Source organism: Bufo bufo, chromosome 1 (genome assembly GCF_905171765.1).
Source record: "Bufo bufo chromosome 1, aBufBuf1.1, whole genome shotgun sequence".
NCBI lineage: Eukaryota > Metazoa > Chordata > Amphibia > Anura > Bufonidae > Bufo > Bufo bufo.
The window spans coordinates 681,191,087-681,335,265 of NC_053389.1; the positions used below are offsets into that span (position 1 = coordinate 681,191,087).

The 144,179-nt window shown below is 44.5% G+C and overlaps 1 protein-coding gene across 1 annotated transcript; it reads left to right on the forward strand.

Moving 5' to 3' along the window:
* The first annotated feature begins 18,533 nt into the window (after positions 1 to 18,533).
* Positions 18,534 to 109,779, forward strand: LOC120985916 (AP-3 complex subunit sigma-2). Its single transcript, XM_040414137.1, has 6 exons — positions 18,534 to 18,712; positions 18,789 to 18,880; positions 51,111 to 51,222; positions 94,252 to 94,323; positions 97,755 to 97,862; positions 108,627 to 109,779. Exons 1-6 carry the CDS (start codon positions 18,644 to 18,646, stop codon positions 108,753 to 108,755), a joined length of 582 nt encoding a protein of 193 aa, XP_040270071.1. The 5' UTR covers positions 18,534 to 18,643; the 3' UTR covers positions 108,756 to 109,779.
* The last annotated feature ends 34,400 nt before the right edge of the window (positions 109,780 to 144,179 follow it).

Below are 144,179 nucleotides of genomic sequence, written 5' to 3' on the forward strand. Positions count from 1 at the left end.
CGGACGCGCTAGGGGCAGACAGAGTGGACATAGATGCACATACTGCACAACTAGAAGCACTCGAGCTCAAGATCGAGGATCTCGAGAACAGATCCCGCAGAGGTAATCTCCGGGTGAGAGGTCTGCCGGAGTTATTCACAGACTTGCCTACCACTATGACGGCACTATTTACCGCCCTTCTCCCACAGGAGGATCAGAGCCGCTTGAAAATGGACAGAGTCCACAGGGCCTTGGGCAAACCGCGCTCAAATGACCTTCCCAGGGATGTTATTCTGAAATTTCACCACCCTGAAGTCAGGGATCTGATCCTAATGGCGGCCAGAAACATCCCTGAATTACCGGGCCTTCCTTCATCTGTGCACCTCTATGCAGATTTGGCGCCATCAACCCTCCGACGTCGCCGTGAGATGCGGCCTGTTACCCAAGCACTACAGAGGGCACAAGTCAAGTACAGATGGGGATTCCCCTTCACACTCTCCTTCCAGATCAACTCCAGGTCCCATGTAATCCGCTCACTATCGGAAGGTCTGGAGACCTTACATAGGGTAGGAATACCGCATGACCAAAGAGATGGACCTGAGCCGGCTCCCATGCCTCAAAGACCAGCTAGAGTTTGGACCACAGTTGCTCCGTCCTCCGGTGCTGCGGGTCGCTCTCCAAGAAGCTGATCAGTTTGGATCAAGATGTCAGGTTACCCTACAGAACTGATCTTATTGTTCTATTGTTTTTAAGGGCTATCATTACCCCTGTTTTGTTGTGCCCTGATTTATTTGTAAGCCAGATTTACTTCCTGGATGACTTTCACCATACCGGGTTATCCTCACCGGCTGTTTAACTGGTTTTCTTACCCTATCTTGGAGTCCAAGCCCAGGGGTACGGCCTAGTGGACTTCCATGTTGCCTCACCTGAATAGGTTGACGGAGATGGAGATTCGCGCCATTTTTGGGCGAGGTCTCCCCTCATCCAACCTGTCAATGTCAGCTGACTTGAGTCAGTCAATGTTAGACTATGCTTTTTATGCATCAGTCACAATTTTATTTGTTTTGATGTTCGGTTTTTATGTTATGGATCAACCATTTCACAGTATCAACGAGAACTTGATAATAGGAGTGGAAGGGTATGCTGAGGTAACTGAAACAGAGAACGTTACTGCACTTAGCACACATCAGATCCCCTTAAATGTCAAGGGCCATGTATAAAGTATTGTCACATAATGTAAGGGGTCTAAACTCCCCTAGAAAGCGGAAGACAGCATTCACAGTTTATTTGAAACATAAACCAGAAGTTCTCTGCCTTCAGGAGTCTCATTATACACCGGGGTCCCACCCGAAGTTTTTTCACCCACAATACACTAGATTCTTCTCATCTACCTTCCAGTCAAAAAGCAGGGGTGTAATAACGCTACTAAGAAATTCCTTCCCCATGACAGTCACACAAACAATCCTTGATCCTAATGGGAGATTTGTCATTTTGCTGGGGACATACCAGGAGGAAACTCTATGTTTAGTCAACATATATGCACCTAATGAGGACCCTATCTCATTTTTTGGTGAGATGGGCTCCGTCATTGAGTCACTCACATTTCATAAGATTATTTGGTGCGGGGACTTTAATTTCACTATTAACCCCTTACTGGATCGCTCATCCCCTCCCACCCAAATGCGCCCACGTACTCATGATACTAAAATTCGCAAGGTTCTTGAGTCAATAAATATAGCAGACACATGGAGAGAACATAACGGGTCACAAAGGAGTTACACCTATTACTCGCCCATACATCGAATATACACGCGGATTGACATGATCCTGTCCTCCTTGAGTCTTCTCCCATTTATTTCTTATTCAAGGCATATCCTTTCCTCCTGGTCTGACCATGATATGATATTAGCCGAAATAGATAGCCCAGGCAGAACATCTATGTCTTTTAACTGGAGGTTGAACGAATCTTTACTGTCCCGACCTGGTCTAGTTGACAAATGACAAATAGACATCCGTGAATTTTTTAGTGATAACACCACGGTGGACTCTGACCCACTGAATGTTTGGTTAACCCACAAGGCATTTATGAGGGGGAAACTTATTAGTGCAGCCTCACGCCTGAAACGCGAACGTACTGTAGCTCAGAGAGCTTTAGAAGCTAAACTAGAAAGACTAGTAAGGGCCCATCAACGCTCTCCCTCCCTGTATCTATTAAAAGCTATAAAGGACACTAAAACACAATTGAACACCATACTCTCCAACAACACGGAAAGGGCCTTGCGTTGGACAGCTTCGTATTACTACCGGTATGCCAACAAACCTGACAAAATGTTAGCCTCACAACTTAAAGCCAAACAGAGACTAAATCAGGTATTCCAGTTACGTTCGACCTCAGGTCATCTCACTTCTAACCCAGACATGATTCATCAGACATTTCACTCTTTTTATCAAAAACTTTATTCCACCCCCAGCCTCCCCCCCGAGTCCCACCTACAAAGCTTCCTTTCCTCGATCCCTATCCCCCGAGTGACACCGGAGGTCTCGTCGTCGCTTGGCAGACCAATATCTGAAGAGGAGGTGGAAGTAATTATAAAAGACCTAAAACTAGGTAAAGCCCCTGGTCCAGACGGATTTTCGGCCCTATATTATAAAAAATTTGCCCCATTACTTTCTGCCCATATTGCAAAATACTGCAACCTCCTCCTACAGGGTCACACCCCCCCAATAGAATTTCTGCAAGCTAACATTACTGTTATTCCCAAACCCAACAAAGATCCTCTAAACCCATCAAATTATAGACCAATCTCCCTCCTTAATTTAGATAATAAAATTTTCACCTCCATACTGGCCAGGAGACTGAACAACATTCTACCTGATTTAATACATAAGGACCAGGTAGGGTTCATTCCTGAGAGAGAGGCCCCAGACAATATTAGAAAAGTACTGAACCTTGTGCAAGATGCTAATCGACACAATTCCCCCCTAACTCTGCTAGCACTAGATATAGAGAAGGCATTCGATTCGGTCACCTGGGATTATATAAACAAAGTTCTGACTAAGATGGGTATAACTGGCCCTTTCCTTACAGCGATTGGCTCGTTGTACTCTTGCCCTGAAGCAAATCTTAAACTCCCCACCTCTAGTCCCTCCCCTATACGGATCCACAGAGGTACACGACAGGGTTGTCCCTTATCCCCTGCTCTCTTTGCCATAGCAATGGAGCCTTTAGCTATTCACATCAGAAACAACCCTGACATTAGCGGAGTGACTATAGGTGGGACGGAGTACAAACTGAGCCTATTTGCTGATGATCTGTTGATGTCCATCACAAATCCCATAGTGTCCCTCCCCAACCTGTTACAATTGCTAAAATCCTTTTCAGAAATCTCGGGCCTCAGAATCAACCACAGTAAATCAGAACTTCTTCCCTGCAATGTCCCTCCCCAGCTGAAAGACCAACTGATATATAACTTCCCATTCCAGCTTAAATTGCAATACATTTCCTACCTAGGGACATTACTGCCGACCAAACCTGAACTAGTCTACAAATTTAATTTTCCCCCGATGTATACTAAGATTAGACAAGATTTGAAATCTTGGACCTCTTTGCCGGTATCTTGGGTAGGCAAGATTCATATAATTAAAATGGTAGTACTCCCAAGACTCTTGTATTTATTTAGGACTCTTCCTGTCCCAGTCCCTTCGGCCGACCTAAAATCCCTACAAAAAGACGTCATGAAGTTTATATGGGCTAACAAAAGACCACGCATTTCTAAGTCCATCATGTGTAAACATAAATCCCAAGGGGGCCTATCTGTACCGGACTTTCTGAAATATTACAGAGCAGCGAGACTGGCTCAACTCTTTCTAACACACCTAGATAGGAAAAAACAACCACTATGGGTTTCTTTAGAGATGGCTAACATGGCGCCTTATACTTGGACCGCCTTGATATGGATGGCTCCATCTCTGCCGTCGACTGTCCATAGCACATCTCTTTTATCACATTATTCATTGTTACTCTGGAGGTCAGTTCGGTTCAAGTAAAAGATGCAATCTACACCATCACCACTGACCCCGATTTTTGGCAATCCGCTGTTTCGTCCAGGCTTACATCCCCTGTCCTTCCATTGGTGGACCAGTAAGAATCTCTGTATACTACATAAATTCCTCCGTAGAGGCACCCTAGAGTCTAAAAGTGATTTTTTGGGAAAGCATTCTCCTCCTGATGGAGAACTTTTTAACGTCAATAGAATATTCTCATTCTTAAGGTCTTTGGCTGGATCAGCCCAAAACCTAGAATTTGCCCCCTTTGAGAGAATGATCACATATTCCCTATACAAACAAGGCCTTCTGTCTAGAATATACAGATATCTTGACGTTCACCCAAAAGGGATAAAATTACCCTATATGTTGGCTTGGGAAAGTGATATGGGTCTTGAATCCTCTGTCCCTACATGGTTCCAAAGATCACAAACACTAACTAAAGGTTCCTGGCAGGTCACCTTAGCAGAAACCTCTATAAAAATTCTACATAGGACATACATGGTGCCAGCCAGGTTACATCAGATGTATCCAGAGGTTTCCCAGAAATGCTTTAGAGGATGTGATGCTGATGGTACGATGCTACACATTTGGTGGGGTTGCCCAGTAGTGAGGCGGTTTTGGGACCAGATCTGTTCACTGATTGCTTCTGTCTTAGGTTGTAGGTATTTGGCTACGATTTCTCTCTGTTTATTGGGCGATAAACCCTCAGGATTGTCCATGCCCAACTTTAAATTGTCGCAATTTATCTTACTAGCGGCAAGAATCTATGTCGCTTTCAAGTGGCGCACTCCCTCACTTAACAAACAAGCGGTCATAGATAGGATTAACAAATTGCTTCTTTCCGAAAGACTCATAGCAATCAGGACGGACACGGTCAGTGTCTTTGAGAAGGTATGGGAACCGTGGATGTTGTCTTCTTTCTCTGTAGACCTCAGATACACCTTCACGCTATAAAGTGTTTGTACAAATTTGTACAGTTGTATACTGTATTTACTCATACCTAGAACAATCGATCCGAATCGTTTGTATGTTTTTTTTTTTTTTTTATTGCTTTTACATGTTTATTTTCTTTTACTTTCTTCTCTGACAAAACTTTATGATAATGTTTTGTATTACATTATTGATCTATAATGTATTCTACACTGTAACTTTCCTTACCTGTACCACAAAACTTCAAATAAATGATTTTTGAAACTAAAAAACCATGTACAGGCCTTTCTGCAAAATGAAGCTGGACCACAAAATAAACACTATTGTGACCTCAGGGAATTTATAACGACATCATTTTGCCACACAGAGGCCAAGGACAGCACAACTACATTGCTATCACTTACCTAAATCTGCCCGCCCTCGGCTATCTGCTTTGGCCTATTCGCCCTTCCTCATGCTACGAGCCACTTGTTCCCATGCAGCATCCTTTCTCCCTCGGTCCAAATATGAATTCGCTCTGGTATCCCAGAGCTCTGGCCTCTCCTGGACCAGAGTAATTAGCCTTTCCCCATTCCAGCGCGGCATGGTAGATGAAAAGAAAGCTGCAATGTCTGCCTCACCACACACCAGCTTTTCGGCACAGGTGGCTAGCAATTAGCATAACCTGTGACCTTAAACTTCCTGTATATATATATTTTTTAATTTTATTGGCACAAGTTTTGCCAGACAGTTTGGCCATGGCAAAAGATAGAAATAAAACGGACGTGGACGCGGATGTCAATCGGGTGTGCAACTGCGTTTTTTCACGGTCTCATTAACTTGAATGGGTCCACGAACCGTTTGCCGTGAAAAAAATAGGACAGGTTATATTTTTTTGACGGGCTGGAGACACGGATCACGGACGCGGGTGACAAACGGTGCATTAGCCGAGTTTTCAACGGACCCATTGAAAGTCAATGGGTCCGCAGAAAATCACGGTAAACGGAACAACGGCCACGGGTGCACACAACGGTCGTGTGCATGAGGCCTAAGTTACAACAATAGACAATCACAGTCTGCTTAAACTAATAACACACAAAGAATTAAATGTTACCATGTTTTTATTGAACACACCATGTAAACATTCACAGTGCAGGTGGTAAAAGTATGTGAACCCTTGGATTTCATAACTGGTTGAACCTCCTTTGGCAGCAATAACTTCAACCAAATGTTTCCTGTAGTTGCAAATCAGACGTGCACAACAGTCAGGAGAAATTCTTGACCATTCCTCTTTACAGAACTGTTTCAGTTCAGCAATATTCTTGGGATGTTTGGTGTGAATCGCTTTCTTGAGGTCATGCCACAGCATCTCAAATCGGGTTGAGGTCAGGACTCTGACTGGGCCACTCCAGAAGGCGTATTTTCTTCTGTTTAAGCCATTCTGTTGTTGATTTACTTCTATGCTTTGGGTCGTTGTCCTGTTGCAACACCCATTTTCTGTTGAGCTTCAGCTTGTAGACAGATGACCTTAAGTTCTCCTGCAAAATGTCTTGATAAACTTGGGAATTCATTTTTCCTTCGATGATAGCAATCCGTCCAGGCCCTGACACAGCAAAGCAGCCCCAAACCATGATGCCCCCACCACCATACTTCACAGTTGGGATGAGGTTTTGATGTTTGTGTGCTGTGCCTCTTTTTCTCCACGCATTGTGTTGTGTGTTTCTTCCAAACAACTCAACTTTGGTTTCGTCTGTCCACAGAATATTTTGCCAGTACTGCTGTGGAACATCCAGGTGCTCTTGTGCAAACTGTAAACGTGCAGCAATGTTTTTTTTGGGCAGCAGTGGCTTCCTCTGTGGTATCCTCCCATGAAATCCATTCTTGTTTAGTGTTTTACGTATCGTAGATTCGCTAACAGGGATGTTAGCATATGCCAGAGACTTTTGTGAGTCTTTAGCTGACACTCTAGGATTCTTCTTCACCTCATTGAGCAGTCTGCGCTGTGCTCTTGCAGTCATCTTTACAGGACGGCCACTCCTAGCAGTGATGAACTTTCTCCATTTATAGACAATTTGTCTTACAGTGGACTGATAAACAGCAAGGCTTTTGGAGATACTTTTATAACCCTTTCCAGCTTTATGCAAGTCAACAATTCTTAATCGTAGGTCTTCTGAGAGCTCTTTTGTGCGAGGCATCATTCACATCAGGCAATGCTTCTTGTGAAAAGCAAACCCAGAACTGGTGTGTGTTTTTTTTTTTATATGGCAGGGCAGCTGTAACCAACACCTCCAATCTCATCTCATTGATTGGACTCCAGTTGACTGACACCTCACTCCAATTAGCTCTTGGAGATGTCATTAGTCTAGGGGTTCACATGCTTTTTCCACCTGCACTGTGAATGTTTACATGGTGTGTTCAATAAAAACATGGTAACATTTAATTCTTTGTGTGTTATTAGTTTAAGCAGACTGTGATTGTCTATTGTTGTGACAGATGAAGATCAGATCACATTTTATGACCAATTTGTGCAGAAATCCATATAATTCCAAAGGGTTCACATACTTTTTCTTGCAACTGTATATATAATCCAAATAAATGTAACGCAGCACTCCTTGGATTAAAAGTGAAAAAATACGCTATTTATTCAACACATGTTGATACAGGCAACATTTCAGCTCTCTCACAGAGCCATTATCAAGCCAAGTATATATAATGGATTTTTGGGTGGATATATACAGTACAGACCAAAAGTTTGGACACACCTTCTCATTCAAAGAGTTTTCTTTATTTTCATGACTATGAAGGCATCAAAACTATGAATTAACACATGTGGAATTATACACATAACAAACAAGTGTGAAACAACTGAAAATATGTCATATTCTGGGTTCTTCAAAGTAGCCACCTTTTGCTTTGATCCGGTGACTGTGGAGGCCAGGTCATCTGGCGCAGCACCCCATCACTCTCCTTCATGGTCAAATAGCCCTTACTTTTTTTTTTGACGCATCACAGGTATGGGGGTGGGTGCAGGGAATGGGGATAAGGGGGAAAAAAATAAAAATATTGAAGTTGGGGATTATTTATTTAATCCTTTTTGTATTGTAATCTGTTTTGATACACCAATTAATAAAAGATAATTAATAAAAAAATAAAATAAAAAAATAGCCCTTCCCAATTTTTCGGCTGACTGACTGACCTTCATTTCTTAAAGTAATGATGGCCACTCGTTTTTCTTTACTTAGCTGCTTTTTTCTTGCCATAATACAAATTCTAACAGTCTATTCAGTAGGACTATCAGCTGTGTATCCACCTGACTTCTCCTCAACGCAACTGATGGTCCCAACCCCATTTATAAGGCAAGAAATCCCACTTATTAAACCTGAGAGGGCAAACCTGTGAAGTGAAAACCATTTCAGGGGACTACCTCTTGAAGCTCATCAAGAGAATGCCAAGAGTGTGCAAAGCAGTAATCAAAGCAAAAGGTGGCTACTTTGAAGAACCTAGAATATGACATATTTTCAGTTGTTTCACACTTGTTTGTTATGTATATAATTCCACATGTGTTCATTCATAGTTTTGATGCCTTCATAGTCATGAAAATAAAGAAAACTCTTTGAATGAGAAGGTGTGTCCAAACTTTTGGTCTGTACTGTATATATATATATATATATATATTTATCACTTGGTCTATACCTATTTAGATGAGCTTTATTTTATAGACACTTAGGCTGCACCCACTTTGGTAATTTGTAAAACACTAAGGGTGAGAGTGGGTGGTGGCCTTTTAAACTCTTTATTCCCGCCCCCATAGAGGACAAAGGTCCTCTCTCTATGGTAGCCGTCATGGTGGATTCAAGGAAACAAAATTACTGGTAAGTCTAATAACGGTTTTCTAGACCCCACGACAGCACCCTTCCTTATTCCCTCCCTGGTGTTTCTGGTTTCTTGACTTGAGTTGCACAGGGTGTGGAAAAAAAAATAAAATTAAAAAGAAATATATATATATATATATATATACAGTACAGACCAAAAGTTTGGACACACCTTCTCATTCAAAGAGTTTACTTTATTTTCATGACTATGAAGGCATCAAAACTATGAATTAACACATGTGGAATTATATACATAACAAACAAGTGTGAAACAACTGAAAATATGTCATATTCTAGGTTCTTCGAAGTAGCCACCTTTTGCTTTGATTACTGCTTTGCACACTCTTGGCATTCTCTTGATGAACTTCAAGAGGTAGTCACCTGAAATGGTCTTCCAACAGTCTTGAAGGAGTTCCCAAAGATGCTTAGCACTTGTTGGCCCTTTTGCCTTCACTCTCACTCTGCGGTCCAGCTCACCCCAAACCATCTCGATTGGGTTCAGGTCCGGTGACTGTGGAGGCCAGGTCATCTGGCGCAGCACCCCATCACTCTCCTTCATGGTCAAATAGCCCTTACTTTCAAAGTTTTCCCAATTTTTCGGCTGACTGACTGACCTTCATTTCTTAAAGTAATGATGGCCACTCGTTTTTCTTTACTTAGCTGCTTTTTTCTTGTCATAATACAAATTCTAACAGTCTATTCAGTAGGACTATCAGCTGTGTATCCACCTGACTTCTCCTCAACGCCACTGATGGTCCCAACCCCATTTATAAGGCAAGAAATCCCACTTATTAAACCTGACAGGGCACACCTGTGAAGTGAAAACCATTTCAGGGGACTACCTCTTGAAGCTCATCAAGAGAATGCCAAGAGTGTGCAAAGCAGTAATCAAAGCAAAAGATGGCTACTTTGAAGAACCTAGAATATGACATATTTTCAGTTGTTTCACACTTGTTTGTTATGTATATAATTCTACATGTGTTAATTCATAGTTTTGATGCCTTCAGTGTGAATCTACAATTTTCATAGTCATGAAAAAAAAGAAAACTGTTTGAATGAGACTTTTGGTCTGTACTGTATATATATATATATATATATATATATATATACACTCACCTAAAGAATTATTAGGAACACCATACTAATATGGTGTTGGACCCCCTTTTGCCTTCAGAACTGCCTTAATTCTACGTGGCATTGATTCAACAAGGTGCTTATAACATTCTTTAGAAACGTTGGCCCATATTGATAGGATAGCATCTTGCAGTTGATGGAGATTTGAGGGATGCACATCCAGGGCACGAAGCTCCCGTTCCACCACATCCCAAAGATGCTCTATTGGGTTGAGATCTGGTGACTGTGGGGGCCATTTTAGTACAGTGAACTCATTGTCATGTTCAAGAAACCAATTTGAAATGATTTGAGCTTTGTGACATGGTGCATTATCCTGCTGGAAGTAGCCATCAGAGGATGGATACATGTTCTCATTCTGTTTACGCCAAATTCGGACTCTACCATTTGAATGTCTCAACAGAAATCGAGACTCATCAGACCAGGCAACATTTTTCCAGTCTTCAAAAGTCCAATTTTGGTGAACTTGTGCAAATTGTAGCCTCTTTTTCCTATTTGTAGTGGAGATGAGTGGTACCCGGTGGGGTCTTCTGCTGTTGTAGCCCATCCGCCTCAAGGTTGTGCGTGTTGTGGCTTCACAAATGCTTTGCTGCATACCTCGGTTGTAACGAGTGGTTATTTCTGTCAACGTTGCTCTTCTATCAGCTTGAATCAGTCGGCCCATTCTCCTCTGACCTCTAGCATCCACAAGGCATTTTTGCCCACAGGACTGCCGCATACTGGATGTTTTTCCCTTTTCACACCATTCTTTGTAAACCCTAGAAATGGTTGTGCGTGAAAATCCCAGTAACTGAGCAGATTGTGAAATACTCAAGACCGGCCCGTCTGGCACCAACAACCATGCCACGCTCAAAATTGCTTAAATCACCTTTCTTTCCCATTCTGACCTTCAGTTTGGAGTTCAGGAGATTGTCTTGACCAGGACCACACCCCTAAATGCATTGAAGCAACTGCCATGTGATTGGTTGACTAGATAATTGCATTAATGAGAAATAGAATTGGTGTTCCTAATAATTCTTTAGGTGAGTGTATATATATATATATATATATATATATATTTAGATGAACTAACCTGGGTCGGAGTCGCTCTCATGCTCTGTAAACCACTGAGGTTGGAGAGGGGCTCTACCTTTTTATTCTGCAGGTTTCCTGTCCCTGGGGACGGATCCTCTCTCTCTCTGTGGTGCTGTCGTGGGGTCTGGAAAACCTGATTACCGGTAAGTGTAATCATCATTTTCACGCAACGCTGGCCCCATAGAAGTGAATGGGGCTGCGTGAAAAATGCATTGCATCCGCAAGCAAGTGCGGATGCGATGCGTTTTTCACTGATAGTTGCTAAGAAATGTTGTTTGTAAACATTCAGTTTTTTATCACGCGTGAAAAACGCATCAATGCGCATTTCACCCGCGCGATAAAAAATGAACGCAATCGCTAACAAAACTGACTAAACTTGCTTGCGAAATGGGGCGAGTTTTCCTGAACATACGCTGAACGCATCCGGACCTAATCCGTATAGTTTGTATGCAAGAGGCCTTAGCCTTTGTTCACATCTCCAGGGAATGTATCCGGCGGAGATCCAGTATTGCCAGATTCTACAGTTGAAAGCCGGATCCTCATAGACTATAATAGGATCCAGCGGTGATCAAGTTGCTTTCCGGCATACATAATTTTTGGGTTTTGGCCAGACAAAAAAAATATTGCATGCAACGTTTTTTGTCCGCTGACAGTCAGTATTTATGCCTGAACAGGCTGCAACTGTGAACGTAGCCTAAGCTATTGAGAAACCCTTGTGTGTTTTATTTTCCAGGGAGGGAAAAATAACTGTCAACGGATCTGTGAGCAAAAGTCACTCAACCTTTTAAAGGGTTTTTAACACAATGGACATTTTTCACCTATTCACAGAATTTGTGCCCCAAGTTCCCCATTCCTCCTCATCACAAAACCACACTGAGGATTAGGTTGAATCGAGTGGAGTTCAAGGATTTGCACTGCCGCTCCAGTCAAAGCCCATGGGGCTAATAGAAACAGCTGAATAGTCGACCCACAGACATTGGAGTGGCAGGGGGCGTGATTGCTCACTCCATTCTAACGCCTTCTGTCTACTCGGTCATACGGTGAGGAATAGTGAGGGCTCAGGACTCCTAGTAACTAGTGGTCTCTTCAGCGATCAGATTGTTGTCACCTATACAGTGAATGTCCAGTGTAGGACAAAGCCTTTAAATCAGGAAAACAAATATAAAAATCCAAGGCTTGAAAATGCCAATCAGTTCTGTTTAAATTCTGACCAAGCAGAGGAAAATTGACAGACCAAGAAAGGTTTGAGATGCAACTGCCAGGAACATTTGTTGGGATGCAGAGAAAAACTCACAAGCAACTTTTACTGCAGAATACGGCCTCATGCACACAAGCAATTCTGTCAGTGAGAAAGTGATGGTTTTCCCTGTTTTGCTTCAATGTTTTCTGCAAATCTACAAAAAACTGAAGAATAAGGCCTCATGCACATGGCCATAGCCACTTTTGCGGTCCGCAAAACAGAGATATCAACCGTGTGCGTTCCGTATTTTGCAGATCGCTACGTCCTGTCTTCTGTTAGAACTGCCTATTCTGGTCCCCAAATCGGACAAGAATAGAATGTTCTAGCTTTTTTGTTTTGTTTTTTATTTCGGGGAAACGGAACAGACATGCGGATGCGCATAGCACACAGTTTCCTGTGTGCATCTTTTGAAATGAATGGCTCCGCATCCACGAACTAGTTGCGTGCATAAGGCCTAACACACAGCATCTCCTAGCAATGATCAGTGAAAATCGGACCACCCTTCTGTGTAATTCAGTGCATTCTGAACTTGCATTTTTCCCGTAGCAATCTTGTGTGAGAAGAGCAAAAACACCCATGTGCAAAACCCCATTGTGTCGGACCCCCACTGATCTGATATTTAGGATCTATCCTGATGCAAGGCCATCAGTATCAAGTCTCAGAAAAAAACCTTTAATGGGTTAGTGTTGCTGTGCTGTGCATTTTAAACACAGACTGCATCCGTGCATGAAAATCACTCGTGTGCATGAGCCCTTATGAGATAGGAGACCTCTCCAGAAGACCACCCCATTGTCCACACCAGATTTCCTATGACAGACCTTAATTTCCAACATATATTGTATTATCAATACTGGCCATCTTCTTTGAAAAGACCACCCCCCAGAAGACCATTTCTTAAAGGGGTTGTCTAACTTCAGCAACTGGTCTCTCTGGGGGCCGGGACCGCGGGAGTGCACATAGGCTGGCTGGATTACAGTGCGGTCGTAACCTCTGGATATGAGCAGTGTATAATGTGATGGAAAAATGAATCCAGCCAGAAAAGAGGCAATATGGACAATCACAATACATTAGTAAGTGCCTTGTATTAAGTGACCAGCCTGTTTTGGGCCTTACTGACCAAGTAATTTTTTATTTTTTTTTGGTGTAAAGAAAAACTGTCTTAGTTGCCCATAGCAACCAATCAGATTTAACCTTTCATTTTTCAGAGCTCCTTTGGAAAATGAAATATGGAATCTGATTGGTTGCTATGGACAACTAAGCCAGTTTTTCTTTTACACCGGTTTTGATAAATCTACCCTGCAATGTTTTGGCAAAAACACCACTGACCTGAAAAATGCAACAAAAGCCTAAGGCCTCTTTCAGACGGGCCCCTTTCACACGAGCAAGTATTCCGCGCGGATGCGATGCGGGAGGTGAACGCATTGCACCTGCACTGAATACTGACCCATTCATTTCTATGGGGCTGTGCACACGAGCGGTGATTTTCACGCATCACTTGTGCGTTGCGTGAAAATCGCAGCATGCTCCTCTTTGTGCGTTTTTCACGCAACGCAGGCCCCATAGAAGTGAATGGGGTTGCGTGAAAATCGCAAGCATCTGCAAGCAAGTGCGGATGCGGTGCGATTTTCACGCACGGTTGCTAGGAGACGATCGGGATGGAGACCCGATCATTATTATTTTCCCTTATAACATGGTTATAAGGGAAAATAATAGCATTCTGAATACAGAATGCATAGTAAAACAGCGCTGGAGGGGTTAAAAAAAATAAAAAAATAATTTAACTCACCTTAATCCACTTGCTCGCGGCCCGGCATCTCCTTGTGTCTCCTTTGTTGAATAGGACCCGTGGTGAGCATTAAATACAGTTACAGGACCTTTGATGACATCACTCCGGTCATCACATGGTACGTCACATGATCTTTTACCATGGTAATTCACCATGGTAAAAGATCATGTGACGTACCATGTGATGACCGGAGTGACGTCATCAAAGGTCCTTTACCCAGGTCCTAAAGAAAGAATACAGAAGCAGATGCCGGCTGCGCTATCAAGTGGACTAAGGTGAGTTAAACATTATTTTTTTTTTTTAACCCCTCCAGTGCTGTTTTACTATGCATTCTGTATTCAGAATGCTATTATTTTCTCTTATAACCATGTTATAAGGGAAAATAATACAATCTACAGAACATTGATCCCAAGCCTTGGGATCCCGCATTACAATGTTTTGCACTCGCGCGGAAAAATCGCGGGTGTTCCCGCAACGCACCCGCACATTTTCCCGCAACGCCCGTGTGAAAGAGGCCTAAGGGTACTTTCACACTAGCGTTTTTCTTTTCCGGCGCTGAGTTCCATCCTAGGGGCTCAAATCCGGAAAAGAACTGATCAGTTTTATCCCTATGCATTCTGAATGGAGAGTATGTCCTTCAGGATGCATCAGGATGTCTTCAGTTCAGTCTTTTTGACTGATCGGGCTTTTCAGAAAAACGTAGCATGTTGTATTTTTACCTCCGGCCAAAAATCCTGAACACTTTGACTGAACGCTGGATCCATTGACTTGCATTAACGCCGGGTCCGGCGCTGTGTGTTCAGTCAAACCAGATCCGGCTTTTGCATGTTAAACCCGAAAAATGTGAAAAAAAAGTTAAAGTCCATAAATAGCGGATCCGTTTTTTTCCTATGCATTTTTTCATTGTGATCAAAATCCTGATCAGGATTCAAATGTAATCCGTTTTCACACGTTTTTCCGGATCCGGCGGGCAGTTCCGGTGTCGGAATTGAACGCCGGATTAAAACAACGCTAGTGTGAAAGTAGCCTTAGGCTACATGCACACGACCGTATGTGTTTTGCGGTCCGCAAAAAAAAAATGGATGACGTTCCGTATGGCATCCGTTTTTTTTTGCGGATCCATTGTAATAATGCCTATCCTTGTCCGCAAACTAGAAAAAAATAAGACATGCACTATTTTTTTTGCGGAGCAACAGAACGGACATACTGATGCGGACAGCACACGGTGTGCTGTCCGCGTTTTTTGCGGACCCATTGAAATGAATGGGTCGGCATCATATCCGCAAAAAAAACGGAACGGACACGGAAACAAAATACGGTCGTGTGCATGAGGCCTTAAAAGTGACACAAGCAAAAAAGAGAATAGAATTATCTGGCCGTACCATCTTTGGTATAAAAAAAAAAAACTATTCAAGGGGGAAAAAAAAGCTACAAAATACTATGTGTGAAACCAACCTAATAATATTAACCACAAGATGTCACCTACACATGCAGGGGAATTTGCTGAGTGCTTTTTATGTACCGGTCTTAGGGCTCGTTTACACAAAAGTTTTTTGCGTTCCGTATACGGGCCGTTTATTGCGTTCCGTATACGGAACCATTCATTTTAATGGGTCCACAAAAAAAACTGAATGTCCGCAATTCCGTTCCGCTAGATTTTGAGTCTTGTCCTATTCTTGTCCGCAAATCACGGTCCGTGGATCCATTAAAGTCAATGGGTCCGCCAAAAAAATGGAACACATACGGAAATGCATCCGTATGTCTTCTGTATCCGTTCCGTTTTTTGCGGAACCATCTATTGAAAATGTTATGCCCAGCCCAATTTTTTCTATGTAATTACTGTATAGGCCATACGGAAAAACGGAACCGAAACGGAAACACGTCGGAAACAAAAAACGGAACAACTGATCCGGAAAAAAAGGCCCGCAAAACACTGAAAAAGCCATACGGTCGTGTGAAAGAGGCCTTAGCCAAAGTGAGCTGGAGTAGGATACGACAAATTTATTAAGAGGCACAGGCCTCATTGTATTTGTCACATCTTTGCCGGTACTTGTGCCAGAAAAAAACTCTACGTCACCTCTGTGCTGGTGTAGATTTGCACTATAGTAGTTCATGGTGTACATTATGATAAATCTGTCGGGCCATGTGACATCACGCCCCCTCCAGCTAAACCCTGTGTGCCAAAATCTGTGACATTTCCGACCACAACTCTGGCGCACAGCCGATAATACATTTCCTCCATAGTGTTGAAATGATGGGGAAAAAATCTTCCTGGCCACTTGAGCAAATAAAGAATTCAAGCATTCAAAGGGTTAAAATCTAAAGGGTAATATACAAATAAATGTATACTGTTTCCAGCTAAGGCTCCATTCACACATCTGCAATTCCGCTCCGCATTTTGTGGAACGGAATTGCGGACCCATTCATTGCGGAATGTGCGGCCCCGTCCGGAAATGCGGACCCGCACTTCCGGGTCCGCATTTCCATTCCCGAAAAAAATAGAACATGCCCTATTCTTGTCCGCAATTGTGGACAAGAATAGGCATATTCTATTAGTGCCGGCGATGTGCGGTCCGCAAAATGCGGAACGTACATTACCGGTGTCCGTGTGTTGTGGATCTGCAAAACACACACGGATGTGTGAATGGACCCTAAATATATGTGGAATGGACGCTCTTGATGTGGTCCCACAGGGCAACATATAAAGCAATCCTTTTGGTTGTTTAACCTACTGCCCACTAGATGGCGTCATCTACATACTGGCTGCAGTAGAAAGTCATGTATTAATTGTTTTCCTTATAAATTGTAGGGATAAGGCCGGGTTCACATCAGCACTTGTATTTCCGTTGTTCTGGTCCGTGGTTCCACATTTTTTTTTTTTTTTTTACCCAAAAGCACTGTTCTGAGATTTTTGCAGTAAAAACGCTGAAGCCAGATGTTCGCTATGAGGCAATAGGAAGTGATGAAACCTACTACTGTGTAGCTTTTTGATTTCTCTTTTTCTTCACTTACATTTATTAACGTCCATGACTGTAGATTGAAATATAAAAAACAAGTTCCGGGTGTCAGAAGAAGGTGACACAAAGCAAATTATCTTTTCGGAGTTCTGCAGTTTTTTTAAACTGGTGATCTATCCTCTGAATAGATCATCAGCATCTGATCTGCAGGGGTCCAACACCGGCGACCCCCGCCGATCAGCTGTTTGAGAAGGCAGCAGCACTGACAGTAGCGCCACGGCCTTCTCGCTGTTTACCGCAGGCCCAGTGACGTCACAACTAGTATCACTGGCCTAGACGGGGCTAAGCTCCATTCAGGTGAACAGAGCTTAGCCCCGCCCAGGCCATTCATACTAGTTGTGACGTCACTGGGCCTGCGGTAAACAGCTAAAAGGCCGCAGCGCTACTGCCTTCTCAAACAGCTGATCGGCAGGGGTCCCGGGTGTCGGACCCCCGCCGATCAGAAGCTGATGATCTATCCAGAGGATAGATCACCAGTTTAAACAAAGTGCAGAACCCTTTTAATTTTCAAAATTAGTAACGCATAAGAAAACCTATATAAACGTATCACTGTAATCACGCTGAGCCAGAGAATGAGGCTGTCATGTCCGATTCAGCGCACAGTGGACGCTCCAAAGACAAAAGCTGCAAACAATAGCGTTATTGCATTCTCCCCCAAAATTTCCAACCCCACAAAGATTTTTTTCCAATGTCGGCCGCTTTCACATGAGCGTATTTGCTGTGCGTATATGGCGCAGATTTTTTTTTTTTTACCGGAATCTGCTGCTAATGAATAGAGCTATTCACAGGGACGTATCATTTCCGTCAGTGTTGAAATCCGCAGCTTGTCCGGGTTTTGTTTCCAAATCTGCACATTACAGTCTATGGGAGTGCATCAAATATGCAGGGAGGAAGGATCCTGAAGCAATACTGAAGGTATACCATCAGGAATCTGTGCGTAATCCAGGGCCAGAATAAGGACGGATTTCAATACGCTCGTCGGAAGGTGGCTATATGTGGTAAGTTCTATAATAAAAATATACAACTCGTCCCGCAGAAATAGGCCTCATCCGGCTCTGGGAATGGTAAACAGTTACAGCTCATGGACAGCGGGAGGGGGAAAAAAAAAGTAAAAACCAGAAGTACTCTTTTTTTATTTTTTTCTCAACAACTTATCCCAAAATCAGGGACCGATGACATTTTCTACAGACAAATTGGAAAAGAATAATGAGTGATAACAATTATAAGTAATCCTCATTACCAGCATGTTAATGAGGTAATCACAGACACATGGATTTTTTTCACTGAAAAAAATCCCTTTTATTTACAGACTGTCCAGATGACATGGGAGGACATGGAGACCCTCTTTCCGTGTTGTGGAGCGGTCATTACACAGACACACACCGCCTTCCTCCATTATACTGGGCACTAGACTATCTCTTGTATCGCCCGCCGTCTCCACACTCCACAGTGTGAACTGAGGGGAGAACGCGCGCTCCCACGTGACCGGAAGTAGCTCCGCTGGGGAGGGGGCTGTATTGAGTGGGACCGGATGTTGTTTCCGGGCTAGGAGCAGCAGGGATTCGGGAGTGAGAGCCGCGGTGTCAGGATGATAAAAGCCATTCTGGTGTTCAATAATCATGGGAAGCCGCGCTTCATGCGCTTCTACCAGCACTTTGTGAGTCCCCCTCCCCCACGTAGTGCTCCGGGGCCCGGGCTGTCAGGGGGCTAATAGCTTGTGTGCTCTCTTGTAGCCGGAAGACATGCAGCAGCAGATAGTGAGGGAGACCTTCCACCTGGTGTCCAAGAGGGATGACAATGTCTGCAACTTCCTGGAGGGAGGAAGGTAACCGTGAAGGCACAGAGCACACAGACACACAATGGCGTCACCTAGACTGCTGTGTGCCCGGTGACAGGAGAGCAGTGTCACTGCCGCCATGGACCATGCATGGATTCACCTGGCACTAAGGATGGGTTCACATCACGTTTTATGCCTCCATTTGACGTATACGTTAGGGAAAAAAGGATACAAAAACGCAGCACACCACGTCCGTGTATCCTGCACAGTCCGGTAAAAAAAATATAGACTTTTTTTTTTTTACAATGGAACTCTATGGTGAAGGATGCCACTGTATGGCATCGGTCTGAGGTGTCCGTTTGACGTTTACGTTAAACGGATGGGAAAAACATGCTGTGAACCCACCCTTACCGGCTGGCAGTGAATGGAGACTTGGCTGTGCAGATGTGCAGCTCTCTCCATTGACTTCTATGGGAGTTTTGAAAGCAGCAGAGCATCCCTCATTTATATTATATCATGTGGATGCGCCATAAATGTCCACAGTGGGAATACTCGTTAAGGCTACTTTCACACTGGCGTTTTGGCTTTCAGTTTGTGAGATCCGTTCAGGGCTCTCACAAGTGGTCCGAAACGGATCAGTTTTGCCCTAATGCATTTTGAATGGAAAAGGATCCGCTCAGAATGCATCAGTTTGCCTCCGTTCCGCTTGCAGCGTTTTGGTTTCCGTCTGACGAAACTGAGCCAAACGGATCTGTTCTGGCACACAATGTAAGTCAATGGGGGACGGATCCGTTTTCTGACAATCTGGCACAATAGAAAACGGATCCGTCCTCCATTGACTTTCAATGGTGTTTAACCACCTCAGCTCCCCTAGCTTAAACACCCTTAACCACCTCAGCCCCCAGTGCTTAAACACCCTGAAAGACCAGGCCACTTTTTACACTTCTGACCTACACTACTTTCACCGTTTATTGCTCGGTCATGCAACTTACCACCCAAATGAATTTTACCTCCTTTTCTTCTCACTAATAGAGCTTTCATTTGGTGGTATTTCATTGCTGCTGACATTTTTACTTTTTTTGTTATTAATCGAAATTTAACGTTTTTTTTGCAAAAAAATGACATTTTTCACTTTCAGTTGTAAAATTTTGCAAAAAAAAACGACATCCATATAGAAATTTTGCTCTAAATTTATAGTTCTACATGTCTTTGATAAAAAAAAAATGTTTGGGTAAAAAAAAAATGGTTTGGGTAAAAGTTATAGCGTTTACAAACTATGGTACAAAAATGTGAATTTCCGCTTTTTGAAGCAGCTCTGACTTTCTGAGCACCTGTCATGTTTCCTGAGGTTCTACAATGCCCAGACAGTACAAACACCCCACAAATGACCCCATTTCTGAAAGTACACACCCTAAGGTATTCGCTGATGGGCATAGTGAGTTCATAGAACTTTTTATTTTTTGTCACAAGTTAGCGGAAAATGATGATTTTTTTTTTTTTTTTTTTTTTTCCTTACAAAGTCTCATATTCCACTAACTTGTGACAAAAAATAAAAACTTCTATGAACTCACTATGCCCATCAGCGAATACCTTGGGGTCTCTTCTTTCCAAAATGGGGTCACTTGTGGGGTAGTTATACTGCCCTGGCATTCTAGGGGCCCAAATGTGTGGTAAGGAGTTTGAAATCAAATTCTGTAAAAAATGACCTGTGAAATCCGAAAGGTGCTCTTTGGAATATGGGCCCCTTTGCCCACCTAGGCTGCAAAAAAGTGTCACACATCTGGTATCTCCGTACTCAGGAGAAGGTGGGGAATGTGTTTTGGGGTGTCATTTTATATATACCCATGCTGGGTGAGAGAAATATCTTGGCAAAAGACAACTTTTCCCATTTTTTTATACAAAGTTGTCATTTGACCAAGATATTTATCTCACCCAGCATGGGTATATGTAAAAAGACACCCCAAAACACATTCCTCAACTTCTCCTGAGTACGGGGATACCAGATGTGTGACACTTTTTTGCAGCCTAGGTGGGCAAAGGGGCCCATATTCCAAAGAGCACCTTTCGGATTTCACTCCTCATTTTTTCCTGAATTTGATTTCAAACTCCTTACCACACATTTGGGCCCCTAGAATACCAGGGCAGTATAACTACCCCACAAGTGACCCCATTTTGGAAAGAAGACACCCCAAGGTATTCCGTGAGGGGCATGGCGAGTTCCTAGAATTTTTTATTTTTTGTCACAAGTTAGTGGAAAATGATGATTTTTTTTTTTTTTTTTTTTTTTCATACAAAGTCTCATATTCCACAAACTTGTGACAAAAAATAAAAACTTCCATGAACTCACTATGCCCATCAGCGAATACCTTGGGGTCTCTTCTTTCCAAAATGGGGTCACTTGTGGGGTAGTTATACTGCCCTGGCATTCTAGGGGCCCAAATGTGTGGTAAGTAGGTAAATGACCTGTGAAATCCGAAAGGTGCTCTTTGGAATGTGGGCCCCTTTGCCCACCTAGGCTGCAAAAAAGTGTCACACATCTGGTATCTCTGTATTCAGGAGAAGTTGAGGAATGTGTTTTGGGGTGTCTTTTTACATATACCCATGCTGGGTGAGATAAATATCTTGGTCAAATGCCAACTTTGTATAAAAAAATGGGAAAAGTTGTCTTTTGCCAAGATATTTCTCTTACCCAGCATGGGTATATGTAAAATGACACCCCAAAACACATTCCCCAACTTCTCCCGATTACGGAGATACCAGATGTGTGACACTTTTTTGCAGCCGAGGTGGGCAAAGGGGCCCATATTCAAAAGAGCACCTTTCGGATTTCACAGGTCATTTTTTACAGAATTTGATTTCAAACTCCTTACCACACATTTGGGCCCCTAGAATGCCAGGGCAGTATAACTACCCCACAAGTGACCCCATTTTGGAAAGAAGAGACCCCAAGGTATTCGCTGATGGGCAAAGTGAGTTCATGGAAGTTTTTATTTTTTGTCACAAGTTAGTGGAATATGAGACTTTGTATGAAAAAAAAAAAAAAAAAAAAAATAAGCATTTTCCACTAACTTGTGACAAAAAATAAAAAATTCTAGGAACTCGCCATGCCCCTCACGGAATACCTTGGGGTGTCTTCTTTCCAAAATGGGGTCACTTGTGGGGTAGTTATACTGCCCTGGCATTTTCCAGGGGCCCTAATGTGTGGTAAGTAGGTAAATGACCTGTGAAATCCTAAAGGTGCTCTTTGGAATATGGGCCCCTTTGCCCACCTAGGCTGCAAAAAAGTGTCACACATGTGGTATCGCCGTATTCAGGAGAAGTTGGGGAATGTGTTTTGGGGTGTCATTTTACATATACCCATGCTGGGTGAGAGAAATATCTTGGCAAAAGACAACTTTTCCCATTTTTTTATACAAAGTTGGCATTTGACCAAGATATTTCTCTCACCCAGCATGGGTATATGTAAAATGACACCCCAAAACACATTCCCCAACTTCTCCTGAGTACGGCGATACCAGATGTGTGACACTTTTTTGCAGCCTAGATGCGCAAAGGTGCCCAAATTCCTTTTAGGAGGGCATTTTTAGACATTTGGATACCAGACTTCTTCTCACGCTTTGGGGCCCCTAGAATGCCAGGGCAGTATAAATACCCCACATGTGACCCCATTTTGGAAAGAAGACACCCCAAGGTATTCAATGAGGGGCATGGCGAGTTCATAGAAATTTTTTTTTTTTTGGCACAAGTTAGCGGAAATTGATATTTTTAATTTTTTTCTCACAAAGTCTCCCGTTCCGCTAACTTGGGACAAAAATTTCAATCTTTCATGGACTCAATATGCCCCTCACGGAATACCTGGGGGTGTCTTCTTTCCGAAATGGGGTCACATGTGGGGTATTTATACTGCCCTGGCATTCTAGGGGCCCTAAAGCGTGAGAAGAAGTCTGGAATATAAATGTCTAAAAAATTTTACGCATTTGGATTCCGTGAGGGGTATGGTGAGTTCATGTGAGATTTTATTTTTTGACACAAGTTAGTGGAATATGAGACTTTGTAAGAAAAAAAAAAAAAAAATTCTGCTAACTTGGGCCAAAAAAATATCTGAATGGAGCCTTACAGAGGGGTGATCAATGACAGGGGGGGTGATCAATGACAGGGGGGGTGATCAATGACAGGGGGGTGATCAATGACAGGGGGGTGATCAGGGAGTCTATATGGGGTGATAACCACAGTCATTGATCACGCCCGTGTAAGGCTTCATTCAGACGTCCGGATGCGTTTTGCGGATCCGATCCATCTATCAGTGCATCCGTAAAAATCATGCGGACATCTGAATGGAGCTTTACAGGGGGGTAATCAATGACAGGGGGGTGATCAATGACAGGGGGGTGATCAGGGAGTCTATATGGGGTGATCACCACAGTCATTGATCATGCCCCTGTAAGGCTTCATTCAGACGTCCGGATGCGTTTTGCGGATCCGATCCATCTATCAGTGCATCCGTAAAAATCATGCGGACATCTGAATGGAGCTTTACAGGGGGGTAATCAATGACAGGGGGGTGATCAATGACAGGGGGGTGATCAGGGAGTCTATATGGGGTGATCACCACAGTCATTGATCATGCCCCTGTAAGGCTTCATTCAGACGTCCGGATGCGTTTTGCGGATCGGATCCATCTATCAGTGCATCCGTAAAAATCATGCGGACATCTGAATGGAGCTTTACAGGGGGGTAATCAATGACAGGGGGGTGATCACCACAGTCATTGATCATGCCCCTGTAAGGCTTCATTCAGACGACCGGATGCGTTTTGCGGATCCGATCCATGTATCAGTGCATCCGTAAAAATCATGCGGACATCTGAATGGAGCTTTACAGGGGGGTGATCAGGGAGTCTATATGGGGTGATCACCACAGTCATTGATCATGCCCCTGTAAGGCTTCATTCAGACGTCCGGATGCGTTTTGCGGATCCGATCCATCTATCAGTGCATCCGTAAAAATCATGCGGACATCTGAATGGAGCTTTACAGGGGGGTAATCAATGACAGGGGGGTAATCAATGACAGGGGGGTGATCAGGGAGTCTATATGGGGTGATCACCACAGTCATTGATCATGCCCCTGTAAGGCTTCATTCAGACGTCCGGATGCGTTTTGCGGATCCGATCCATCTATCAGTGCATCCGTAAAAATCATGCGGACATCTGAATGGAGCTTTACAGGGGGGTGATCAATGACAGGGGGGTGATCACCACAGTCATTGATCATGCCCCTGTAAGGCTTCATTCAGACGACCGGATGCGTTTTGCGGATCCGATCCATGTATCAGTGCATCCGTAAAAATCATGCGGACATCTGAATGGAGCTTTACAGGGGGGTAATCAATGACAGGGGGGTAATCAATGACAGGGGGGTGATCAGGGAGTCTATATGGGGTGATCACCACAGTCATTGATCATGCCCCTGTAAGGCTTCATTCAGACGTCCGGATGCGTTTTGCGGATCCGATCCATCTATCAGTGGATCCGTAAAAATCATGCGGACGTCTGAATGGAGCTTTACAGGGGGTTGATCAATGACAGGGGGGTAATCAATGACAGGGGGGTGATCAGGGAGTCTATATGGGGTGATCAGGGGTGATTAGGGGTGATCAGGGGCTAATAAGGGGTTAATAAGTGATGGGGGGGGGGTGTAGTGTAGTGTAGTGGTGCTTGGTGCTACTTTACTGAGCTACCTGTGTCCTCTGGTGGTCGATCCAAACAAAGGGGACCACCAGAGGACCAGGTAGCAGGTATATTAGACGCTGTTATCAAAACAGCGTCTAATATACCTGTTAGGGGTTAAAAAAAACACATCTCCAGCCTGCCAGCGAACGATCGCCGCTGGCAGGCTGGAGATCAACTCTCTTACCTTCCGTTCCTGTGAGCGCGCGCGCCTGTGTGCGCGCGTTCACAGGAAATCTCGCGTCTCGCGAGATGACGCGTATATGCGTGACTGTGCGCAGCGCTGCCACCTCCGGAACGCGATCCTGCGTTAGGCGGTCCGGAGGTGGTTAAAGGGAGTCTGTCATCAGCATTTCACTTTTTTAACCCTTCCCACAGCTCCCTAGCCTGCTTACAGTTAATAAAAACGTTACCTCTGGCATCAATCCTGGACTTATAGAAGCATCAAAAACGATCTTTATAAGATATGCAAATGAGGGCTCGCAAGTGCCCAGGGGCGGCGTTACTCTTTTAGGTGCCCTGCTTGCTCAGCCTTTTCATTGCGTCCCCCCGCCCCTTCCTACCCGCCACCTGCCCATCCTTTCCCTTTGACCGCCTATCTACCAACTTGTTATTCTGCCGATATCCCGCGCCTGCGCACTCATTTCTTTGGCCGGCGCATGCGCACTGCGATTCCCATTCCTTGTACGGCATCACAGTAATTAACCACCTCAGCCCCCAGTGCTTAAACACCCTGAAAGACCAGGCCACTTTTTACACTTCTGACCTACACTACTTTCACCGTTTATTGCTCGGTCATGCAACTTACCACCCAAATGAATTTTACCTCCTTTTCTTCTCACTAATAGAGCTTTCATTTGGTGGTATTTCATTGCTGCTGACATTTTTACTTTTTTTGTTATTAATCGAAATTTAACGATTTTTTTGCAAAAAAATGCCATTTTTCACTTTCAGTTGTAAAATTTTGCAAAAAAAACGAGATCCATGTAGAAATTTTGCTCTAAATTTATTGTTCTACATGTCTTTGATAAAAAAAAAATGTTTGGGTAAAAAAAAAATGCTTTGGGTAAAAGTTATAGCGTTTACAAACTATGGTACAAAAATGTGAATTTCCGCTTTTTGAAGCAGCTCTGACTTTCTGAGCACCTGTCATGTTTCCTGAGGTTCTACAATGGCCAGACAGTACAAACACCCCACAAATGACCCCATTTCGGAAAGTACACACCCTAAGGTATTCGCTGATGGGCATAGTGAGTTCATAGAACTTTTTATTTTTTGTCACAAGTTAGCGGAAAATGATGATTTTTTTTTCTTTTTTTTCTTACAAAGTCTCATATTCCACTAACTTGTGACAAAAAATAAAAACTTCTATGAACTCACTATGCCCATCACGAAATACCTTGGGGTCTCTTCTTTCCAAAATGGGGTCACTTGTGGGGTAGTTATACTGCCCTGGCATTTTAGGGGCCCTAAAGCGTGAGAAGTAGTTTGAAATCCAAATGTGTTAAAAATGCCCTGTGAAATCCTAAAGATGCTCTTTAGAATTTGGGCCCCTTTGCCCACCTAGGCTGCAAAAAAGTGTCACACATGTGGTATTGCCGTACTCAGGAGAAGTAGGGCAATGTGTTTTGGGGTGTATTTTTACATATACCCATGCTGGGTGAGATAAATATCTGTCAAATGACAACTTTGTATAAAGAAATGGGAAAAGTTGTCTTTTAGAGAGATATTTCTCTTACCCAGCATGGGTATATGTAAAAAGACACCCCAAAACACATTGCCCTACTTCTCCTGAGTACGGTGATACCACATGTGTGACACTTTTTTGCAGCCTAGGTGGGCAAAGGGGCCCAAATTCCTTTTAGGAGGGCATTTTTAGACATTTGGATTCCAGACTTCTTCTCACGCTTTAGGGCCCCTAAAATGCCAGGGCAGTATAAATACCCCACAAGTGACCCCATTTTGGAAAGAAGACACCCCAAGGTATTCCATGAGGAGCATGGCGAGTTAATATAAGATTTTTTTTTTTTGGGCACAAGTTAGCGGAAATTGTTTTTTTTTTTTTAGTTTTTTCTCACAAAGTCTCCCTTTCCGCTAACTTGGGACAAAAATGTCAATCTTTCATGGACTCAATATGCCCTCAGCGAATACCTTGGGGTGTCTTCTTTCCAAAATGGGGTCATTTGTGGGGTGTTTGTACTGACCTGGCATTTGAGGGTCTCCGCAATCCTTACATGTATGGCCAGCATTAGGAGTTTCTGCTATTCTCCTTATATTGAGCATACGGGTAATGAGATTTTTTTTTTCGTTCAGCCTCTGGGCTGAAAAAAAAAAAAATGAACGGCACAGATTTCTTCATTCGCATCGATCAATGTGGATGAAAAAATCTCTGCCAAAAAAAAAAAAGGAGGGGAAAGGCGTCTGCCAGGACATAGGAGCTCCGCCCAACATCCAAACCCACTCAGCTCGTATGCCCTGGCAAACCCGATTTCTCCATTCACATCAATCGATGTGGATGAATAAATCATTGCCGGAATTTTATTTTTATTTTTTATATACAAGTGTTTGCCAAAGCATATGAACACCTCCCCTCAGCTCATATGCCTCGGCAAACGTATCTTTTTTTACTGCAGAGGAGAAATCTCGTCTTGCAGCGCCGCAAACACCGACTTTTGTGTAATCTGACAGCAGCGCAATGCTTCTGTCAGAATGCACATCAGTGCTGCAGCTCGTTCATCGGTTGGTCCACCTAGAAGGTAAAAAAAGAAGAAGAAAAAAACAGGCCGCAACGCAATAAATTTATTAACATTAAGTTTATATAACATTTGAAAGGAACATTAACTTTTATAAACTTTATTTAAATTTTTGAACAGAACATGAACTTTTTTGCTTACCAGTGATTTTTTTTAATTTTTTTTAACCTTTATAGGACAAACCTCTTCTTCCCCATGGGACAATGTGCAAAGCGCAAATCGCCCACAGATGTGGCGAAGTACATTATGCACTTTGTCCCAGGTGAAAGGAGAGGTTTGCCGCAGCTGTGAGTGAAAGGGAGAAATAGCGGGTGTCACGCCTTATTCCACGCCTTATTGGGTTGAGGTACCAGTAACGACATTGGGGAAATGTCGCTCGTGTAGACGGCTCACTACACTGGTGGATGGGGCCACGGAACCTTCTGGATACAGGAGGTTCTCGATGATCTCTTCCTGGAATTTGAGGAAGGATCCTGTTCTCCCAGCCTTACTGTAGAGAACAAAACTATTGTACAGAGCCAATTGAATCAAATATACAGACACCTTCTTATACCAGCGTCTGGTGCGGCTGGAGACTAAATAAGGCGCCAACATCTGGTCATTGAAGTCCACCCCTTCCATGAGCAAATTATAGTCGTGGACCGAGAGGGGCTTTTCAATGACACTGGTTGCCCGTTCTATTTGTATTGTCGTGTCTGCGTGAATGGAGGAGAGCATGTAAACGTCACGCTTGTCTCTCCATTTCACCGCGAGCAGTTCTTCATTACACAAGGCAGCCCTCTCTTCCTTGCAAGACGGGTGGTAACGAGCCGTTGGGGGAAGCCCCGGCGATTAGGTCGCGCGGTGCCACAGCAGCCAATCTGTTCTAGGAACAAATGCCTGAAGAGGGGCACACTTGTATAGAAATTGTCCACATAAAGATGGTACCCCTTGCCAAATAAGGGTGACACCAAGTCCCAGACTGTCTCCCCACCGCTCCCCAGGTAGTCGGGGCAACCAACTGGCTCCAGGGTCTGATCTTTACCCTCATAGACACGAAATTTGTGCGTATAGCCTGTGGCCCTTTCACAGAGCTTATACAATTTGACCCCATACCGGGCGCGCTTGCTTGGGATGTATTGTTTGAAGCCAAGGCGCCCAGTAAAATGTATAAGGGACTCGTCTATGCAGATGTTTTGCTCAGGGGTAAACAAATCTGCAAATTTGGTGTTAAGGTGGTCTATGAGGGGCCGAATTTTGTGGAACCGGTCAAAAGCTGGGTGGCCTCTGGGACGAGAGGTGCTGTTGTCGCTAAAGTGCAGGAAACGCAGGATGGTCTCAAATCGTGTCCTGGACATGGCAGCAGAGAACATGGGCATGTGATGAATTGCGTTCGAGGACCAATATGACCGCAATTCATTCTTTTTTGTCAGGCCCATGTTGAGGAGAAGGCCCAGAAAAGTTTTAATTTCGGAAACTTGGACGGGTTTCCACCGGAAAGACTGGGCATAAAAGCTTCCCGGGTTGGCGGCTATAAATTGAGTGGCATACCGATTTGTTTCTGCCACGACTAAGTCCAAGAGCTCCGCAGTCAAGAACAGCTCAAAAAACCCCAGTGCCGATCCGATCTGAGCTGTCTGAACCCGAACTCCAGACTGGGCGGTGAAAGGGGGAAACTACTGGTGCGGCTGAAGTTGGGGGCTGCCAATCAGGGTTTGCCAGCACCTCAGGGACTCTAGGGGCTCTACGGGCCTGTCTGTTCGGTGGCTGCGACGGGGGAACTAATGCACGTGCCACCGTAACAGCTTCAACTGCCCTTCTGGTGCTTGCCACTTCACCATGTTGTACGGCAGTGCTGGTACTAGGTCCAGGATGGGCTGTGCTGCTGGTGTATGCCTCACCACGTAATCCGACAGCGCCAGCCCCACTCTGCTGCTCTTGAAGCGGATCCTGCGCAACCTGTGGTCTAGCAACACGGGGCCGGGTACGCCTGGTGGTATCAGGGACCTCAACCTCCTCGTCCGAACTTTGAGTCAGACTGCCACTGCTTTCTATAGGTTCGTATTCTGACCCGCTGGATTCGTCAGATGAGGGTTCCCATTCCTCATCCGACTGGGTCAGAATCCTGTAGGCCTCTCAGGGCTCCAGATGGCGACCAAAATGGTCGCCAATGCGACTTAGAATTTACAAATGGCGACAAGACTTTTTAGTCTTGTCGCCATTTGCGACTAGACTCGCCGCCGCAGCTCTGCTCAATACAGCGGCGGGCACAGGAGATGATCATTCTCAGCAGCGCAGGAGGAGTCTCTCCCTCCCCCTGTGCTGCTGCCGCCGCCTCCGCCAATAAGAAGAGACGGGAGGAGGAGGGGAGGGGCTGTGGCCACTGCGCTACCAATGAAGAAAACTGACCTGTAATACAAATACAGGAGGTGGGAGCCGGAATCAAATAGCCGGCACCCGACCTCTGTGACAGGGAGCTGCGATCAGCTGCAGTTGAGTTAACCCTTCAGGTGCGGTACCTGAGGGGTTAACTGCCGCTGATCGCAGCTCCCTGTCACAAAGGTCGGGTGCCGGCTATTTGATTCCAGCACCTGCCTCCTGTATTTGTATAAGAAACGTTGGTGGCACAGTGCCCCCCCCCCCCCCCCCCTCCCCAGTATAAGAAACATTGGTGGCTCGGTGGGAAGTGCCAATGAGGGTTAAAAAATAATAAAAAAATTAACTCACCTCCTCCAGTTGATCGCGTAGCTGCCGGTCTCCTGTTCTTTCTTCAGGACCTGTGGTGACGTCACTGAGCTCATCACATGGTCCATTACCATGGTAATGGATCATGTGATGAGCACTGTGATGTCACCACAGGTCCTGAAGAAAGAACAGGAGACAATCAATTGGAGGAGGTGAGTTAAATTTTTTTTTTTTTTTTTTTAACCCTCATTGGCACTGCCCACTGCGCCACCAATGTTTATTATATTGAGGGGGGGGGGCGCACTGCGCCACCAATGTTTATTATATTGGGGGGGGCGCACTGCGCCACCAATGTTTATTATACTGGGGTGCTGGGGGGGGGGGGGAGCGCACTGCGCCACCAATGTTTATTATATTGGGGGGGGCGCGCTGCGCCACCAATGTTTATTATATTGGGGGGGCGCACTGCGCCACCAATGTTTATTATATTGACCTTCTACTATGCATTCTGTATTCAGAATGCTATTATTTTCCCTTATAACCATGTTATAAGGGAAAATAATACAGTGAATAGACTTTCATCCTAGCAACCATGCGTGAAAATCGCACCGCATCCGCACTTGCTTGCGATTTTCACGCAGCCCCATTAACTTCTATGGGGCCTGCGTTGCATGAAAAACGCACAACATAGAGCATGCTGCGATTTTCACGCAACGCACAAGTGATGTGTGAAAATCACCGCTCATGTGCACAGCCGCATAGAAGTCAATGGGTCCGGATTTAGTGCGGGTGCATTCCGGTATTTTAAATGCATTCAGGCAAATCTTCAGTTTTTTTTGCCAGAGATAAGGGCTCTTTCACACCTGCGTTATTGTCTTCCGGCATAGAGTTCCGTCGTCGGGGCTCTATGCCGGAAGAATCCTGATCAGGATTATCCTAATGCATTCTGAATGGAGAGTAATCCGTTCAGGATGCATCAGGATGTCTTCAGTTCCGGTACGGAACGTTTGTTGGCCGGAGAAAATACCGCAGCATGCTGCGCTTTTTGCTCCGGCCAAAAATCCGGAACACTTGCCGCAAGGCCGGATCCGGAATTAATGCCCATTGAAAGGCATTGATCCGGATCCGGCCTTAAGCTAAACGTCGTTTCGGCGCATTGCCGGAGCCGACATTTAGCTTTTTCAGAGTGGTTACCATGGCTGCCGGGACGCTAAAGTCCTGACAGCCATGGTAAGTGTAGCGGGGGAGCAGTGTACTTACCGTCCGTGCGGCTCCCGGGGCGCTCCAGAGTGACGTCAGGGCGCCCCAAGCGCATGGATCACGTGATCGCATGGATCACGTCATCCATGCGCATGGGGCGCTCTGACGTCATTCTGGAGCGCCCCGGGAGCCGCACGGACTGTAAGTATACCGCTCCCCCGCTCCCCGCTCCTACTATGGCAACCAGGACTTTAATAGCGTCCTGGGTGCCATAGTAACACTGAAAGCATTTGGAAGACGGTTCCGTCTTCAAATGCTTTCAGTACACTTGCGTTTTTCCGGATCCGGCAGGCACCTCCGGCAACGGAAGTGCATGCCGGATCCCAACAACGCAAGTGTGAAAGAGGCCTAAAACCGTAACATGCTGCGGTTTTATCTTTTGCCTGATCAGTCAAAATGACTGAACTAAAGACATCCTGATGCATCCTGAACGGATTACTCTCCATTCAGAATGCATAGGGATATGCCTGATCAGTTCTTTTCTGGTATAGAGCCCCTAGGTTGGAACTCTATGCCGGAAACGAAAAACGCTAGTGTGAAAGTACCCTAAAATATTAAGTATAAATCCCCCCTTTCCCAATTTTACATATAAAATATATAAACAATAAATAAATAAATAAACATATTACATAGCGCTGTCCAAACTATAAAATTATTAAAAAATATCATTTTTGTCACCTTGTCACCCCAAAAAATAGCATAGGACTGTTCTATTATGGGCCGAATGTTTCATAAAATGCGAAATGCACGCAGCTTTTTTGGGTGTTTTTTTTTTTTTTTTTTTCGCGGTATTGAGTATCGCAATACTTTTTTATGGTGACACCGATCTGATCGGCGTAGTGTTGTCACGATACCAAAATTTTTATTCAGTTTCGATTTGGCGACTAAAAATTTTATTTGGCTCCTAAATTTTTCAGTTCAGGAGCCAATGGCTACTAGGTATTTTTTTTTAGTCTGGAGCACTGCCTCTTCAGAAGAATACCCCTTACTTGCCATTTGGTCAACTAAATTTAGGGGGTATTCCCTGAGACTACCCAAGAAAAAAAGCAAGCCTGTCTTACAAATGGGAGGCTAGCAAAGTACCGGAGGCCGCTGCGATTGATAAAAAAATATCAAAACTGATTTTTTTATCGCCGCAGCGCTTGTAAAGTGATTGTGCAGTGATAAAAAAAAATCTATCTTTTTTTTGTCACTGCGGCGGGGCGGGCGTGGGTGAACGCATGTGTGGGCGACCGATCAGGCCTGATCGGGCAAACACTGCGTTTTGGGTGGAGGGCGAACTAAGGTGACACTAATACTATTATAGATCAGTTCTGATCACTTACAGATACTATAAAAGTACCAATGCTGATTAGCGATACGCTAATCAGCGAATCAGTGACTGCGGTGGGCTGGGCGCTAACTAGGGATCGATCGATATTGAGTTTTTAGGGCCGATAATTTGTGAACTTTCAGGCCGATAGCCGATAATTTATACCGATATTCTGGGAATTTTCATTTTTGAAAAAAAAAAAATCCTACACAAATCTGCTGAAAATTAATATGTTTATTGTTAACGTGTATTTTTTTATTTTTTTTGTAAATCTTTCTTTTTTATTTATACTTATTATTATTATTATTATTATTATTATTTTTTACTAACTTTTAGCCCCCTTAGGGACTAGAACCCTTGTCCTATTCACCCTGATAGAAAATAGATGCCGATACCGATAACTGTCAAAATCCTGAATATCGGCCGATAATATCGGTAAAACCGATAATCGGTCGATCCCTAGCGCTAACCGACGCTAACTACCTAACAAAGGGGCCTAAACTATCCTAAACCTAACCGTCAATACTAGTGAAAAAAAAAAGTGACAGTTTACACTAATCACTTTTTTCCCTTTCACTAGGTGATTGACAGGGGTGATCTGGGGTGAAGTGTAGTGTTGGTGTCTACTCACAGTGATGTGTGCTCCTCTGCTGGGACCAACCGACGAAAAGGACCAGCAGAGGAGCATAGATGCCATTTAACACTTTATATTTATAAATATAATGTGTTAACTGGCTTGTGATTTGATTTTTTGAAAATCACCAGCCTGCCAGCGACGATCATTGGCTGGCAGGCTGGTGACGAAATACTCCTCTAACTTTTGCTGGCCCGCAATGCGCATGCGCAGGCCGGCTGTGAGTGTAATCTCGCATCCCGCTTTAAACAGCTGATAGGTGGTAGTTCAATTCATTAAAATAATAACCAGGCCTTAAAGGAGTAGTCCCATCTGAGACAGTGGGGGCATATCTCTAGGATATACCCCCATTTTCTGATAGGTGTGGGTCCCAACTCTGGGACCCACACCTACACAGAGAACGGAACTGGGAATGTGTTAGCCGGAGGACCAGCCACCATCGAGCACTCTCCCCATAGTAGTGAATGGGAGCGTACTGTGCTTCTGCAGCCAACGCTTCCATTCATCTTTATGGGTCCAACGGAAATAGCCGAGCCAGTGCTGTGCGCCCTCCACAACTTTTGGGTCTCTGTTCTCGGTGTAGGTACGGGTCCCATAAGTGGGACCCCCACCTATCAGACAATGGGGGCATATGCTAGCGATATGCCCCTATTGTCTGAGATGGGAAAACCCCTTAGGCTATGAACACAGTCATTGCATTTTGGGATTTAAAAAAAAATATATATATATATATTTTTTTTTTCCAGTCAGTCCTATAGAGGACCCCAGGACTGTCTGTTCAGTAAGCATGGTGTTAGGGATTGACCGATTATCGGTTTTACCGATATTATTGGCCGATATTCAGGATTTTGAACGTTATCGGGATCTATTTTGCCGATATACCAATAACTTATTGGGAACAAGGATCGCGCTGCTGACAGCGCTCTCTCCGTGTTCCCTCAGCAGCACAGGGGAGAAGGAAGCAGTGTCTCCCTCCCCCTGTGCTGCTGCTCCCGCTGCCACCACTGAGAGGAGGGGCTGTGGCCACTGGGCCACCAATGAAGATAACTCTCTCATTAATTCATATACAGGAGGCGGGAGCTGGCTGCAGAATCACATAGTTGGCTCCCGACCTCTATGGTAGCTGCGATCCGCTGTAGTTAACCCCTCAGGTGCCGCGGATCGCAGCTACCGCTCATACAGGTCGGGAGCCGGCTATGTGATTCTGCAGCCAGCTCCCGCCTCCTGTATATGAATTAATGAGAGACTTATCTTCATTGGTGGCGCAGTGTGCTCCCAACCCAAGTATTAGACATTGGTGGCCCAGTGCGCCCCCCCCCCCCCCCCCCAAGTATTATTATTATTGGTGGCAGTGGTCCTCTCTGCTCCTTCTCATTGCATTGGTGGCAGTTCTGATCGGAGCCCCAGCAGTGTAGGCCTGGGGCTCCGATCGGTTACCATGGCAGCCAGGACGCTACTGAAGCCCTGGCTGCCATGGTAAGCTCCATGCTGCTGTGTGCACTATGCACAGAGCAGCAGGCACAGTGTGAGGTCCTATTCACCCTAATAGAGATCTATCAGGGTGAATAGGACAAGGGTTCTAGTCCCTAAGGGGGCTAATAGTTAGTTAAAAAAAAAAAAACACACACCAAAATATTAATTATAAATGAAAAACAAAGATTTACAAAAAAATAACTACACGTTAACAATAAACATTCATTTTCAGCAGATTTGAGTAGGAATTTTTTATTTTTCAAAAATAAAAATTCACAGAATATCGGTATAAATTATCAGCTATCGGCCGGAAAGTTCACAGATTATCGGTATCGGCCCTAAAAAAAATCAATATCGGTCGATCCCTAGTGTTAGGGCACACTAGTGTTAACCGGGGCTGTGTCCTAGTGACACAGAGCATAATGTATTAGCATACTGGAGTAATTTAACATAAAAAATAAAATAAAAAAATCACTGAAAAAAGATACAAAACATCCTGCATTATATGATGGTAATAAATATGCGGATGTACATGGCTACATTTATAAAGTTACGGAAAATAATGCACTATAGCAGTAGATGCAAACATATGGACTAAGCCCTCACTCTAATAATAAAATCTGAGACTTTCCGCCAATATATTTTGATCAAAACACATCTGTACCCTCCTACCCAGCGCCACGGTGGTCTCAGTCAGTCAGGCAGGTCCTGCTCTAAACCTCCCTATGTCCTTATGCATTTATATTTAGGAGCGCAGACCCCGCACCTTTCTTTCCCATTCTGACCTTCAGTTTGGAGTTCAGGAGATTGTCTTGACCAGGACCACACCCCTAAATGCATTGAAGCAACTGCCATGTGATTGGTTGACTAGATAATTGCATTAATGAGAAATAGAACAGGTGTTCCTAATAATTCTTTAGGTGAGTGTATATGTACTTATGCTGAAATTAACACAGTATGCTGTTAGGTAAGCATTAGATAACCCAGTTGCATGTTTGTGCCTCTATGATTTTGTAGCTCTACTAACTCAAGGTTCAGATTATCTTCCAGCATCTCACTGTTTATTGCAGACTGGCAGGTTAAACCTCTGGCATCATCGTCACCGGTGACTCCTCCGACTGACGTACATTATCTTATTTAGGTTTCATTTCTGACTCCCTTGATGTAGCTATCTCAATAACCTCCATAAAACGTAGACCCTGGGGAATTTCCTATCGTAATCTGACTGCATTATACCTAATTTTACACTTATGTACCTTCAGTCAAGACTCCCTAAAAGGTTAACCCTTTCTGGCTAACCCTTATAGATCCAAGGGAAGGAATTTCACATTGGTTGGATTCTGCTTTTGATGTCTGTTAAGTCTGGGGCACATTAAGAGCTTTCCTGTAAGGCTGTGTGTCCTCTACTGTATCATATATCAAACGTAAGTCCGCCAGAGATGAGGAGGATTAAGAATCTCAAGTGATGAGTTTAGAACAAATTCTAGTCCCTCTGACGTTCTTGGGTGTGACAGGCTGGACGCCATGTATGAAGGCACCCTAAAGCTAAACCCTAAAGACTCGGTCTAGGGCAAAGAATTGGCACTGGTCATTTTATATGTTCTTCCCCACTGATTAAGGCCTTTTTCACACTACCGTATGGCTATTTTGGTGTTTTGCGGTCTGTCTTTCTTGGATCCGTTGTTCTGTTTTTTTGTTTCTGTTGTGTTTCCGTCTCCGTTCCGTTTTTCCACATGGCATATACAGTAATTACATAGAAAAAATTGGGCTGGGCATAACATTTTCAATAGATGGTTCCGCAAAAACGGAACGGATACGGAAGACATACGGATGCATTTCCGTATGTGTTCAGTTTTTTTAGCGGACCCATTGACTTGAATGGAGCCAAGGAACGTGATCTGCGGGCAATAATAGGACATGTTCTATTTTTCAACGGAACGGAAATATACGGAAACGGAATGCATACGTATATTTAATGGTTCCGTCTACGGACCGCCAAAAACGGCCCGCAAAACGGAAAAAAAAAAAACTGTAGTGTGAAAGAGGCCTAAAGGAAATAAAACCACAGAGAAACCATAGGCCTCTATGCAAATGGAAAGATTATACTTATGCATGAGCTGTGATTACTCTGACAGCTCAATCTTATTGTGCTGGAGTAAGTCTGCCCTTATGCTTTCTGCCCCCCCCCCCCCCCTCCCAAATTATCTGTAGTTGACAGTTTCCAAATTTTAGGTATTCATATAGAAACATCCCTTTTAAAGTAAACCAGTCACCTCATTTGTTGACATGTCTGTTTTAGCACATTCCCCAAGAAATAACAACTCTGGATAATCTTTTCTTATAACTTAGCATTGTGCTATTCCTCTGTTATGCCTCATAGAAATTGGTAACTTGGTAGCTGTTTTACCATTCTTCTTGTCGAAGGGGTGTGTCTCTACACAGTCTGATACCGTCACCCCCAGCTGTCAGTTTATTAATACATTTCTGGAAGGAATAACAGGAGCAGCACAGAGTTAGTGATGTTCATGTCTCGTTTTTCCGTCACGTCAAGCATTAATGTTTGAATGCCGTAAAAAACAAATATTAAAACGTATTGCATGTGAGGCATCTATTTATATATTTTGAGACAATGAGGGGTTGTGTCTGGCAAGGCAGGTATTTTCCTCCCAGCATGTGCAGCTGGGCTGATTTCCAGCCAGGTGAGGTCAAATACCGGACTGGAGTTTAAGTGGTTTTGTCAGCACCTGGCTGTCCTTAAAAAGGCAGCTGGGGTCAGCAGAGTGGTCTCTGTTTTTGGGATCTGAGGCTTTGTGCCGTGCTGGAGGGCTGAGAGCCGCACGCTGGGGAAACAGGCCCCCTAAAGCCTGCTGTGGACTACTGGAGGCAGAACTGCCAGCAAGGTGACTTGTGTTATATGAACTTTCCATTGTGTGTGAATTAACACCAAGACTGCAAAGTTACGTGCTGTTTTGTGAAATTGCCTCAAGTGTGAATAAACACTGACATTTTGAGTTAAGAACTTGTATTTTGCCTCTGTTCTACGCCCGCTTACTCTACCAGAGCGAAACCCCACAATTGGTGGAGGATACGGGCAAGATCATTGAGGCTGGCGTGAACACCGATATTTTTGGTTTCTGCATTTTTCAGGCAAGGTTGTATGTCGTACATTAAACCAGCACTGGATCGGCCAGGTGTCTCCTGGCAACGCCCTAGAAATGGTGGACCTGGTGGAGCGCTACAAGTCTACTAAGAGTGTTACAGGGGGTTCTTTTGGGAGGGGGCAGTCAAATCCGTAAATCTCCATCCCAGACTCGGCGACTTGTACCAACAAAATCCACCTGGGGTGTACCCTCTACGGACCTGGCTCCGATAGTCTGCTGGCGGTGTTAGCAGTCGGGCCATGTAAGAGCTGACTGTCCCCATCAGGTGGAACCCATGGATATTCACTATGGCTACCGTCAGTCGCTATATGCCAGGGAGCTGTGTGCAGCAGGTACCCCAAAAACTCTAAACCACCTGTGCTATGTGGAGGTAGGAGACACTCCAGCGGAGGCTCTGCTGGACTCAGGGAGTCTGGTGTCCCTAGTAAGGGCTCCCCTGTTACGTCAGCGGAGGATACTGGCCCGAAAGCCAGGGTCATGTGCATCCATGCAGACTTAAAAGACTATTCCACCGCCCTGGTGTCTCTAACCACAGGGGCTGGCAGATGGACTCACGAAGTGGCAGTTGCCCCAAATTTAAACTACGAACTTATAATAGGGAGAGACTTCCCGGCACTGTGGCCTGCTAGGAGAGTGACTGATACCTATGAGACAGGAGTAACCCTAGCAGAGTGGCCCGGTTTAGGGGGGAGACCAGAACCCTGGGAACCTGAGACCGAAGGGCCAGTGGTAGGGGTGACTGCTACTTCGGTGGAAGAGGAGGAGACAACCCCGCTAAGTGTGATGGTGGGAGATGTGGAGGACTTGCCGCCGGGTCCTGAATTGGCAGACCTCAATGTCTCAGGGAATAATTTTGGTACCGCCCAACGTCTGGTCCCAACCCTATCCCGCGCCTGGGAAAATGTGTTAATAGTAGATGGTGAACCGCAACAACCTGGTGCAGAGTCAGTGTTTCCCCGTTTTGTGGTTCATCAGGATATTTTGTATCGGGTAAACTAACTATGGGGTGAGCCTATTGAACAGTTGGTGGTCCCCAAGGCATATCACAAACTTGTGTTAGATCTAGCCCACCAACACGTTCTCGGGGGTCACCTGGGGCTGCAGAAAACTCAGGATCGTATTCTACAGCGGTTTTACTGGCCCAGCATATTCAAAGAAGTGGAAGAGTTTTGTAAGTCTTGCCCGACCTGCCAGATAACTAGCCCCCAGCCACATTTCCGTAGTCCCCTAGTACCTCTCCCGATTATCGAAGTACCGTTAAACCGAATAGCTATAGACCTCATAGGCCCAGTACCGAAGTCCACCAGAGTGCATCAACACATCTTAGTCATTCTAGCCTACGCCACTCGGTACCCGGAGGCGGTGCCACTGCGACATACCTCAGCCAAACTCATAGCTAAGGAGTTACTGGAGATGTTATCCCGAGTAGGACTACCTAAAGAGGTTCTGACCGACCAAGGGACCCCTTTTATATCCAAGGTGATGAGGGAACTCTGTAAGTTGCTGCACAAAAACAACTACGGACATCCGTTTACCATCCGCAAATGGGCGGTCTTGTAGAACGGTTTAACCAAACATTAAAAAATATGTTGAAAAAGGTAGTGTCTAAAGATGGGAAGGACTGGGACCTCTTTCTGCCCTATCTCATGTTCGCAGTGCGAGAGCTACCCCAGGTCTCTACTGGGTTCTCGCCCTTCGAACTGCTATATATGGCAGACACCCTCGCTGTCTCTTGGATGTGGCCAAAGAGGTGTGGGAACAGCCCACTCCACATAAGTGTCATTGAGTACGTTACCCAGATGCAAGATCGGATAGAGACGGTGTTGCCTCTTGTTAGGGAGCATATGGAGGCAGCTTAGCAAGCCCAGAGTCGGGCCTTTAATCGTCAGGCTCGGGTCCGGATCTTTAAACCGGGTGATCGGGTTTTAGTTCTGGTGCCGACCGTGGACAGTATGTTCCTGGCTAGGTGGCAGGGGCCCTACGAGGTACTCAAGAAAATTGGGGATGTAAACTACAAGGTACACCAGCCAGGACGGCAAAAGCCGGAGCAGGTTTACCATGTGAATTTACTCAAACCGTGGAAAGATAGGGAAACCTGTATAGAAGACAGCCCGCGGCCGGGTTTTCTAGGAGAAGAGGTACCGGCCCCTCCGTCTGATGCAAGAGAGGCGGCTGCCACAGTAAAAATTGCTGACAGACTCAGGAGGCCAGGGAGTTCGTTAGTCGGAACATGGATGTGTTCTCTGACCTCCCTGGACGCACTTCCATAATCCAGCATGACATTGTCACTAAACTTCAGGCAAAAGTCAGATTAAAACCATATCGGGTGCCTGAGGCTCGGCGACAAGCCATATCGGAGGAGGTGCAGCTAATGTTGCAGCTAGATGTCCTTGAGGAGTGAAAAAGTGAGTGGGCCAGTCCTACAGTATTGATACCTAAGCCGGACGGGACGTTGCAGTTTTGTAACATCTTTAAAAAACTTAACGAGTTTTCCAAATTCAATGCGTATCCCATGCCCCAGGTGGATGAGGTTAGGACAAGCCCGATATTATTCTGTTTTGGACCTCACGAAAGGGTGCTGGCAGGTGCCCTTAATGGAGGCTGCCAAAGAGAAAACTGCCTTCATCATGCCTGAGGGGCTGTATCAATATAAGGTCGTACCCTTTGTTCTGCATGGCGTCCCCACCACTTTTCAGCGACTAATGGACATTGTGCTTCGTCCACATCGTCGGTACGCTTCGGCTTACCTGGACGATATTGTCATCCACAGTACCGACTGGGAAAGTCACCTCCCCAAAGTGCAGGCTGTAGTGGACTCCCTTCGGAAAGCTGGCTTAACCGATAACCCAAAAAAATGTGCGATAGGCTTAGAAGAGACTAAGTACCTGGGGTATGTCTTTGGGCGCAGATTCATCAAACCCCAGGTGAACAAAATAGAGGCGATACAGAATTGGCCCTGACCTGTCACCACTAGGCAAATAGTCATTCCTGGGAATGGTGGGCTATTACATGAGGTTTGTTCCCCACTTTGCTACTCTAGGCGTGCCCTTGACAGGGCTCTTGAAGGGACGAAAATCAGTGATGGTTCGCTGGGATGAATGGGCGGAAGAGGCTTTTGCCGCATTAAAGTCGGCCCTGTGTGGGTCACCGGTTTTGGTGACTCCCGACTTCAAGAGGGAGTTCGTGGTACAAACAGATGCCTCCGAAGTAGGCCTCGGTGCTGTGCTGTCTCACGAAATCAACGGGGAGGAGCATCCCGTTGTCTTCCTAAGCCGCAAGCTCGCCCCAGCTGTACAGTACAGTATAGTGGAGAGAGAGTGTCTATCAAGTGGACACTCGAGTCTCTCCGATACTATTTGTTGGGGAGAAAGTTCCGCCTGGTGACCGACCACTCCCCTCTCAAGTGGATGAGCCAGGCCAAAGACAGGAATGCCCGGGTCACCAGATGGTTTATGTCTTTGCAGAACTTTAAAGGGCTTCTGTCACCCCACTAAAGTCTGTTTTTTTTTTTTTTGGCTAGTTAAATTACTTATACTGCGATATATGAAAATATAATGGTCTTACTTACTTTGATTCAGCAGTTTCTTCTAAAAACGAAGTTTTATAATATGTAAATTAGGTCTCTACCAGCAAGTAGGGCGGCTACTTGCTGGTAGCAGCCGCAGAAAACCGCCCCCTCGTCGTGTTGATTGACAGGGCCAGCCGGGATCTCCTCCTCCGGCCAGCCCTGTCGGCATTTCAAAAATCGCGCGCCTGTGTTCATTCGGCGCAGGCGCTCTGAGATGAGGAGGCTCGCCTCCTCAGAACTCCCTCAGTGCGCCTGCGCCGATGACATCACCGAAATAGAAGACGTCATCGGCGCAGGCGCACTGAGGGAGTGCTGAGTAGGCGAGCCTCCTCATCTCAGAGCGCCTGCGCCGAATGAACACAGGCGCACGATTTTTGAAATGCCGACAGGGCTGGCCGGAGGAGGAGATCCCGGCTGGCCCTGTCAATCAACACGACGAGGGGGCAGTTTTCTGCAGCTGCTACCAACAAGTAGCCACCCTACTTGCTGGTAGAGACCTAATTTACATATTATAAAACTTTGTTTTTAGAAGAAACTGCTGAATCAAAGTAAGTAAGACCATTATATTTTCATATATCGCAATATAAGTAATTTAACTAGCCCAAAAAAAAACAACTTTAGTGGGCTGACGGAAGCCCTTTAAGTTCTCGTAGAACACAGAGCAGGCCGGTTGCAGGGAAACGCTGATGCCCTGTCCGAGGTGCAATGTCTGGCATGTGTCCACCCCCTCAGGGTTGAACAAAGCAGTGGGATATGTGACACAGTGAGGGGTTGTGTCTGGCAAGGCAGGTATTTTTCCTCCCAGCATGTGCGGCTGGGCTGGTTTCCAGCCAGGTGAGGTCAAATACCGGACCGGAGTTTAAATGCCGGTCTGGGTTTTGGCAGCACCTGGCTGTCCTTAAATAGGCAGCTGGGCTCAGCAGAGATGTCTCTGTTTTGGGGATCTGAGGCTTTGTGCCATGCTGGAGGGCTGAGAGCCGCACGCTGGGGAAAAAGACCCCCTAAAGCCTGCTGTGCACTACTGGAGGCAGAACTGCCAGCAAGGTGACTTGTGTTATATGAATTTTCCATTGTGTGGAAGACTGCAAAGCTACATGCTGTTTTGTGCAATTGCCTCAAGTGTGAATAAACACACTTTTTGAGTAATGAACTTGTATTTTGCCTCTGTTCTGCGCCTGCTTATCTTATCTACCAGAGCGAAACCCCACAATATATTTAGAAGGATGTATATATGTGTGTGTGTGTGTGTGTGTGTGTATGTTCCACGATCACTCAAAAACGCAACCATCGATTTGAATGAAACTTGATATACATCCCTTGCTACCTGGAAAGAAATCTTGTGGGGGTCACAGCTCTCTAGGGCGCACCGTTCCTGAGATATTTAAAAAAAAAAAGACCTGCATTAGCCAATACAAGAATGCAAGTCTTTCTCTTCATATCCCAACTGCCATACACACGGTCACATGTCCCTTATCATCCGATAGAAGCTCGCAGGCCCTTAGTCTCCACATACACAGTTTTACTCCAGGTTTCCATAACAACCCAGCCATTTTTCTTCACTGCTGTAGGTCAGCTTTAGGCTAGGGCTGCACGACACTGCTACATGTGTTGCGTGACAATTTTTCTAATAATAATCTATGGTGTTGCATTGCGACATACTGCGATGCAACAGTTGCAGAAAAATCTATCTTGGATGGATTTTTTTGCAACTGTCGTGTCGCAGTCGCAGCCTGTCACATGTCGCAGTGCGACACCATAGACTATCATTATAAAAATTGTTGAAACAAAATGTTGCGTGACACATATTGTCGTGTAGCCCTAGCATTACATTTTTTTGAGAAAGGCGCGGCACTCTAGTTTTCTGTGTGATCTCCCGGCCAGACAAAGTTGAGTAAATATGACAATTGCACTCCAATTTCAATGCAGAAAGGTAGTTCTTTTATTAGAATAGGCAACTTCACAATACGGTGTGACGTTTCGGTCCAAACATGACCTTTATCAAACACTGTGAGAAAAGGTAGCATATATAGAAATAAGATACATGTGGACTGAGAAATGCATATAGTAATAATATAGAGATGATATTAATATCTCATAGGTCACACTATCATACAACTTGGAATAACAATGGTTCTTAGACACTTCATATATGGTATAAAAAATGGTCACATGGTCTATGATATCCTAGCGAGCGCAATGTAGAAAACAAATAGCGTGGGATCTGCCAGGGGTCCCTGCAGGCGACAAAGCGGCACATACAGATTTTCATGACATATAGACAAATAGCAAACGGATACGGAGCTGTAGGAAATTAAGGAAAATGTACTCTTTATGATTTTACTACAGCTTGAAATAGTATTCTAGGTGGGAAAAAAAAAAGGTAGTTCAAGGACCGGGTGCCCGCTTCACTTACCAGGTTGCCCGGTGGAGAAGCGGATAGTAAGCAGAAAAGATAGGTGGAAAACTTCACCCCAGAAAAGCTGCTGTTGAACTAAAGGGATGCTGGGTTTAAAAAGAGTAGTGTGTACGGGCCAGGACAGGGAGACATCGGTGCCAGTGTGCGTTCAATGTGTTTTGGGGTGTCTTTTTACATATACCCATGCTGGGTGAGATAAATATCTCTGTAAAAGACAACTTTTCCCATTTTTTTTATACAAAGTTGTCATTTTACAGAGATATTTCTCTTACCCAGCATGGGTATATGTAAAAAGACACCTAGGCTGCAAAAAAGGCACACATGTGGTATCGCCGTACTCAGGAGAAGTAGGGCAATGTGTTTTGGGGTGTATTTTTACATATACCCATACTGTGTGTGAGAAATATCTCTGTAAATGACAACTTTTGAATTTTTTTATACAAAGTTGTCAATTTACAGAGATATTTCTCTCACCCAGCATGGGTATATGTAAAAAGACACCCCAAAACACATTGCCCTACTTCTCCTGAGTACGGCGATACCACATGTGTGCCTTTTTTGCAGCCTAGGTGTCTTTTTACATATACCCATGCTGGGTGAGAGAAATATCTCTGTAAAATGACAACTTTGTATAAAAAAATGGGAAAAGTTGTCTTTTACAGAGATATTTATCTCACCCAGCATGGGTATGAGATAAATATTTCTGTAAAAGACAACTTTTCCCATTTTTTTTATACAAAGTTGTCATTTTACAGAGATATTTCTCTCACCCAGCATGGGTATATGTAAAAAGACACCTAGGCTGCAAAAAAGGCACACATGTGGTATCGCCGTACTCAGGAGAAGTAGGGCAATGTGTTTTGGGGTGTCTTTTTACATATACCCATGCTGGGTGAGAGAAATATCTCTGTAAATTGACAACTTTGTATAAAAAAATTCAAAAGTTGTCATTTACAGAGATATTTCTCAAACACAGTATGGGTATATGTAAAAATACACCCCAAAACACATTGCCCTACTTCTCCTGAGTACGGCGATACCACATGTGTGACACTTTTTTTTGCAGCCTAGGTGCGCAAAGGGGCCCAAATTCCAATGAGAATCTTTACAATTTCACAGGGCATTTTTTACGCATTTGGATTCCAAACTACTTCTCACGCTTTAGGTCCCCTAAAATGCCAGGGCAGTATAAATACCCCACAAGTGACCCCATTTTGGAAAGAAGACACCCCAAGGTATTCCGTGAGGGGCATGGCGAGTTCCTAGAATATATTTTTTTGGGCACAAGTTAGCGGAAAATTATATATATATATATATATTTTTTTTTCTTACAAAGTCTCATATTCCACTAACTTGTGACAAAAAATAAAATTTTACATGAACTCGCCATGCCCCTCACGAAATTCCTTGGGGTGTCTTCTTTCCAAAATGGGGTCACATGTGGGGTATTTATACTGCCCTGGTATTTTAGGGGCCCTAAAGCATGAGAAGTCTGGAATATAAATGTCAAAATTTTTTTACGCATTTGGATTCCGTGAGGGGTATGGTGAGTTCATGTGAGATTTAATTTTTTGTCACAAGTTAGTGGAATATGAGACTTTGTAAGAAAAAAAAAATATCAATTTCCGCTAACTTGTGCCAAAAAAAACTCGCCATGCCTCTCAAAAGTGATCTTTATAGCGCCACAGCGATTTTGCGGTGTTTTTGCAGTGATCAGAAAAAAAAAATTTCGGTCACTGCGGTGGGGTGAACTGAACGCAAGTGTGCGCACAAGATCAGGCGAACACTGCGTTTTTTGTAGAGCCTATAGAACATGTCCTAGTTTTGCGGATCCGCGGTGTCCGTGTTTTGCGGGGGGTGATCACCCCATATAGACTCCCTGATCACCCCCCTGTAAGGCTCCATTCAGACGTCTAATATACCTTTTTGGGGTTAAAAAAATCTGATCTACAGCCTGCCAGCGAATGATCGCCGCTGGCAGGCTGTAGATCCACTCGTTTACCTCCCGATCCTGTGAACGCGCGCTCCTGTGTGCGCGCGTTCACAGGAAATCTTGCGTCTCGCGAGATGACGTGCCAAAGCGTCAAAGGAGGAACAAATCGACCGCCTCCGAAACGCAATCCTGCGTTAGGCGATCCGGAGGTGGTTAAATGAAGACTCCGAGTTCTTTGAGTGACAGGGCCAGGAGTCTGAATTCTACGGTGGATGTGCAGTATAGAACCAATCCAGGAGAATAAAATGCTGAGGCACCTGGGTGTAACTATGTCCTGAGTACTGAAGAGGGGTGTAAATGGGTGTGCTGGCTGTGTAATACAGCTGACACAACGACCAGAATTGGAGATAACTTAGATTCGGTCATTAAAGAGGACCTTTCATGGGTCCAAACATTATAAACTAAGTATCAGGATATGTGGGGCATAGTGCAGGGATCTATAACTGCACTTACTATTTTTTCTGGGCGCCACTCCGTTCGCCCGATGGGGCCCCCGTTGTATTCTCCCGCCTAATTTTAGCATGTGTACAGGGAGGAGGAGACTACCCTGTTTCTCCTTCAGGGAGAAAAAAAACTCATCTTCTCCCTGGCTGTGACGCTCTCCGCTGTCATTGGACAGCGCTACAGCCAGGGAGGAGGAGACACCCTCGGAGAAAGACCCAGTCTCCTCCTCATTGTTCCGATGCTAAAATTAGCATATCAGGTGGGAGAATACAATGGGTGAACGGACTGGCGCCCAGAAAAAATAGTAAGTGCAGTTAGATCCCTGCACTATGCCCTACGTATCCTGATACTTAGTTTATAATGTTTGGACCCATGAAAGGTCCTCTTTAGGCTACATTCACACGTCCGTGGTGTGTTGCGGACCCGCAAATTGCGGGTCCGCAACACACCAGCCCGTCACCCCCATAGAAATGCCTATTCTTGTCCGCAAGCTGCGGACAAGAATAGGACATGCTCTATCTTTTTGCGGAGCTGCGGACCCAAAATCAGGGCCGCGCTCCGCAATTGCGGCTGCAGACAGCACACTGTGTGCTGTCCGCATCCATTACGTCCCCATAGAGAATGAATGGGTCCGCACCCGTTCCGCAAAATTGCGGAACGGATGCGGACACATTTTGCGGACGTGTGAATGGAGCCTTAGTCCTATTGCACACGACCGTATGGCTTTTTCAGTGTTTTGCGGTCCGTTTTTCACGGATCCGTTGTTCCGTTTTTTGTTTCCGTTTCTGTTCCGTTTTTTCCGTTCCGTTTTTCCGTATGGCATATACAGTATACAGTAATTACATAGATAAAATTGGGCTGGGCATAACATTTTCAATAGATGGTTCTGCAAAAAACGGAACAGAAATGGAAGACATACGGATGCATTTCCGTATGTGTTCCGTTTTTTTGCGGACGCATTGACTTGAATGGAGCCAAGGAACGTGATTTACGTGGCAATAATAGGACATGTTCTATGTTAGAACGGAAATACGGAAACGGAATGCATACGGAGTACATTCCGTTTTTTTTTTGCGGAACCATTGAAATGAATGGTTCCGTATACGGACCGTATACAGAACGCAAAAAACGGCCAGTAAACGGGAAAAAAAAAACGGCCTTGTGCAGGAGGCCTTAATGACCGGAATCTAAGTGATCTCCAATTCTGGTCTTTGTGTCTGGGTGTCAGCTGTATTACACAGCCAGCACACCCATTTATAATGTCTGAACCCATGAAAGATCCTCTTTACACCCCTCATATGCCAAGATCAATCGCATCCACTGCGTCTGAGGAGTTAGAATAAGAGGCTTCCCTCCTTTGTCCATTTGGGATCCCCACGGTGAGATTGCAGGGTTCTGATCAGTTACTATGGCAGCCTGGGACCTAGGAAATGCTCCCAAGCCTACCATAGCAAACTGCCTGTTAAGCCCTTCCTGCGGCATGGCCTAATAGGAAGCCTGTCCAAATTCCCTAGACTGCAATAGTATCAGAAGATCACATACTGAAGTCGTTTAAGGGCACTAAAAATGACAATAAAAAAAACTTAAGGATAACTGGCATATTTTCATAAAAAAAAAATATTTTAGCATATGTTACTGCAGCAGCAGCATTATGCATAAAGCAATCTTTAGTTTCTTCACTTACCACTGTTTTCCTTGAGTTTTCCCCTTAGTTACGGCTGTTTTGAATCCTACATTATGAGAATCTTCTCAAGATGGCTCCTCTGCCAGTTCTCTGAGGCCAAAACTGCATTCCCTCAGGTCACATACACACTTGCTGTAGCCAGCAACTTCCTGCCAGCCAATCAGATTGGATTACTGAGAGGCACGCTTCCTTCACTCTGAAGCCTAATGCAGGCACGAAGTGTGAGGGACCGCCCCTCTGTCTTCCTAGCCAGGAGACAGATAAACCATAGTAATGGTCTTCTAAGGGAGCAGTGGAAAGTGATAGGAGATATTAACCCCTTAAGGACTCAGCCCTATTTCACCTTAAGGACTTGGCCATTTTCTGACCAGTCTCACTTTAAGTGCTCATAACTTTAAAACGCTTTGACTTATCCAGGCCATTCTGAGATAGTTTTTTTCGTCACATATTGTACTTCATGACACTGGTAAAATGAAGTAAAAGAAAAATCATTTTTATTTATAAAAAAATACAAAATTTACAATTTTTTTTTTAAAAATTCAAATTTCCAAGTTTAAATTTCTCTACTTCTATAATACATAGTAATACCTCCAAAATTAGTTATTACTTTACATTCCCCATATGTCTACTTTATGTTTGGATCATTTTGGGAATGATATTTTATTTTTTGGGGATGTTACAAGGCTTAGAAGTTTAGAAGCAAATTTTTTTTTAGGGACCAGTTCAGGTCTGAAGTCACTTTGCGAGGCCTACATAATAGAAACCACCCAAAAATGACCCCATTCTATAAACTACACCCCTCAAGGTATTCAAAAATGATTTTACAAACGTCGTTAACCCTTTAGGTGTTCCACAAGAGTTATTGGCAAATGGAGATAAAGTTTCAGAATTTCAATTTTTTGGCAAAATTTCCATTTTAATCCATTTTTCCCAGTAACAAAGCAAGGGTTAACAGCCAAACCAAACTCAATATTTATGGCCCTGATTCTGTAGTTTACACAAACACCCCATATGTGGTCATAAAACAGCTGTACGGGCACACGGCAGGGCGCAGAAGGAAAGGAATGCCATATGGTTTTTGGAAGGCAGATTTTGCTGGACTGTTTTTTTTGACACCATGTCCCATTTGAAGCCCCCCTGATGCACCCCTAAAGTAGAAACTCCAAAAAAGTGTCCCTATTTTAGAAACTACGGGATAGGGTGGCAGTATTGTTGGTACTAGTTTAGGGTACATATGATTTTTGGTTGCTCTATATTACACTTTTTGTGAGGCAAGATAACAAGAAATAGCTTTTTTTGGTACCGTTTTTATTTTTTGTTATTTATAACATTCATCTGACACGTTAGATCATGTGATATTTTTACAGACCAGGTTGTCACGGATGCGGCGATACCTAATATGTATACTTTTTTTTTATTTATGTGAGTACACAATGATTTCTTTTTTGAAGCAAAAAAATCATGTTTTAGTGTTTCCATAGTTTGAGAGCCATAATTTTTTCAGTTTTTCGGCGATTACCTTGGGTAGGGTATGATTTTTGCGGGATGAGATGACGGTTTTATTGGCACTATTTTGGGGTGCGTGTGACTTTTTCATCGCTTGCTATTACACTTTGTGTGATGTAAGGTGACAAAATGGCTTTATTTAGCACAGTTTTTATTTAAAAAAATTTACGGTGTTCATCTGAGGGGTTAGGTCATGTGATATTTTTATAGAGCTCGTCGATACAGACGTGGCGATACCTAATATGTATACTTTTTATTTATTTATTTAAGTTTTACACAATAACAGCTTTTTTAAAAGAAAAAAAATGATGTTTTAGTGTCTCCATATTCTGAGCCATAGTTTTTTTTATTTTTTGGGCGATTGTCTCAGGTAGGGGCTCATTTTTTGCAGGATGAGGTGACGGTTAGATTAGTACTATTTTGGTGGGCAAACGCCTTTTTGATCGCTTGCTGTTGTACTTTTTGTGATGTAAGGTGACAAAAAAATGGTTTATTTAGCACAGTTTTTTTTTTTTACGGTTTTAATCTGAGGGGTTAGGTCATGTGATATGTTTATAGAGTCGGTCGATACGGATGCGGCGATACCTAATGTTTCCCCCCCCCCCCCTTCCTTATTTTTTGCCAATTTTTTTAAAACTTTATTTGGGGAAAATGACATTTTTGTTTATTTTTACTTTAAACTTTTAATTTTTGGGGGGAAAACTTTATTTTTTCAACTTTTTTTTTCACTTTTTTTTTGTCCCACTTTGGGACTTGAACTTTTCAGGGTCTAATCCTTTACAATGCATTCCAATACTTCTGTATTGGAATGCATTGGCTGTATGAGTAATACCGTGTGTATTACTCATACAGCTTCCGGCCTGTGAGATCCAGGGGGCTGGATCTCACTGGCTCTTCACCGGAAGGCAGCTCGATGCCTTCCTTAGGCATCGCGCTGCCTTCCATGCCATCGGGTCCCCCCCACAGCCCCATGGGGACCCGATGGCACCACCGCCACCGCACCAGGTAAAAGCCGCAAACCGCAGGTCTGAATTGACCCCCCCCCACCCCCCCCGCGCATTTAGCAGAGGTGCCTGCTCAATGATTTGAGCAGGCACCTTGTTCCGATCTCCGCCCGCCGGGCGGTGGTGATCGGAACAACACATGACGTACCGGTACGTCATGGGTCCTTAAGGACTCGGGAACCATGCCGTACCGATACGTCATGGGTCCCTAAGGGGTTAATGAAAGCTGTTGTTATAAGGTAATTACAGATCTTTTGGCAATCATTGACAGACTAACTCAGGTATACATGCCTTGCTCTAATAAACTAGCAAATAAAAAAAAATTAGTTATCCTTTAAAAAAAATATATAAATAAATATATATATACCCCCCCCTCCCCCCAAATATTAAAACGTCAAATCACCCCCTTTCCCAATATAAAAATAAACAACCAATAAGCATAATTCTTATTGCGGCATCTGAAAAGTCCAGATTTATCATACACAGTGAATGTTATGGAAAAAAGTACAAAAATGTCTCACACAGTGTACTTCTGCATGTGTACAGTCAATGACTAAAAAAGGATTAAAGACACTCTATTAGTGGAGCCCTTTAATTTGAGATATGTGTTAAGAATATTTTACAAGTTCGCATTGTTGCTCAGTGATTCATGTTGCTTTTGTTATTTCCCTTTTGCAGTTTAATCGGCGGATCTGACTATAAACTGATCTATCGCCATTATGCCACCCTTTACTTTGTGTTCTGTGTGGATTCCTCGGAGAGTGAGCTGGGAATTCTTGATCTCATCCAGGTAAATATGTCATTTAGAGGGTGATAAATGAAGCTGCCCAGCCCGTCACTGACTGAAGTGGATCCCCCCTGCAGATGGTGGTGGGCTGAGTGGTCAAGAAGGACAAGCTAGTAGAGACCAATGGTGCAGGAACAGATTGGATTGTTTAGGTGAGATTATTATATTTATTTGTATTTTTTTCAAAACTAAGATTCCTAGTTCTGGGGGACCGTTCCATAATGATAGCCAAGTATTAAAGGGTTTCTACCACCAGAAATACTGTTATGTAGCTGACTGAGATTAGCGATGCGCTAATGTCAGCACTACATAGCAGTTTGTTTCTAACATTAGTCCCTGCAGCTGTTTTTGTAAAAAGTGCACTTTTATTATATGCTAATGAGCCTCTGGGTGCTATGTGGGCGTAAAATCAGCACCTAGAGGCTCCGTCCACTCACCCATTATCCCGCCAAGGTCCCCTGTTCTGCCCGCCCTGCTCCTCTTGATTGATGCCACGGTCCACCGCATCATTGACGAAATCCCGCGCCTGCGCCGTTCACGTCTGTCTTCGGTGCAGGCGCAGTGAGTGAATGATGCGATCCTGGTGCGGGATTCCTCACTGCACCTGCGCCGACTACGTCACAGTGAGGAAGCCGGCATCAGGAGAGCGGCCTTCACTCACTGCGCCTGCGCCGATTACAGAAGTGAACGGCGCAGGCGCGGGATTTCGCCAACAATGCAGGGAACAGTGGCATCAATCAAGAGGAGCTGGGCGGGCAGAACAGGGGACCTGGGCGGGATAAAGCGTGAGTGGACGGAGCCTCTAGGTGCTGATTTTACGCCCACATAGCACCTAGAGGCTCATTAGCATATAATAAAAGTGCATTTTTTACAAAAACTGCTGCAGGGACTAACGTTAGAAATATACTGCTATGTAGTGCTGACATTAGCGCATCGCTAATCTCAGTCAGCTACATAACAGTATTTCTGGTGGTAGAAACCCTTTAAGTTGGGTTTCTCTAGCTCCCAGCAAATTTTTCCTGCTGTGCAGAACCAGATTTTGCTTTAGCATGTGTGAATGGATCCAGAATGTTGACTATTTAGTTTATGGCCCTTTTATTATTATTGTTGATAAGAACTTAGATATACTTGAATCATTGACCTCTAATTTTTCTTTTTGACGTTAGCTTTAGTGGAAGGTGATCAAATTGGTCCTCATAACCGTGCATTCCCTTACACAATAAACGGTTTAATGTTTGATAAAATGGAATCTTTTGTCATACTCCACCCTTTAACTCTCACTTAACCCCTTCAGGACAGCCTTATTTCACCTTAAGGAACAGGCCATTTTTTGCAAATCTGACCAGTGTCACTATGTGGTGATAACTTTAAAACGCTTTTACTTATCCAGGCCATTCTGAGAGTGTTTTTTCGTCACATATTGTACTTCATGACACTGGTAAAATGGAGTCAAAAAAATTCATTTTTATTTATAAAAAAAATACTAAATTTACCAAATATTTGTAACTTTCAATTTCTCTACTTCTACAATACATAGTAATAACTAAAAAAAAAAAATTATTAATTTACATAGCCCATATGTCTACTTCATGTTTGGATCATTTGGGGAATGCTATTTTATTTTTTGGGGACGTTACAAGGCTTAGAAGTTTAGAAGCAAATCTTGAAATTTAAAAAAAACCCCATTTTTTTAGGGACCAGTTCAGGTTTGAAGTCACTTTGGGAGGCTTACATAATAGAAACCACCCAAAAATGACACCATGTTAGAAACTACACCCCTCAAGGTATTGAAAACTGATCTCACAAACTATGTTAACCCTTTAGGTGCTCCACAAGAGTTATTGGCAAATGGGGATGAAATTGTAGAATTTCATTTGTTTGACAATTTTTCAATTTTAACCCATTTTTTCCACTAATAAATCAAGGGTTAACAGTCAAACAAGACTGTATCTTTATTGCCCTGACTCTGCCGTTTACAGAAACACCCCATATGTGGTCGTACACTACTGTACGGCCACACGGCGGGGTGTAGAGGGAAAGGAGCGCCGTGTGGGTTTTGGGGGGCTGATTTTTATGGACCGGTTTATTTACACCGTGTCCTATTTCAAGACCCCCTGATGCACCCCTACAGTAGAAACTCCCTAAAAATGACCCCATTATGGAAACCACAGGATAAGGTGGCGTTTTTTTGGGGACTATTTTTAGGATAAATATGTTTTTTGGTTGCTCTATATTACATTTTTGTGAGGTAAGGTTACCAAAAATTGAAATGCTCAAATTTCATCTCCATTTGCCATAAACTGTTGAGGAACACCTAAAGGGTTAATAAAATTTGTAAAATGAGTTTTGAATACCTTGAGGAGTGTAGTTTCTTAGATAGGGTCACTTTTAGGGAGTTTCTACTCTAGGGGGCATCAGGGGGGCCTCTAAAGGGACATAGTGTCAATAAAAAAGGCCATCAAAATCGGCCTTCCAGAAACCATGTCGGTCCTTTCCTTTTGCACCCTGCCTTTTACTGATACAGCAGTTTACAACCACAAATGTGGCGTTTCTGTAAACTGCAGTATCAGGGTAATAAATATTAAGTTTTGTTTGGCTGTTAACCCTTGTTTTTTACCGGAAACGACTGATTGAAATTATAGCTGTTTTGGCACCATTTAAAAAAAAAAAATTGGACCGTGTTGATCTGGGGGGTTGGGTCATGGGGTATTTTTACAGAGGAGATTATTACGGAGACGGCGATACCTAATAAGTCTATTTTTTTTTTACAATTATTTAGGTTTTAGACTATATTATCTTTTTGCATCCAAAAAAAGAATTTTTTTTGTATCTCTATAGTCTAAGAGTCATTTATTTTAAATTTTTTTAGCCGATTGTATTAGGTAGGGGCTCATTGTTTGCGGGATGAGGGAACGGTTTTATTTGCACTATTTTGGGGGCTATATTACTTTTTGATCGCTTGCTATTACACTTTTTTTTTATGTAAGGTGACAAAAAAAAAATCTTTTTTTGCACTTTTTATTTTTTTGTTTTACCGTGTTAATCTGGGGGGGTTAGGGGTATATTTACAGAGGAGATTATTACCGACGCTGCGCTACCTAGTAAGTCTACTTTTTTTTTTTTTTTGTTCTACAAAAATTTTTTTTTTTTTTGGGGTCTCAAGTCTGAGAACCATAGTTTTTTTTTTTGAATAGTCAGTGGCTAAGTTGGTGAAGGGGATTGATTATAAATTTAGAACTCCATGGAAGTGTGGTACTCCCTAAAGCAACCAATAACGCAGAGGCCCGGATGATCGGGCACGTGTCACATTGAGTAGTGGTGTCCTTCCGTATCCCCCTCCTGCGACACACTCTGCATTTTTTTTTGGGTTCGTCCTTTCTTTCCAGTATGGGGGACTAGACCTGGAAAGTGTTGGCCAGGGGCGATCCGGGCGCCTCCAATTCCCGAGGTACTCCCACCTGCTCTTTCCCGGTCAGAAAAGATCAGGGTCTTGAGGACTGCCTCATAGAACTGGAGGAATGTCCCTGTGCTGCCAGCGCTCTGGAATAGTACAAAAAAGTTGTACATGGCAACCTGCACCAAGTAGACCGCAACTTTTTTGTACCATGCCTTGGTTTTGCGCATGGCATTATATGGCTTGAGGACTTGATCAGAGAGATCAACTCCTCCCATATACCGATTGTAGTCGACGATACAATCGGGCTTGAGGACCGTTGCCGCGGTACCTCGCACAGGGACAGGGGTGATGCCATTACCGTGGATTGTGGACAGCATAAGGACATCCCTCTTGTCCTTATAACTGACCAGCAACAGGTTTCCACTGGTAAGGGCACGGGTCTCACCCCTGGGGATAGGTACCTGGAGGGGGTGGGCAGGGAGGCCGCGCTGATTTTTCCGCACGGTCCCACAAGCGAACGTGGATCTGGCGGCGAGGGACTGGAACAAGGGAATACTAGTATAAAAGTTATCCACGTATAGGTGGTAACCCTTATCTAGCAGTGGGTGCATAAGGTCTCACACAAGTTTCCCGCTAACACCCAGAGTGGGGGGACATTCTGGGGGTTGAATACGGGAATCTCGCCCCTCGTACACTCGAAACTTGTAAGTGTACCCTGAGGTACTCACAAAGTTTTTGTACAGCTTCACACCATACCTCGCCCGCTTTGAGGGAACATACTGGCAGAAAATGAGTCTCCCCTTGAACGCAATGAGAGACTCATCAACCGCGACCTCCCTTCCAGGTACATAGGCCTCCATGAATTTGGCCCCAAAGTGATCGATGACCAGCCGTATCTTATACAGACGGTCATAGGCAGGATGCCCCTGCTGCCGACAACTGCAATCAAATGTTTAAGATAACTTGTGATGCGTCTTTCACGTCGCTGTCGAGGGTTTTTGAGCTTGAACTGCCTGTTTAACGTCTTATAACTGTATCGCAAGCGGATTATAGTCAGGACTTTACAGGAGAGCGCTGTACTCCGCAGTCCCATTCACACAAGTGTTTTCAACCAGAAATACGCTTCCCTTTCTTTTAGGCTCCGCGCACACTACCGTCTTTCGCATCCAACCTATTCATTTCCATGGGGCTGCAAAAGATGCAGACAGCGCACCGTGTGCTTTCTTCATCAGTATGATGTAATAAGTAATTTTATTTAATTTTTTAATATGGACTGAAGAGGTTATTCATGATAGGAAATGGGGACTGCTGGCTTCTGAAGTGTGAGGAAGATGTCACTAGGCTGCAGAAAGCACTTTGTGATCTTCACAGTTATCACTTTGCCCCCTATTCTAAGGCTTGATGATTATGACCAGTTTAGGGCTCTTTCACACTTGCGTTCTTGTCTTCCGGCATAGAGTTCCGTCGTCGGGGCTCTATGCCGGAAGAATCCTGATCAGGATTATCCTAATGCATTCTGAATGGAGAGAAATCCGTTCAGGATGCATCAGGATGTCTTCAGTTCCGGAACGGAACGTTTTTTGGCCGGAGAAAATACCGCAGCATGCTGCGCTTTTTGCTCCGGCCAAAAATCCGGAACACTTGCCGCAAGGCCGGATCCGGAATTAATGCCCATTGAAAGGCATTGATCCGGATCCGGCCTTAAGCTAAACGTCGTTTCGGCGCATTGCCGGAGCCGACATTTAGCTTTTTCAGAGTGGTTACCATGGCTGCCGGGACGCTAAAGTCCTGGCAGCCATGCTAATGTGTAGTGGGGAGCAGGGGAGCAGTGTACTTACCGTCTGTGCGGCTCCCCGGGCGCTTCAGAGTGACGTCAGGGCGCCCCAAGCGCATGGATCATGTGATCACATGGATCACGTCATCCATGCGCATGGGGCGCTCTGACGTCACTCTGGAGCGCCCCGGGAGCCGCACGGACGGTAAGTATACTGCTCCCCCGCTCCCCGCTCCTACTATGGCAACCAGGACTTTAATAGCGTCCTGGGTGCCATAGTAACACTGAACGCATTTGGAAGACGGTTCCGTCTTCAAATGCTTTCAGTACACTTGCGTTTTCCGGATCCGGCGTGTAATTCCGGCAAGTGGAGTACACGCCGGATCCGGACAACGCAAGTGTGAAAGAGGCCTTACAGACTCCTTTTTGCCCTCTAGAGGTAATTGAACCACAGTAGAAATGCTTATTGCTGCTGCCATAAAACAATCACATTGTCCTGCTGACATTCACTTAATTCCTTTTAGTGTATTTACCTTTTTTTTAAGCTGCTATAACCAAGATTTATTGTGGTAGCAAATCTATATTTTAGAGGGAGTCTGTCATCTGCAGCAGCAAGTGTAATAAACCAAGCTCATGGACAAAATAGGCTTTGCTCACTTGAAGTAAACCACGTCTTTTCTTTAAGGCCCCTTTCACACGAGTGAGTTTTCCCATGCGGGTGAGATGCGTGAAGCGAACGCATAGCACCTGGACTGAATCCTGACCCATTCATTTCAATGGGTCTGTGTACATGAGCGTTTTATTCACGGATTAGTTCTGCGTTGTTCTATATTCAGCTTTTATCACGCAGCCCTGGCCCCATAGAAGTGAATGGGGCTTCAGTGAAAAACACATTGCAGTCCGGATGCGATGCGTTTTTCATTGATGGTTGCTAGGAGATGTGGTTTTTCCCACGTGTCTGAAAAATGCATCAAAACTGATTGCTCCCGCATGGAAAAAACTGAAACACTGAACTCAACCGCAGACAAAACTGACTGAACTTGCTTGCGTAATGGTGCGAGTTTCACTGAACGCATGAAAGAGGTTTCCGTTCAGCAATCCATCTGAATGTCAGGGCCAGACATTGGCTGTACCATGTTGCCTGGCCCTGTCTTCTCGTGCAAGCACCGTGCGACTACACGTGTGTAGTAGATGTATTTTTGATCTTGACAGGAACTCGCAGCTTTAGGGTTCATGCACACAAACCTATTTTTTGTCTGTTCCGTTTTTTTTGCAGAACCATTCATTTCAATAGGGCCTACTTCAAGATATAGAAAACTACTTATGGAGGTCCGCTGCATATCAGAACTTTTATAGATAGGGAGTCTGGGCTCTCTGCTTCTTACAACTTTTCTTGGAAGAGATGAAGATGGCTCATAAGCTTCCATTAAAGTCTATGTGCCAATGTCGTGTACTGTCCTTGTATAGGAGACCTGACCAATAAGTCCTGACCGTAAGGGTCCTTTAACATGAACCGATGTTTTAGGCAATTATTTAGGCGTCTTGTTCATTCCCGATAATTGCGTGATTGTCAGTGGAGATGAGGGCTGCATTTATATGTTTACACCTCTGCTGTATGAGGACAAGTGATCGCTTGTCCCCATTGAAAATCATTCATTATTTCTGGGCAGTAAACCGTTGCTTAGACGGTACGATCTGCTGCACAGGAACAGCGATTGTTTTTGTTAGTTTTTTTGGGAACTATCACCCGATGAATGAGCATGTGCTTGTTCATCGAATGATTGCCGGGACATTTTACACAGGCTAATTATCAGAAAGAGCATTCATACAAACACTCATCCCCCAATAATCGCCCTCATTTCAAGTCTGTGTAAAAGGACTCTTAGGCCTCTTTCACACTTGCGTTGTCCGGATCCGTCGTGTACTCCATTTGTCGGAAGTGCCCGCCGGATCCGTAACACCGCAAGTGAACTGAAAGCATTTGAAGACTGATCCGTCTTCAAAATGCGTTCAGTGTTACTATGGCACCCAGGACGCTATTAAAGTCCTGGTTGCCATAGTAGTAGTGGGGAGCGGGGGAGCAGTATACTTACCGTCCGTGCGGCTCCCGGGGCGCTCCAGAATGACGTCAGGGCGCCCCATGCGGTCACGTCACCCATGCGCGTGGGGCGCCCTGACGTCACTCTGAAGCGCCCCGGGAGCCGCACGGACGGTAAGTATACTGCTCCCCCGCTCCCCACTACACTTTACCATGGCAAACAGGACTTTAGTGTCCTGGCAGCCATGGTAACCATTCAGAAAAAGCTGAACGTCGGATCCGGTAATGGCCCGAAACGACATTCAGCTTAAGGCCGGATCCGGATTAATGCTTTTCAGTGGGCATTAATTCCGGATCCGCCCTTGCGGCAAGTGTTCAGGATTTTTGACCGGAGCAAAAAGCGCAGCATGCTGCGGTATTGTCTCCGGCCAAAAAACGTTCCGTTCCGGAACTGAAGACATCCTGATGCATCCTGAACGGATTTCTCTCCATTCAGAATGCATGGGGATAATCCTGATCAGGATTCTTCCGGCATAGAGCCCCGACGACGGAACTCTATGCCGGAACAGAACAACGCAAGTGTGAAAGAGCCCTTACCTTAGCATTTCATTGATTTATAAGGCTAAAAATATAAATAAGAACAGTGGTAAAAAAGAGATAATCAACTGGGTGAAAAAATTACCAGTTAAACAAGCGTGTACCAAAAAGTCCTACATGATGTTTGGCTCTGCACCAGGACACTGCAGCAATAAACTTTGGGTTTTAAAGCTTGTAAAACTAGTATAAATTGCTAATGTGCACTATTCCAACTGTCTCCGTATGCCTACTTTCACACTAGCGTTTTTGCTGGATCCGGCAGGGTTCAGCAAAAACTCTTCCGTTACTGATAATAGAACCATCTGCATCCGTTATGAACGGATCCGGTTGTACTATCTGTAACATAGCCAAGACGGATCCGTCATGAACTCTATTGAAAGTCAATGGGGGATGGATCCGTTTTCTATTGGAAAGCTATTTCTATTGCTTCTCATCCCAGGACGGAAAGAAAACGGCAGTATGCTGCGGTTTGCTCTCTGGTATGAGAACGGAACAGAATGCACCTTGGAGCATTCCGTTCTGTTCAATTACGTTTTGTCTCCATTGACAATAAATTGGAACAAAACAGAAGCTTTTTTTTCGGTATTGAGACCCTATGACGGATCTCATATCTGGAAAATATTAACGCTAGTGTGAAAGTAGCCTAAGTTGCACTGCAAACATTTACAGCTTATTTTGCCGTCAAGTATTTAGTCGCCTAAAATGTAGATTGTAATCTACAGTGAGGACATGTTCTAAAGCTTTCACAATCTGTGTGCCGTCATCACTTATAGTACAGTATAAAAAAGTGAGTTGGACTAAGCCCACCAGGTGAAGAGCGAGCTATATTTTGTGTAAGCTAAAGCCATCTGCCGCAAGTCCTCATAAACAACCTTTGTCAGGGTCTTGCAATCTGGTATGTCATTTACAGTGCCTTGAAAAAGTATTCATACCCCTTGAACTTTTTTACATTACACCCTCAACCTTAGGCTACTTTCACACTTGCACACACTTGCACTTTCCCTATCCGCTATTGAGATCCGTCATAGGCTCTCAATAGCGGGAAAAAACTCTTCCGTCTTGTGCCTATTCATTGTCAATGGGGACAAAACTGAATCAAACGGAATGCACCAGAATTGCTTTCCCATCGTGGACAGAATAACGCTGCAAGCAGCGTTTTTCTATCCGCGATGTGGTGAGGAGCAAGACGGATCCATCACGACCCACAATGTAAGTCAATGGGAACGGATCAGTTTTCTCGGACACAATTAAAAACTTATCCTTCCCCTATTGACTTTCAATGGAGTTCATGACTGATCCGTCTTGGCTATTTTAGAGATAATACAACCGGAGTACATACTTTTTTTAAGTCACCTTGGGTGACAATAACTGGCAATCATTGGATTGCCCATTGTGTTCATTGATGGTTATATAGCCATCATTGAAGACTTCATTTGCACTATGCCAATACAATGCTGCCACCTAGTGGCCTGTATTGGTTCAGTCCTGAAATAAGCTCCAAAACCTGCTTGAGGCTTCGGGCTATTTCATAGATATAACAGTTTCCCCGATCTCAGTCGGGGAACGCTGTAAATACCGGAGCGGAAGTGCGCAACTTCCGCTTCCGGACTGCGAAAATGCTGTGCCCACATTTTGACCACGGCATCTGAAGGGGAAAATGTATGCAATCAGTCTTATGACCGCATACATGTTCCGCTGGCGCCCGCTGCGTGCTCGAGTGGGCGCCATGTTTAAAGACCGGCCCGATAACGTACATGTACGTCATCGGGCGTGAAAGGGTTAAGGTTGTTGTCTTGTTAGAAAGTGAACCTCAGTCTCAAGTCTTTAGCAGCCTCTACTAGGGATCGACCGATATTGATTTTTTAGGGCCGATACTGATAATCTATGAACTTTCAGGCCGATAGCCGATAATTTATACCGATATTCTGCGAATTTTTATTTTTGAAAAAAAATAATTTCCTGCACAAATCTGCTGAAAATGAATATGTTTATTGTTAACGTGTAGGTTTTTTTCTTGTAAATCTTTCTTTTTCATTTATAATTAATATTTTGGTGCGTTTTTATTTTATTTTATTTTTTATAACTATTAGCCCCCTTAGGGACTAGAACCCTTTTCCTATTCACCCTGATAGAGCTCTATCAGGGTGAATAGGACTTCACACTCCCTGCTGCTCTGTGCTCTGTTCACACAGCAGCATGGAGCTTACCATGGCAGCCAGGGCTTCAGTAGCGTCCTGGCTGTCCTGGTAACCGATCGGAGCCCCAGGCTTACACTGCTGGGGCTCCGATCAGAAGCTGCCACTGCACCACCAATGAGGAGGGGAGAGGGGACCCTGTGGCCACTGCCACCAAGGATTAATACTGGGGGGATTGGGTGGGGGGGGCGCACTGCGCCACCAATGTCTTTAATACTGGGGTTGAGGGGAGAGGGGGCGCACTGCGCCACCAATGTCTTTAATACTGGGCTTGGGTGGTGGGGGGGCGCACTGCGCCACCAATGTCTTTTAATACGGGGCTTGGGTGGTGGGGGGGCGCACTGCGCCACCAATGTCTTTAATACTGGGGTTTGGGGGGGCGCACTGCGCCACCAATGAAGATAACTCTCATTCATTCATATACAGGAGGCGGGAGCTGGCTGCAGACTCACATAGCCGGCTCCCGACCTCTATGAGCGTTAGCTGCGATCCGCGGCACCTGAGGGGTTAACTACCGCAGATCGCCGCTACTTGTCATAGAGGTCGGGTGCGGCTATGCAGTTCTGCAGCCAGCTCCCGCCTCCTGTATATGAATGAATGAGTTAGTTAACATCATTGGTGGTGCAGCGGCCACAGCCCCTCCCCTCCCCTTGTCCTCCCTCCTCTCATTGGCGGCAGCGGCACAGGGGGAGGGAGACACTGCTTCCTTCTCCCCTGTGCTGCTGAGGGAACACCGAGAGCGCTGTCAGCAGCGCGATCTTTGTTCCCAATAAGTTATCAGTATATTGGCAAAATAGATACCGATAACGTTCAAAATCCTGAATATCGGCCGATAATATCGGTAAAACCGATAATCGGTCGATCCCTAGCCTCTACCAGGTTTTCCTCCAGGATTGCCCTGTATTTGGGTCCATCCAGCATCCCTGTTCCTGCTGAAGAAAAGTATCCCCACAGCATGATGATGTGTTCAGGGTGATGTGCAGTATTAGTTTTCTGCCACATACAGTGTTTTACATTTAGGCCAAAAAATTAAACATTGGTCTCATCTGAGCAGAGCACCTTCTTCCACATGTTTGCTGTGTCCTCTACATGGCTTGTGGCAAACTGCAAATGGGACTCCTTATGGCTTGCTTTCAAAAATGGCTTTCTTTTTGACACTCTTCCATAAAGGTCAGATTTGTGAAGCACACCACTAAGGGTCCATTCATACGTCCGCAAAATGGTTCCGCAACGGAACAGGTGCGGACCCATTCATTTTCAATGGGGCCGGAATGTGATGTCTGCATTTGCGGATCCACACTTCTGTTCCGCAAAAAAATAGAACATGTCCTATTCTTCGCTATTGCGGACAAGAAAAGGCATTTTTATGAGCGTGCCGGCGATGTGCGGTCCGCAAAATGCGAAACGCACATTGCCGGTGTCCGTGTTTTGCGAATCCGCAAAACACATTTGGACGTGTAAATGGACCTTAATAGTTGTGCTATGGATAGATTCTCCCACCTGAGCTGTGGATCTCTGCAGCTCCTTCAGAGTGACCATGAGCCTCTTGGCTGCTTCTCTAATTAGTGCTCCTTGCCTGGGCTTATTAGTTTAGGTTGATGGCCAAGTCTTGGTATGTTTGCAGTTTTGCTATACTTCTTCCATTTTTAGATGATGGATTGAACAGTGCTCTGTGAGATGTTCAGAGCTTGGGATATTTTTTTTTATAGCCTAACCCTGCTTTACACTTCTATGTTTCTTGGTTTTCATGATGTTGTTTGATCACTAATGCTCACTAACAAACCTCTGAGGCCTTTACAAAACAGCTGTAGTTATACTTAGTATGGACTCTGTTTACTAAGGCTGAGTTCACACTTCAGTTATTTGGTCGTTTTCACTGATCAGGCAAAAGATAAAACCGTAGCATGTTACGGTTTTATCTCTGGCAAAAAAAACTGAAGACATGCCTGAATGCCGGATCCGGCATTTTTTCCCATAGGAATTTATTAGTGCCGGATCCGGCATTCAAAATACCGGAATGCCGGATCCATCCTTCTGGCCTGCGCATTCGCAGACCGGTAAAAATGTGAAAAAAGATAAAAGACGGATCCGTATGTCCGCATGAGATCCGCATCTGACAACGGAACTGCCCGCCAGACCACACTGCCGCAAGTGTGAAAGTAGCCTAAGGCGACTTCTGAATGCAATTTTTTTTTTTAGGGGTAACAGAATAAAAGGGGCTAAATACAAATGCACGCCACATTTTTTAGATTTTTATTTATTAAAATTTTTAAAAAAAACATCATTTTCTTTTCACTTCAAACATACTTGCTATTTTTGTTTTGGTCTATCACATAAAATCCCAATAAAATAAATTTAAAGGGGTTTCCGAGGATTTTAAATTTGATAACCTATCCTCAGGGCAGGTCATCAATATCAGATCGGCAGGGGTCTGACACCCGGCACCCCCACTGATCAGCTATTTGAAGAGAAGGCTGCGCTGTCTTCTTTTTATTGTTTACCTGCTCACTGTCGACATCGCAGTGGCCAGCAGGTGTAATTGCAAGAAGCCATCCCATTCACTTCAATGGGACAGCTCGTTTCTATACACTTGAATAAGAAGGAGCCGTCCCATAGACGTGAATGAGACTGCGATGTTGACAGCGTGCAGGTAAACAATGAAGGGAATGGGGGTCATAAACACTTTTTTTTTAATTGCTGATCCTCATGACTGTTGCGCAAATTATAGAGCAGATCCTACTCTGGTTCATTTTGCAGATGATAATAGTCCTTTCTATTGATAGGAGTGAGAAAAAGATGGGAATATGCACAGAAAATATCCATGTTTTGTGGACCTGTTATGTGCATGAAGCCACAGAGTGAAAATGTCCTGAACATCAGTAAATAAAAAGAACCTTAACCCCAATGTGCCTTTTTACAGCAGTCACTAAGGGGCCTCCTCACATGAGAGCCGGACTCCTGCTGTAACCGGTTAAAGTGGTTGTTCAGGTTCAGAGCTGAACCCAGACTTTAAAACTGCTAGGGTAGCGCTAAAGCCTGCCCATCAGAGCCGGTGACGTCACTGGCAACACTGCTAGGCGGAAGCCTCCGCCTAGTCGTGTTAAAAACATAAAAAAGAATGAAATGCTCCAATGCTTATATCAAGGGGGCCGGAGGGGTGAAAATGGGTGTATGTCCGGGTTTAATCCCTTAGATGCTGGTGTCAGTAGCATTCGCGGCATCTGTACAGTTACTGGGTTACTGAGGGAGCAGACTTGGATCCAGACCTATGTGATGTAGGAGGTCTGACATCAGGGGCCCCCACCGATCGAATCTTTGAGAAGGTAGCGGTGCTCCTGTGAACGCCGCGGCCTACTCTCTACTTTCCCTAGGCCGAGTGATGACACGTTCATCTGTCACGTCGCCTAGACTCATCTCAGCACCATAGAAGTGAATGTGGCTGAGTGTGATACCAAGCACAGCTGCTATACAATGTACGGCACTGTCCTTGGTGAGCAGGGAAAAGCCTTTGGCGTTCATAGGGTCACTGTTGCCTTCTCATACAGCTTATTAAAAAATCTTGGAAAACCCTTTTAACTTTCAATCTGTTTTAAAATATAATGAGGTACTTCATTGTGCCAACAATAACCCACTTGTAAGTGTGTGCAGCATGTACCAACCTCATTTATATGAAGTGGAATTTCTTCTAAGTATGCTTTGGCTTGATGGATTAATTAGCTGGAATTGTGTAACTTTTTGTTATACAGTACTTTGTCATAGGCAAGCACACACTGTTCTTCTACAGCTACACGTGTTTTTTTACACTGCGACCAGTACCAAAGCAATCATAGATGGTTAACAATGCCTTTCCAGATCTACTATGACCGCATGACCAAGGCATGTAAGATAATGCTATCAGCACTGTGAAGTTATCTACGAGCAGTTAGTACATCTCTCCTTAAAGACAATCGGTATCCCCAAGTGTTGATAAAGTCCACAGCAGACGTTCTCAGCCTTGGAGTGGTTACATAAGCATAGTAGTCTCAGGGCTTTCTAGTTGTGGGCTCCATGGAGTAATGTTGACAAATGGGAAAGTGATCTTCAAGTATCCGGCTAAGAGAGGGAGTGATATTCGGACCCACCCTTTGGATTGTAAATGGCACATATTTAAGCAAAGCAAACCGTGGGATGTTTTTGAAACTGGCACTTTCACAATTTTCTGGAGATAAACTGCACTCTAACTCCTTGGAACTAAAGGTTATATCCACATTGGAAACCTGCTTTACAGCTTACATATCAATATAATCTCCATAAATGTTGAGTAATTTTGTAAATGCCTCTCATCACATTACATTTATACTGATCTCATGTTAGAGTGGTTATTGATCCCCTGTTGTAACTCATAGCTGCATCAATTCTGCTGGTTGTCAACAACAAAATTGTTGTCAGCCATACCCAGAACAACTTAGCTTACTTTTGCGTAGATTACTGTACAGTTCCCGATGTCAAGACTACACTTTTTAGATTGCAGTGTACATGATCAGTATCCCTGCTGCTGATGAGTGAGCAAAAGGATGCTGAGACATATCAGTTCTAAAGTCTGCAGAATTCTGATCACAGCTGGGGAAGGTAATGCAAGCTGTAACCCAGGATCAGTCCAAACCTACAGCCTCATTCACATGACCGTAAGTGCGGTCTGCAAAACATCGATCCCAGCAGTGTGCACGCTACCATTTTTGTTTCTATTACTTCTTGTAGAAATGTCCTATCCTTATCTGCAAAACTGTCAAGAAGAGGAAATTATCTATCTTTTTGCAGATGGGCACGAAGTGCTGTCTGCAACTTTTGCAGGTCTATTGAAATAAATGGGACCGCACCTGATCTGCCTTTTCTGGATGCAGGCTGAAAATATGATTGTGTGCATGAGGCCCAAGGCTGGGACTACATGGAAATCTTGGGTGCAACACCCATGCAGCCACTGAACTGGTCACAGCACGGCTGTGACCCCGAAATCACAAAAAAAATCCAACACTGCTGAAAGTGTCCCAACTATAGCAGTAACTAATGTGAATATACCGTGAATGTTGAGAATGAATGACAGTCATGATCATGGTCATTGGGAAGAATGGAGGGGAGGAGGAGTGTAGAGGGTTGAGTGAGTGTGGATGAAAAGGTTCAGCGGGGGACTGAGTTCAGTAGGGTGACAGCTGTGGGGAAGCTGGTTTTAGTCTGAAGGGTCCTGTAGCGCCTTCTGGAAGGAAGTAGCAGGAAGTGGAGTCCCTATAATGCGTTGTGCAGTTTTCACCACCCGCTGCAGTGCCTTACAGTCAGCAACAGAGCAATTCCCATACCAGACTGTAACACAGTTGGTCAGGATGCTCTCTATTGCACAGCGATAGAGGTTAACCAGTATGTCACAGACAGGTGGTTTTTCTTTAGTGTCCTAAAAAAAAAAGAGGCACTGATGTGCCATCTTCCCACCAGGCTGGAGATGTTGGTTGACCAGGACAGATTGTCAGAGATGTAGGTCCCCAGGAACTTAAAGCTGGAAACCCGTTCAACAGCCGTGCCATTTATGTGGAGGGGGTCATGGGTGTCTCTCCTCTTCTCCTTCCTGAAGTCCACCTTAAGCTCTTTTGTCTTGCTGGTGTTCAGGAGCAGGTTATTGTCAGCACACCACACAGCTAGGTGCTTTACCTCTTCCCTATAGTCAGAATCGTTTTCAGCGATGAGACCAATCACCGTGGTGTCATCTGCAAACTTAATGATGGAATTGTCTCCATACCTAGGCCTGCAGTCATAGGTGAAAAGAGAGTAGAGGAACGGGCTCAGCACACAGCCCTCTGGAGTGCCAATGTTGAGTGTGATGGTGGTGGAGCAGTTATTTCCTGACGTAACATGCTGGGATCTGTTGGTTAAAAAGTCCATGATCCAGTTACAGATAGGGTTGCTGATTCCAAGATCCACAAGTTTAGTGATCAACTTGGAGGGAATGACTGTATTGAATGCTGAGCTGAAATAAAAAAACAGCATTCTTGCATAAGTATTCTTGTTCTCTGTACTCCTATTACTTTGATAGGCAAATTGGTGAGAATCCAGCACTTCATAACTATAGGCGTGACTGATAGTCGTTCAGGCACATTGGTGATGAGTGTTTCGGCACTGGCACAATAGAGGTGGTCTTAAAGCACGCTGGTACTACTGCCTGGGTAGTAGCGACCGGTTGAAGATGTCAGTAAAGATCCCTGCAAGCTGCTCAGCACATGCTTGAAGCACACGTCCAGGAATGCCCTCAGGGCCAGCAGCCTTGCGAGCGTTGATATTGCTCAGTGCATTATGGACATCTGTGATGGTGAGAATGAGGGTATGGCAGTCATCAAAGGGTAGGGTTTTGGCAAACTTTTCTTTATTGGCCTTGTCAAAACTAGCGTAAAAATCATTTAGTTCATTGAGGGAGGACAACGTCATGGCTGTCTGTGTGGAATTGCTGAGCTTATAGTCAGAGATGGCCTGAATGTCCAGACACATGCGTCGTGGGTCAGATTTGACAAAGTTTTCCTCCACCTTCAGCTTCTAGCTGTGCTTGGCCTTCTTGATGCCCCTCTTCAGGTCTGCCCTGGACGTACTATAGGCCTGAGAGTCATCTGATCTGAAGGCAATGTTACGTGCCTTTAGTAGAAGCCGCACTTCCTTGTTCATCCATGGTTTCTGATTTGGGTACATTGTGATCTGCTTTTCTGTGGTAAACATAGAAACATAGAATGTGTCGGCAGATAAGAACCATTTGGCCCATCTAGTCTGCCCAATATACTGAGTACTATGAACAGCCCCCCGGCCCTATCTTATATGAAGGATAGCCTTATGCCTATCCCATGCATGCTTAAACTCCTTCACTGTATTTGCAGCTACCACTTCTGCAGGAAGGCTATTCCATGCATCCACTACTCTCTCAGTAAAGTAATACTTCCTGATATTACTTTTAAACCTTTGCCCCTCTAATTTAAAACTGTCCTCTTGTAGCAGTTTTTCTTCTTTTAAATATTTTCTCCTCTTTTACCTTGTTGATTCCCTTTATGTATTAAAAAGTTTCTATCATATCCCCTCTGTCTCGCCTTTCTTCCAAGCTATACATGTTAAGGTCCTTTAATCTTTCCTGGTAAGTTTTATCCTGCAATCCATGTACCAGTTTAGTAGCTGTTCTCTGAACTCTCACCAAAGTATCAATATCCTTCTGGAGATATGGTCTCCAGTACTGAGCACAATACTCCAAGTGAGGTCTCACTAGTGCTCTGTAGAGCAGCATGAGCACCTCCCTCTTTCTACTGGTAATGCCTCTCCCTATACACCCAAGCATTCTGTGGTGTTGATGTACTCCAGTACTGAGTACGTGGATTGTAATGTCATGATACTCAAAGTGTGGCCAGCGTGGGTAGATTCTGTACTCCAGGACAGGTTTAAAGACACGGACTGAAGCATGTTTATCTCTCAGGCCACCTGTGGTTCTCACACTAACATCGACTCTCTTAGGCTACTTTCACACTAGCGTTCGGAGCGGATCCGTCTGATGTTTCATCAGACGGATCCGCTCCGATAATGCAGACGTTCGCATCCGTTCAGAACGGATCCGTCTGCATTAAAACTTAGAAAATTTTCTAAGTATGAAAGTAGCCTGAGCGGATCCGTTCAGACTTTACATTGTAAGTCAATGGGGAACGGATCCGCTTAAAGATTGAGCCATTTGGTTTCATCTTCAAGCGGATCCGTCCCCATTGACTTCCATTGTAAGTCTGGACGGATCCGCTCGCCTCCGCACGGCCAGGCAGACACCCGAACGCTGCAAGCAGCGTTCAGGTGTCCGCTCACTGAGCGGAGCGGAGGCTGAGCGCTGGCAGGCGGATGCATTCTCAGTGGATCCGCCTCTACTGAGAATGCATTAGGGCCAGACGGATGCGTTCGGGGCCGCTCGTGAGCCCCTTCAAACGGAGCTCACGAGCAGACACCCGAACGCTAGTGTGAAAGTAGCCTAAGAGAGTCAATGTTAGTGTGAGAACCACAGGTGGCCTGAGAGGTAAACATGCTCCAGTCCGTGTCTTTAAACCTGTCCTGGAGTACAGAATCTACCCACGCTGGCCACACTTTGATGATCTTCACTGATGGTTTCACACAGTTGATAAGCGGTGAATACTTGGGGGTGAGTAACAAAGAAAGGTGATCAGACTGTGGGGGAGGGGCGTTGCCTTGTAGGCTCCAACAATGTTTGTATAGACATGGTCCAAGGTTTTATCCCCTCTGGTATGGCAGGAGACATGTTGATGAAATTTAGGTAGCGCTGACTTTAGGTTGGAGTGGTTAAAGTCACCCGCTACAATAAATGCAGCCTCAGGGTGTGCACATTGTTGTTTGCTAATGACCGCATGAAGTTCGCTCATAGCAAGCTTGGCATTAGCATCCCGTGGGATATATGCAGCTGTTATAGTGGAGGTGAGCTCCCTCGGCAGATATAACGGTCTACACTTAACCATGATATACTCTAGGTCAGCTGAGCAGTGTTTTCCAACAATGACAGAGTTCGTACACCAAGCTTTGTTAACATAAATGCACAGTCCTCCGCCACTTGTCTTACCGGAATCATCTGCTATTCTGTCCGCCCGGAGAGTATGGCGCCCGACCAGCTCGACAGCACTGTCTGATATTCCGCTGTGTAGCCATGTTTCCGTGAGTATCATGACATTACAATCCATAAGTATCCTGTTGTCAGTGATCCAGTCGCAACTTATCCATTTTGTTTACCAGGCACATTAGCAAGGAAAATTCTGGCTAAAGAAAGCCGATACGGTGTTAGCCCGCCGCGCTTCCCCCGCCTTTGTTTGCGGTCCCTTCGAGCACTTCCGGTCGGCCGAGTAGCCTGCGAAGCGTCGGGTGTTCTTGTTAATTCAGGGATGAGCCGTAGGTTGCTGATAAAACAGTTGGAGTTGTGTAATCCTATATCCAAAAGCTCTTGTTGGATGTAGGATGTAAAAGCAAAGCTGCTCTGAACAGACCCGAAATGAGCAGAAATAACACTTCTAACTTGCAAAATCTAAGGAGACGCTGGGCCTCGCGTGGTGCACGCACCGCCATCTCCGATCTTGAACTTGAGGCCCAAGAAGGAGGAGCACATGGATTTTGCTTCCTTCCCTTCTGAAGCTCCATAAATGTCTGATAGGTGCAGGTTCCACTTCCAGGACTCCAACCTATCATGAGAATAATGGGTTTGCACTCCAGAATGGAAGAGGCAAGGCATGCATTTGGCTCTACTGCTTGCAGTTTATGGGAGCTGCTGAGACATCCAAGTGTTTAAACTACAATGAAAGTAGCCGCTCTCGTATATGGTCAGGACTCCTTATCTACTTTCTGTTCAGCTCCCTGCTGCTGTGTTCACAGAGCACAGGGCAGCAGGGAGAGTGTGAGCTCCTATTCACCCTGATAGAGCTCTATCAGGGTGAATAGCACAAGGGATGAAAAGATCCAGGTTCTAGTCCCTAAGGGAAGCAATGGTTGTTAAATAAAAAGTAAAAAAAAAAATAAAAAATACTAAAAGCTTCCCAGTTTTACATATAAAATTTACAAACAATAAAGAACATATTACATATCGCGTAATATGTGAGCTATTAAAAAATATTTCCGCTCGGTGAAGGCCGTAACAGAAAAAAAACTCTAAACCACGCAATTCGCCATTTTTAGTCACCTTGTTCCCCAGAAAATGTCCCTGGATGTGAGAGGCATGTGGTGCTGTTTTCTCCTATATGTAGTGCTGGCTCACTACTGTCACCTGCGTCTCATCTTTTCAAAGTCCTTTTTTTTTTTTATTATATGCATTTTAAATTTGGCGACTAAAAAATGTAATTTGGCTCCTAAATTTTTTAGTTTAGGAGCCAATGGCTCCTGGTCATTTTTTTTTGTCTGGAGCACTGCTCCTATTGTTGGGAATACTGTGAATATGAACTTAATTTTTCCAGATTCCTTTTCTGCAAGTGCACTGGAGGCAGAGTTTTACTGAGAAATGCATTGCTTTGCAGCCCCTCTTCTCTGTTCTGGATGATGGCTGTAGCATCCATCCAGGAGGCCACTACAGCTGAAACTTAGAGAGAATCCACAGGGTCAAGTAAGATAAACTCTATGGTGCTTTTTGGCAGTGGATTCAAATTATATATTCCGAAAAACTTCACACGCTTTCACATCTTTACACTTTAAGTTTGTCCCCATCATTCTGCTAATTTGTTGAAAAGGAAAAACTGAAATCTTGCATTGACATAAGCATTCAGACCCTTTGGCAATGATTACAGCCTTCAGTCTTCTTGGGTCCAATGCCACAGGGTTTGCAAACCTGGATTGGAGGATTTTCTGCCATTCTTCTTGGCAGATCCTCTCAAGTTTTGTCAGGTTGGAAGGGGACCGCTGGTGGACAACCATTTCCAGGTCTTTCCAGAGATGTTCGATTGGTTTCAAGACCGGGCTGTGGCTTGACTACTCGGGGACATTCATAGAGTTGTCCTTAAGCCACTCCTGTGTTGTTTTGGCTGTGTGCTTAGGGTCGTTGTTTTGGAAGGTGAATGTTCAGCCTAGCTTGAGGTCCAGAGCACTCTGAATCAGGTTTTCATTAAGAATATCTCTGTACTTTGCTCCGTTCAGCTTTCCATCAACCCCGGCCAGTCTGCCAGCTACTTAAAAGCGCAGCCACAGCATGATACTGCCACCACAGTAGGGATGGTATTGGGCAGGTGATGAGCAGTGGCCAGTTTCCTCCAGAAATGATGCTTAAAATTGAGTCCAAAAAGTTCAATTGTAGTTTCATCAGACCAGAGAATCACAGACTGAGAGCCCTTTTAGATGCTTTTTTTTTTTTTTTTTTTTTTTTTTAAACTTGCATGTGTCTTTTACTGAGGAGAGGTTTCTTTCTGGCCACTCTGCCCTAAAGCCTAGATTGGTGGAGTGCTGCAGTGATGGTCAGTCCTCGGGGAGTTTTTCCAATCTGCACACAGAATATTTGGAGCTCAGCCAGAGTGACCATTGGATTCTTGGTTATCTATCTTGCCAAGGCTCTTTTTCTTCCAATTACTTAGTTGGGTCTGCCAGCAATAGGAGGAGTCCTGGTTGTTACAAACTTCTTCTGTTTAAGAATTATAGAGGCCACTGTACTCTTGGGAACTTTCAGTGAAGTAGACATTTTTTTTTTGTACCCTTTCCCAGTTCTGTGCCTCTCTCGCACAATCCTGTCCTTGCACTCTACAGGCAGTTCTTTCCTCCTCATGAATTTGTTTTTGCTATAATATGCATTGTCAGCTATGAGATCTTATATAGACAGGGTTGTGTTTTGCCAAATCTACTGAATTTACCACAGGTGGACTCCAATTGAAGTGTAGAAACATATCAAAGATGATCCAGAGAAATGGGAGACCCCAGAGCTATCTGTAAAGAATAAATCAAGGCAACTAGACGTACTGTAGATTTCTTGAAAACGTTTCACTCGTTCTTCCAATGAGCTTTCTCAATTCTGAGAAAGCTCGTTGGAAGAACGAGTGAAACATTTTCAATAAATCTACAGTACGTCCAGTTGTCTTGATTTATTCTTTACAGATATACCATGACCTGGATAAATGAGAACCTTCACAGACAGACCCCAGAGCTATATTTCAAGTGCCTTAGCAAAGGGTCTGAATACTTACATTCCTGCAAAATTTTAGTTTTTCCTTTTTAATAAATTAGCAAAAATTTCTAAAACTCTATTTTTCACTCTTTCATTATGGGGTATAGAGTACAGATTGATAGGCGAGAACGTGATATATATATATTTTTTTAGCATAAAGTATGCAAAAAAAATGAGTCTGAAGACTTTCCAAATGCATTGTAATCTATTTTTGACTTCTAAATCCAGCAAAATTACTGGTTTGTAAGGGATGGGTTAAAGCAATATTTTACAGCAAGCACCTTGCAAACAGCAATAATCCTCCCAGAATCCTGGCTTCTTTTCATGCGGTTTAAAGGGGAAGGGTATAGGAGATTGTTTTTTTTTTTTTTTAAGTAACTGCACTCAGAACTTTTAAGTGTAGTAATTCTTTTAAGCTGATACCCTCTCATTGATGCTTTCTGAAATATTGCGTGTGTATCAAGCATTGAATTTTTTTTTCTCTCATTTAATAGCTTGGTGTCTAATAGTTCTTTCCTTGATTTAATACAGATGGGCTGTACATGCACTGATTTCCTGTGGAAGTTATGTTTAACTTGTGCTTTTTTTAAAATAGCAGTTAAGGGATTGCCTGGTTCTAAAAAAAAAAAAATCAAGTAATCACTAGAGATGAGCGAAATAATTTGGAGTCCAATCAATGAGATGAGATTGTAGGTCTTCTGAGAGCTCTTTTGTGCGAGGCATCATTCACATCAGGCAATGCTTCTTGTGAAAAGCAAACCCAGAACTGGTGTGTGTTTTTTTTTTTTATAGGGCAGGGCAGCTGTAACCAACACCTCCAATCTCATCTCATTGATTGGACTCCAGTTGGCTGAAACTTCACTCCAATTAGCTCTTGGAGATGTCATTAGTCTAGGGGTTCACATACTTTTTCCACCTGCACTGTGAATGTTTACATGGTGTGTTCAATAAAAACATGGTAACATTTAATTCTTTGTGTGTTATTAGTTTAAGCAGACTGTGAATGTCTATTATTGTGACTTAGATGAAGATCAGATCACATTTTATGACCAATTTGTGCAGAAATCTATATCATTCCAAAGGGTTCACATACTTTTTCTTGCAATTGTACTTCGGTTCATCAGAGCCCATGCATTCTAATAGTGTACGGAGACGAACCTCAATACCCCACTGATCCAGCACAGGTGCTCCAGCTTTACCAGTTGGCTGTAGTAGACAAATGCCAGATTCAAAGGACACACTAAATTTTTTCCAGAAAAGTAATAATACTCGTCTTAGCATTTTTGAGGCGTATTTTCAGCCAATGAGGAGTATGAAATAAGACGCCGGGCGTTTGTTGTTTTTTCTAGATGTAATTCTATTTTTCAGTTGATTATAGCCATCTGAAGGTTTGTTTTTTGTGGGGAAAATTGTATTTTTCAGTGACACCATTTTGAGGTACATATAACATATAACAAATTACTTTTTTTTGTAGAAGTAATGGGGAAAAACAGCAGTTCTGCTATTGATCTTTGCACTTTAAATTCGTGTAATTACCATTTTACTGTTATTCTATGGGTCAGTACAGCTATAATATTAAATATGTGTAGTTTAATTTGGAGCTTTGTTCCGTGATTAAATTCCTTACAAAGGAAGAAAAGAAGCCTAAATAAATCCATTAAGGGAGATTGCTGTACAGTGGGGAAAATAAGTATTTGACACACTGACGATTTAGCAAGTTTTCCCACCTGCAAAGAATCGAGAGGTCTGTTATTTTTATCATAGGTACACTTCAACTGTGAGAGACAGAATCTAAAAAAATAATCCAGAAAATTACATTGTATGATTTTTTTATAATAATTTGCATTTTATTGCATTAAATACATATTTGATCACCTACCAACCAGCAAGAATTCTGGCTCTCCCAGACCTGTTACTTTTTCTTTAACCACCTCCGGACCGCCTAACGCAGGATCGCGTTCCGGAGGTGGCAGCGCTGCGCAGAGTCACGCATATACGCGTCATCTCGCGAGACGCGAGATTTTCCCTCAAAGCCGGCCCGCGCATGCGCATCGCGGGCCGGCAAAATTAAAAGAAGTATTTCGTCACCAGCCTGCCAGCAACGATCATTGGCTGGCAGGCTGGCGATTTTCAAAAAATCCAATCAAAAGTCATATAACAGATCATATTAGTAAATATGATCTGTTATATGGCTTGTCTGCTCCTGTGCTGGTCCTTTTCGTCGGTTGGATCCAGCACAGGAGCAGACTGAACTGTGAGTACACCAAACACTACACCTTAGCCCCAGATCACCCACCTGCACCCCAATTAACCCTTTGATCACCCCTTTGATCCCCTCTGTCAATCACTAGTGAAAGGAAAAAAAGTGATCAGTGTAAACTGTCACTTTTTTTTTTTCACTGGTATTGGCTGTTAGGTTTTAGGGATAGTTTAGGCCCCTTGGTTAGGTAGTTAGCGTCAGTTAGCGCCCACCCCACCGCAGTCACTTTTATTCGCTGTTTAGCGTATCGCTAATCAGCATTTGTACTTTTATAGTATCTGTAAGTGATCAAAACTGATCACGGTCAGATCTATAATAGTATTAGTGTCACCTTAGCTCGCCCTCCACCCAAAACGCAGTGTTTGCCCGATCAGGCCTGATCGGTCGCCCACACGTGCGTTCACCCACACCCGCCCCACCGCAGTGACAAAAAATATATATTTTTTGATCACTGCACATTCATTTTACACGCACTGCGGCGATAAAAAAATCAGTTTTGATATTTTTTATCAACCGCAGCAGCCTCCGGTACTTCGCTAGCCTCCCCTTTGTAAGACAGGCTTGCTTTTTTTCTTGGGTAGTCTCAGGGAATACCCCTAAATTTAGTAGTCCAAAATGTCAAACAGGGGGTATTCTTCTGAAGAGGCCTACAGGATTCTGACCCAGTCGGATGAGGAGTGGGAACCCTCATCTGACGAATCTAGCGGGTCAGAATATGAACCTGTAGAAAGCAGTGGCTCTCTGACCCAAAGTTCGGACGAGGAGGTTGAGGTCCCTGGCAGCACCAGGCGTACCCGGCCCCGTGTCGCTAGACCACAGGTTACGCAGGATCCGCTTCAAGAGCAGCAGAGTGGGGCTGTCGCTGCCGGATCACGTGGTGAGGCATACACCAGCAGCGCAGCCCTTCCTGGACCTAGTACCAGCACTGCCGTACAACCTGGTGAAGTAGCGAGCACCAGAAGGGCAGTTGAAGCTGGTACGGTGGCACGTGCAATAGTTACCCCGTCACAGACAGGCCCGTAGAGCCCCTAGAGTCCCTGAGGTGCTGGCAAATCCTGATTGGCAGTCCCCAACTTCAGCCGCACCAGTAGTTCCCCCTTTCACCGCCCAGTCTGGAGTTCGGGTTGAGACGGCTCAAATAGGTTCGGCCCTGGGATTTTTTGAGCTGTTCTTGACTGCGGAGCTCTTGGACTTAGTCGTGGCAGAGACCAACCAGTATGCCACACAATTTATAACCGCAAACCCGGGAAGCTATTATGCCCATCCTTTCCGGTGGAAACCAGTCCAAGTTTCCGAACTTAAAATTTTTCTGGGCCTTCTCCTCAACATGGGCCTGACAAAAAAGCATGAATTGCGGTCATATTGGTCAACGCACCCAATTTATCACATGCCCATGTTCTCTGCTGCTATGTCCAGGACACGATTTGAGACCATCCTCCGTTTTCTGCATTTTAGCGACAACACCACCTCCCGTCCCAGAGGCCACCCTGCTTTTGACCGGCTCCACAAAATTCGGCCCCTCATAGACCATTTCAACCAGAAATTTGCAGATTTGTACTGTATACCCCTGAGCAAAAAATCTGCGTAGACGAGTCCCTAATACATTTTACCGGGCGCCTTGGCTTCAAACAATACATCCCAAGCAAGCGTGCCCGGTATGGGGTCAAATTGTATAAGCTCTATGAAAGGGCCACAGGCTATACCCACAAATTTCGGATCTATGAGGGAAAAGATCAGACCCTGGAGCCGGTCGGTTGCCCTGACTACCTGGGGAGCAGTGGGAAGACAGTCTGGGACTTGGTGTCACCCTTATTCGGCAAGGGGTACCATCTTTATGTGGACAATTTCTACACAAGTGTGGCCCTCTTTAGGCATTTGTTTCTAGAACGGATTTGCGCCTGTGGCACCGCGCGAACTAGTCGCGTGGGCTTCCCCCAACGGCTTGTAACCACCCGTCTTGCAAGGGGGCAGAGGGCTGCCTTGTGTAACGAAGAACTGCTCGCGGTGAAATGGAGAGACAAGTGTGACGTTTACATGCTCTCCTCCATTCACGCAGACACGACAATCCAAATTGAGCGAGCAACCCGTGTCATTGAAAAGCCCCTCTGTGTCCACGACTATAATGCGCTCATGGGAGGGGTGGACTTCAATGACCAGATGTTGTCTCCGTATTTAGTTTCCCGCAGAACCAGACGCTGGTATAAGAAGGTGTCTGTATATTTGATTCAATTGGCGCTGTACAATAGTTTTGTTCTCTACAGTAAGGCTGGGAGAACAGGATCCTTCCTCAAATTCCAGGAAGAGATCATCGAGAACCTCCTTTACCCAGGAGGTTCCGTGGCCCCATCCACCAGTGTAGTTAGCCGTCTACACGAGCGACATTTCCCCAGTGTCGTTCCTGGTACCTCAACCCAACCGTCACCCCGAAAAAGATGTCGTGTCTGTAGCAGGAGTGGAATAAGGCGTGACACCCGCTATTTCTGTCCTGACTGTGCTGACCACCCTGCCCTATGCTATGGAGAGTGTTTCCGGAAGTACCACACACAGGTACACCTAGCATAGGGATCACATCTCACCAGGACAGGCACACAGGGCTATTAGGGCCCATTCACTCACAGCTGCTGCAAACCTCTCCTTTCACCTGGGATAAAGTGCATAACGTACTTCGCCACATCTTTGGGCGATTTGCGCTTTGCACATTGTCCCATGGGGAAGGAGAGGTTTGTTCTATAAAAGTAAAAAAAACTAAACAAAAAAAAAAATACCGGTAAGTAAAAAAGTTAAACGTTCAGTTAAAAAAGTTTAAAAAAAGTTTCTATGTTCTGTTCAACAGTTAATAAATTTATTGCGTTGCGGCCTGGTTTTTTCTTTTTTGTTTTGTTTTTTTTTACCTTTCAGGTGGACCAACCGATCGACTAGCTGCAGCACTGATGTGCATTCGGACAGAAGCATTGCGCTGCTGTCAGATTACACGCAAGTCGGTGTATGCGGCGCTGCAAGACGAGATTTCTCCTCTGCAGTAAAAGATACGTTTGCCGAGGCATATGAGCTGAGGAGGTGGCGGTGTTCATATACTTTGGCAAACACTTTGTATATATATAAAAAAAAAATCCCGGCAATGATTTATTCATCCACATCGATTGATGTGAATGGAGAAATCTGGTTTGCCAGGGCATACGAGCTAAGTGGGCATGGATGTTGGGCGGAGCTCCTATGTCCTGGCAGACGCCTTTCCCCTCCTTTTTCTTTTTTTGGCAGAGATTTTTTCATCCACATTGATCGATGCGAATGAAGAAATCTGTGCCGTTCATTTTTTTCTTTCAGCCCAGCGGCTGAACGGAAAAAAAAAATCTCATTACCTGTATGCTCAATATAAGGAGAATAGCAGAAACTCCTAATGCTGGCCATACATGTAATGATTGCGGAGACCCTCAAATGCCAGGGCAGTACAAACACCCCACAAATAACACCATTTTGGAAAGAAGACACCCCAAGGTATTCGCTGAGGGGCATATTGAGTCCATGAAAGATTGAAATTTTTGTCCCAAGTTAGCGGAAAGGGAGACTTTGTGAGAAAAAAATTTAAAAAATCAATTTCCGCTAACTTGTGCCAAAATTTTTTTTTTTCTATGAACTCGCCATGCCCCTCATTGAATACCTTGGGGTGTCTTCTTTCCAAAATGGGGTCACATGTGGGGTATTTATACTGCCCTGGCATTTTAGGGGCCCCAGAGCGTGAGAAGAAGTCTGGTATCCAAATGTCTAAAAATGCCCTCCTAAAAGGAATTTGGGCCCCTTTGCCCACCTAGGCTGCAAAAAAGTGTCACACATGTGGTATCTCCGTATTCAGTAGAAGTTGGTGAATGTGTTTTGGGGTGTCATTTTACATATACCCATGCTGGGTGAGATAAATATCTTGGTCAAATGCCAACTTTGTATAAAAAAATGGGAAAAGTTGTCTTTTGCCAAGATATTTCTCTCACCCAGCATGGGTATATGTAAAATGACACCACAAAACACATTCCCCAACTTCTCCCGAGTACGGCGATACCAGATGTGTGACACTTTTTTGCAGCCTAGGTGGGCAAAGGGGCCCACATTCCAAAGAGCACCTTTCGGATTTCACAGGTCATTTACCTACTTGCCACACATTAGGGCCCCTGGAAAATGCCAGGGCAGTATAACTACCCCACAAGTGACCCTATTTTGGAAAGAAGACACCCCAAGGTATTCCGTGAGGGGCATGGCGAGTTCCTAGAATTTTTTATTTTTTGTCACAAGTTAGTGGAAAATGATTGATTTATTTTTTTTTATTTTTTTTCATACAAAGTCTCATATTCCACTAACTTGTGACAAAAAATAAAAACTTCCATGAACTCGCCATGCCCATCAGCGAATACCTTGGGGTGTCTTCTTTCCAAAATGGGGTCACTTGTGGGGTAGTTATACTGCCCTGGCATTCTAGGGGCCCAAATGTGTGGTAAGTAGTTTGAAATCAAATTCTGTAAAAAATGACGAGTGAAATCCGAAAGGTGCTCTTTGGAATATGGGCCCCTTTGCCCACCTATATAAACCTAAAAAGTCGTTCCACAAACAACAATTGAATGCCCAGTATATAAAAGTATATTTTATTTCATAATAGTAAATAGTACATAATAATAAAAATATAACAAATAACAAAAAAGTGATGAATTTTAGAGAGTCAGCGGAAAAAACTCCGGATGCCGCAGTCCCCGGGCCTGTGTCTCTATAACCCACCACAAGATGGAACACATGTAGGGCATGTATTGGATACACAATGTGGTGATGGGACAGAAAAGTAGGGAATATAAATATACACCCAATGCGGTAATCTAGTCTGTAATCATCACCTAGATGTGTGGCTGCAGGATGAGACGTATGGATCCTAATATGTCACAGATGTAGACATGGACAAAAAATATATAAATATATCATAGATTGCCCATATAGGGTACTGCAGGTAAAAGAGACCCCATAAATAAGATCAACTAAAAAGCTGTAAGCAGAGGGACTCAACCTGAAGTGTAAGATGAAAAATCACAGATCACAACATACCCTGAGACATGGTGGAGGGCAGAGACAGCAGGCACAGGACAGGCAAAGGACCCCGACGCGCGTTTCGCCTCAGCTTCGTCAGCTGAGGCGAAACGCGCGTCGGGGTCCTTTGCCTGTCCTGTGCCTGCTGTCTCTGCCCTCCACCATGTCTCAGGGTATGTTGTGATCTGTGATTTTTCATCTTACACTTCAGGTTGAGTCCCTCTGCTTACAGCTTTTTAGTTGATCTTATTTATTGGGTCTCTTTTACCTGCAGTACCCTATATGGGCAATCTATGATATATTTATATATTTTTTGTCCATGTCTACATCTGTGACATATTAGGATCCATACGTCTCATCCTGCAGCCACACATCTAGGTGATGATTACAGACTAGATTACCGCATTGGGTGTATATTTATATTCCCTACTTTTCTGTCCCATCACCACATTGTGTATCCAATACATGCCCTACATGTGTTCCATCTTGTGGTGGGTTATAGAGACACAGGCCCGGGGGACTGCGGCATCCGGAGTTTTTTCCGCTGACTCTCTAAAATTCATCACTTTTTTGTTATTTGTTATATTTTTATTATTATGTACTATTTACTATTATGAAATAAAATATACTTTTATATACTGGGCATTCAATTGTTGTTTGTGGAACGACTTTTTAGGTTTATATAGTTGGTTTTCTTGTTTGCCCTCGACTATGAACATATAGATGAGGCCTTTTTCTTGTTTGGCCCTTTGCCCACCTAGGCTGCAAAAAAGTGTCACACATCTGGTATCTCCGTATTCAGTAGAAGTTGGGGAATGTGTTTTGGGGTGTCTTTTTACATATACCCATGCTGGGTGAGAGAAATATCTTGGCAAAAGACTACTTTTCCCATTTTTTTATACAAAGTTGGCATTTGACCAAGATATTTATCTCACCCAGCATGGGTATATGTAAAAAGACACCCCAAAACACATTCCCCAACTTCTACTGAATACGGAGATACCAGATGTGTGACACTTTTTTGCAGCCTAGGTGGGCAAAGGGGCCCATATTCCAAAGAGCACCTTTCGGATTTCACTCGTCATTTTTTACAGAATTTGATTTCAAACTCCTTACCACACATTTGGGCCCCTAGAATGCCAGGGCAGTATAACTACCCCACAAGTGACCCCATTTTGGAAAGAAGAGACCCCAAGGTATTCGCTGATGGGCATAGTGAGTTCATAGAACTTTTTATTTTTTGTCACAAGTTAGTGGAATATGAGACTTTGTAAGAAAAAAAAAAAAAAGAAAAAAAAATCATCATTTTCCGCTAACTTGTGACAAAAAATAAAAAGTTCTATGAACTCACTATGCCCATCAGCGAATACCTTAGGGTGTGTACTTTCCGAAATGGGGTCATTTGTGGGGTATTTGTACTGTCTGGGCATTGTAGAACCTCAGGAAACATGACAGGTGCTCAGAAAGTCAGAGCTGCTTCAAAAAGCGGAAATTCACATTTTTGTACCATAGTTTGTAAACGCTATAACTTTTACCCAAACCATTTTTTTTTTTTACCCAAACATTTTTTTTTTATCAAAGACATGTAGAACAATAAATTTAGAGCAAAATTTATATATGGATGTAGTTTTTTTTGCAAAATTTTACAACTGAAAGTGAAAAATGTCATTTTTTTGCAAAAAAATCGTTAAATTTTGATTAATAACAAAAAAAGTAAAAATGTCAGCAGCTATGAAATACCACCAAATGAAAGCTCTATTAGTGAGAAGAAAAGGAGGTAAAATTCATTTGGGTGGTAAGTTGCATGACCGAGCAATAAATGGTGAAAGTAGTGTAGGTCAGAAGTGTAAAAAGTGGCCTGGTCTTTCAGGGTGTTTAAGCACTGGGGGCTGAAGTGGTTAAGAAGCCCTCCTACTCTGCACTCATTGGCTGTATTAATTGCACCTGTTTGAACTCTTTACCTGTATAAAAGACACCCCTCACACACACAGTCAATCACACTACAACCTCTCCACCATGGCCAAGACCATAGAGCTGTCTAAGGACACCAGGGACAAAATTGTAGACCTGCACAAGGCTGGGCTACAGGACAATAGGCAAGCAGCTTGGTGAGAAAGCAACAACTGTTGGCACAATTATTAGAAAATGGAAGAAACACAAGATGACTGTCAATCTTCCTTGGTCTAGGGTCCATGCAAGATCTCGCCTCGTGGGTAAAGGATGATTCTGAGAAAGGTCAGGAATCAGCCCATAACTACACAGGCGGACCTGGTCAATGACCTGAAGAGAGCTGGGACCACAGTCTCAAAGATTACCGTTAGTAACACACTACACTGTCATGGATTAAAATCCTGAAGGGCAAGCAAGGTCCCCCTGCTCACTTCAGCACATGTCAAGGCCTGTTTGAAGTTCGCAATGACCATCTGGATGATCCAGAGGAGGCATGGGAGAAGGTCATGTGTTCAGATGAGACCAAAATAGAACTTTTTCGCATCAACTCCACTCATCATGTTTGGAGGAAGAAGAAGGATGAGTACAACCCCAAGAACACCGTCCCAACCGTGAAGCATGGGGGTGGAAACATCATACTTTGGGGGTGCTTTTCTGCACCGTATTGAAGGGAGGATGGAGGGAGCCATGTATCGCGAGATTTTGGCCAACAACTTCCTTCCCTCAGTAAGAGCAATGAAGATGGGTCGTGGCTGGGTCTTCCATGACAATGACCCGAAACACACAGACAGGGCAACTAAGCAGTGGGCTTGGTAAGGAGCATTTTAAGGTTCTGGAGTGGCCTAGCCAGTCTCCAGACCTAAACCCAATCAAAAACCTTTGGAGGGAGCTGAAACTCAGTGTAGCCCAGAGACAGACCCGAAACCTGAAAGATCAAGAGAAAATCTGTATGGAGGAGTGGGCCAAAATCCCTGCTGCAGTGTGTGCAAACTTGGTCAAGAACCTTAGGAAATGTCTGACCTCTGTAATTGCAAACAAAGGTTTCTGTACCAAATATTAAGTTCTGATTTTCTATTGTATCAAATACAAATTTTATGCAATAAAATGCAAATTGATTATTTACAAATCATTCAATGTGATTTTTTTAAAAAAAATTTTTAGATTCTGTCTCTCACAGTTGAAGTTTACCTATGATACAAATGACAGACCTCTCCATTCTTTGTAGGTGGGAAAACTTGAAAAATCGGCAGTGTATCAAATATTTTCCCCACTGTATATTGTGATGATGCACCTTCCTACTATCAAGTAAAGTTTTGGGCCAAGCAGTTTAACTGACGATGTCCCCTTGTTCTGGATGACCTGTCAAAGCATCTTCAGAGGAAATGTGCCATAAAGTGGAGGCCATGATTTTGGAAGCTTGTGGGGTCAAAGTTAGTGTTATATCTCGAATTAGGCATTTCAGTTGGCACAGTTTTCAGTATTATTCATGATGTTTTGATGAAGTCAAAGGTCAGTTCCCGGTGGGTGCCACAAATTTTGACGCCTGAGCAAAAAACTTGTCACCAGCAATTTAGCCAAGAGAATTGCTTTGAGAAAATCCAGGAGACTTCTGTTCTCAAATTATTATAGGTGACAAACATGGGTCCACCACCATGATCCTCAGACCAACTAAGAGTCCATACAATGGAAGCACAAGGGGTCACCAACTCCAAGGAAATTTTGTGTGCAGCAGTCAGCTAGAAAGATCATGGCAACAGGTTTTTGGGATACAGAAGGCATTTTATTACTAGAAATCATGCCACACAAGATAAGTTACTGAGGATACCCATGCCTCAACAATGAAGTCATTACTTGAGACAATCAAAGAGAAACACTGTGGGAAGATGTCGGCAGGTGTTTTGCTGCTTCACGACAATGGGCCAGTGTCGCAAATCACAAGCTGCTCTCAAGGAATGCGGCTTCATGGAGCTTTACCACCCACCCGACAGTCCAGACCTGGCTCCCAGTAATTACTTTCTCTTTCGGAACCTGAAGAAATTTCTGCATGGGCAATGATTTCCATATGATAATACGGCCAAAGAGGTGGTAACGGGATTCCTGCAGCAGAAAGAAGTCTCTTTGTATTCTGAGGGCCTCCGATCACTGGAGGCAAAGTGGAATAAATGTATTGAAGTCAAGCGGAATTACATTGAAAAGTAGTACGTTAAATATTCTCAGAAAATGTTGGTTTCATATTCGGGTAGATAACGTATTGAACACCCCTTGTGTGTGCGTGGGGGTTCCCACTTTTACCAAATAAAACCACTTTTTATGAAAAAAAAAGTTTATAAAATGTATTCATCTATAATAAAAAAAAAAAAAAATTGTCCCACACTACTGTGTAATGGACGAGTATGTGTGCAGGAAGCCATACTACCAGAAAACACTACACTTCCCGGTGGCGCCAGGCCCTGTCTTCCAATCCATTTTTAGCTAATCAGCATGTTTCTTACCTGTAACCAGTCAGCGGGCAGTTAGAGCTGCTGTCCCTTGTCGCTCACATGAGAGAAATACTGGGAGCAGCTGCCTGAGGAATTGTCAATGTATACATACAGATGTGGAGGGTGCCGAGTTCCCGCAGTGATCCGGAGCACAGTATCAGTTCCTGCTGCCCACGCCAGGATTAATGTTATGAGTGGCTGGGACTGAACGAACTATACATGCTGCAATGCTTCAGCGCTCCGAACTAAAAAAGAGATGGTAAAATTGCTTGTACTGGCATTATTGTGACCTCTGCCCAGATCAGTAGCTGCCTGTGCGTCTGTGTTGTATCTGTAGGGAAATGAAGTAAATATTTCCCTTTTTTTTTTTTTTTTTTTAAAGCGGCTTTGAGCAATTCAGTATTGATGACCTCTCAATATTTGATCATGGTGTCCATTTCCCCACACCCCTGCCAGTCATCTCTTCACAAGTGTACTAGTACAGTGCTGTACATTGTATAGTGGCTGTGATTGGTATTGCAGCACAATAGGACTGAACTGCACAAACGTCATGTGACCAACGGATATGATGACGCTGGCTGGGAAAGAGGCCTCGTTTCTCACCCGAGCGCTGCCACCCACTCAAAATATGCCTTAATATTGTGTCTGTGTACTCTAGATTTCAGGTGGATAGGGTATGACATCCATTTGTATTAATTGCTGGAAGCTCTGAGCGTAAATTGTAGCCAACTTTGCTTATGCCCCCCAGCAGCCACTTCTTTAGGGTGCCCAAGTCCGAGAAATGCCAATAAGGAAGATAAAGTTGAAATGTACAGTCAGGTCCATCAATATTGGGACATCGACACAATTCTTGTGGCTCTCTACCCCACCACAATGGATTTGAAATGAAACAAACAAGATGTGCTTTAACTGCAGACTATCAGCTTTAATTTGAGGGTATTTACACCCAAATCAGGTGAACGGTGTAGGAATTACAATAGTTTGCATATGTGCCTCCCACTTGTTAAGGAACCAAAAGTAATGGGACAATTGGCTCCTCAACTGTTCCATGGCCAGGTGTGTGTTATTCCCTCATTATCCCAACTACAATGAGCAGATAAAAGGTCCAGAGTTCATTTCAAGTGTGCTATTTGCATTTGGAATCTGTTGCTCTTAACTCTCAAGATGAGATCCAAAGAGCTGTCACTAACAGTGAAGCAAGCCATCATTAAGCTGAAAAAACAAAACAAACCCATCAAAGAGATAGCAAAAACATTAGGCGTGGCCAAATCAACTGTTTGGAACATTCTTATAAAGAAAGAACGCACCAGTGAGCTCGGCAACACCAAAAGACCCGGAAGACCACAGAAAACAACTGTGGTGGATGACCGAAGAATTCTTTCCCTGGTGAAAAAAACACCCTTCACAACAGTTGGCCAGATCAAGAACACTCTCCAGAAGGTAGGTGTATGTGTGTCAAAGTCAACAATCAAGAGAAGACTTCACCAGAGTGAATACAGAGGGTTCACCACAAGATGTAAACCATTGGTGAGCCTCAAAAACGGGAAGGCCAGATTAGAGTTTGCCAAACGACATCTAAAAAAGCCTTCACAGTTCTGGAACAACATCCTATGGACAGATGAGACCAAGATCAACTTGTACCAGAGTGATGGGAAGAGAAGAGTATGGAGAAGGAAAGGAACTGCTCATGATCCTAAGCATACCACCTCATCAGTGAGGCATGGTGGTGGTAGTGTCATGGCGTGGGCATGTATGGCTGCCAATGGAACTGGTTCTCTTGTATTTATTGATGATGTGACTGCTGACAAAAGCAGCAGGATGAATTCTGAAGTGTTTCGGGCAATATTCTCTGCTCATATTCAGCCAAATGCTTCAGAACTCATTGGACGACGCTTCACAGTGCAGATAGACAATGACCCGAGCCATACTTCAAAAGCAACCAAAGAGTTTTTTAAGGGAAAGAAGTGGAATGTTATGCAATGGCCAAGTCAATCACCTGACCTGAATCCGATTGAGCATGCATTTCACTTGCTGAAGACAAAACTGAAGGGAAAATGCCCCAAGAACAAGCAGGAACTGAAGACAGTTGCAGTAGAGGCCTGGCAGAGCATCACCAGGGATGAAACCCAGCATCTGGTGATGTCTATGCGTTCCAGACTTCAGGCTGTAGTTGACGGCAAAGGATTTGCAACCAAGTTTTAAAAAGTGAAAGTTTGATTTATGATTATTATTATGTCCCATTACTTTTGGTTCCTTAACAAGTGGGAGGCACATATGCAAACTGTTGTAATTCCTACACCGTTCACCTGATTTGGATTTAAATACCCTCAAATTAAAGCTGACAGTCTTCAGCTAAAGCACATCTTGTTCGTTTCATTTCAAATCCATTGTGGTGGTGTATAGAGCCAAAAATGTTAGAATTGTGTCGGTCTCAATATTTATGGACCTGACTGTATTAGATTGTGGGCCAGTCGCTGTGAAAATAGCAGGTTCTGCAGACAATAAGCCGTATATATGGGAGCCTTTAATATTGTTCAGTCCAGGAGCTGCTTCCCGGCTGTGCTTGTTTGTCACAAGTCACCTTTTCTTTCCTGATTGAAGAACACCTTGACATATAGATATATTTGGGTGAATGTATCATGAGGGTAATTTTTGAAGTCTGTTTTGCTTTAGTCTGCATTGGAGTGACAGACACCAAATTTGTAAAATATTGCATGTTGTTTGATCCATTTGGTTCTTTTGGATCTTTAAAAAAAGAGCTCTTTTGCCTAGAGATATTTACTCGTTTTACACCGTCTGCAACCATCTTTTTGCAACTTTTTAAAAAGTCAAATTTGATTAATCTGGTGTACAGCGTCCAACTTTCTCACCCATTTTCAAATGTGGCAAAAGCAGTATAAAGTGTATCACAGGCTTTAAAACATAGCCTTAAATGTCTCTATTAAAAATATTGTGGTTGATCCCTGAGTGCATACGTGTTTCATGGTGGTTGGCCTAAAAATGTCATTGTGTTCTGGGTAGAGGGGTGAAACAATTCCAATAATACAACTTTGTATAGAAAAAATACTGCGACTAACAGCCTTTTAAGATGGGATAGTTTTCACCCTATACCTCTTAAGAGGGGCATACCAAAAGGACAGTTTCTTAGAGGTCGTAGAAACTGTTCCGACCAGAGTGACTTTGCACACGAAGCATCTAAGTAAGCTGTTTCATCACTTCAAACAAAGAGGTTATCCTGACCAATTCGGTTGATCAATCTACTTTACTTCAGCCTTAAATGAAATATGATTCCCAACAAATGATTAGGGTCATAGGCACCTTTGACCCCGAATCACAACAGAGCCATGAAATCCTGGGACATTATTGGCCTCGGATTAAAACAGACCCAGATCTGGGTAAATTCCTCCTAGAAAATCCAGCTATTACTTTCGGACGGGGACAAAACATAGGAGATGCCTTGATGCACAGTCACCTTGAGATCCCTGAGAACAAGACTTGGCTAAGTAAAAGGAAATTGGAAACTTTCAGGTGTGGTAAATGTAAAGCATGTTCATATATTTCCACAGGCAAAACTTTCACAAATAGCTTTGAAAATAAAACCTATACTACTTTTTTTTGCCAATTGTAACACCAGCCGGGTTGTGTATTTAGCCCAATGTAAATGTGGACTCAAATATGTGGGGAAGACATGTAGAGCATTTAAGAAAAGGATCTTGGAACATATAGGTGACAGTCACAATAAGCGAGATAAACTTTTGGAGAGACTAGTGTTGTCCTGCCAAGCTGGTAGCATTTAATCAGTATCTTTTTCTATGATTTGAAACAATTAAAGTATACACTCACCTAAAGAATTATTAGGAACACCTGTTCTATTTCTCATTAATGCAATTGTCTAGTCAACCAATCACATGGCAGTTGCTTCAATGCATTTAGGGGTGTGGTCCTGGTCAAGACAATCTCCTGAACTCCAAACTAAATGTCAGAATGGGAAAGAGAGGGGATTTAAGCAATTTTGAGCGTGGCATGGTTGTTGGTGCCAGACGGGCCGGTCTGAGTATTTCACAATCTGCTCAGTTACTGGGATTTTCACGCACAACCATTTCTAGGGTTTACAAAGAATGGTGTGAAAAGGGAAAAACATCCAGTATGCGGCAGTCCTGTGGGCAAAAATGCCTTGTGGATGCTAGAGGTCAGAGGAGAATGGGCCGACTGATTCAAGCTGATAGAAGAGCAACGTTGACTGAAATAACCACTCGTTACAACCGAGGTATGCAGCAAAGCATTTGTGAAGCCACAACACGCACAACCTTGAGGCGGATGGGCTACAACAGCAGAAGACCCCACCGGGTACCACTCATCTCCACTACAAATAGGAAAAAGAGGCAACAATTTGCACGAGCTCACCAAAATTGGACTGTTAAAGACTGGAAAAATGTTGCCTGGTCTGATGAGTCTCGATTTTTGTTGAGACGTTCAAATGGTAGAGTCCGAATTTGGCGTAAACAGAATGAGAACATGTATCCATCCTCTGATGGCTACTTCCAGCAGGATAATGCACCATGTCACAAAGCTCGAATCATTTCAAATTGGTTTCTTGAACATGACAATGAGTTCACTGTACTAAAATGGCCCCCACAGTCACCAGATCTCAACCCAATAGAGCATCTTTGGGATGTGGTGAAACGGGAGCTTCGTGCCCTGGATGTGCATCCCTCAAATCTCCATCAACTGCAAGATGCTATCCTATCAATATGGGCCAACATTTCTAAATAATGCTATCGGCACCTTGTTGAATCAATGCCACGTAGAATTAAGGCAGTTCTGAAGGCAAAAGGGGATCCAACACTGTATTAGTATGGTGTTCCTAATAATTCTTTAGGTGAGTGTACATTAGAGGCAGTGATCTTGACTGACTCCTAAAACAAAAGGAGTCAAGATGGATCTACATCCTCAATACCACAACACCTTTTGGTCTAAATGAATGTATTGAATTTGCTTACTTTATTTAATTTTCTCAGCCTATAATTTCAGTTTACATTCTTTTTTTTTTCTTATCCAGTTTATCCATTATTTTCTTGAGGCTTCAGCCACCTCCCTTGTAATTTTACTCCTTCCCTATATATAACCATTTATCTGCCCTTAGCTTATGTATTTACTATTGCGCCTAACACGTGACACGCTAATCTGACTGGCGGAGTCTATAAGAATGACTGCGTCCCACCTGTGATCTCCTCCAGCGGCAGAGACGCGCCCCATATCGGGATTCTGACTAGACACGCTCACCATCGCGATCTACCCTTGGCCACATCACCTTATATCTCCGCACTCTTGGGCACGCAAATAGACTCTTGAGACCTCTCAATATGACTAGGATGTACACTCGCCTAAAGAATTATTAGGAACACCATACTAATACGGTGTTGGACCCCCTTTTGCCTTCTTAACTGCCTTAATTCTACGTGGCATTGATTCAACAAGGTGCTGATAGCATTCTTTAGAAATGTTAGCCCATATTGATAGGATAGCATCTTGCAGTTGATGGAGATTTGAGGGATACACATCCAGGCCACGAAGCTCCCGTTCCACCACATCCCAAAGATGCTCTATTGGGTTGAGATCTGGTGACTGTGGGGGCCATTTTAGTACAGTGAACTCATTGTCATGTTCAAGAAACAAATTTGAAATGATTCGAGCTTTGTGACATGGTGCATTATCCTGCTGGAAGTAGCCATCAGAGGATGGATACATGTTCTCATTCTGTTTACGCCAAATTTGGACTTTACCATTTGAATGTCTCAACAGAAATCAAGACTCATCAGACCAGGCAACATTTTTCCAGTCTTCAACAGTCCAATTTTGGTGAGCTTGTGCAAATTGTAGCCTCTTTTTCCTATTTGTAGTGGAGATGAGTGGTACCCGGTGGGGTCTTCTGCTGTTGTAGCCCATCCGCCTCAAGGTTGTGCATGTTGTGGCTTCACAAATGCTTTGCTGCATACCTCGGTTGTAACGAGTGGTTATTTCAGTCAACGTTGCTCTTCTATCAGCTTGAATCAGTCGGCCGATTCTCCTCTGACCTCTAGCATCCACAAGGCATTTTTGCCCACAGGACTGCCGCATACTGGATGTTTTTCCCTTTTCACACCATTCTTTGTAAACCCTAGAAATGGTTGTGCGTGAAAATCCCAGTAACTGAGCAGATTGTGAAATACTCAGACCGGCCCGTCTGGCACCAACAACCATGCCACGCTCAAAATTGCTTAAATCACCTTTCTTTCCCATTCTGACATTGTTTGGAGTTCAGGAGATTGTCTTGACCAGGACCACACCCCTAAATGCATTGAAGCAACTGCCATGTGATTGGTAGACTAGATAATTGCATTAATGAGAAATAGAACAGGTGTTCCTAATAATTCTTTAGGTGAGTGTATATACATATGAGGGGGACACCATTTCCCCTCCTGTCAACTGTGCTCATATTTATTTTACTTTCATATCTTTGGTAACCAATATATTTCAGGGTTTTATCACTTTCCCTGTTTTGTTATCAATATAATTGTGGCTTTATAGTATTATCCGATTCTACCATTGGTGCGTCCTCTTTTTACTTTTAGGAACGGCAATAGGTGAACATTTGGCATATATTTATTTAATCCCCCTACCATTACAGATCTTACTATAAGCATATTAAAGGGATTCTGTCACCAGGTTTCACCCCTGTCAGCTAAACATATGCTGATGTTCAGGGCCTCATCAGGATTCCTAATGTGGTCTTCTAAATGTGATCCGTAGCCTTATTTTGCTAAAAAAACTGGTTTTACTAACCTGTCACTCAAAGAAATAAGGTGCCCCTATATGAATCCTGATGAGGCCCTGAACATCAGCTTATGTTTAGCTGACAGGGGTGAAACCTGGTGACAGAATCCCTTTAAGTCCCCTGATGAGCCCTGACACACTAAGGGCAAAACGCGTTGGAACAGGGACACGTTTAGTATGGGGTATTCAACACCCCTACAGATATTTATATATACCTAATTCTCTATATTAGGGTCTGTTTTGTGTTCTCCTCATAATACATTTTCATTTTTCATATAGTTGTACTCCACCTTCTTAATATAAAAGGTTTTTGGCTTATTCTTATTTATTATTTTCTATATTTTTTGTGTCATATTGTGGTAACGGATATATAACATCAACTTCCTATAGTTGGAATTTTCGCCCCTCCTGTATCCTAGGGGATACAGGAGGTTCTTAACACGTGATTGCCCCTATCGGGGCAGCAATTCCGTTTTTAGGCAGGTTATTGAGCAATAGTGTGGGCTTTAGGGTCAGATATCACATTTTGGTGATATATATATTTTTTTAACAGTGACATTAAAAAGGGACCTTTCCTCAGTGTAGCCCTAGTCTAATTATGGCCCTTTTTTTTATTTTTTCAAAGACTCCCCCCCCAGTACGTCATGTGTTGTTCCAATCACCGGCGGGCGGTGATTGGAACACGGTGCCTGCTCAAATCATTGAGCAGGCACCATGCCTAAATGCGCGAGAGGGGGGTCCCACTGCCTTCCGGTGAAGAGCCTGTGAGATCCAGCCCCCTGGATATCACAGTCCGGAAGCTGTATGTGTAATACACACAGTATTATTCATACAGCCAATGCATTCCAATACAGAAGTATTGGAATGCATTGTAAAGGATTAGACCCCCAAAAGTTCAAGTCCCAAAGTGGGACAAAAAATAAAGTGAAAAAAGAAAGTTGAAAAAATTTAGTTTTCCCCCCAAAAAATTAAAAGTTTCAAGTAAAAATAAACAAAAGCGTCATTTTCCCCAAAAAAAGTAAAAAATATTGGTAAAGAATAGGGGGGGGGGGGGAGTATACATGTTAGGTATCGCCGCGTCCGTATCGACCGGCTCTATAAACATATCACATGACCTAACCCCTCAGATGAACACCGTAATTTTTTTTTATAAAAACTGTGCTAAATAAACCATTTTTTTGTCACCTTACATCACAAAAAGTGTAATAGCAAGCGATCAAAAAGTCACACGCACCTCAAAATAGTGCCAATAAAATCGTCATCTCATCCCGCAAAAATCATACCCTACCCAAGGTAATCGCCCAGAAACTGAAAAAAATATGGCTCTCAGACTATGGAAACACTAAAACATGATTTTTTTTGCTTCAAAAATGAAATCATTGTGTAAAGCTTACATAAATAAAAAAAAAAGTATACATATTAGGTATCGCCGCATCCGTGACAACCTGGTCTATAAAAATATCACATGATCTAACCTGTCAGATGAATGTTGTAAATAACAAAAAATAAAAACTGTGCCAAAACAGCTATTTCTTGTTATCTTGCCTCACAGAAAGTGTAATATAGAGCAACCAAAAATCATATGTACCCTAAACTAGTACCAACAATACTGCCACCCTATCCTGTAGTTTCTAAAATGGGGCCATTTTTTTGGGAGTTTCTACTCTAGGGGTGCATCAGGGGGGCTTCAAATGGGACATGGTGTAAAAAAAAACAGTCCACCAAAATCTGCCTTCCAAAAACCGTATGGCATTCCTTTCCTTCTGCGCCCTGCCGTGTGCCCGTACAGTAGTTTACGACCACATATGGGGTGTTTCTGTAAACTACAGAATCAGGGCCATAAATATTAAGTTTGGCTTGGCTGGAAAAAAATTATTAAAATGGAAAATCTGCCAAAAAAGTGAGATTTTTAAATTGTATCTCTATTTTCCATTAATTCTTGTGGAACACCTAAAGGGTTAACAAAGTTTGTAAAATCAGTTTTGAGTACCTTGAGGGGTGTAGTTTATAGAATGGGGTCATTTTTGGGTGGTTTCTATTATGTAAGCCTCGCAAAGTGACTTCAGACCTGAACTGGTCCCTAAAAATTTGGTTTTTGAAAATTTCTGAAAAATTTCAAGATTTGCTTCTAAACTTCTAAGCCTTGTAACATCCCGAAAAATTTGTTTGGGGTAAATTTGGTATTTTTTTTATGCAAAAAAATTTACTTTTTTGACCCAATTTTAGCAGTGTCATGAAGTACAATATGTGACGAAAAAACAATCTCAGAATGGCCTGGGTAAGTAAAAGAGTTTTAAAGTTATCAGCACTTGAAGTGACACTGGTCAGATTTGCAAAAAATGGCCAAGTCCTTAAGGTGAAATAGGGCTGCATTAAAGGCTATGTTTTAAATGGTGGTAGTCTGTGATACACTAGTTATTTACCACCTCAGTTGACCTTGCCCTCTGACAGGCTATTAGTCAGAATGGTGATTCTTCGAAAAGCTGTATAAAATCACAAAATGTCACAAATTGTTGCTTACATTTTTGCCAGAATTTTTGTCTTTTTAGTTTTGTGTCATTGACTGAAAAATTCCTCCCATTGTGCAAATTGAATGATGCCATATGCTGATTACCTGTGTATGGCAGTGTTGTATATCACTGACTTGCATTACATCCAAACAGGCTCTTAAGAGTCATCTCTCCTTATTACTTATAGGGGATCTTCTTATGTGTGTAATGGCAATGTCTTATGAAAGGCAACTGCTCAGTGAAATCTGTTCACATTTAAGAATTTGCTATTAACTTGTTTGTTCTATACTTGCAGGTTTTTGTTGAAACTTTGGATAAATGCTTTGAAAATGTTTGTGAACTTGACCTGATATTTAATGTGGAGAAGGTGAGTTATGAAGACACTCATAAAATACATTATTTTGCCATTTTTATCATTTCAACAGAATGTGTCGTGTAAAAATCTTGTTTATCCTTAAAGGGTTTCTACAGGTTCCAACACTGGGGTTTCGACACCAGGACCCCTGCCAATCAGCAGCCTTCTCACAGCATTTCCTAGGCCAGTGACGACACATTCATCGGCCACAACCATGGCCTAGGCATAGTTTAGCCCTATAGAAGTGAATGGGGCTGAGCGTGATAACAAGCACAGCTGCTATACAATGTACGGTGCTGTGCTTGTTAAGCTGTGAGAAGGCCGCAGCGCCCACAGTAGTGCCTGTCCCTTCTCAAACAGCTGGATGACAGACCCCCACCGATCAGATACTGATTACCTATCCTGAGGATAGGTTGTTAGTTTTGAAATCTCGGAAAAACCTTTTAAAGAGCATCTGTCCACATGATCAACCCTAATAAATCAGACATGATGCCTGGTAGGATTGCTGACAAAAATTGTATATTTCTTATTTCTGTAGGGTCAATAGTCGAGATATGACTTTTTTTTATGCAAATTGCCTAGGGACTGGCCTTAGTAGCAAGAGCACTGCTAGCGCAACACCCCTGCTCTCTGTACTTCCATTTTACCTTTGATTGACTGGGCTACACCTCTCATCTAGCCCTGTGTTCTCGAGCGATCGCCAAGTTGGCCCAGTGACTTGGCAAGCTCAGGAAGCCGCATCTGATCCACTGCGCAGGCTCCGAGTCATTGAGGCGACTGGTATGATGGGGGTCTGTTATGCTGACAGATGCTTTTCAAATTCATAAGGAACCACTTCCAAAAGGCCATGCTAGCAAAATGGTTCTCTTTCTCCGAAAGATACCTCTTTGCATATTTTTTAGGCCAAATACGCGGTGTCTCACTCAATGTGGGCCATGGTGTTTTTTTTTTTTTTTTTTGTTTTTTACAAGCCTTTAAGAAGTGCTGAAAAATTTAGTGTTTGAAGGAGTAAAGTACTTTATACATCTTGAAACTCACTTTCTTTTGTAAGAAGAGTCTTGCTGTTTGTCCACCTGCTAGTTGTGGCGGTGAATGTTTTTTGGCCTCGCTGCTCAGCACACAAATATAGCATTACCATAGCAATAGCACAAATTCCTTCCTTTGTACGTGCTTACAGACCTCTGTAATTTGTCCATAACCTGGCAATAAACTAATTGAAGACAAATTAGATAATATATGCTGCAGTAATTAGAAGTGAAATAGCAGGTATAAGACCGGTGTATTACTGTAGGTTGCGATGCTTTTATGGTTCCTGTGGTTCTGTTATCTCTTCAGATAAAAAAAATGCTGACATTCGTTTTGTCTTCTCACTTGAAAAAAAAAATTGCATAATACAGAATTTTGCTCCCATGACCTTAGAATATAGCTTTATGAACTGTAACAGCCTGAATTATTGCCTCAATAAAGTTAATATGTTTGGAATTATATTTAGTGGATTGTAGCGCGAACATCTAAAGGGGTATTCGGGTTATGTAAAGTTATCTCCAATCCACAGGATACCGGATAACTATTATATGTCCTATTCCTGGGGCCTCCTACGATCATGAGATTGGGGACCAAGTACCCCATAATGGCCGGTCTGTTATGCATACAGTGCTCAGGTATCGCTGAAACTCCCATGGAAATGAATGAAGCGACTGCTCACATGCCCAACAGTCTGCTCAATTTATTTCGGGTGGCTCCACGGCATACCGGGTCCTCGTTTTTGTGATCAGTGGGAGTCCCAGCAGTAGGACCCCTGCCAATCTAATAGTTTTTGCATATGCTGTGAATGGGGGATAATTTTACATAACCCGAATACCCTTTTAAAGGGGTTGTGTCACTTCAGCAAATAGCATTTTTCATGTAGAGAAAGTTAATACAAGGCACTTTCTAATGTATTGTGATTGTCCATATTGCTTCCTTTGCTGGCTATATTCATTTTTCCATCACATTATACACTGCTCGTTTCCATGGTTACGACCACTCTGTAATCCATCAGTGGTGGCTGTGCTTGCCTACTATAGAAAAAAGCACCAGCTGATGTGAGTTCCCACAGTCCCGGCCACCAGAGGCGAAGGCACTTTTTCCTATAGTCTGCAAGCATGACCATCGCTGATGGATTACAGCGTTTTTGTAACCATGGAAACGAGCAGTGTATAATGTAATGGAAAAATGAATCCAGCCAGCAAAGGAAGCAATATGAATAATAACAATACATTAGTAAGTGAATAGACTTACTGATGTTAATATTTCACTTTTCGTTTCCTTGGGGGTACTCGGTTCAAACTTCTTATCACAAGTGAAAAGGTTGAGAACCATTGATATAGACTACAGTCTCTATATGGTAAAAGCAAGTAGCACATAAACTTCAGTCACTGCATGGAAGAAGCTTGCCCGTGCTGGCAGCCAACTATCCATTTACAGACTTAAAGAGGACCTGTTACCACTCCTGACATGCCTGTTTTAATAGCTACTTGCATTCCCCATGTAATACCAATTCTGGAACATCTGTCCTTATGACTCTGTGATGTGCCATTCCTTTATTATTTCTACTAACAGTTATGACTGAATTGCTAGCAGTCTGCAGTAAGGGTACAGAGGGGAGGTAACCAGATTGGGGCGGTGTCCCTGCACATTGTGAGAATGGAAGCACTGACTGGATTAAGTGAGACTGTGCAGGGCCCCCCCCCCCCCCCTCCCTCTCTAAATCTGGTTACCTCCCCTCTGTACCCTTACTGCAGACTGCTAGCAATTCAGTCATAACTGCTAGTAGAAATAATAAAGGAATGGCACATCATAGAGCCATAAGAACAGATGCTCCAGAATTGGAATGCAAGTAATCTGTGAGCATCTAGCACCACAAGGACTGCGGTGAGTTTCTCTTTCTACAACCCTATTGGGCTTTTAGTTATTTCATGGGTGGCAGTGGCCAGCCATGTCACAGTGAAGAGGGAGAGAAACTCTCCCTCCTTCTCCACTGTGCGGCCGCTTATGAGAGCATGGCGTGCGCCATTATCTCTGGTTGGGACTGATACTAAGCTGTGCAGTAGAATAACTATACAAATGATATCGAAGTACCAAGACAATAAAAGGTATAAACCGGTCAATTTTACCGCATAGGAAACGCCATACAAAACGAAAACCTTAAAACTGTGGCAGAATTGCAGTTTTTTTTTCTTTTCAATTCCACCCCATTTGGAAAAAAAAATTCAGCTTCTCTCTAGATTGTAAGCAAAAGTAAAAGCTGCTATAAGAAAATACATCTTGCCCCACAAAAAAACAGACCTCATATGTAAATGGAAAAATAAAAAAGTTATGGCTCCAAAGTCGCCATTTCCTCAAAGGATGAAAACATACTGGTAGATATACAATCAGTGATGGGTTTTCTCCTCTGCCTGCAGGTACATTATATTTTGCATGAAATGGTGATGGGCGGGATGGTTCTGGAGACAAATATGAATGAAGTTGTTGCTCAAGTAGAAGCTCAGAACAAACTTGAGAAATCTGAGGTGAGTTTCCATGAAAAACTATATCACCAGCATCAGAGCCGATGCCTAACTGTGACAAATGTTTAGTATACACTATACACATTGGTATACAGTATACACTATACTTGCTATGGCCACATGTTGACAACCATTGAATGTGGCCCTAAAAAGCAGTGTTATCAGCATAAACTTATTGCACTGTAATAATTGGGTTTCAGTACATTTGCCAGGTTAGGCGATGGCACGGCCCGTGGCCTCCCCTTTAACCAGTTGATTGTCAGGTGTGACGGGTGTCAGACCCGCCCATCTGATATTGAAGAAGAGCAAGTGCTTAGGATTACATTGTTTTCTTAAAAGTTTTACAGACTTTGAATGGATGGGTTGTGTGCATTTAGAAAACAAGTTATCCCGGCACTAGTTGTTCTTCAGTGTGCCGAATAAACCAATATAGCGTGATAAAAGCATATTCTTATGCTGTATTGCTTTACTAAGCATATTGAAGAAGAGCAACTGCCGGGATAACTTGTTCAATTTGCACTACATCCCTTCCATATGCACTGCCAGAAGCCCGAGTGCCGACCAGATCTTCTACGTGCATTACCTCTCTGTTTAAACTACCCTTGAACAGGGCTCAGGAGCCCATTCTAGTTATTGATGGGGGCCCCAGTGATTTACAGATTTATCATCTGTCCTGTGGATAGGTGATAAATGTTTGTTGTAGGATAACCCCTTTTCCATTTCATCACCATGATGGACACACAGGAGATTGACCCATGACCTTTGTAGGGGCAGGAACAGAGAAGAGGTTAAATTGCCCCCTCCCGCCACCACTCCTCAGTGTTCCTTTCCCTACTGAGGCCAGGGGCGGAGAAGAGTCTCCCTGCGCGCCAGGGAGATGAAGAGGAAATTATTCTTTTTTTTAGTTTTTTCTCATCTCCAGGAGGTTCTGAGGACGGTCTCCTGGTTTTACCTTAGCTCCAGACGGGAGCTCCCCAGTCCGCCGGCGGCCACGTGCTTATGCTGGGGATATCGGGAGGACTCGTTCCGGTCTATCTGAAGCCTGCTCCCGGGCCGCATAGTTCCTCCTCTCCCGGGCAGTGTAGCAGCCGGCGTGCGCGCACGCCAACGTCGAGGACAATTGACGTCACTTCCGGGTTCCGGTCATGTGACCCAACCCGGAAGATCTCTGGGACGGAAAGCAGATAAAAGCGGGCAAGCCATGGCAGACGCTGATCTGAGGTTTGAGTAAGTACCAGTTTCCACTGGCACCCCCAGCATGTCGGGTCCTGAGCTACAGGGTTCTATGGAACTCGATGCCCCCATTTTGCCTTTCGTAAGTTCCCCTGGTGGGACCCCCATTTTTTATTAACTTACTACATTCTTGTTGTATTTTTCTGACGGCTCTCCTCCATTCTTTTTTCCATATCTCCAGGTAAAAGAGGCACAGAAAAAAATTAAAAAGCCTCCACGTTGCTTAACTTGTTCAAAAAAATTACCTGAGGGATATGCTAAAAAATTATGCAAAGACTGCATTTCGGAAGTAATCCGCCAGGAACAGCCCTCACTTATGGAAAGCATCCGTTCGGTGGTACAGGAAGAGCTGAGAGCCGCCAGGTCCGGTGTATCTGACCTTCCCCATCCTCAACCCCCTAAACGCCCAAGAGTAAAAGCTCCCTCCTTTCCCGATTCGGATTACATGGAGGATGAGGCTCCCTCCTCCAAAACATGGGAAGGAGATGTCTCCCTTTCCGAAGGAGAAATTTCGGAGGGCGATAGAACATTTTATTTCTCGGCGGATGAGATGAATGACCTGCTAAAAGCAGTCCGTGCCACCATGGGGATTGAGGAGGCCCCCAGGTCCCATTCAATCCAGGATGAAATGTTCGGGGGGGGCTGCGGGTTAAAAGGGCAAGAGTATTCCCCATAAATGAAAATATCAGAGACATGGTACTAGAGGAATGGTCCGAACCAGAGATAAGACTAGGAATATCTAAAGAATTCAAAAATTGCCTAGTATTTGACCCTTCACAGTCAAAATTATTTGACGAAATTCCAAATGTCGACATTCAGGTGGCCAAAGTAAATAAAAAGACCGCCCTGCCATTCGAAGACGCGGCCCAGCTTAAGGATGCGATGGAACGTAAAGCGGATGCTCTTCTAAAAAAAATCATGGGAGGCTTCCATGTACGGGCTTAAAACTAATATAGCGACCATGTCTGTAGCCAGATCCATGTTCTTATGGCTGAACGAACTGGAGAACTATTTAATGAACAAAACCTCCACAGAGGAAATTCTTCAGTCATTGCCGTTATTAAAATCTGCTACAGGTTTCTTGGCTGATGCCTCGGCCGAATCTATTAGATTCAGCGCCAGGGACGCGAGCTTGTCTAATGCTTGTCTAAACCTCCAAAATGAACCTTTGCTTGATCCCCTTTTCGGGGGAATACGTTTTCGGGCCTGTCCTAGATAAAATCTTAGAGAAGGCTGCTGATAAGAAGAAGGGCTTCCCAGAAGACAGACCCTATAGAAGAAACCAGTCCTTTCGTCCCTACTCTAGCCAAAACAAACCCTATAGAGGCAAGGGCAAATCAGGTAGCTGGGCTTACCCTAAAGGAGGTAAAGGAAGGGGTTTCCTTCTCAAACCCCAGTCTAAGTCTGTTGACAAACAATGACGCCATAGTCGGGGGGAGGCTGAGAGACTTCCTTGGTCCCTGGGAGAGAACGACAAAAAGACCATGGGCTCTGGAAATCATCCAGTCGGGATACAAAATAGAATTCACCTCTATCCTCTAACAAGATTCGTCATCACCAAAGTAGGCTCCAGGTATTCCAAGCAAAACATTATTTTAGGCATCCGGGAACTAGTAGAAAAGGGAGTAGTAGTTCCAGTCCCAGTTTCCCAGTTAAATCAGGGATTCTACTCAACTCTCTTCCTAGTAAGAAAGAAAGAAAGATCCTTTCGCACAATAATAAATGTAAAACACTTGAACAAATTTATCCTGTACAGGAAATTCGAAATGGAATCCCTGAAGTCGATTATCCCCCTAATAAACATGGGAGCAGTCATGTGCTCGATCGTTTTAAGGGACGCATATGATCACATCCCAATCCATCCCAACCATCAAAGATTCTTGCGATTCGCAGTTCACGACTTACACAACCGGATCCTTCATTTCCAGTTTACAGCCCTCCCGTTCGGGATCTCTTCTGCCCTGAGACTCTTCACAAAACTGGTAATAGAGATGGTAGCCCCTATGAGACAGGAAGGACTCAACATAGTACCTTACCTGGGCGATTTCCTAGTCATAGGCGACTCGACAAGACTCCTGCTACCACACTTAGAAATATTCTTGTCCCGTCTGTCAGAGCTGGGCTGGATTGTAAACAGGACAAAATCTGTTCTACATCCTTCTACGAGCATGAAATTTCTAGGTGTAACCCTGGACTCGCAAAAGCAATAGACCTTTCTCCCTCAGGCCAAAATCCAGTCCCTCAAACAGAAAGCCAGAAGATTCCAATCAAAAAGAGAATGTTCTATAAGAGAGGCGATGAGCCTCTTGGGTCTCCTAACTTCCTGTATCCCCTCAGTAGAATGGGCTTAGGCCCACTATCGTGTCATGCAAAACTGGCTTCTGAATCAGTGGAACAGAGAACTAGGATCCTTAGACATCAGATTGCGGATCCCAAGATCTGTGAAGATATCCCTATCCTGGTGGATGGTGGAGAGAAACTTGTCCAGGGGAGTCCCATGGAACAAATCCCCGTCAATTACGGTTCTCACGGATGCCAGCAAATCAGGCTGGGGGCAAAGGTCAAGGACAGATACTACCAGGGCTCCTGGGAGAGGGAAACGTCTGGAAGACCCTGAATGCAGCCAGGGGGTTTCTAAAGAACCACCACGTGAAGATCCTAATCGGACAACATGACTACTGTTTCATACCTCAGACACCAGGGAGGTACACAGTCAAAAAGACTCCAGAGCATTGCGGAAGAAATATTCTCCTGGGCAGAGAAAGAAGTGAAATCTATCTCAGCAGTCCACTTGAAGGGCTCTCTGAATCAGGAAGCAGACTTCCTCAGCAGACAGAAAATAGACCAGTCGGAGTGGTCATTGAAATAGGAGGTGTTCGAGACAATAACCAGAAGATGGGGCCTACCCATAATAGACCTGCTCGCCTCAAGAAAAAATACAAAACTAGGAACATTCTGTTCGCTAAACCCGTGAGACCACCCCTGGAGAATCGATGCTCTCTCACTCATATAGAATTGGGGTTTGGCATACGCCTTTCCCCCTCTCCCCCTGATTCCGAGAGTAATTCAGAAAATCATGGAAGGAAGGACGACAGTTATACTGATCACGCCTTTTTGGCCAAAGACGACCTGGTTCTCCCTACTTCAGAGATTGGCAATAGAGGAACCCTGGAAGTTACCTCCCATCCAGGACATTTTTCATCAAGGTCCTATTCTTCATACTCCTCCACAGTTCCTCAATCTCATAGCCTGGATCCTGAGGTCACCATACTAAAACACCAAGGTCTCTCTGACAAAGTAATTTCCACAATGAAATGCTGTCGGAAGAAAGTAACATCTGCAATATACCTAAAGATATGGAAGAAGAACCTAAGGTCCAGAAGATCCTTGACTTCTTGCAGAATGGTCTGGAGCTGGGACTTACACCCTCTACACTGAAAGTGCAAATCTCAGTACTTTCTTTGACACCAGTCTCGCTGATCATAGGTGGGTTAAGCGATTTAGTAGAGCAGCAACCAGGTTAAGGCCCTCCCTAAGATCTCGTACTCCTACCTGGGACCTAAACTTAGTCCTAAACAGACTTTGAACCGCTGGAAGACTGCACAACAAAATTACTCTTCTTCAAAACCACCTTTCTCATCGCCATCACCTCGGCCAGAAGACTGGGAGAAATACAAGCACTCTCCATAAGGGAACCATATCTGACTATCTCCGACGATAAGATTGTTTTGAGACTGGATCCGGGAATCCTGCCCAAGGTAGTTTCCAACTATCGCAGAAGCCAGGAAATCATCCTCCCCTCCTTTTGTGACAAACCCAAAAATCAGAAGGAAAGCGACTTCCATACTCTCGACGTCAGACGTACCGTAATAAAATATCTGGAAGTCACAAAAGACTTTAGGAAATCTGACCGTCTTCTCATCCAGTTTGCGGGGAAAAATAAGGGCTTAAAAGTTTCTAAGTCCTCTATTGCCCGAATGATTAAAGATACCATCTCTCTCTGCTACAAACTTCAAAACCTGGATCCACCCGCAAACGTTCGAGCTCACTCCACTAGAGCAGTTTCCACCACTTTTGCAGAAAAAGCAGGCGCTTCCCTAGATGACATATGCAGGGCAGCCACCTGGTCAAGCATACACACCTTTGTTAAACATTACCACTTGGATTTATCGAGGTCCTCCGACCTTTCATATGGACGCAAAGTCCTTCAGGCGGTTGCCCCCCCCCCCCCTAATTGTATAATTTTATAATTCTCCTGTGTGGCCGTTATGGTGATGAAATGGAAATCCGGAATTAGACTTACCGGTAATTCTGTTTCCATGAGATCACCATGACGGCCCATAATTCCCTTCCCCTTTCTTTTGTTATTGGTATGAAGTAATACCTTGTTGTTTCCCTTTTTGAGGTATGACGTAATACCTTGAACTATTGTGTTATGAGTCTGGCACTTAGTAATCTTTGAAACACTGAGGAGTGGTGGTGGGAGGGGGCAATTTAACCTCTTCTCTGTTCCTGCCCCTTCAGAGGTCATGGGTCAATCTCCTGTGTGGCCGTCATGGTGATCTCATGGAAACAGAATTACCGGTAAGTCTAATTCCGGATTTTTCTCACTTTGCATTACCTCCATGCAGACAGATATATGAAAACAGGTGACCAATTATATAAGGCGTCATTTGCCCTTAGTATCACCTTCTCTTCTAAGTCACTTTTCCATTATGCGACTTATACATTGTTGCATAATTACAACTCTAATATTATTTTATTATATTATTGCCAATCTGATTAATTAATTTGACATAGAATAGCATACAGGTATTTGATATAATGGCTATTGTATTCCTTCCTGATAACTGCCTGCTCGTCAGGGTAGTTGGGAGCTGCAGTTACGTAAAGTAATCGCCTCCACTGTGTGGGGAAGAGCAATGGCTGCTGCAATCCCCTTACAGATTAATTGTGTCTGGGCAGCACATCCCTGTTTAGGGCTCATGCACACAAATGTATTTTCTTTCCGTGTCCGTTCAATTTTTTTGCAGACCGTATTTGGAACCATTAATTTCAATGGCGCCGCAAAAAAAACAAAACGGAAGTTGCTCCATGTGCATTCCGTTTCCGTACGTCCTCACGTCCTTTCTGCAAAAAAATAGAACATGTCCTATTATTGTCTGCATTACGGACAAGGATAGTACTGTTCTATTAGGGGTCAGCTGTTCTGTTCCGCAATATACGGAATGCACACGGACGTCATCCATATTTTTTGCAGACCGCAGAATACATACGGTCATGTGTATGAGGCCTTACATTGCACCATCTGCTGCCCTGAAACTAATATTTAGGTGTCCACATGAACGTTGATATAGCCAGAAGAATGAGCAGTTTGCCTGTTCCTTGGGTGATCTGTACACATGCCAGTACCTAACATTTGTTCCTAATAATCGTCCCAACTATTGCCTCGAGTAATTCCCAAGTATCGTACAAAGTTAGAAAGCACCTCCCGTGTGGCTGAGCTGCAGTACCAGCCTCTGGATAAGAGTGGCGCTGTTTATGAAGGAAAACACACCTGCCCTATCTGGACTCTGCTGGAATTTACAACTGTCCATTATCTTTAATGAACTTACTAGATAAAAGTACTTCCTTAGATCATGTGTCACAGATGGTTTTATAACCTGTTATGTCATATACTTTATGAATGCCTCTTTTTAGTGAAGGGCATTTGTCCACAGGCTTCACTTCTCTTTTAAACAACCTTTGCTTTAGTTTTAAGCATATTTATTATATCATTATCAGTTGTGAGTTAATGTCATTTCTATATTAATGTGTACTTTACCCCATTCCTGGTAGTATCGTTTATGCTTAGAAACTCTTACTTTACTAATGACCCTCCTCTTCATCATGGTCATTAACCCCTTTGCAACCTGTCATGTACAATTACATCAGTGAGCACAGTGAGTTGATGCTCAATGCTATAATGACAACAAATAAAACGGTCCTCTGACCAAAAAATCCCTTTAGGGGTCCTAACTATATATGTATCTAAAACTCCATCTTTTATTAAATTCACTTAAAACTGCTATTATAGAAAAAAAATGTGTATGATGAAAATTATCAGAACTAAGCAGAGGGTATCCGTTTTAACACCAGTATATGGCAGTACTAAGGGTACTTTCACACTTGCGACAGGACGGATCCGACAGGCTGTTCACCCTGTCGGATCCGTCCTTCCGCTATTTCGCCGTGCCGCTGGACCGCCTCTCCATCCTCATTGACTATAATGGGGCCGGGGCGGAGCTCCGGCGCAGTTCGCGGTGAGAGGCTGCCGGACTAAAAAGTCGGACATGCAGGACTTTTAGTCCGGCGGCCTTTCGCCGCGCACACTGCCGTGCTGCACCGGAGCTCCGCCCCCTGTCCCCATTATTGTCAATAGGGACGGAGCGGCGGTCCGGCGGCACGGCGAAATAGCGGAAGGACGGATCCGACAGGGTGAACAGCCTGTCGGATCCGTCCTGCCGCAAATGTGAAAGTAGCCTTAGATATGTGCTTTTTGTTGCAACATTGTGTGTGATAATAATAAATGCTGCTTGTTGAAAACGGAGCGGTGTGTCGTTTTTTTATTATTTAAATATCATCACCTCCATATAGAACATTTTTGTATATTCACTTTTGCACCCTATATGGTATTGTGGTGTTTAGTGTAATGTGCTGCTGGTAACAGCAACAATATGTTCTAGGGGTGGTTATTAGCAGTGTGATTCAACTGCGATATTGATCGTTTGATGTACTATCACCTACACATTTGTAATTCACTGCTATGTTAGTATAACAGTAGTCCGTTCAGTGCTTTATTTTATAGCACTATTTTGTTAATAAACACTGTTTTCAAGGGACGAACAGTGTGTTATTATTATGTGATATCATAGAACATATTGTTGCTGTTACCAGCAGCACATTACACTATACACCACAATACCATATAGGGTGCAGTTGATATACAGTTGATATACAGAAATGTTATATATGGAGGTGTTGATATTATAATAATAAAAAACGACACACCGCTCTGTTTTCAATAAGCATCATTTATTATCAAACACAGTGTTACAACAAAAAGCACATATCTTAGTACTGCCATATACTGGTGTTAAAACTGATTGTACAGACTGTGGGACCCTTTTCCTCTGCCTATAATTTGATCAGCTATGTTTATCTAGTTCTGTATCTGGATAATTCAAAAATGTATCCGGCCTCAGTACAGCATAGCGATGGTGTGCTTAGCACTGTTGTTTTGCAGCTTTTAGGGTCCTAGTTCAAATCAGACCAAAGACAACACCTGCGTGTTCAACTCGTGTGTGTCCGGCAATGGCGAATCCAATGATCTCTGGCAGGCTGTTCTCTGCCTGAGCAGCCTGCCCGAAATGTTTTACCAGAGATGTGAACGTGGCCTTACATGGTTAAACTGTCACTGGAATATCACACTGACTCCTGTTGCCACTAGGAATAGGTTTACTTGACCTTCTGGCAGTTTGTATCCCTTATTGGATTGTGAAAAATAGCTGTAGCGAGATGATTTTTCAGTAAGAGCTGCTTGGACCTGTTATTCTGCTCAGTATTACTGGCACTGTTCTCTGTGGTATTTTGACCTGTAAGTGTCTGCTCTTGCATTGCATATTTCACAATTCAGCTTGCTTTCTGTGCTGGTTGATAGTGGTCTCTGTTTAACCATTCTGAAAAATAGAGGGTCAATGCATGTCATTGTTTACTTGCATTACTTTGGGGTCAGTACTTGGTACCATTGACTTTCTGTATTATTTTCAACAACATGTTGGTAACCTGGATTACATTGCAGAGACCAAGAAGTTAGAATTTCCTGTTCCCGTAACATCATCTTCCAGTTTGTTTTATGACTCATTTTACCATTTTTTTTCTGTACTATTCTGGCATTTACACATTTCTGTAACTAGCCTGGTAGGAAAGGTTACATAGGGTATTACTGAATAATAAGCAAAGAATATTATAAATTCAGATAAATAGATTCCATTAGGAAGGGTCTTTTCACATTACACCTGCAATGTGGGTCAGAAAAGTTCCTGGCGCATATGTTACATGGACCCTTAGTCCCCTATTATACTGATGGATACTTCTGAGTGAGTATCTGTATGGGGTGCTGTTGTTTTACTGCATGGCACAGCGGCCTGTGCTATTCCATACAGAGCCGGTAAACAACTATGGGGGACAGATGGTACTTAGTGGCATCTGTTAAATGCATTCTCCTTAGGTGCACCCTGCCACTCAGTGTGAAAAGTACCCTAGTTTTGAGGACCACAGCGCTGTAAATAGGAAGGTGTCTTCATTAGTGTTAAGCAAACTTTGTGTTTCAAGTTCGGCGTACAAGGTTCAGGTTATCTATGAATTCCATTATGGATTCCACTACCATAACTTATCGTCCGTGGTAGCGGAATCCATAACTGAATTCTTAGATAACCCGAACCTTGTACGCCGAACTTGAAACACAAAGTTCGCTCATCCCTAGTCACCGTATATCAAAGATCTAGGTTGGTTTTCTGATGACTAAGTGTTGGTAAGTATTGATGGAATGTTTTCTCTCTCCTTGTAAAGTGTCGCAGCAGCACTAGAAGCTGAGAGTACGCTATTTTGGACCATTGATATACTCGTGATCTAAATTTAAACCTAGAAGAGAAGTAGGGAAAATCATAGGAAAATTTGTCAGTCTGCAAGTTTCTCATACAGTCCGGCAGAGAAAACAAGGTTCCATCTTCTCTTGATACTTCCCACTACAGTAAGCGCTAATCAGATCTATCAGCATATTATGCTGACCAGTAACAAAGTATGGGGGACACATACATTTTCCTATTTGTTCCCCTCGGCTCTATGAGCTGCTGTGTATCTGGTTATGTACGTGGCAGCTGTCAGTCTCTAGTGAGAGGTGTGGGGGGAGCATGCACCTCTTGAATACGGCAGACTCCTAACTAGGAATCTGCAGTATTCTTTAATGACTCCTATTCGCCAAACAGCACTATTTTTGGCCCATTTGAGATAATAGGGATATGGAACTGGCAAAAGACGTAACATTAAACTTCTGACATATTCTTTTATTTTAAACTATTACTAGTTTGTGGGGAATTTCTGCAAGGTGTGCACTGCTGTGGGTCATGGCAGACGGCCTTCAGTACTTCCATGCTTGAAGCTCATGAATTGCAGCTAGCGTTTACTGTGGCTCCCAAAAGGCATTCTCCCTATGTAACCTAAATTGTGCCAGGTAAACAATCAGATGTTGCAGGTGTAAACCTTCATCCACAGGACAGATTTATTCACAAATCCCTCTCCATCCTACTAGTCATAGTTTATTTGAGGTGCCATGTCTAAATGCCCCAATATCTAACTACATTCTTTGCTGGCATAGGATAGTCTTAACAGATGAACAGTTTGGTCATCCTGAGAAGGTTTTTCTGCTGTAACGTGATCATTGTGCAATGTCTAACCATCCTTGTTTTGTTTTTTCCCTCATGATTTTTACTTCAGACTGGATTTTCTGCAGCTCCAGCCAGAGCAGTTTCTGCAGTGAAGAGTATGAACTTACCAGAACTACCACGACATATAAATATTGGAGACCTCAACATCAAGGTCCCTAACCTTTCTCACTTGGTATAATAAAGGCTGGGTTCAAGTTGTACTGGTACTTGCCTGCATCTCCAGATTAAACTCCGGACTGTTTCATTATTATTTACATTTGGGGAATTAATTGTAGGCATGTTATAGAATAAGAAAAACCATAATCAGGTATATATAACACTTGTAGGTAGACTGTTTTATGCTTAAACTAACAGTTTGGCGAACTGCACAACAATAGCAAATGATGAATGTAGAAAGGAAGTGTTAGTGGCAACTTTCATAAGAAACGAAATAAATGATGTACTTGCACATTCTGTGACACTGTGTTTGCCATTTGACACAGGTGGCAATGGTATCTCCCAACATTATGAATCTGAGAGCCATTCCCAACTTAATTTAGGGAATAATCTCTTGGCCATTAAATCAGAAGCATGGATAAATGCTCATGGTTTGATACCTGCATAGTAGATGGGACTGCAAAATAAAGTTCACCCTTTAGTAACAATGTAAGCTCTGTTCACAACCATCCCAAAAGCTTTTAGATTCCGTATATTTGTGACCATAACTTTGCAGAACAGATGTAGACCCATTCATTTCAATGGGGACGCAAAAGATGCGGACCGCACACGGTGTACATATTCCGTTATGTGGCCCCCAAAAAAGATATATTCTTGTCCGCAATTGCATTTCTATCCTAGGGCCGGTCGTTCTGTTCCGCAAAATGCGGAATGCACACAGCCACTATCCGTGTTTTGCAGACCGCAAAATGACCCCTAAAGCAAATAATTGTTTGCTTATATAGCTATCTCCACCTATTATTGCTAAACTGATCTTCTTAGGAAATGAATAAAAAGGGAATGTAACCTTATCTGGTGATTTAAGTTACACATTTGTATGTTTTATTTATATATACTGTTATTGAAACACTGACATTTGTTAGGCTAGAAAATATTCTTATAATGATTATAGTAAAATCTGTTTTCCATCTGTGGATGTTTAGTATTTTATGTTAATAAATGACCTGTAGAATGTTAAAATTAAAAGCAAGTATGCTATTAAATGTGCCATCGAGTTGATTTGTTGATTGCATTAACTACATTTGCCTGAAAATTAAATATCTTTAAATACTGCATCTACAAGGAGTTGTTGGAATTGAATGAAACTTTCTGTGTGTGAATGTATCGATGATATATGTTCCATATTTTTCACCCTATAAGACACACTTTTTTTTACCTAAAAGTGAGGGGGAAGTGTCAGTGCGTCTTCCATTATGGAAGCGACCATTAGTACAGTAGTACTGGGGAGAAGTAAATACAGCGCTCCCTGTGTGGGCTCTGTACTCTCTGCTCCCTGCTCTTCTTGTGCTGGTACCGCATGCTGTGCTGTGACCTGTATCCTGCGTGAGGACATAGGTGCACTCTGTCACCTCACACTGTGCGTCATTGGGTCACCTGATCTAAGGTCTGATTGGGGGTTTTATTAACATTGGTGATCTGAGCTGAGGTCTGTTTGGGCGTCTGAGCTGCGGTCTCATTAACTTTGAGGGTCTGATTAACATTGGGCATCTGATCTGAAGTCTTTTTAGGGGTCTGAGCTGAGGTCTAATTAACATTGCGGGTATGAGCTGTGGTCTGAGTAACATTGCAGGTCTGAGTAACATTGGGGGTCTGATCCGGGGTCTGATGAAAAATGCAGTATTTTTCGCTTTATAAGATTTCCCCCAAAAAAGTGAATTCTAATGAGCACTTCCAATATCGGAGCACTCACTAGTATACAGGAGGTGTGGGGAGCAATGAGTGAAGCGCTGCCTATACTAGCCGCTCTCTGGTCTCCTTCGGGCCTGGAGAAGAGCAGGGAGTGTGACTGCAGGAGACACCGCCAGACCTGCAGAGTAGTTGCAGAGCAGGAGAGGTAAGTTAATTTATTTATTTTAGCTGTGGATCTGATAATTGGGGTGTAGTCTGTGAATATGATATGGGGGTCTGAACTGAGAATCTGATATGGAGGTCTGATGAAAAGTATTTTTTTTTTCCTATTTCTCTCCTCCTAGGTGCATCTCATTATCAGGTTTGTCTTATAAAGCAATAAATGCTGTATTTTCTTTTCTTATTTTCCTTCTTTTAAAACATGGTGTGTCTAATGTGCAGGTGTGTCTCATACGGTTAATAATATGGTAACTGATTAGAGTGAAAGGATATCTTTATTGGGGAATACTGTACAATTGAAAGGAGGCTCTAGTATACTATTGGACCGCCTGTAGCCTGGATAGAAGATGAGATACGGTAGGGCATGGAGACCTACAGATTCCGTATGGTGTTCTGTGGCACATTTGTCCACAGATGTTGGAGCTGAGCTTCTAGCTCCTGCACACTTGTGGGTTGCTGAAGCTGGGGTCTCACCTTCTCCCATAAATGCTTGATTGATGACAAATCTGGAGACCGGGCAGGCCAAGGAAGTGTTGCAACCTGGTGGAGACATTTCTGGGAGAGCTGGGTGCGGGTTGAGTATTAGGGTCCATTCAGACGTATGGGGCCGGAAGAGATCCGGACAGCACACAGTGTGCTTTCCGCATCTGCATTTCCGGAGTGCGGCCCTGATCTTCCGGTCCTATTCTTGTCCGCAATTGCGGACAAGAATAGGCATTTCTATGGGGTTGCCGGCCAGGTGTATTGCGTATCCGCAATGCACTACGGACGTCTGAATGGAGCCTTATAATGTTGAAAAATGCCATTGGGAAGCCTTGCTATGAGAGGCAACACATGTGACCACAGGATGTCCTGCACATATCAAGGGTGCTGCTCGTGTTTGTCAGTGGATCAAACGATCCTCTCTACTGGTGGTCTGTCTGGGCCATTTGAAGCTTGTTCCCAACACATCCTAGGGCCTCTTGAACACAAACTTTTTTTTTTCCCGTTTCCGTTCCATTTTTTGCGTTCCGTATACGGACAGTATAAATTACCATTCATTTCATTTTAATGCATCAGAACATGTCCTATTATTGTCCGCATAACGGACAAGGATAGTACTGTTCTATCAGGGGCCAGCTGTTCCGTTCTGCAAAAAACGGAATGCACATGGACGTCATCCGTATTTTTGTGCAAATCCGTTTTTTTGAGAACCGCTAAATACTGAAAAAAACATACTGTCGTGTGCAAGAGGCCTAACAGTAAGGTCAGAAGGCCTTAGATGGCAGGCAATTTAGTACAACACAGACGCATCATCAGGCTGAAACTTCATGCTGAGACCATATTTCTCCACTTGCTAACTGTAACATTGAATATACCACTACCATTTACAGCGTCAGGTAAGCCCACTAAAGTGGGACGCCACAACGTGCTGACCGACGGAACTGTAAGTAATATATTCAAGCGGGTATATATTATTGCAAATACCTACTCAAGGGACATATACTAGAATCAAACCGAGAGCATAAGCCGCATCCCTTTTTCTTGCCCATTCCATTGGGGGACACAGACCATGGGTATAGCTTAGGCCACCACTAGAAGGAGACACTATGCAAATAAGAAAGAACAGCTCCTCCTCCACTGGCTATACCCCCATGCTCCAACAGGAGGACCTCAGTTTTAGCTTAGTGTCGGATAAGGAGGTGACACTCCTGCTCCTGCAGGGTTGTCACTGTAATTTTTATCTTCTCCTGTTTGTTTTTTTCTCAATAGAGGACGCAGGGTCGCATGGCGTCCCTGGTCTCTCAGTGGAGCGAGCACCGGGGTTGAATGGGCGTCCCCGGCTACCTCCCCTTCCCCCCAGAAGATAAGTGGGACTGGGCTCGACCTGCATCTCCGGTGGCCTTCCAGATCCAGGGTCACCTACTCCTGCCCTCTATCCAGAGCACTGCCACTCCTTGTGCCAGATGACTAAAGAGGTGACCCCGCTGGTCCGGAACAGAGAGTGAAGACTGCAGGACTCAGATAAGTACATCGGCTCTCCTGCAATCTCCCCCTCCCCCCGTACTAGCTGTGTGACGTGGTTCTTTAGGGCTTACCTGTGGATCAGGGTGGCTGCTGGATTGAGAAGGAGGAGGGATTCCTTTTTGGGGGTGTGATTATTCGCAGCGCCTTGCTGCTGCGCCTTTTCCCGTTTGCGCGGAGGGATTTTTAACCCCTTAATTCATGGCGGTGGACACTATTTTCAGAGCCGGGGTCTGCCTTTTTTATATTTCCCGCGCGATCTGTGACGCGACTGGGGGGCGGAGCCTATCGCGTCTGTTCTGGCGCTTCCGCTTTGCCTCAGCGCTGCTCCACGCTTGGCTGCTCCTCCAGCTCCTCACAGGTCACGATAGGACTGTAGCGTTCTGCAAAGCTTGGAGACCCTGACTCTGGGATTGTCGCCATCATGCCTAAACCTGGGGCCCCCCAAAAATCTAAGGCGGCAACTCAGGTCCCTCTGGGATCCTGTAAGGTATGCCGCCTGCCTCTATCAGTTACTGGATCCTGCGACTCTTGCCTTGCCTCAGGACAGGATCATCCCCCTCCTCCAATCCAGCCCAGTCCCTCCACCGCCCTTTCAGAGCCCTCCTGGGCCTCTGCCATATCTAGGGCGGCCCCGGACTTGGCCCAAGTCTCGCGCGCGGCCATGGCCTTTATGGAACGCATGGCGGCCACGGATCCTGTGGTTAGCACCGCTCCACCTCCCGGTGCCCCCCACAGAGGATGCTCGACCGTTAAGAGGCAGCGGACGCAGCAGCATCCCTCCTCGGATGACTCGCAAGAAGCCTTCCTTTAAGCCTCAACCTTCCTGGTTGCCCCGCGGTTCCCAAGCAGTCCTCAGCCTTTCAACAAGTCTGGAGAGCTCACGTTCAAGACGCCTGGGCCCTGGAAATTGTAACTTCCGGTTACAAGATAGAATTTGTTTCCAGACCTCCGGAACGTTTCTTTCCTTCTCGTGTTTCGGGGGACCCAGCCCGAGCCTCGGCCCTTTTACAAGCGGTTTCTTCCCTTCTGGTCCGGGGAGTAGTTGTCCCAGTTCCTCTGTAGTGCCAAAGAAGGAGGGATCAGTGCGTCCGGTCCTAGACCTGAAGCTATTAAACAAGTCCCTGCGGGTGCGGATGTTCCAGATGGAATCCATCCGCTCCGTTATTGCTTCTTCGAGGGGAGTTCCTCGCGTCGGTGGACATCCGGGACGCCTATCTGCATGTCCCTATCGCAGAATCTCACCACAGATTCCTGCGCTTCGCCATTGGCGACCGTCGTCATCAGTTCGTCGCCCTTCCCTTTGGGCTGGCGACAGCCCCACGGGTATTCACAAAAATCTTGGCGCCGCTCATGGCACTTCTCCGTACCAGGGGCATATCTCTGCTGCCCTACCTGGACGACATCCTGATAAAGGCTCCATCTCGTCTCCAGGCCGAAGGCAGCGTCAGGATCACTGTTCAGACTCTGCAACAGTTCAGCTGGCTAGTCAACTTCCCGAAGTCCTCTCTCTCCGACCTTCCCAGAGGGTGACCTTCCTGGGAATGATTATGGACACTACTGCAGCCCGGGTATTCCTCCCGGATTGCAAGTTCTCACGGATTCGGGAGTCGGTGTCTCGCCTTCTGCACTCCTCGTGTCTCTCCATCCAGGAGTGCATGCAGGTTCTGGGGCTTATGGGGGCCTCCTTCGAGGCAGTCCTCTTTGCCCAGTTTCACACGCGGCCTCTGCAGCAGGCGATCCTGTCCTTCTGGGACAGGACATCGAGGGATCTGGACTCTCGGATTCACCTTCCTCCTCGGGTTCGCATGGATCTTCCGTGGTGGCTGTCCCCTCAGAATCTGACTTCGGGAAAATCCTTCCTCCCAATCTCCTGGACAGTCGTCACCACTGATGCCAGTCTCCTGGGTTGGGGCGGCGTTCTCCGGGCTCGGACGGTTCAGGGGGTGTGGTCAGAGGTGGAAGCCCGCCTTCCGATCAACATACTGGAGCTCAGAGCAATTTTCCTCTCTCTGTCTCATTGAACCCCCCTCCTAGCGGGTCTCCCGGTAAGGATCTAGTCGGACAATGCCACAGCCGTGGCCTACATCAATCATCAGGGCGGAACCCGCAGCGGGCAGGTGATGCAGGAGGTGAAGAGGATCCTCCAGTGGGCGGAGGCTCACGTTCCAATATGTCTGCAGTGTTCATCCCAGGGGTCAAAAACTGGACGGCAGACTTTCTCAGCCGCAACAGGGTGGATCCTGGAGAGTGGTCTCTGCATCTGGACGTATTCGAGGACATCTGTCGCCGTTGGGGCCGCCCGGACATGGACTTTATGGCGTCCAGGCTCAACAACAAAATTCCCACTTTCCTGGCCCGAGCTCGGGATCCGGAGGCGTACGGGGTGGACGCTCTGGTGTCTCCGTGGCAGCACTTCACGCTCCTCTATGTCTTCCCACCACTGCCTCTACTCCCAAAGGTTCATCACAGAGTCGCGGCAGAAGGAATCCCTACCGTCCTCATCGCCCCCGATTGGCCTCGCCGCGCCTGGTTCTCGGAAGTCACTCGGATGCTGGCGGATGTTCCGTGGCCTCTTCCTCTCAGGGAGGACCTACTGTCTCAAGGACCTCTCTTCCACCAGAATTTACAGCCGCTTCGTTTGACGGCGTGGCTGTTAAGACCACCATCTTGAAGAAGAGGGGCTTCTCGGACTTTGTCGTGAAGACCATGATCAAAGCCAGGAAACCAGCTTCTTCCCGGATATACGATCATACCTGGAAGGCCTTTTGCGAGAAGATAGGTGCTTTCCCCCTTCATTTCTCCGTTCCGGTGGTCCTCTCCTTTCTCCAGTCGGGTCTTGAGATGGGAATGTCCCTGAGCTCTCTGAAGGGTCAGGTCTCCGCTCTGGCCATTTTCTTTCAGCGCTCCCTGGCTCTGCTGGGTCCGGTGAGGACCTTCCTGCAGGGGGTGGCGCATTTGGTCCCTCCGTATGTCCCTCCTCTGCCCCCCTGTGATCTGAACCTTGTTCTGTCTTCTCTCCAGGCGGCTCCTTTTGAGCCTCTGAGGGACATTTCCCTGAGTCTTCTTACTTGGAAGGTGGTCTTTTTAGTGGCCATCGCCTCTATCAGGAGGGTATCGGAGATGGCCGCCCTTTCCTCTAAGGAGCCCTTTTTGGTCTTCCACAGGGATAAGGTGGTACTGCGCCCAGTCCCTTCTTTTTTGCCCAAGATGGTCTCCGCCTTCCACCTTAATGAAAACATAGTTCTGCCATCCTTTTGCCCCGCTCCGGCGAACCCCAAGGAGCGCGCTCTCCATTCTCTGGATGTTGTCGGTTACTGCCCCATTTCGCCGCTCGGACTCCCTTTTTGTAGTTCCCGAGGGGCCTCGTAAGGGTCTGGCGGCCTCCAAGGTCACTGTGGCTCGGTGGACTCGGTCGACTATTCCCATGGCCTATCGATCCCGGGGTAGGGTTCACCCAGCGGGGGTTACTTCGCTCTCCACTAGGGCGGTGGGGGACTCCTGGGCTAGGCGCAATCGAGCCTCTACATCACAGCTTTGTAAGGCGGCCACCTGGTCGTCCTTACATACCTTTAAAAAGTTCTACCAGCTGCACTCTCTGGCATCGGCTGATGCTGCCCTAGGGCGCAAGGTATTGCAGGCTGTGGTTCCTGTTTAACCGTTGGACGTTTTCCCTCTGGTGGTGCTGGTCTTCCCACCCCATGGACTGCTCTAGGACGTCCTATGGTCTGTGTCCCCCAATGGAATGGGCGAGAAAAGGAGATTTTTTGTGAAACTCACCTGTAAAATCTTTTTCTCGTCTTTTCCATTGGGGGACACAGCTCCCACCCATTCTTGTCCGTTGAAGGAGGGGTTGGTTCTATTCTATTCGGACCTTATGGTTAACGGCCCGATGGTGGTGTTCCTCGGTTCGGTTTTTCTTTGTTACTATTTGGTTTTTGATCTCCTTCTTTTACTGCTTTTGCACGCACTGAGGTCCTCCTGTTGGAGCATGGGGGTATAGCCAGTGGAGGAGGAGCTGTTCTTTCTTATTTGCATAGTGTCTCCTCCTAGTGGTGGCCTAAGCTATACCCATGGTCTGTGTCCCCCAAAGGAAAAGACGAGAAAAAGATTTTACATGTGAGTTTCACAAAAAATCTCCTTTTATATATATGAACTCATCATATTATTCCTGCAATTGAGGAAACATTGCGAAATCTACGAATCTACTGGACTATTACGTGATTTTACAATATTGCAATATATCAGCAGCCAAGTATGCGTGGAGGTACATGATATGTACGGAGTGATTCTGCGACCCATATCACACACCTAAAGCAACAGGTGAAACTCGAAAAATTTGAATATCGTGCAAAGTTCATTTATTTCAGTAATGCAACTTAAAAGGTGAAACTAACATATGAGAGACTCATTACATGTAAAGCGAGATATTTCAAGCCTTTATTTGTTATAATTTGGATGATTATGGCTTACAACTTATAAAACCCCAAAGTCTCAATTTTGAGGTACCCTTGCTCAGGGGGTATGGATTAATTAGCTGACTAGAGTGTGAGACTTTGAGCCTAGAATATTGAACCTTTTCGCAAAATTCTAATTTAAGCTGCATTAATGCAATTCCTTTTAATTTGCATTACTGAAATAAATGGACTTTTGCACGATATTCAAATTTTTCGAGTTTCACCTGTATGTACATGTTTTTAGTCTGTACAATATTTTAGACGTGTTTTTAGATATTTTAGATGTGTATGAGATTTTGAATGACCCCAATAAATATATGGTATATCTAAAGTGTTTCCATGTGAATTACCTATGTTAGAGTGCCAGTCCATCTTATAATACACTGCTCAAAAAAATAAAGGGAACACAAAAATAACACATCCTAGATCTGAATTAATTAAATATTCTTCTGAAATACTTTGTTCTTTACATAGTTGAATGTGCTGACAACAAATTCACACAAAAATAAGAAAATGGAAATCAAATTTTTCAACCCATGGAGGTCTGGATTTGGAGTCACACTCAAAATTAAAGTGGAAAAACACACTACAGGCTGATCCAACTTTGATGTAATGTCCTTAAAACAAGTCAAAATGAGGCTCAGTAGTGTGTGTGGCCTCCACGTGCCTGTATGACCTCCCTACAACGCTGGTGCATGCTCCTGATGAGGTGGCGGACGGTCTCCTGAGGGATCTCCTCTCAGACCTGGACTAAAGCATCTGCCAACTCCTGGACAGTCTGTGGTGCAACGTGACGTTGGTGGATAGAGCGAGACATGATGTCCCAGATGTGCTCAATTGGATTCAGGTCTGGGGAACGGGCGGGCCAGTCCATAGCATCAATGCCTTCGTCTTGCAGGAACTGCTGACACACTCCAGCCACATGAGTTCTAGCATTGTCTTGCATTAGGAGGAACCCAGGGCCAACCGCACCAGCATATGGTCTCACAAGGGGTCTGAGGATCTCATCTCGGTACCTAATGGCAGTCAGGCTACCTCTGGCAAGCACATGGAGGGCTGTGCGGACCTCCAAAGAAATGCCACCCCACACCATTACTGACCCAATGCCAAACCGGTCATGCTGGAGGATGTTGCAGGCAGCAGAACATTCTCCACGGCGTCTCCAGACTCTGTCACGTCTGTCACATGTGCTCAGTGTGAACCTGCTTTCATCTGTGAAGAGCACAGGGCGCCAGTGGCGAATTTGCCAATCTTGGTGTTCTCTGGCAAATGCCAAACGTCCTGCATGGTGTTGGGCTGTAAGCACAACCCCCACCTGTGGACGTCGGGCCCTCATATCACCCTCATGGAGTCTGTTTCTGACCGTTTGAGCAGACACATGCACATTTGTGGCCTGCTGGAGGTAATTTTGCAGGGCTCTGGCAGTGTTCCTCCTTGCACAAAGGCGGAGGTAGCGGTCCTGCTGCTGGGTTGTTGCCCTCCTACGGCCTCCTCCACGTCTCCTGATGTACTGGCCTGTCTCCTGGTAGCGCCTCCATGCTCTGGACACTACGCTGACAGACACAGCAAACCTTCTTGCCACAGCTCGCATTGATGTGCCATCCTCAATAAGCTGCACTACCTGAGCCACTTGTGTGGGTTGTAGACTCCGTCTCATGCTACCACTAGAGTGAAAGCACCACCAGCATTCAAAAGTGACCAAAACATCAGCCAGGAAGCATAGGAACTGAGAAGTGGTCTGTGGTCACCACCTGCAGATCCACTCCTTTATTGGGGGTGTCTTGCTAATTGCCTTTAATTTCCACCTGTTGTCTATCCCATTTGCACAACAGCATGTGAAATTGCTTCCTAAGTGGACAGTTTGATTTCACAGAAGTGTGATTGACTTGGAGTTACATTGTGTTGTTTAAGTGTTCCCTTTATTTTTTTGAGCAGTGTATATGTTGAGGAAGGGTTGAGACGTATGCATATATACCCATGCATGCATGCAAACACGTGCGTGCATGTATGGTATATATGCATACATTGACCACCATATCCTGGGATGATGTGCACAGATGTGCCCAGCATCTGTGCACGTTTGCCCATGGGTGCCCACAGGGGCTCATGGTGGCCCCTGTGGGAAATAGGTGCCCCCTTTAGACTGTGGCCCCCTATGATTATATACATATATATCTATATCCCCCTTAGAATACATAGGTCTGTGTCCCCTTAGAATATTAGTTCCCCTTCCATGAATAAAATACCTGTTTTCCCCCCCTCCCTACACCTGAAACCAAGCCTTCACACAGATGCAATCTGGTTGATTGCATCAGAATGACCGGACTAAGGTCCGGTCATCCTGATAACTTCAAAGGACTCGGATTCCACAGAATCTGAGCCCTTTGATATAATTGTCGCCAGCGCCGCTGGAGACAATTATACATGATAGAAGAAGGGGAGAAGCCTCCTCTCCTTCTATTATGTGCATTCCGGCAGCGAAATTAACATCTCGCTGGCCGGAATGCAGAGTGCCACAGGCGGGAGATCAAAGGCTTCCCCCGCCTGTTGGCATGTAAGCGCGGTCCCAATGCGCTCATTCAGGAGACGCACGGGCCGGCGCAGTGACATCATCTCACTGCGCCAGCCTACGTGTCTCCAATGGGGGCGCGCGTGCGCGCCACCCTGTGGGCGGTGACGGCAATGCGGGCCGCCGGAGATGAATATCCGGCGGACCCGGCACTAGAGGAGAGAGCCGTGCCGCCCACCGAGAGTGAGAAGACCCCTGGACGAACGAGCAAACCCCTGGACGAACGAGCAAGTATATATTAGTATCACCCCCTTTATTATGCCCTATACCACCAACGATATACTCCCTTGTTATTAACCCTTAAGTCCCCTGTTCCCCCACCACTATACCACTAACGATTTCTCCCCTTGTTAACCCTGTCAGCCCCTACCACTATAGTGTATCCTGTTCCCCTGTTGTACCCCTGATTTCCCTATTTGTACCCCTGATAACCCTTACCTCATTTAACCCTATTACCACCTCCCGCGGTCCTATCACTGTATTTGTGCTTTGTGGTCGGCTTACACCCCTGTAAGACCACCGTTAACCTTCGTACACCCCATAGGGATAGTATATAGAACCAGGTGGGTGGGCTGTTAATATTGAGTGTGTGTATTGTATAGATAGTTTGTGGGTGGAATTTGGGAACGTGTAGGGTAGTTTAGTACTGTATATTTAGTGCTGTACTGTTAGTGCATTGCGTGCTTAATGTATTAGGTAATAATAAATACTGTGTTTTATGTACAACTATTCGTGTAACGTGTGGTTATTAGCGATAGTTAGTGTAGTAAGGCGCATGCAGCTAGCATAGTGATTAGTGTAAGTAAAGGCAAAGTATTGTAATATTACATAAAGGTATAAATAGGCGGAGTCATCAATAGACGGCTCCTCCTATTTATGAATATTAATTATTGATATTTGCATAAATATTAGTGAATAATATTCCCCCCTTACAGTATATAATACTTACCATTGGAAGGGTGATTCAACTGGACTAGAGCGCCAATCCTTGGACATGGAGGAGTGAGCCATTGCCTTATTTCAGCGTTTAGTTCTGTGATCGTGTCTCCCATAAACTGCAGTGATTTAACATTGCAGTCCATGGGAGATTAAAGGGGTTGGCCACTTTCTGGCTACTGTTGATCAATGTGTTTGTAAATTATATGGCACTTACTAATATAGTCTTTGTTGATATTCTGCACCATTTTCTAGATTTCATAAATAATTCTCCCTTGTTGGTCAAGTCTTTTGTGCTGTTCACACAGAGGTCCTGTCCATAAAATGGCTGCTAATGGAGGGTCATGTGACCAGGAAAATCACTCTCCTTCCAAACACACTGCATTTGCAATAAAACTCTCAACATTGCCAGTGCAGATGGCAGATGTGATGTATTTGAGTGGAGAAGGCTGAGTGATGTGTCTATTTTTGACTGGCCACATGACCCTCCATCAGCAGCCATTTAATGAACAAGTCTTCTGTGAGGTTTGGCCAGGAAGGAGACATGACTTATGAAATATAGTAAACGGCACAGAAAATCAACAAAGATTATATTAGTAAGTTTCATATAGTCATCTTACCTTCCCATTTTTGTCCATCTTCAATTGTTCCTCTTGCCTTCTCAACTCTGTGGAAACCGTTTTCTTTGCCTGTCCATGCAGCTTCACTCAGAGAACCTGCCTCAGTACTGTGGTCTGCCACCACTGGACACAGTTTTAACAGAAATCAGAAGCCTTACAAAGTTCTAACCCAAAAAATCTTGAAAAATATTATCACTGCACATGTTTCCAGGACATCATCCATGTCAGCACCACTGGAAATTGTCCTTATTGATCTCTGTAGGGACAGGAAGACAGAGATTAAAAGGCCCCTCCCTGCCCCAAATCTCCAGTGTTCTTCCTGTCCATACATGGCTATGGATGCAGAGAGAAGTCCCTGTGTGGGATGAAGAAAAAAGAATAAAGAAATCTTCTTGTTTTTGTGGGTCTGAATAAGGCAGGGGTGTCCAGCCTCTCCTCGGCTGCTTAAGGGCCTAGCTAGCACCTCTGGGACGAGGTCCCCTAGCATTACCCAGATACCTCCTAGCCTTTGGCGGTGTCTTGAATAAGCCGCAGTATCTGTGGTGCCGATGCGCTTCCCCTTGTGGGCTAAGTGGCGTCTCCTTTCCTCTCCAGCTTCAGTAAGCGCACATGCATGTTAGATGTCATATCTTGTCGCGTCATCAATCACCGTGAGAAGATGGTGATGCACAGTAGCGATGCTAGAGATCTTCTGCTGGGAGATCTTGCATTGTGGGGTCGACTCTACCCTTTGGGATTGAGTCCCCCACAGGAGGAAGGAAAAGCATCGTGGCTGCAGGGGGTGGACCAAGCAAAGTAAGCCCATTTAAGGGGAGCAGACCATATAGTCAGATGTTCCTGCTACTATGTCTGGTGTTAAAGGGGATATTAATTATTGATATTTATGCAAATCTCAATACTTAATATTCATAAATAGGGGTGGGTCGTCTTATGATAACTCCGCCTATTTATGCCTTACGTAACAACAAATCGCTACTGGTTGCCTTACACTAACCACTAAACTAGCTGCATGCGCCTTACTAACTACCGCTAGTAACCACACGTTACACAATAGGTATAAATATGACAGTATTTATTAATCCTTACTGAACATAACACACATAATACACTAATAATACAGTACCAACAATACACTACAGCTATGGCTGTCGCGCCTTACTACTAAGACGCGTTTATGTTTCCAACTATATATATCTATATCAAAGGGAATAGGTATATATAGTTTATGGCAACCCACAGCAAGGTAAGTACACACACTAATACGGTTCTTTCTACGCTAACACAATCCCAATTCCTCCCCAGTATCTAACTATAATACACATACATACATTTACCAGAAGCCCACCCAGTCCTATCAATATACTCTCCCTACGGGAATAACAAGGGGTAAATCCAGACACTGTTGCGTCTGGGATAAGCAGGGCAGTCGGGAAGGGGAGTCAGGGGTCGGATCCTGGGGGAACACAGTGGGATTAGGCTCAGGGCAGGGGAAGGTACCAGGGGTTATGGGGAAACCAGGGCTATAGGGGAACACAGAAGTTGGTGGGTTGAGGGTTAGGGGCTATAAGGGGTTAATCAGGGGCAGGGGATCGTTGGTGGTATAAGGGGTTACTTAGGGGACTACAGGGACTGCAAGGGAATCAGGGGATATGAGGGGTTAATCAGGGACAGGGGATCGTTGGTGGTATAAGGGGTTATATGGCAGGGGATAATATATATATATATATATCTATATATGTTGTACATATATATATATATATCGTTGGTGGTATAGGGAGGGGGATATACTTAGCGGTAATATGCTCGTGTTCCAGGGGGGCTCGTTGTCCAGGGGATGCCTCGCTTGCTGGTGGTGGTGCTGGACTAACCCGACTGCAGAGCGGAGTGCCGCCGGTCTATTTAAACTTCGCGGCGCCCGCTCGCAGTCCTCCTCTTGGCGCCGTGCGCATGCGCACCGCCGGCCTCAACCCGTGGGCCGGCGTGGTGATGTGACGTCACCGCGCCGGCCCGAGGATCTCGGAGCGCGCTTCCAGGGGGGGGATCCTTTGATCCTCCCGCCTGTGAAGCGGACGCTTACCTCCGGCGCTGTAATTACAGCGCCGGAGGTCAGCCACTCACAGGGGCATGGGAACTCTTTGTTCCCATGTCTCTGTTAGGCGCACCATCTCCGGCGCGGCCGGAGATGGTGACAAAGGGCAGAGGATCTTATTGATCCTCTGTCCTTTGTAGAGGCCGACGCTGGACATAATTGTCCAACTGTCGGTCTCCTCCACCCACCTGGCAGGCGCACTTCGGCGGGATTCCGGCATATATGCGTATAGATGCTTGGGGCACATCTATACGCATATATGAACGGACATTATATTAACATAGGGGCAGGAATAAGCCCTCCTATATTATAGGGGCCCATATACATCCATAGATGTCTGGGCCACATCCATAGATATATATGTACCCATATGGCTTACACACACAGAGATGCATGCCGCCCAGGGGGCACACATACATCTCTATGTGTGCAACACATCACAACTGGACGGGCCCAGAAGAAGGGCCTACATATACATATATACATACATATACATATACATATATATATGTCCCTTCCCTCAACAATCCCCCTGTTGTCGGGAACACGACAATAAACATTTTGGGGGAAGGGTTGGGATGTATTAGTCTCCTCTCAATCGCCCTCTAGGTGACGATTCAGGAAGGACTGAAGTAATATGACCCTTAGGTACCTAGACATCACCTATAATGACCAACATCTCCGACCTGCCCTCCACCAAATGCTTCCACCCACCGAATACATCGTCTTCTCTTTGGATAACTTCCTTGGCCTCTTATATTATGATCCTCAGGTGTCAGCCACTCCCTATGTAGTCTATTTCTGACTCTGGAATGGCTTCACCCTCACTGTCTTTAAATCACTCCACTCAGTGACCGTGTTCTCTCTTTGCCAGTGTTGTTCTTCTGGCGTCTGTTACCCCCAATGTTGGTGCCGGAAATTAATGTAGCACCTCCTTATGGGGTACGGACGGCCGTAGGCTGACCTTTCAACACCAGTATGACTTTCATCTTAATTTAAGACTCAGTTGTTGGAGAGGTTCTCCCATGGACAGATGCATAGGTTTTTACAAGGCAGGTCAGATTTTCAGGTGAGAGGTGATGTCATAGTACCTAAATCCTACCTGCGGGAAGGAACCCCGCACTACCATCATTCAGTCCAACCCTTACAAAAAGTCACCATTGTCGATATTGAAGCGGCAAATACCTTAGTGATGAGGGGCCTGACCCTAGGGAATCTATCCTACCCCACTCATACAAACATGTCACATCCCTCCCAATACAGCCCAATTCAATTCAGTGTGTACCCATAGAGACTCATACCATAGGATGCAAGTGTGCGTCCAGCCATTTTGTCTCATGACTGTCGCACACTTGCACCCAGAGTGTCCATGGGTACATGAGGAACTCACATGCAAATAATCAATATAAATCTATACACGATATGATGAGGTCCTAGGGTGGCCTATGATTATACCCTGAACCCTCCTATGAAAATCTACTATAATACGTGTATACATACACACAATGCTATGAGGTCACAGGATGGCTTTGGAGGTACATCCTGAACCCTCATAGGAAAAGCTACTACCACACAATATTTATATACACACACAATACTATGAGGTCACAGGATGGCTTTTGGATTTTCATCCCGACCTTCATAGGAAACCGTATGTCCATGCGATCTCTGGCTTCAGGACTTTGTTGGAGCTAAGTCCTGAGCCTCCTACGATTAACTTCGTGAAGTTCTGTCTGGTTCTGGTTTAGCTGGTCCGCAAGTCTCTTGACCCTCCTGTAGATTAGACACAGTCCCGTGTACATGACGATTACCAGAACCAGAAGAACTATCACCGGATGAATCAATAGGTTGAAGAAGGATGTTGCCTTTGGACTGTAGCCGAACAGACTTTCCCACCAGGAGATCTTGGAGTCTTTGTCCAACGCAGTTGTGATTGCCGTTATTTTATTCTTGTCGTGCATCAGTTGGATGGTGGCCTGTTTCTCTGTTTCTCGAAGATTCTTAATTATTTCGTCTTCTTGGCTGAAGTCTAGCAGGAGATGTTTGAGTTCTATCCCAAAGCCAAGAGGGATCTTCTGGAGTCTCACGGGTACGTCAGGGCGGATGTCGAGTCTCTTCTCCGGGGTGATTGGTGTCCTTCCTTGTAACTCTGCGACATCTAAACCTAGGACGGGACTAAGGGTGCAATACGCTCCAGGGAGGAGTTCTCCTCTCTCAGTGCAGTTAGTTCCATAGATTGTATAAGACATGTTTTGCCTTTGGTACCAGCACCAATACCCCTGTCCCAAGTATTTAAGGGATGAGGGTATTGGGCTGGCCTTCATCTCACAGGACCCCTCGGTGCTCCAACATTGGTGTCTTAACACCCGATCCTGACTACCTTGACAGAGGATAGCATCCTCTTTCTTCCAACATCCCTCTGTGTCTAACAGATAAGGATGGCCTCTCTCATAGGTTAGAACGCCCGGGGGGAGCTGTGGATGAAGCACCGTCTGGTTATTTATGACAATCCCTAAGTTAATTGCACTGTAACCCTGTCTAAGATGGCCAGATACAGGAGCCAATGACGAAGCAGTGCAAGTGAGATTCCTACAGCCGTGCCACTGGACTACCCACCAGTTGGTGTGATTGGCTGCAAAAGGAGATATAAGAGGACTTACCCGTTGGCGGAGGTTAAATGGGAAGTGGCCGCCGTACAATGATGATACAATATGTTTAAGGTTGCCTGAGAGTTCACTCTGGACCTGCGTACACGCCAGTGCGAGCTGAGCTCTATCCTGTTCTTCCAAGAGACCCACAACTAACCTTCTAAACTTCTCTCGTAAAGCAGAAGATAGAGAGGTAGTGGCATCTATGTGCGAATGTTGCAAACCCTCTAAGACGTGGTTTACATCAAGCTGGGTCTCGAATCCTTCTCCGGCATGTCGCGCAACATCCCCAAGTTTACCTCTCAGGACTTCCATATCCATAGTGTTCAGGGCGCCCACTCCCAATGCACCTCCGCCTAGTCCCATGGCTATCAGGTCTCTTCTTCCCCTGTGATTTCTGTGTATGAGATCGTCCTTTCTTACCTCTTGCCCCGCCTCTATCCAACCTCTTATCATGTCAATTTGGTTCCTCACAAACTCCCCACATCTGTGATCCCACTGGTCGACTCGGAAGTCATCTACAGAAATTCTCCAAGTAAATAGGACGAATTTTGTCCCCGTGATGATCTTCCATGGGGAGGACAGTTGAGGAGCTATAGGATCTGCCAATTGATGGATAGGGGCGTTGCAAGAGTTTAAATGCATTTTTACAGGTTGTAGACCTGTCGCTTCATAGGGGATCCTCACCACCGTTACACAAACTTGCCCTCTACCTCTGAACGGATACCATTGGTCATTTTCTCCAACCTGTAGCACTAGTTTTCCTACGGGTTTGGATTTAGACAGATAGGCCCATTGTGTAAATGTCCAGCACCCTTCATCTACTGCCTCGCAAAAAGGCCATCTAAACGAACCATCTATATTGATGTCAAAGTTAATATCCCTGCCACTGGGGTCTTTCCAATCGGAAGACACATACCTACCCCGGTATTCCTCATTCATAGGGGTACCGTCCATCCATACATCCACTGTAGGGGTATCCACCCCATTGCACACTAAATCCCAACTCCAGGGATTAGTGTCCAAGGTTACCATCTGGGTATCTTGTTCCCAGTGGGCATAGGTGACGAAATAATATCCAGTCACCTCCTGAACACAATTGTCTCTCATGATGGTGATCATAAAGGACCGTATGGATGGAGATCCCTTTAACTGAGCATACCTGGGATCCTTGGCATCTGTCCGTACTTTTAAAACGGTGGCTCGGTAAAAGCCTTCCAGTTTTACCGGACCACTCTGGTCATTCCATAGGGCCTGGCCAGAGTTACTGCAGTTTAACTTTAGCATCACTATACTGGTTCGTATGTAATCTGTGGACACATGTCCTTGAACATAACTGGATTCCCTAGTGATAATCATCTGGGAATCTCTTAACATACAATAAGCTTTTAGGGTGCCCTTTACCGGAATGGGTCTGTCAAAATATGTCCTTACCCTCAGCCCATCTTGGCTATCCCTCCTTATGAAGGTAGCTTTAAGGATATACCAGCCACTATACTCTGCACCCGTGACATCCTCGGGACTCAGAACCCCCTCCTTGGTACACAACACTGTGGTAGTGTTGGCTTCCACTTGTTTGTAAGGATGTAAGTGAGGGTCCTTAGACACCCATCTTAAGGATCTCATAGGAGTAGGGTCAGAGTCCCGAAAATGTCTGAATTCTTTGAGGCAGAGTGCATGTAAATCATGTTGTATGGCAGACACATTCTCCACCGGGGTATAATGTTGAATTACACCTTGGGCAAAACTCTCCCTCTGGAAACCATACAGATACCACTGTCCTGGTGTAAATGAAAAGTTCTCGTATGGTTTCAGGATTTTGCCCTCCAAACATTCCACCATTAAAAGGCCGGGTTTATTCATAGATATGTCAGCCATATCTATCTTAACTCCCAGGCCCTCCCCCAAAGAGGTTGAACCTGCCATCATCATGCTTACCACCAGTGCCACAAATTGGGGATATGCCATGTTCAGAGGATTTGTATATCTTTTCAGGCTAGTCGTAACCTTGGTGAGTCTCCCTCCCGTGATCTGTTAATTCAATGTGAATGTAATTAGTTTCATGGATCCACCCTCGACCCACCAAAACACCCCCCCCCCCCCCCGGTCACCCAACTCTGTGAGGGTTCATGTTATTGAGTTGGGGAGGCTCGGGTGACCTTGGCCTGGTCGATATGGATCCATAAAACTCCCTGTCGCCTACGTGACTTTTTCTTGGTCGTCATCGGCCTTTGCACCTTTAGCATGGTGTCACCCATTACTTCAATAACCTGATAGGGTCCTTCCCAGTTTGCATCCCAGGGGCCGGCCCGACGGAAGATTTTCACCATCACTAGCTCTCCTATAGAGGGCATTGGCGTTTCCCCCTGTAGATACGGTCTGTGTAGCCGTATCGCTGCATGAGGCAATAACTCCTTCAGGTTTAGTTGTACCTGTTGGAGAAACAGGTCTCTGGCGATGGCGTTCTTCACTGGTTCTGACACTAGGGGTTCATTGGGTAGGCATAGGGGCATTTTGCGTCCGGTCATTAGTTCAAATGGGGTGATACCGGTACTAGTAGCCTCGGTAGCTCGGATTCCCATTAGCACGGCTGGCAGAGAGGTTACCCATGAGGAACCTTTCTCCAGTAGTGCTTTAGAAAGTCGTGTTTTTATGGTCCGGTTCATCCGCTCCACGATGCCCGCAGACTGAGGGTGGTAAGGCACATGAAACCTTTGCTTTATATCTAAAAGACCACAAAGTGCTTTCATTACCTTACCCGTGAAATGGGTCCCTCTGTCCGACTCTATCAATCTGGGGATACCCCATCGTGACAGAACCTGTTCCCAGAGAACACGGGCAGTGGTTGTAGCCGAATCATTAACCGTGGGGATGGCTTCTACCCACTTAGAGAAGACATCCACTACCACCAGTGCGTAACGATAGTTACGACTTCCTGTTGGTAAAGGTCCGATAAAATCTATTTGTAGTGCGGACCACGGACCATCTGCAGGAGGAACTCGCTGCAACACCGGCTTCAGGGCTGACGCCCTTGGGTTAACCTGAGCACAAACCAGGCACTGTTGTGTTACTTCCTCTACTGTGTGGGACATTCCTGGCCAGTATAATTTGTCTCTCAGGAGAGACAAGAGTTTATCCCGGCCCAGGTGTCCAAACAGTTGGTGGTTCAATCTGGTTAGCTCTGCTTGCAGATGCTGTGGAACCACGGGAAGAGGAAGTTGCTGTGTACCGGTATCGTAACACAGGATCCCCTGTTGTATTGACCAGGGATGCTGTGGAGATGTGAGGTGTGTCATTAGAAGAGGATCTTTTGCTTGTTCCTCCTCAAATGACACCGGGCCTTTACTCAGGTTGGTACGAACTGCAATCTGGTAGGCCGGTAACGGCTCAGTGTCTGTTTCCTGAAGGATCCCAGACACTGCCGCTAGTTTGGCCAATTCATCCGCCTTGTTGTTACCTAACGTCAAAGGCTCATCCCCTTTCTGATGCGCAGGGATTTTTATGATGGCTGCTTCCGCCGTGTGTGCCATGCCCCATTCCCAAAGTTCTTTCAGGACCGACAAATGAGCCAGAGGTTTGTTTTGGCTATCCACAAATCCTCGTCTTTTCCAGGTGTCCAGGTGCAGGGTGAGAGAACGAACTACATATGAACTGTCGCTATATATAGTTCGTTTCCCTGGGGGTTGAAGAAGCAAGGCTTCCTTGACCGCCTCCAGTTCCGCCCGCTGTGCCGACATGTGACCTGGTAACTTGACAAGATTCTGGGTACCTGTGGTCTCATCCAGCACGGCAAAACCTGTGACATAGGTCCCATCCATGAAAAATCGAGAGCCATCCACAAAGATGACTCTGTCTTCTGGATGTTTATCGGTCCTGAAAATTTGTGGCGCGTTGATATGCGCTGGTTGGCCACAGTCATGTTCGGTGCCAGTTAGGTTCAATAACTGGGACAGAACATACTTGGCTTTGTGGTTCACCTGCAGACTCCGACCACTGAGATCCATAATCCACCTCCCGAATCTCTGTTGAGAGACTCCAGGGAGTGTATCACGGAGCAAGAGGGCCAATGGAGAGTGTGGAGTCTGTAAAGTGAGGGGCCTGAAGCCTACAATATGCTCAGTGGTTTTGACGGCATAGTGTATGGCTGCCAGTTGTTTGGCACGCTCATCGAACCCTCGTTCAACAGGCGAAAGTAACCTGGAGAAGTATCCCAGCGGTCTAGTGTCATACCCTATCTGCTGTAGGAGGACCGCTGAGATAGACTCCGTCCCTGCATGCGCCTGTATGGCTATTTCCCCTTCAGGATGGGGAGTGGCCAATACAGGGGCAGAGGAGAGGTCCCTTTTCAAAATAGAAAAGGCCTCTTCCTGTGCATCAGACCAACCTTTGATTGAGGGGTCTTCTCCTCTGAGGAGTTCATAGAGGGGTTTTGCTTTGGCAGCAAAATCCTCTATGAACTCCCTCATAAAATTAGCAACTCCCAGGAATTTTCTCAAATCCTGTAGAGTGCCCGGTCTGGGTAATTTTACCATGGCTTCCACTCTGGCTGCCACGATTCCTTTGGCTCCAAAAGAAATTTGGACTCCAAGGAAAGTCACCTCTGTTCTGGCCAAATTTGCCTTGTGGGGACTCAGCTTGAGTCCTGACTTGGCCAGGAGTCCCAATAGCTCTTTTAACAGAACCAAGTGTTCTTCTATGGTTTCTGTGTGTAAGAGCAGGTCATCCACGTATTGCAGAAGGCATTCTGGCCGTGAGAATACACTCAGAACAGCTGCCAATGCCTGGTGAAAATATGTGGGACTACTGTGGAACCCCTGGGGGAGTACACCAAACATGTACTGTTTGTCCCCTACTGTAAAGGCAAATTTGTACCTACAGTTTTCAGTGAGTTCAATTGAGAAGAACCCATTGGCAACATCTATGGTTGAGAATATGCGACTTTTGCCGCTTATTCTGGCCATGATGTCGGGAGTCTGTGCCACCACTGGAGCGGACATTGGGGTGTATTTGTTGAGGACCCGGAGGTCTATGGTGAGCCTCCATGCATTGGTGTCCTTTTTCTTTACTGGCCAGAGGGCATTGTTGCATTTAGAATTGCCCTCTATGACCACCCCCCTAGTTTTCAATTCTTGGACGGTGTCCAAAATTGAATAGGTGGCTTCTGGCGGAAAGCGGTATTGGCGTTGAGGTGGAGGGTCGGGACCCTGTATGTCCACCTGAACACCAATCAGTCTGCCACAATCGTTTTTTCCCTGGGCCCACAGATCGGGGTACTCATACACAATAGGCTCAAGGTCTGGATTATGCGAGATCTCAGGCCATTTGTGTTCAAGTACTTCAGTAGAGTCATCTATTGTTGGCAATGGTGGTCCCAGAAACTGGCGTTGGATGACAAACACCTTGGATTGTCTGGGACCCTTCCATACAATACTATTTGCCAGATCTAAGATCCACCCATTTTGTGTCATTACGTCGGTTCCAATAATGTTGTCAGAACCGGGGTAATACCACATGGGGATCCTAAGGGTCGTGTGACTGGTAATCTGGACAATTACTTCTTCTATTCTGTGGGCCCTCACCCCCCCTTGTTGGTGATCAAATCCGATCACCACACACTGAGGGCTGTTGGGATGTAAATCATGTTTGACATTGGTAATGGAAATTTCCGCACCAGTGTCAAGCATGATTTCGGCGTCCTGATTTTTGATTTTGGCCTTTATGTGGGGTCTCCCTGAAGAATCCAGTATGATGGGACATACTGGCGCCAGATCTTTAGGGATCCCTGATCTTCAATCAATTTCTACCAGACTCCCAGTAGGTACCTGTGAGGTACATACTGCCACTTGTGGGTTCTTGCTATGGACCCTTTGTGTGGATTCCCGGGATTCCACACTCATTACCGAACGCGCTGGGTCATTCACAACAGCCACACGTTTTGGTGTCTGGACCTGTGAATGTCCCAGATATTCCCCCACTGGTTTGGCATAATTAGGTTTCATCTTGAAACCGTTATTATTGCCTGTTCTCTCAGGATTTGTCCGGTTGTTACGTGACCATTGTGGACAATTCCTCTTTATGTGCCCGTATTGTAAACATAGGAAGCATCAAATGCCTCCCATTCTTTCCAATGGCGGGGCTGTGGGGCGAATAGCCGAGTTACCTTTTGTGTGCTGTACCCGTTCATCTTGAGATGTATCGTGTACAGGCGCACGCTCCGTCACTTTGACGGATTTCCTATTGAGCAGTGTATCCTGTCTGCACTGCTCAATAATCATAGCAGCATCCGTGAGGGATGGCTCCCTAGCTGCACTCAACCGGATTGCAGTGTCAAGGTATGGGAATTTTTCCACAAACATACGTATCATACCCTGTGGAATTCCGATACCGTGATCTTTTGTAACCCTTCTGTACATTGCTTCAAACCGACTACACATAGACAGAGGTTCGTCATGTATAGTGGGTTTGAACTTGGACAGGATATCCGGAGTGACGTCCCAATGGCCCGTTGCCAGTCTCATGAGTATGGAGAGACGTTCCTCCTTGTCATAAAACTGTCCATTCATGGGTTGCGTCCTCCCCGTTACCTCATACCTTTGGTTTAGGTGTGTAGGTAACCATAACTTGAATAACTCCATGCGATATTCGTGAGCCACTGAATACTTGTTACAGTGACCCTCGAAGATATCACATGAAGTAAACGGATCTACACTGGGATCATATGTTGGGATCTCCTTGCAGATCCGTAACAGGAAGTTTATCCTTTCCATACTGGAATGGTTAGGATAAAAATCTTCCTGTCTTTCCGGACGCGTTGGCGGATTGGAAGTGGTAAATGGCCAACCACTTTCCTCTCTCCAATCGTTGCCCTGTTCCTGGCATCGGTTGCTACTATTCTCCCTGGGTGTGTGGGTGAAATGTAGCGTCCGTTCCACCTGTCCCCTAGTGTCTACTGTATCGGATGTTTGATCCGTGGAAGATCTTGGCGCTGTCGCCGCTATCTCCCCCTGTGCCGTTTCCGAAACACAAACCTGTTTCGTGGGCACCATACTGTTAGCACCAGGCCGTGACAGATTCGAGATGACCTGCTGCAAATCCGCAATGGTTTGCGTTTTTGCAGCCAGGTCCTCTCGAAGTTGAACAATCATGTTATCCATAGATACCGTATTGTTCCTGAACTGGTTTATCTCAGTGTACAGTCTGAGCAGTTCCTTATCCATGTCAGAGTAGAAACTCTCCTTGTCCGAGAGTCTAGACTCTAACACGCAAATCTCCCTGCCCCTCTCGACCGTACACTGGGATTTCTCTTGTAATTGTGTTTGTAATGTGTGTAATTGTTTAATGTTCTCAACACAACAATTGCAGTGGAAGTTTGCAGTGTTGGAAACTTCCTCTGCCTTTGACGTGCTGTTAAGTGTTTCCAGATGTTCCGGCTTCCAAATGATATCCTCAAAGGTGTGAACCAATTTGGCTAACATTTGGAGTCGTTTTTTTGTTTTTTTAAACATGCTGCGATTAATGTAGAGTTTGTCATGAGCGTATGCCTGGTCCAATAAGGTGGACCATAGCAGCTCAGTGGATTTGTACGTGGTGGGGATGATGGGGTTGTATGTGCTATGTTTGCTGAGGTGTTGCAGTGTGGCGAAGTTCATACTTACTTTTTGACGAGAGGCCATCTTCATTGGTGTCGTTTGTTGTGCTGTGTTGCTGCGTGGAGGAGGTCCTTCAATATTCGGAACGCCTTCTCCCGACCAGCCAGACGACTTATGTTCGACTTCAATGACGACGGTACTCTCTTCAGTGGGCGTGTAAAGGAATCATAAAATATTAATACAGAAAAAAAATTTTTAGATTCTCTGCTGTAGAGATTGCTCTGTGTCTGGTTCTGATTGAACAAACCGCTCTCCCTGTACAAACTATCAGGCAATGGACGCTCAGAATCCACTGACCGCGTCCCTCCCGCCTGACTAGTTCACAGCGCAAGCGATTCTTTCCACCAAAACCAAACACAGAAAACAAATTCCTAGCAGTGGGCCTGGCTCGCCAATGTTAAAGGGGATATTAATTATTGATATTTATGCAAATCTCAATACTTAATATTCATAAATAGGGGTGGGTCGTCTTATGATAACTCCGCCTATTTATGCCTTACGTAACAACAAATCGCTACTGGTTGCCTTACACTAACCACTAAACTAGCTGCATGCGCCTTACTAACTACCGCTAGTAACCACACGTTACACAATAGGTATAAATATGACAGTATTTATTAATCCTTACTGAACATAACACACATAATACACTAATAATACAGTACCAACAATACACTACAGCTATGGCTGTCGCGCCTTACTACTAAGACGCGTTTATGTTTCCAACTATATATATCTATATCAAAGGGAATAGGTATATATAGTTTATGGCAACCCACAGCAAGGTAAGTACACACACTAATACGGTTCTTTCTACGCTAACACAATCCCAATTCCTCCCCAGTATCTAACTATAATACACATACATACATTTACCAGAAGCCCACCCAGTCCTATCAATATACTCTCCCTACGGGAATAACAAGGGGTAAATCCAGACACTGTTGCGTCTGGGATAAGCAGGGCAGTCGGGAAGGGGAGTCAGGGGTCGGATCCTGGGGGAACACAGTAGGATTAGGCTCAGGGCAGGGGAAGGTACCAGGGCTATAGGGGAACACAGAAGTTGGTGGGTTGAGGGTTAGGGGCTATAAGGGGTTAATCAGGGGCAGGGGATCGTTGGTGGTATAAGGGGTTACTTAGGGGACTACAGGGACTGCAAGGGAATCAGGGGATATGAGGGGTTAATCAGGGACAGGGGATCGTTGGTGGTATAAGGGGTTATATGGCAGGGGATAATATATATATATATATATCTATATATGTTGTACATATATATATATATATATATCGTTGGTGGTATAGGGAGGGGGATATACTTAGCGGTAATATGCTCGTTGTCCAGGGGGGCTCGTTGTCCAGGGGATGCCTCGCTTGCTGGTGGTGGTGCTGGACTAACCCGACTGCAGAGCGGAGCGCCGCCGGTCTATTTAAACTTCGCGGCGCCCGCTCGCAGTCCTCCTCTTGGCGTCGTGCGCATGCGCACCGCCGGCCTCAACCCGTGGGCCGGCGTGGTGATGTGACGTCACCGCGCCGGCCCGAGGATCTCGGAGCGCGCTTCCAGGGGGGGGATCCTTTGATCCTCCCGCCTGTGAAGCGGACGCTTACCTCCGGCGCTGTAATTACAGCGCCGGAGGTCAGCCACTCACAGGGGCATGGGAACTCTTTGTTCCCATGTCTCTGTCAGGCGCACCATCTCCGGCGCGGCCGGAGATGGTGACAAAGGGCAGAGGATCTTATTGATCCTCTGTCCTTTGTAGAGGCCGACGCTGGACATAATTGTCCAACTGTCGGTCTCCTCCACCCACCTGGCAGGCGCACTTCGGCGGGATTCCGGCATATATGCGTATAGATGCTTGGGGCACATCTATACGCATATATGAACGGACATTATATTAACATAGGGGCAGGAATAAGCCCTCCTATATTATAGGGGCCCATATACATCCATAGATGTCTGGGCCACATCCATAGATATATATGTACCCATATGGCTTACACACACAGAGATGCATGCCGCCCAGGGGGCACACATACATCTCTATGTGTGCAACACATCACAACTGGACGGGCCCAGAAGAAGGGCCTACATATACATATATACATACATATACATATACATATATATACATATATATACATATATATATATATATATATATATATATATATACACATGCACACCTGAACATGTCCCTTCCCTCAACATCTGGCAAGCTGGAGGGGAACACAAACCACCCTGCGCAGGTTTATGTAAGTGGCTCTTCCATGCTTATGTTCCTAAAGTTCTGTCTACCCCGTACGTTTTTTTTGTTTTGCGCTCCCTGCCTTCCCAGAGCCATAACTTAAAAAAATAATATTTATTCACATAGCCGTATTGTTTTTTGCGGGACATGTTGTACTTTCCAACGCCACCATTTAATATTGCATATGATGTAGTGGAGAGTGGGAAACAAATTCCAAATGGGGTGAAATTGAAAAAGAAAATAAATAAAATTCCGCCATAGTCCGCCAGGTCAGTAGAATCCGGCAATACCTTATATCTATAGTTTTTCTTACGTCTTGATCGTGATGAAATAATAAAAAAGTTGGAAAAAAAATCTGTTTTATTTTTTCCTCGCCATAGTTTGACAGCTATAACTTTTTTTTATAATTATGTGTACGGAGCTGTATGAGGGCTTATTTTTTGAGGGGCCATCTGAACTTTTCATTGATACCATTCTGGGGTGTGTATGACTTTTTGATTACTTTTTATTTAGATTTTTTTGTAGAAAATGAAGCAACCAAAAACAGCAATTCAGCCATTTTGACTTTTTTCAGTTTTTTTCTGTTTGCCGTATGGGGAAGATATTTTTATACTATGGGTGTTTTCGCACATGGCGATACCCATAATGTGTATTTTTTTTTTTTTCTTTTATTTCGGGGAAAGACGGGTGATTTGAATTATGTTTTTTATTTATTTTTTTACACTTTTTTTTTATAGTTCCCATAGGGAACTATAACAAGCAATCATTAGATTGCTATTCTCATAGACCACAGAGGAGACAAATTTATGGGATGAGATCCCAAAAATTGATGTCCATGTCGCCAATGTGTCAAAAAAGACCACTCATCTCCACTGAAAGATCCGATGGATTGGAAAGCAGACGGGTTATTGAAGAAAGCATGGGAGTCCTCAGCAGCACCAATTACCAATAGGACTAATCCCTACTGTCTCGGCATTCAGAGCTTAGACCAGATAGCAATTTATAAAACTCTACATGTTTCAGTGATACTTTCTGCTCCCTCCTTGTGTCCTACAAGTTAGAGTAGCATTTCAGTAGGAGGCAAGGACTTGAGAAGATCAGTGAGTGACATCAGCTTGAAGTCCACCAGATCCCTGATACTTTGGATGAGACTGACCTTTAGGCTACATGTACACGACCGTATGTGTTTTGCGGTCCGCAAAAAAAAAAACAGGTGACATCCTTATGCTATCCGTTGTTTTTTTTTGTTTTTTTTGTTGCGGATCTATTGTAACAATGCCTAAAACGGACAAGAATAGGACATGTTCTATTTTTTTTGTGGGGCTACGGAACGGACATACTGATGCAGACAGCACACGGTGTGCTGTCCGCATTTTTTGCGGACCCATTGAAATGAATGGCTCTACATCCTATCTGCAAAAAAAAAACGGAACTGAAACAAACAACGTTCGTGTGCATGTAGCCTCAGTCTGACCAGTTATGTAACTGCTATGTAGTCTGAGTGAATCACGTGACTTCTCTGATCACAATAGGGACTAAAACAGGCAGCAGACAAAGTTAAAGGAAAAATTACACATGCTGCCAATGGTGAGTACTACACACATTATAAACTGAAGTAAATCCTGCACTTGTGGCCCGTTGCTAATGACGATCCCCAGCAAAAATGCATACAGTGGAGGATGCCCGCAGCGAACCACAAGTACCACAATAGACATCCTACACAAGATAGCAATTATGTGGATGTAGTAATCAATATAGCAATATAACAAAATAGCAAAGACAGGTGCACTCTGCGGTCTTACTAAACCCTCAAACTGATGTTAAAATTGAGAGATTAGCCAACATATCCTACGGTGTAGGACATGTCTGAGCCCGAGCACCGCGCCAAGGTTTCTCAAGTAGCTCGGGAACCTAACACTCACCTACCTGCGCCGTATGGGCACTACCAGGATCCAGTGGGCAAATTACAGGAGCATGAGGCCGACTCACAAACAACTCACCAGTAACCTCCAACACTTGGTGAGTGTTAGGTTCCCGAGCTACTTGAGAAACCTTGGCGCGGTGCTCGGGCTCAGACATGTCCTACACCGTAGGACATGTTGGCTAATCTCTCAATTTTAACATCAGTTTGAGGGTTTAGTAAGACCGCAGAGTGCACCTGTCTTTGCTATTTTGATATATGAGTACTACACACCACAATAATAAAAACAAAATGCACACGGGTGCTTATTTAATAAAGACTATTTGGAAAGCTACTTCTTTAAATTCTTTAATGAAGGCACATTACACCCTAGATCTCACTCTATAATGGAAAAAATATTCAGTAGTTCACAAGGGTGTAATGCTTATATAAGTAGGACTAATATCCTTGTTTAATAAAGTGTCATCAACATAAACCGGTTAGACCAGTTAAACTTAGGTGCTCACTTAAAGCTTAGTGAGGCCTAAAAATGTCTGTTTTATCAAGGCCTTTTGATAGAAGTAAATGTAAGTTAAAATCCACCCAACCTGTAACTATAGGTTTCAACTGCCCTTGAAGGGGTTGTGCAGGCAACAGATACTGATGGCCTTTTCTCAGGATAAGGGTCAATTTTCACGTCAGTATTTTGTAATCCGCATAATTCATTTCAACTGCCCCACAAAAAATGCAGACCGCACTCAGTGTGCTGTCCGCATCCGTTGTTCCATTCTATTATGCGGATCCGCAAAAAAATATATAGAGCTTGTCCTACTATTGTCTGCAACATGCGGTCCGTGGCCCAGTTGTAGTCAATGGGTCTGCGGATGACATACAGAATGCATCAATATGTCATCCGCATGTCATCCCCAATTTCTGGATCCGTTTCCAGGAAATAGAAAAAAAATTAATTTTTTAGTACCCAAGCAAAATATATTCCACCTTCCGTTTTTTTGCAGAAAAACGGAACAGATGCTGATGTACAATTTGTAAAAACAAAAGTTTTTTTGCAGATAAATGGATCTGCAAAAAACGGAACGGAAATCTGGAAAAGAAAAATACTGACATGTGAATGGACCCGAAGTTGTCAATATCAGATTGGTGGGAGTCCAATACTCTGTGGCATCCCTACCAGTCATCTGTTTAGGGCAGCCAGGGCGCTGGAAACTATATAGTGGATGAAGCAGCTGTGATATTTAGCAATGTGTTGTCTCTACAGCGCGCTCAACTATTTTCGGTAGTCCCATAGAAATTAATGTGGAAGTCCACCACACAAGTGAGGCCACCGCTCCATTCACTTCTATGGGGCTAATGGAAGTCCCACAAAAATGAATAGAGGGCAGTCGCGCATGTGGAGTCTGCTCTCATTCACTTTGCAGGTTCTGTTGTAGAGGTGGGACCTGCACCTATCAGACATTGGTAGCATATCCTAGATGGGGCAACCCCTTTAATAAGGGCTTGTTTTGCAGGATGAGGGTTTCACTGGCACCATTTTGGGATACACACATTTTTATATACATACATACATTTGGGATATTAACAGTTTTGATAGTTTTTTCTGCCTTTGTGTTTTTGTTTTGGTTGTTTTTTTATTATTATTTATTATACTCCAAGGTGTTCACCACCATATGGTAAAAATAAAATGCTAGTTTTATAGTTCTGGTTGTTAACAAATATACCAGCTGTGTAGTTTTTGTGTTTTTTTTTTTATGAAAGGAAATCAGGGTGTTTACTTATTTTTGGTACTTTAAAAAAAAAATAATCCAGAAACCTTTAAAAATTTTTCCCTTCTACCATTTTTTTTTATAGTTAAAGAGACATATTTAAAGAGACAGGGGGCACACCAAATAATTCAGGGAGTGCAAAGGGTGGTAAAAAGAGCATATGACAAGTAACCTATATCACAAGCCAAACCTACATAACCAGCTGGTGCAGTGGACCTCGATACATGAGAAACGCCCAACGCGTATCGCCGGAACAATCCGGCTTCCTCAGGGGTAAAGAGCTGTATGTTGGGGTATTCATTACCCTATATTATGTTATACCCCAACATACAGCTCTTTACCCCTGAGGAAGCCGGATTGTTCCGGCGATACGCGTTGGACGTTTCTCATGTTTCCAGGTCCACTGCACCAGCTGATTATGTAGGTTTGGCTTGTGATATTTGACCTCATTATGGTCTGTCTTTATTGTTAGTGGTCTCACCTTACCTGACATTTGCTTCATGTTATTTATTGGATTCCTCTATATGCTGGTTTATAGCGCATGTGCCTATTTGTGGCAATACAGTGGACCTGTGTGTGTCGGTTACATACATTCTATTGCATACCGCACTTTGTTCTAACTGTATACAATTTTTAATGTGTGTCTGTTGGTGTGTCTAATAAACTTTATATATATTTCTAATATTGCTTTATTGTCGGATGTGCATTCATGGGGTGGCTCTTGTGACTCTCTCTTGGGTCAGGTTACTTGTCATATTTTTTTTATAGTCCAACTATGGGACTTAAACAGGTGATAGTGCGGCATTGCAGTGTGTTATGCTGTCAGTGTATAAAAGAAAGACATACAGTATGAATGGGTTAGGGTCCATTCACACGTCCGCAAATGGGTCCGCAACCGTTCCGCAATTTTGCGGAACGGGTGCGGACCCATTCATTCTCTGGGGACGGAATAGATGCGGACAGCACACAGTGTGCTGTCCGCATCCGCATTTGCGGAGCGCGGCCCTGATCTTCGGGTCCGCAGCTCCGCAAAAGATAGAACATGCCCTATTCTTGTCCGCAGCTGCGGACAAGAATAGGCATTTCTATAGGGGTGCCGGGCGGGTGTGTTGCGGATCCGCAACACACCACGGACGTGTGAATGGAGCCTTAGCCTTCACTTTTAAGGCTACTTTCACACTACCGTTCAGAGCGGGTCCGTCTGATGTCTGCTCAGACGGATCCGCTCCTATAATGCAGACATTTGTATCCGTTCAGAACTGATCCGTCTGCATTATAACTTAGAAAAAATTCTAAGTGTGAAAGAAGCCTGAACGGATCCGTCCAGACTTTACATTGAAAGTCAATGGGGGACGGATCCGTTTGAAGATTGAGCCATATTGTGTCAACTTCAAACGCATCCGTCCCCATTGACTTACATTGTAAGTCTGGACGGATCCGCTTGCCTCCGCACGGCCAGGCGGACACCCGAACGCTGCAAGCAGCGTTCGGGGCCGCTTGTGAGCCCCTTCAAACAGCGTGTGAGCCCCTTCAAGCAGCGTTCGGGGCCGCTTGTGAGCCCCTTCAAACGGAGCTCACGAGCGGACACCCGAACGCAGGTGTGAAAGTAGCCTTATTCATTGTTACCTAGTGGTGTAAACCATAACATTTTTAACTTGACCTTTGCAATTTGCGGGTCCGCAACACACCACGGACGTGTGAATGGAGCCTTAGCCTTCACTTTAAATTCATTGTTACCTAGTGGTGTAAACCATAACATTTTTTACTTGACCTTGAATGACACTTATACATTTTTCAGGCATGGAACTGCTGATGAGCTAAACTTTGTTTCAATAAGAAAAACATTTTCTTCAACGTAAAAAAAAAAGTGCTTTAACTGTATGAAAGAAAAACCCCTTAGTCATTTCCTTGAGGTTTTCTTAACTTAGTTGCAGAAAATGTATACTATGAATACTGGTAAGATTTTTAAAGAGAATTACAGTACTAAATCAAAGATCATTGTCAGGTGACTTTTTTTTTTTTTTTAAGATAATCATGTACTCTCTTCTTTTAATTCACTTTATAACATCTGTATCTTGCTATTAACTAAAAGAAGACAACTTCTGTATATCACTTTAAGGCCCCCTTAAGGCATCTGTTTGTGGATTGGATACAGACCCATTAATTTCAATAGGGCCACAAAAAATGTGCTGTTCGCATCTGTATGTCCATTCCGCTGTCCTGCAAAAAATAAAATATATAAAACATCCATTTGTGGACAAGAATAAGTGTTTTTAACATAAGACGGGATGTGCGGAACAGGACAATGTGGAACACACACAGCCAGTGTCCATAGTTTCGCAGATTTGTGATTTTCAGACTGTAAAACAGATAGTCGTGTGCATGAGAAAAAAAAATGCACATGACAGCACAACACTTAGGGCTCATTCAGACGACCGTATGAATGGGTCCGCATCCATTCGAACGGGTGCAGACCCATTAATTTCAATGGGGCCACAAAAGATGCGGAAAGCACACTGTGTGCTGTCTGCATCTGTAGATCCATTCCCCCGCTAGAAAGATAGAGCATATCCTTTTCTTGTCCGCAATTGCCATTTCTATCATAGGGCCGGCCATGTGCGGTCCGCAAAATGCACACCGCCGGTATCCGTGTTTTGCGGACCACAAAACAATTGAGTCCGTCTGAATGAGCCCTTACATAGTGTCCTCGGTATTCATCTTCAGTCTGCAGATGTGACAGTTCCAAGGATCCTATTCTGCCAGACAAGATGTTTGGCCAGCGCTGCTCACATTCTCAACACTGGCCAATCCGAGGGCAGCAGAAAGTCTTGCACATGATAGTCTGAGAAGTAGCACGCTTCCACCTTGTATGGCAGGAAGGGGGCCAGGTAATTGGTGCAGATGCAGCTAAAAACCTGAAAAGGGGAACACTTTGTAAGTGTTGTGTACGTTACACAAATAATGTGCATGTGTTTTTTTTTCCCTAAATCAGAGGGCCACTTTAATCTTGGGGTTAAAATTTGATAATTGTCAGTAGATTCTGTCAAAATTTACTGTCGGATGAAGACAGGATTCAGTAGTTGGATTTTTCACCTGATCCTTTGTTTTCTATTACCGTATTTTTCACCCTATAAGACGCACTTTCCCCCCCCCCAAAAGTAGGAGGAAAATGGCAGTGCGTCTTATGGGGCGAATGCTGCAGTTTACACTGATACACCGCCGACCGCATGCTGCACAGCGCGGTCGGAGGTGTATCAGCGAGGAGGTAGGAGGGGCTGGGGGCCGGCATCTTGTTTTGTAATGACAGCGGGGCCCGGTGCAGTCACTGTATTCTATTACACCGGCTCACTGTACTAATCGTATCTAACTGCAGGCAATGTTAAACTATAGAATATCTTCAATCCAGCAGCCTGTACTTACGTCCGTAGGAGGCAGGGCGGGCGGGCACTGGCAGCGTAACTCACTACGTCGCGCGCCTGCTCCGCCCACTTTATGAATGAAGCAGGCGTCCTGCCTCCTGCTTCCTGTCTGCTATGGACGTAAGTACAAGCTGCTGGATTGAAGATATTCTATAGTTAAACATTGCCTGCAGTTAGGTACGATTAGAACAGTGAGCGGGGCCCGATGCAATAGAATACAATACATCCATAGACCCCCATAACAGTGTCGTCCACAGGTCCCCCATAATAGTGTCATTCACAGGCTACCATTAGTTCAAAGCCCACCAAAAGCACACCTTTTGGTTCAAAATATTTTTTTTCTTATTTTCTTCCTCAAAAACCTAGGTGCGTCTTATGGGCCTGTGCTTCTTATAGGGTGAAAAATACGGTAGATAAGAAGCAGATTTCTACAAGACACTTTTCTTCGTTAAAGTAGCATACTCATCAGGCTAAGCCAAACATGCATTTGTAAAGAGGTTAACTTTAATTAGCAGAACATGCTAATTTTATCTGAGGGGAAAAACTAAATTAAAATAGCCACTGTCCTGTTAAAAGAATAAGTAACCTGTCCTAGATTTTAAGACTGTGTACTTGTGACCTATTGGAGTACTGTTCTATAGTCAGTTGTGGAGAGGAGGAACCATAATACATTACTCCTGCTCAGGCTGACTGTATGTAATGTTGTGCTCGGTCAGCCTGACAGGATTTTGGAGGCAGCATCAGTAGCTGGTTATGGAACAGCCTAGTGCTCTTCCACAGCCAGCTACAGATGTTGCAGATCTGTGTCTCCAAAGTACTGTCAGGCTGAATAAGCACAAGGTTCATGTCCAGTCAGCCTGCACAGGAGCAATGTATTAAGGCTGATCTTGGAACAGTCCCCCCCCCCCAACATGTCTCAAGCACCCTTACATTCTAGGATGGGTTTTTGACTGTTTAACAGTTCGGCAGCCATGTTAATTCACTACAGTGATTACCCCCTAGATACAGAGAGTTTCAGGTAGTTTGAGTCATCTAAAAGATAGTGGAACATATCAGTCTAGACTTCATATCTCCAGATTATCCCATGATAGTAAGAAAAGGGCAGTGCAGATACTGGGTATGCTTGATTCCTGCACCATGTTTAACTGTAAAGAGATTCTACACTAAAGCTTATCTTTGTAAAAGTGGGAATTGTGCAGATTTCTTAAATACTATTAAGGCCT

Coding starts and splice junctions, on each gene's coding strand:
- LOC120985916 (XM_040414137.1), top strand. CDS start 18,644: ATGATAAAAGCCATTCTGGTGTTCAATAATCATGGGAAGCCGCGCTTC. Junction 18,713..18,788: donor TGCGCTTCTACCAGCACTTT/GTGAGTCCCCCT, acceptor GCTCTCTTGTAG/CCGGAAGACATGCAGCAGCA. Junction 51,223..94,251: donor GAATTCTTGATCTCATCCAG/GTAAATATGTCA, acceptor CTATACTTGCAG/GTTTTTGTTGAAACTTTGGA.